Source organism: Chamaea fasciata, unplaced genomic scaffold (genome assembly GCF_029207755.1).
Source record: "Chamaea fasciata isolate MVZ Bird 193981 ecotype frontalis unplaced genomic scaffold, bChaFas1.0.hap1 SCAF_2, whole genome shotgun sequence".
NCBI lineage: Eukaryota > Metazoa > Chordata > Aves > Passeriformes > Sylviidae > Chamaea > Chamaea fasciata.
The window spans coordinates 102,523,742-102,667,920 of NW_027094087.1; the positions used below are offsets into that span (position 1 = coordinate 102,523,742).

Genomic DNA, 144,179 nt, shown 5'->3' on the forward strand with positions numbered 1-144,179 from the left:
TGAATTAACAAATCAAAGGTTGGGGTCAGACTGTGAAACCAGCCTCTGCCCAAGAGAAATCTTAGGCTTAATTCTCATGGGTTTATCAGCACCTTGAAAAGATGCTTTAACAATGTCTATAGAACGCCCTGAGGAATTCAGTTTAACTGCTGCAGCGAGAGCCCGCTTCACTAATCAGACAATTTAATCCCATTTACAGTGTAATATATATTAATAAAAAAGAAAAGAAATTAAAGATACCCGAGGGATTCTTCAGCACAGTATTATATTTTATTAAATATAACATCAAAGTTGGAAGTTACTGAGAATCAAGATAATGTGTTACACTAAATTGTGATCAAAGAAAGAGATATAATGATATAATTTTAATAATTCCTAAGCACCAAAGCTGGAACACTTTTATGTATGAGGTTAGACACGTACACAGTTGCATATATTAACTGTGGTTGTGAACTGAGATGCACATTATAATACATGTCTCTAAAAATTTTATCACATCCATATCTACCGTCCAAACTGGTGAACAAAACTTGGGGAAAGGCTTCAAAAGAGATCTTAAACTTTTTCTACCAAAAAATTTACCAAAGTTTATTTAACATACAAGTGCTGCTGTGAGCAATGACCAGTTAGGTTGTTTTATATGGAAGATGCATAGTCCTTTCCTGAAATGTGAGTAGCAGATATTTAAGTATAGAAATCTAAAAAAAATATGATGTTTCATCCTCTTCATACTCAGAGACTATTTGGGTAGAACCAGGAAAAAAATTACATTCTCAAATACAACAATTAGGGAAACTCAAACATGTGAGTTTATGCCATGCTATGCCATAAAAAAAAAAAAAAAAAAAAAAAAAAAAAAAAAAAAAAAAAAAAAAAAGCTGTTGGAGGATATGAAGTTTCCAGACTGGGTCAGAGGAATGGTTTAGAACTTGACAGATTATTTCTGCTGGGAAAAAAATTGAAGTGCAGGAGACCAGTCTGCCTTTTTAACTTCCTGGGGCATGTGTGTTACAGCTCAGTCCTTTCACGGGGATCACAGTGCTGTGCCTTCTGAGAGTTCACCCCAATCAGCCCCGGGGCATGAGGGGATATTTGCTTTCTCTTGGGTGTCTAGAGCGCCCAAAAAGGCTGCAATTCTGCCACTGATTTCTAATTTTTTATATCTTTTTTTTTCTTTTCACCAAGGAACACACCATATGAATCAGCCACTCTCCATATTGTGGCATTTGCAATGAATAAAGAGGTGCTTTTGTAGGTCTGTGCTGCAAAATAATGCAGTGCTGCTGCATCTCAAAAACATCTGTGTGTTTTGTGTAAAAGGCCTGCTCTTCATCAGACAACACGTGGTTTCATGTCATTCTGCTAGAATGGGTCTTGGGTGATTTGCACTGGAGAGAAGAGAGCAAAATGGGAGTAACATCTGGATGACAAAGAGAAATTAGAAACTCTTTAGTGTTGTAAATTAGTAAGAGATTTTACAAAGCATTAGTACAATCACTGCTATAAAGGATTTTATATATATGTGGGCACTATGCAGGAAGTCTGTAAGTCTGTGATATGTGAGTGTATATAAAAATGTCAGAAAAATGAATTATTTTTTAAAAAATTGAGTCTCAGGGTAAAACTCTGACCTCAGTGAGTTCATTGAGTGATAAATGTCTGTGGGGACAGCATTTTACTCCATCTGGATAATAGCACATAAAGTTTACTGATTTAAAACTATTTGGGACACGCATTTTTTTGTAGACTGAAAGAAATTTCTAGTCTCTGGTATTTTCAGAATCTGCCCTGTCCTCAGTCATTTGCATAGGACTTACTCTATTTGCTCTTGTTTAGCAAATTTTCATATTTTCATATTTTTAAACATTTCAAGAGTGACTTTATCACTGTTTCAGAATTGCAAAGCAGCTTTTTCAACTTGCCCTTTCCAGATATGGTTCTATTAATCATTTAAATAAACTTGGTATGTTCCATCAAACTAAGTGTAAGCTTATTTATGACACTGAGGTCATAAATATTTTTGTCTCCATAATTTTTTTTTTGTCTCTCCTAAATGTCTTGGTCTCCATGATGTGGCAGGAAAGTTTTGTGTTCCTGGAGTGACAGGAGAAGCTGTTGGTGCCTGTGGCTAGGTCAGTGCTCTTGGGCTGCAGGGTGGCTGGGGAGGAGATGGGTGGTTCACCATGGGCACATAAAGCTGCTCAGCAAGAAAAAGTCTGCTCGTCTGTGTAGCTTGCATTAAAATGGTACAGCCTGAAAAAACAAATCTATTGTCCTGACCAAGAAATTAAAGTACATTTCTTGGACAAATCAAAAAGTTGGGAAGACTTGAGCTATCATGCTGACTGAGGCCAGTAATAAAAGCACTTGCATCTTGCTTGTGCAAACTCCAGCAATGTTACAGCCCTGCAGAGCTGTCTCTGCCTGCAGCTTTTGCACTGTCTTTCCCTTTGTTTTGAGGTGACTCAAATTTCTGGATGGCTGAGCTAGGAACAAAACTCACCCCTATAGGGACTGCAGCACAGAAGGAGGGCTTGGAAGGGAAGAGGGCACCCCACTGCTGCCCAGAGAGGAATCATAGAATCCTGTAGGCTGCAAAAGATGATTAACTGACACTGCCAAGTCCACCACTAAACCATGTTCCTAAATGGTACTTCCACACGTCTTTTAAATACCTCCAGTGATGGCGACTCAACCCCTTCCCTGGGGAGTCACCAGTGGCTCCACCACCAGTTCCCACTATAGCAGTGGGCACAATGCACCTTTTTACAGTGTCAGGTATAGCCCCATTCAGTTAAACCTCCTGCTTCCTTAGGGAAGCCTACTGTGAAAACCCTGATGGAATGGGGAGGAGGAAGGGACTTGACCCAGAAAGGTCTATTAAAGCCCTGGGCACACCTTGGTTTGTGTAAGCACTGACAGAGTGGCAGGACTGGCATGACAACTCCCCAGCTGCCAGGGTTCATGCATCCATACAGGGCTCCTGCCAGGGTCCATGCCCTGCCCTCCCTCCCGTGCATGGTTGCAAATGCCCCTGTGTGCTGTGTATCCACTCGGTAAGTGAGTGTGTGAGGTACGCTCTGCGCACCAGCCTCTCCTTATTCCTGCCCCCTCCCACAGCCAGGCAAATCACCACCAAGCAGGAGTGGGAAGCAAGCAGGGTGCCCCCTTCCCAAGTCACCCCAGATGAGCTAATTCCCTGGGAGGCACAGCTTGCAGCAGCAGCTGTGTGGCAGCACAAACTCATCCCAGCCTCAGACAGTGGAAAGGTGTCAGGTCATTTTAGAGACAAGGCAGGAACATTTCTCCTCCTAGCCTGGGTTGAAGTAAAATGTCATGACTTCAGCTTAATAATTATTTTAGCTCTTCGGTGTATGATAGAAGGGCAAAATATGGAACCTTCCTTTAGTGAACCATTTCATTCTTTCAGCTGGGTTTTCCTTTGTTCTGCTTCAGTTCAGTTCAGTTCAGTGACAGCCGGCAGCTCAAACCCGCCTGCACAGAAGTCCTTGCACAAACAACATGTGTTGAGGCAATCACTGTGGCTGTATTCAGCATGCTTATTCAGCTTTCTTTTAATAAATCCAGTAACAGACTTTCAGAGGCAATGAAGGGAAAGGAATAATTTGGAAACAAAGCTGTTGAAAAGAATACAATGCACATGCAGTAGAGAAGAATGTGATTTTGGAGGTCTGTGTAGCTGTTTTATTTCTTTAGAGGATCTTCATCAACATGATTACACAGGGAAGCAAAGGAATTTTAAAAACAATATGGTTATAATCAGTCAGTAGAGAAAACAAAGGGGTGTTTTCCCTTTCTTGCATCACTCACTTTTGTTTTCTCCCTTTCATGTGATATTACGAGTAAAAATCTCATATTAGGTCGTTTTAATTAAAAAAATATCCATGCTAGGGTTTTCCTAGAGACACATTTTCAGTCCTTATCCACTAGATCATTTAATCAAAGATATCCTAAAGGCTTACAACATTGCTGTGGCTGCACCTATCTGACTGCCATCAGTATAATGGCTTTCCCAGTGGATTGAAAAAAAAGTGTAATTGGACATGAGCCCATCCTTTTAAGTGGGATTAGCTGCTTTGCTGCAATCTTCCCCTAAATTTCAGGATCTGATGTTCTTTCTTGTTCCTTCTGTACTTACTGCTGCAAAGCATCCCTCCAGTGCCATCTTTAGAATTGAACCGTGCAGGAACAGCCAAGGGAAGGAGTGTGGAGTTGCACTCCTGCAAATGCCACCTTTCTGTGTCACTAGAAGCAATTGGTGTATGGTTAAAACTGAGCGTGACCCTACACCATTCGTCATGAAAGAGAACTCTATCTGTGTAGAGGGAATTTGCCACTTGTCACTCCTAAAGGCTTTTGGATGGATTTTTCCAGCAACCTCCTCCTACCTACATCCTCTCCCCACTGGTGTGCATATCAGGACCCTTAAGCAAAGCACCAGCAACATTTTCCCTGCCCCAGCAGCCATATTCTGCATATCCCACCTGGAGGCCTGAGGCTTGGCTGCCCTTACCCTGCCTCATGCTCACGCAGTAGCACAGCCCACTCACACAGGGCCTCTCACCACGGTGCAGACACAGACACAGAGGATCAAAGGGCCTTCAGGCACACCCCCATCAGGAAATGACCACAGAAACCTTGAAAGATGTGAGACTTCATGTGCTGCCTTGCTCTCTGCCTCTTTTTATAGGTGAAAGAGTATTTGGTGCCTTCTGTCCAGAACCCAGAGCTGTCCCATTTTTGCTCTGTTATGTGTTAGAATGACAAATTTAGGTCAAAATTTACCTTTGTCTTTTCTGTCAATAATAATGATTCCCTAACTAGTTTTTTCAACCCTCTCTCATTGTCAAAACTTTTCAGATCCTAACTTTCAGTTGACCAGTGTTTGTGAAGTTATTCAAGTGTCTACATTGCCAAAAGCAAAGGAAGTCCAAAAGAGGAATGCTTCACTTGGGTGGGGGAAGACCTACATCAGCATGGAGACCACAGGCACATTGTTCCCCTTCTCCCAGCCCTGTACTACATCCAGGTCACCAGCAGCAGATGTGGCAGCACCAAAGTCCTGACCAGCTTCCAGGACAAAGGCATGCCGAAGGAATGCTTTAGCTGGAGATCATTTCACACATGAAAATACTGGTTTCCATAATGGCTGATGTGGGTTTTCTGTGGAAAAGTTTCATTTTAAGGCGTTTCCAGATGAGTTTGCTGGGCTTGTGTTATATTAGGTGACAGCTCAGGAAACAAAGACAGATCAGGTGGAATTGAAGGTGACAGGTCCTTCTCTTGGGGTGATTGATGAGGAGACATTCAGTGTTCTTGTTCTTTCTTTTGGAGCCTCCCCCACTGTCCTCTTGACACCAAGGACATTTCACTCAAAGTCAAATTTCCCAGGATTTCAAAGGACATGTGAAGACTGCCTAAGACTTTCTTGTATCTGCTGGTGCAGAGGGTGGATATCACCAACAAACACAACTATTTAGAAGAAATATTTACTTCCAAAAAGAGCTTGCTTTGGTATATGTGAGTATAGAAATAATTTCCAAATAATTCTTGCAGGAATTAACTAACTTAAATTATGTAGTGCAGGAACTGGAAGAGCCCTGCTTCCTGTGTCCAGACAACATGTAAGAAGTAGGATTCAAGTGTGGTAAAACAGAGATGTGAAAATGTGATTGAGCTCCTGAATGTTTAAATGCAAGAGGGGATAAGCCAAAATGTAGTAAAGCACCCCACTCCCAAGCAGGTGTTTCCACATAGGGAAAGATTTAAGACTTACCCAAAGACCTTTTGAAGGAAGAACGCTAGAAGTTTTTTCGTTCTCCTAGCAAAAATTGGCTCAGTGCCGAGACAAAAACACTGATAGGTCTCTTTACCTGTTCCTTGGAAAAATATCTATTCTCTATTGGGCTGTTAGCCAAAAAAACCACCTAAATTGTTCAATACTTAAGAGAGAGCACAAGGCTTCCCAGTGCATTCTCGAGGTGTTGTAGCAGGTGTGTGGGACCTGTCCCTACATTGTTTTTGGCTTTGTTCTTCTATTTTTGCATTGTTTTCTTCTTTTATTAAAACCTTTTTGCTGTTTCAAGACACACTCAACCATACCGTCACACATTCTTTAAGCCATTTTCTGTGAGGTGCTGGACACCCTCAGAGGTACTGAACCCTCACAGAGCTAATTACACCTGGATCTTCGAGAAATTCAATACCAAAATACCACATGAAATGAGAAACAGGTGATTCACAAGCTGATGTGGGAAGGAGCTTCAGGAGCTAGGAAAACATGCATGATGTGGGCAATCAAGAAGGTAATAGTCATATTATCCGAGAGGAGCACTTCACGGGGGCAACGTGCAGCAGTGCAAGAGGGGATGTAAAAATGGACAGCTTCAAAGCAATGTACCATTTGCCATTTTAAGCTGTAACACAGCTGAAGACCTGCTGCCTCAGATCCCTGCCATGGAAAGAGAAATGTGCCTGAAGGCAGTGACTAAAGGAGGAGCCAGGCTGGCTCTGGGCATTAATGTACCAAGCAGCAGATGTGTGACTAAGTATGAAGCAAAACTGGAATCCTTTCCTTATGCATCATTGCAAAAAGTTCAAAAGAAAAAGAGATAAAAAATTTTCCATCAAAGGGAGGAGGAGATAATTTTGGCAAGACAGCTGATATGAACTCTACTCTTAGCTCTACAGTGACAACCTCAGTCTGGAAAGTAACTTGAAAAAAAGACAAGAGGCCAGTCCTCCTCTGATAGTCACTGATAGTTTTCCCTTTCTGCTATTTTCATACCTGATATAATTAACGAGAAAATGTCAAAAATTACTCATAGCAAAGACAGTGAATGTGTTGAACCCTCTATGACTAACAGCATAGTTCACATGAAATATGAAAATTAATACCTGGCAGCAGATTTTTCTTTAAAATCTTTAAAGAAAAGATTGAAAACACATTTCATCTTCTTCTAGGGTTTTAATATTTGCCTATTGAAAATACCGTAATCTTTCTTTGTGAAGACTAAGAGGACACACCTACTGTTTTCCGAAAGTTTGTTTGCACCAAGATTCTCCTAGGAAGTCCTGAGAGAGCAAGGACTTGAAGGAAACAGTGCTTTGTCCCTTGAATATGTTCTCAATCACGGATTTTTTCTTTTTTGGGGGGGGAGCTGTCTTACATCTTTCCAAACAATGATGTTTCATACTTGACAGAAGTGGTAGCACTCCCAATCATCTGCATTCAATTCTGGGCAGCTTAATTAATTAAGTGCTTATCTTAATGTGCCATGGGAAAAAAAACCCAAAAGTTTTCTTAGTGAAAATAGAAATAATATGCTGACAGAATGTTAAAACACAATTGGCAATTAGCGTGCATTGAGAATTAAAAATATAGCGCAAGAGTCAGAGTTTGGGAAAGCACTTGAGCTGCAGAGTAACAGAAGAGAACAATGATTTTCCTTTCTCTGATGTCTCTTATAAGATGAATTTTCTATGAGCTGTTTTCTTTGAGGATTCGAAATCTTCCATGGAGGGTTGACATCTGGAAATTGTCCCTTTCCATCTGGTTTCTGCTTCCAAGTCTTGAAATATTTAGATGCATTTGGCTATTTCCCTTGTGTAAATGGCTCCAGTGAGTTCTTCCTCAGAGCTTTTCTTTCTACCAATAGGATGAATTTATTTAATTTACTGTAATATAAAACACAGACAGATACCAGAAAAGCATCTGGAGCTAATTTAAATTAGCAAGGGATGTGAAGGACAAGAAGAAGGGCTTCTATAACAGAATTGAAAAAGGAGAACTAAAGAAATTGTGAGCCTGCTGATAAGAATAGCTACAGATTGAGGGACAAAGGACATGGAAAAGGTAGAGGTAGTCAGTGGCTTTTTGCCTTTTTTGCTGTGCAAGACTGCTTTCAGACTCTCCTGCTCTTGAGGCTGGTTGCAGTCTCCACTGTGGCAGTACTCAGAAGAGAGGAAGACAGAGTAAGGGAGCACTCAAGCAATTTGGGCATATAGAAGCCAGATGGTGCAGATGGGATGTCTCTAGGAACACCAGAGGAGTGGGCTAACATCACCATGTGGCTGCTCTATAGTGGCTTTGTAAGGGCATGACAAAGTTTATGGAGCAAGTCCTCTTGGAGGTCCTGTCCCAGTGCTTGAATGTCAAAGGGGTGATTGGAAACAGCCAGCGCGGAGTTACCAGCAGCAGACTTTGCCTGATGAAACTGATTGCCTTCTGTGACGAGACAGATGACTCACAGTGAGGAGACAGTGGTGGGTGCTGAATATTTTGACTTTAGCAAAGCCTTCGTATCTTGATAGCCAAATTGGTGAGATACGCTTGGCTAAGCAGACAATAAGCAATAAGATGAATGGATAATTGCCTGGACTCTGCATCTTCAAGGATTTTAATCAATAGTACAATGTGCCTCTAGTTGATGGTCACTGTGATAGTCTTCAGGGATTCTCATTTGGGACAGGACTGTTTTACGTCTTTAAATAACCTGGATGATAGGACTGTGTGCACTACTGAGAAAATGCACAGCTGATGCCAAGTTGTGTAGAGGTAGATCTTGCTAGACTGGAGCAATGCATTGATTGGACCCTCATGCAGTTCAGCAAAGGGAAGTGCAAAATCCTGCACCTGGGAAAGGGGAATCCCTGTAACCATCTGAGCCAGGGACTAAGTGATTAGCAGGCAACCTTGCAAAAAGGGAGCTATCAATTTGGTGCTACAAGTTAAATATCAGTGAGCAGTGTATCCCTGTGGCAAAGGCACCCACAGAAAACCAGACCCGGGGGTCCAAGAAAATGACTACTCCCATGTATTTGGCATTTATGAGGTTGTGCTGAAAGTTCTGCATCCAGTTTTGGGCTCCTCACTACAAGAAAGATTTGAACCTTATGGGGCAAGTTCAGCTCCAGTCCCCAAGATATTCATGGGCCTGGAGTACATAATATAAAGGAAAGACCATAGGGACTGTTTTTTCAGCAGAAGGCAAGGCAAAGGGGAGAGTTTATTGCTGTCCACAGCTGTTTAATGGGAAGGTGTAGAGAAGACGGACTCAAACTCTGGTCATAGGGGTGCAGTGAAAAGAGGCAACAGACAGAAATACAGATAAGGAAAATTATTTTAAAAAATAATAGGAAAACCATCTTCAGTGTGAGGAATGTCAAACAATGACACAAATGCCTATGGAGATTGTGCAGTCTCCATCCTAGGAAACACCCAAATTCAACAGAAGGCAACCTAGGCAACCTAGCACTGGCAGAGTTCTCTTCAAACCTGGAATACTCTGCAATTCTCTGGCAGTGTTAATCCTATAATATCAACACCATGTGAAATTAGAAGATGGTGGATTAGAGACAATGATAAAAGCAACTGTTTTGGTTGGCCAGTGTAGGTATGGGGATGTTGAGAACATTTGAGATGCAAGGGTAGACACAAGAGCACTTTGGGATTTGTTTGATGTGATGAGCCAGGGGGAAGGAACTGATGCAGGGGCCAAACATAATGACTGTGAAGCTATTAAGAGCTTTATGGAAAATCCTGATTCATTGCATAGTAAATGCTGTTCATATCAAATTACAAGTGAGAAATGTGAGCACCTTTTGTGAGAGACATCAGCATTTCATGGATGATAACTGTTTCCAGAGTGAGCTAGACTGGAGTGCTACATCCAATGCTCGAGAGCTCTGAAAGCAGTTCAACCTGAGACCTCAGCAATATCTTTGAGAAAGGGCAGGTGGTTCTTTCAGCTGTCCTCTTGTACAAATAGTAGTTCCTGAAAATAACACAAAGTGAACAATCTTAAAAGGTGGCTTATTTAGTGAAGTAAATCTTTGGAGCTGTCACTTGAAGAACAATGATTTTTAAACTGACTTTTAACAAATAGTTTGTGTGACTATTTATTGTGAACTGACTGTAGTCAGTGGCTTGCTCACTACAGCTCTAGCTCAAATGTTTGTCTTGTATGTCCAGTATGACACCCAGACTGTTCTCAGTGGCCTAAATGTATGGTGCTGATCCTCTTTGACTCTAATTAGTATTGCATTTCTCCAAAAATGCATTTTCTTCAATTACAGAATAGAATAATTAATTCTGGGAATTCATTTTCATGATAAAAAGTAATATTTCAACCTATTATTAGTTATTATCTAGAAAATGGCTGGCAGCATCATGTTACAGGCCAGTTCTTCCTAGTTGTGACTTGCAAAATTCTTTTTTGAGAGAGGCTGCTAATGCACTCTGGCCATTACCACATACCTAATAATTGCAAAGGACATAACTATCTGAATTCAGGATTTTCATTAGTAAAATTGCTATTCTCAGAATTCTGAAAGGCCCATGTCAAATGGAATCCTAGAATGCATCTTCACAAACCCATTTTTATCAGCAAGCTCACAATACTGCTTCTGTCTCTGCTGACATATATTGATTCTAAGTTTTCACGACAAAGATAATGGCTTTGCTAATGGCACGGTAAGTATCACAATTTACATCAGCTATAAATCATCGAGTATCTCAAGAGCATATAATCTACCATGAATGAGCTGAGTCATAAATTGTGTCCCTGTTACATTTATGTCAGTCCAGCAAACCTATATCACTTATCTCTACCCAGCCTACACATTTCAAAGTGCCACAGGGGAGGGAAAGAAAAAAAAAAAAGACAACAGATAACTCTAGAAATTGATTTTCAGACATGTAACAACACATCTAAGAAAGGTCAGCAAGTAAACTCCTTCGTGGGGTTGTTGGCAAAATAAAGTAAAATTGACACAAACTGAAAAAAAAGGATGACAGCAAATTCATCCATCTGCCCTCTGGCATTCAAGTATACCTGTGGCCTCATCATTTAGGAGGAAAGACACGGATCCCAGAGAGCACCACACACATGGACAGTGCATGAAAACAGACTTTTTGTCCTTCATCGTAAGCAGGTGGTTTTGCCTTCAGAAATGGTGTGGCACTCTCCCAGCCTGCTGTGGAATAGTTCCTCATGGGCAGCCAAGGAGTTAATTCAAATGATGTTCTCTCTGCTCCCTGCCAGGATGATGAGCCTTCCTGGCCAGGGCAGAGGCCAGAGTGACCTGCTGCTGCAGGGGACACAAATGCAGCCTCAATTTTACATAACTGCTTTAAAAAATTTAAGCTGTCATGCTTCAAGACACAAGGACTTGACTGAATGGAGGGAGCAACCCTTGGCCAGTTTTCCACTAATCTCTGTCCTGACTGCTGTGCATTTTATCTGTGTCTGACATTGACGAATGCAGTGGTTGTAAAAGCCGTCAGTAAAAGGAAAAGATTGAGGTAGGCAAGCAAATTAACACAAAGTTTAGCCTCAAGCTGTTCTCTGCTAAATGTTTTCCTGGCATTCTTTCTGCTAGGGCAGTGCTGCTTTGGGACTCAGGACTGTCTCTGTGATGTGCTTTGCCATGTGGGCTTTTAAATAAGCTGGTATCTAGTCAGACTCTGGTTTTCTCTCCCATGAGCAGCAGTAGTTGTGAACATTTCGCAGGGTTTCTCTTCAGACTTTCAAAAGTTGTGCCTAGATTTGTATTAGTATGTAGATTGTATCATGTCAAAGAAGTCAAGTCACACTGGGCTCTTGGATAATTTAGCTTAGAGGAAAACATATCTGCTGGATGGTTTATCAGGTTTGGAAAAAAAATGAATTCCTCTCTTTTTGAGGGTTTATACAGGACCTTGGTGGAATTAGCAATGCAAGCTTGGTTTTGCTGATCATGGAATCCTAGATTGGTTTGGGCTGGAAGGGACCTTAAAGATCACCTAGTTCCACACCCCCTCCCCAGGGATGCCCCACAAGGTCAGGCTGCCCAGAGCCTTCTGCAGCCTGGCCTCAGTCAGAAGCAGAACTGAGCCTGACTGCATGAGATGCAAAAAAATTTGACATGAATAACATGAAATGAGTCTACAGAACAGGCAGCTGCAGTACTGCCTTTCAGCAGAGCTTGAATGGCAATGCAGAGTATTTTTAAATGTTTTGATATCTCTCTTAGGCCAGGAAAACCCAAGAAATCACACCACTTGTGCTGCAGAAAAATTTTCAGCTAATTGTGGAAGACCCTCATTCCCGTTAGCAGGCTCTACAATGCCTACAGCTAACTCTAACCTTGACAGGAACTGAACTAAGATATTTTGCAGAATAGGTATTCACAAATAACAGTTTTATCTCTTGATCTTTGCAAGAATCTCATTTTATTTATAAGTATTTCTAATAGAAGTTGGGGCTGTTTGTATAGATTGTGCCTATGAAAAAATTACAAATAACAACACTCACATAAATTGTATTGTTGAATAGTGAAACAATTGGCTAATTTTGTGCAATGTCCTTTGCTGAGGCTCAGCAAAGCCGTGAGAACCCCAGGTTACCCTGACTTCCTCCAAGTCATCACAAGATCCTTTGCTATTCTGAGCAGAGACACACAAGCCAGCATATGGAATTTTCTTATTCTATGTAATGCAGACAACAAGCCAAAATAAAATTCTGAAGACAAAAGTAAGCACAAAATCTATACATTCCCTTCACATTGGACCTCTGTAGTCATTTCTTTGGTGTTGAAGGTATTTCATAGGAGTTTTCTTTGGTTTTATTTTACTTAAACTGTGCCCATATGAAGCCTGCTGTCAAGCACAGGGTTCCTGGAGACAATCATCCCTAGCTAGAATGCCTCCACATTCACAACTCTGTCATGTTGGAGTTTTCTGCCCCGCTGTTCTGTTTTAGAGTAACAACTGATTTTCTTTGTAGGTGAATAATATATGATCTTCAATATTGGAATAGCCCCTCTCACTGTAAAATAAAACAGATTTTGAAATGTTTTACTCTTAAATAATACTATAATTAGTATGTGTTTCATTGCAAAGTATCTCAAGAACCTCCCACTTCCTCTTCCAAAGGAGCATTCAATCAAGTTCAGTTATTCTGAGGCTGGAACATGAGAACTACTGTGATAAGTTCATGATACAGTGTGCTTGCTGTGGAATGGGAGCATCCTAACTCCATAGAAAGCTATAGATAATTAAATAGAACTGGTCTCTTCATAAAATGTTTTTCATCTATGAAACATTGTAAAGAAGTTTCTCCTTTCTTCTATGAGCATTTGAAAAGAACTAAAACTTTTTAAATTTATTTTTCTTCAGCAAGATTGTTTTAGGTAGAGGCTGTATTTCAACAAAAAAATTTCATGAAGAAAATAAAAAAGGTTTTGTGATAGTTGCCACCACTTTTTTTTTCATCTTCAAAGTCAAATATTTTGTTTTGGGCCTTTACCGAAAGACTGCTATGATAAATAATAGATGCTATACTATTTGTAAAATGTTATTTTTATGTTCTTTCTATTTCAGCAAATCCTGCCCTTTTCTAATATTAAGAAATCTCTATGGTTGGTATCTAAAAATATTTTTCAGCACAACAAAAATGATCTTCACTTTCCTTTACTCATTTGTTCTCGACTAAACTTTATGGGTACATTTCAGCTGAAAAGGAATTAATACCATGATTGGGACTCCCCTGCTATGACTGCAAAGAGCTGTGGGTGGGAGGAGGGAAGGAGAGAAAGGCATGATTGCCTCTCTATAAATAGAGTATTCTCTGCACATCACCGATTCTGCACAGATGTCTGTCAATGACATAGATGCTACTTCAGAAATTACTTAAACAGCTGCATTACAGGCAGAGAGGAGACGATTAACAAATGGATTTGGGTTGCCGAAATGTTTCGCTTGGTGACAGATATTTGGATACAATCTTACTTTTTATTTATGGAATAAATGCTCTTAATCTGATTTCCTTCTATTATTTGTCAGAAGAACATAAGTAATTATTTTCGAGGTGAAGATGTCTATATCACAATCTAAGAGTCAATAATTTATTAGTTTACTAGGAAAAAATAGATGTCTTTGAAGTACTGTTTGACTAACAACAGACCTTTTCTCTGGGCAAAGGATATGCACAATGTTTGATGAGGGAATATATAAAATCTGAAGCAGAGGGGCTACTTTCCAAGGGGAGGACAAACTTCTCAGGGAGAGCTTTTCTAGGGGAGTGTTGGCCCATCCCTTACAAATGTCCCTTATGGGGATGTATACCCAACTTTTCAAGTTTCCAAACACAAAGTAAATTTCCTTCTGGAAATTCACTGATAAATGAACAAGTCCTAGATTGTTATATAAACATTTTGCCTAGAAAATATTTCTTTACATTATAATAAACTGCTGGATAACCTGGGCGAACATGAGACAAATTCAATATCCAGGATTACGTAGTCAGGTTAGATAACTCACTTGTGCCTCCCTGTCTTAAAATCTTTGCATCATTAATAATTCCCTGGATAACTTTCAGATTTTGGTAAGGTGTGCACCATATCCTGTTTAAATCAAGTTGCTTAGAAATACCATGGATAAGGCTTTACCTTCCTTGGTAGTTCCCTCTCATTTCACTGACTGAAACAAACCTGGAAGATTCCTAAAGGGACTAGGATTGCACTACTTATTTTTGCAGCTATTTAAAAAATATTTGAAATGTTGTTCCTTTTGTTCCCTGCTTTGCTAAATAATCTGTGTGGCTGTTCCAGATCAGCTGGCATTAACAGGGGCCTGGGGTGAAGGACACAAGGCAAGGGGAACTGGAAAGGTGTTTCAGGGAGTGTGGGGAGTGAGGCAAGTGTAATGGGAAGGAACCAGCTGTGGTGATTTAAAGTACATGTTAGCATGGAGCAAAATACATGCAGGGAGCTAATGGAGCTGGTGTAGTCTCTCAGAGGAGATAATTTAGATATGCTGGATATCCTAACTGCCTTTTTTAAAGCCTGGAATAATTTGGTTCTAATTTCTGAGCAGGGACTTGAAGCCCACACAGCAGTAAGTCTTGATAATTATTAATTATATGTTTTCCTTCTGTTCTCTATGACCTTGTTTGTAAAAGCTGTGTGGTAAAGCTAGAATATTAAGAGGTTTATGGGCTCTGGCATGCCACCTAGCCGGAAAAGAGGAAAATATTGAAAGGAAAAATGGATAACAGAAAGTATAACCTTGAACTTGCACCCTTTCAGAAGGCACTGAAATGTGGATTGCACTCATCCAGCACTGAAGCCAGTGAAGGAGTGAGGAAGTGATTTCCTGCTTTAGCTAGAATTAAAATTCACACAGAACCTCTTCTTTCAGTCTGATCTGAAATGGCATCAGGCAGCAAAGGCATATGGCAAACTACCCATGGAGGAAATTCTAGCTTGGAAATCTGCCTTAGCTTTATCCCAGCAGAGGTGCAGACACCACGGCTTTGGCTCAAGCATTATGGTCTATCACAAAAGGAAGGGCTCAAGTACCATGGGGAACACAAATTAAATCTGAAGAGAAGAAACTTTGGTATAAAATTTTTGTTTCTATTTCATTGCCTTGTAAGAAGCTGCACTACCCTCCAACTTTAAGATCACTGTGTTCCTTTCCAAATGTGGGATATTAGTCTAAAAGTCCAGCCTTCTGTAAATGGGAGCACTTATGTTGTTTTTTATGTTGTACCTACTTAAAGAAGTGCTGCCCTCTGATCTTTCTCCAGTTGTCTGACTCCCCATGATACATTTTTTCCCCACCAGAAATTATGAAGTAACCTGACTTGCAGTAGGAGAATAATGTTCTGGAAACCATGAAAGCAGGCTGTTTGCCACAGTTACAAAGAAAAAGAATAATACGACCTGGATTTCAAGATGCTGAGGAGATACATTTTGCTTTTGACTCCTCTGAAAAATCAATTGGCCTTCAATCCTTCACACACTCAGAAGAAAACATTTCCTTACTAGTTCTGTCATGGTTTTCTTCCACAGGTTTGGAACATAATGTCATTCTCTGCATAGTAGCTTGTATAGTAAGTGCATTATTTGCAATGTTGTTGGGAAGTGCCCCTGAGAAGTTCAGACGCTATAAAACCAGTGTCCACCCACACTTTACTTTTAACATAATCGCACAACACAAGCACAGAATATCTCAAATTAAGTTAGAAATCTCAAGCCTTTTATCCCCTGCCCTTTTGACTAACAATGTAATGTGTTTCTCAGCTCTTTGAATTGCAGAAAGTGGTCTCACTAGAGCAGCAAACTTCTGTGATAAAGATTTATTTGCAATTATGACTAGTAAGAGAGGAAAAAGAAAGGCAGTTTTGTGAAAGCATAGATGTCTGCTGCAAAAGGTAGATTGAGCTGGGGAAGTTAGGGCAATAATAGAACACCCTTTCTTGCCTGAATAATATTTTAAAACACATCACTGTTTGCAGTGTGATGAGTGCTGCAGAGAGGTCACAGCTGGCTCTCAGAGCTGCTTGGAAGTGGAAGAAATTACAAATTCTCCTGTCATCTTCCCTTGTCTTTGTCCTCTCCACATTTGCTTTATCTCCCATTTGTGTCTTTTTGGTGAATCCATAGATGTATTCTCTCTGAGATAAAGAAGTGCCTTTTTGCTTGACTGGGCTCTCTAGTGAATATGGAAGCATATGCTCTATATTACATGGCAGAGGTGGCTCGGCTCCTCCAGGTAAGGACTAGAAGTTGAAAACTGGTTAGCAGAACCCATGACATTCAGATTAGGTGTTGCCAAAATTTGCTGTCTGGGAAAAACATGGAATAGATTGCACCTGGGCCACTAATTTTATTTCAAAAATAAAGTAGCTCGCTAATGTGAGAAAATAAAGGTTGGGTAAAAATAGGAAGAGAAGAGACCATTACTGTACTCACCTGCTGCCAGTCAACTGGGAAGCATCACCCCTAAATACAGTTCCTGCAGCTTGCGAGCACACTGAAGGCAAAAGCAGAAGCACAGGAGGAAAATTTGGTGCCAAGGAAAAGTAGCAGAGTCTTGAAACTATCTTTAGTGCCACCAGTGGTTTGGCTCTGAGTCCTCAGGAGAGCAACAATAATTAATGGACTTGTGTGGAAGGGCTTTAGAGAGTTGGAAATCCCTGTGAGAGCCATTCTCCAGGCAGAAAAGCTCAGTCTGCAACACACAATCAGGCCTGATTATGTGTATTTTTTAGATCAGTTCCAACAGGGACTGCAGAGATACGGCTGCTTTACCCTTTATGGTGCTTTGTAGGAACACAGACCACCTGGAGCATCAGGTCTGCTCTTCCACTGCTTTATTTTTAGGGCCAGTCATCACTCCTTCCCTTAACAGCTGCTCAGAAGTGTCAAGTGATTCACATTTTCTTGTCTTGCTCTCTGTATAGTTACATCAAAATTTAGAAGCCCAGGTAAAACTAAGACAAAAAGAAAGTAATTAATACAGAGTCACTTTATTTGCAATCCCTGCACCCAATGTTACACTTCCAATTAGATATTCTTATAAAACATGTAAGTGCTACAAAAGTTAGCATGTTATGTAAACAAAACAGCTGGCCCAGATGAAGATTTACCCCATTGTAGTTTGTTATCATGGGGATTTTGCTCCATTAAATTGAGCATGCAGTGAGAGAAATGACCACATCAGCGAACAAAAATTCCTCAGCAAAGGGAAACACCAAGAGATACAACATACAGCAACCTCTCTACACAGTGCAGACATCCAGCTGGGGTCCCCTGAAATCAGAGGGATTTTGAACATTGTGCCCCAGGTTATTACATCTCCAGAGTATGTCAGGGATATTACTGGTGCCTTGAATCTTGGACTTTTTATGGCAATATTGTACACAATCACACACCTGTCACCTGACTGTATAAGACAGAGTTAAGGATAATAAGATCTTTTCTTAATGTTCTCTTCAGGTCCTGAAATTTTAGTGATTTTTTTTTTTTACTAAAATTAATATGTTACTTCTTTGGTAGTATTCGAGTGCCTATAACTACAGCTGTCCACAGCAGTCATCTGAAGCAGAAGAATAAGGGTTATTCAGCTTTAATGTGAGATTCAGCCATGAGAAATTGGGTGTCTTTAACCAAGCTGATGCCAATGAAAATCTACTTTTAAAATAAGCCATTTACATCAGTGAAGAAAGATGGCAGTGTAGTGAGAACATATTGTCTGGCACAACCAGAGCCTATTAGGTCTGGCTATAGCCTTCCAATGGTATTATGAGCAAGACAGCTAATCACTCAGCGCCTCTGTTCCTCAGCTATATAATAAAGGTGATAATTCTTTTCCAGGCTATTCCTTTTTTCTTGTCTCTTCAAGGCATAGACTGCACCATGTAGGACCATCCTACAGGGTATTATTTTTATATCAGTAGTACCTTCAAATATGAAATGTAGGCTGAAGCATCTGGTTTGGTTGTTTTTGCTAGATTAAAATAAAGACTATTTTAGATTTAGCAAGGGCTTCATCACAGAAAGCAGCTGCTAAGCAAACCACGCATTTAGAATTACTTTTGGATTAATATACATCAGGTTCTAAATCATTCCAATTTTTGAACAAACTGTGATGGCTTTAATAAGGGATAAAATCTTGAAGTTTTACCGTTGTAAGGTTTCTTGCCTGGTTAGAATGTTTTAGCATATGGTTCCTGCTGCATTAATTTTGGATAAGCAAAGCATGGAGGGTGCTGTGGTTCTTTTGGGCCAGGCGGACTCATGGCATATCATGCCAAAAGCAGTGGGGGAGATGGCAGAGGCTTTCACACCTGGGGGTGTCCTGGAGAAGTACGTGGACACAGACAGGGCCTATGGGGTTCTTCCAGACAGAGTGATGGGCAGGATGGATACTCAGTTCCAAACTTTATTAACTAGCTTTTATTAAGTCAGAAATGCTTTTAAGCTTTGTAAATCTTTCTGCTCTGGCCTGGCTGCCTGTGTATTAACTTGGAAGATTCAACAAATTCCTCTCTATGCTTGTAAGGCTTGAATCACCATGCTGTCCTGGACCTTAAACTTGCAGCTAATAAATGAAGACCTTTCTGCTCTCCACAGGACCACAAGCATGTTTTTTAAGGCAGTACATAGATTCTTTTTCTTTCTTGCTTCTGCAGTTGTTTTGTAGAAGACAAGATGCTTTGCAGTGAGCCACAGGGAGGCATATTTTCCTCCTTAGATGTGGCTTTAACCTGCACAATCCAAGCAACAAATGCCGTGTTTTACATAATTGTGGGGAAGTGGATGTAACTAATGATCAATACCAAGAATTGAACCATTTTCCCCATTTGCAAATTATCAATAAAAGGCCCGGGGTTTCGTGATTTGTCTCTCATTCCAAACTAATCAGTCAGGGAAGAAACTATAAATGAGTCACAGGGTATTCACTGAGCAGGTATGGATGGTGATGGCTGGAAACTTTCCAGACAGGGTGAGGCGAGTCCAAGAGCCTTCAGGAACATCAAGTGAGCAGCCGTGGCAGGGTGCAGCCAGGAACTGGCCCCTGGGGAAATGCCAGCCACATGACTTTTAAATCCTGCTTGCAAGGCTGTCTGCCTGGGGCAGTGGTGTAGCCTCACCACATGTCCAGCATCAGAGAACTTGCCAGTGCTTTCTGGTAGAGAGTAGAGCAGAGAACAGCATCCCTGCTCTCCCAGTACTTGCTGGGGGACTTAATTATTGTGTTACCTTTTCCATGTGCCTGCAGACCTAATTACCCTGAATTTCCTTGCTGCATGGTGTTTGATATGCCCAGGGGGAACACCTGTGCAAGAGCCTTCCCATGAGATCTGCAGGCTCCTAAAGAAGCAGTCTGGTTTTCCCTGGAAAGAGTATCTGAAATGTGTTCCTCTGCCTCTTTTCATTTTAAATGCAAGCTGCACTTTAACATAAACACAAAAGTGTCCATTCAGTTCATATTTTCTCTAAAAATGCCTTACAGATCAAGACTTACAGGGGGCTCTGGTGGGAAGCCATCTTCTGCCTCACTGTCCATCTTCAGCCTCTCTTCATGTCCATTCAAGCCCGACAGAAATACCTAGGAACACACAAATCTTCATGTATGTGACTTTTCACCAAAATGGTAACTCTCCTCTTTGGGTATGGCTCTTCCTCACCACACAGTAGGTTTAGGGTTCATGATAGTTGTCAGGTTTGGAAGCCCCCAAGAGCTGTATTTTAGGATTTGAGATATCCCACATGGCACGAGGCAGCTGTGGGCTGGCTGCTGGTGCCTTGTTCTTCAGCCTCAGGTGAGTGTGGGCCCTTGAAACTGGTGGGGACCATAAGGGCTGTGTAGCAGAGCTGAGGCTTTCAGTGCAGGATTGTCATTTCTGTGCATATTTGCTTTAAGTGTCTCTCTAGCATTGCCCTGGGTTTTAAGAGGTTTTAAGGTTATTCACATGACCAAGATCAAGCTGCTGGTACCATGTCTTTGTTGAATATAGCTGTGCAGTCCTGCAGATAAATACCTGACTCCTCCAGCCGGGTAGGTTATCCCTCCATGTCTAATCTGTCACAAAAGATTTGTGTTTGAAAGCAAAATAACAGTTTTCTTACTTTATTTTTTATTACCATAAATCTCTCAAAGGCAAGCAGCTGGAGCAGAGCTCTACATCCTGAGGGGAAAGAAGGAAAAATATTGTTTTGATGGGAAACTCAGATAAATCGTTTAAATTAAGAATTACTGACACTGTGTCTGCTGGAGGTGCAAATGGAACACGTAACTGCTTGAAACAAGAGTCTGGGAAAAGTCAGAGAGATTGTGCAAAAAAGAAGTTGTGCATAACATTCCCTCTTCTCTGGTGCTTGTTAACCTAAGGTTTTTCTCAGCAAAACACCATAGGCTATTGTATGGTGAGGAAAGGGTTGATTTACTGTTGAACTATAGGGCTGGAGTTTGAAGAAGTAGATAAAATGTAACTGAGAAGGAAGTGGAGGCTGAAGTTTCAGATTGTGTTATCCCATGTGTGTGGCCTCCCAGCCAGGAAACCTCAGCCTCACACAGCAGCACGTGTTTCAGAGGTGAGCAAGAACTGCCTCACTTGTCCAAGGGACCTTTAGTCCTGCCAAGAACTGCTTTACTGCATAAGCAGACTCCTGGAAGACTACTGAAATGTTTCTAATGAAAGACATGAAAGTCTGGACAAATTGGTGAAGATGGTACAAAATGATGCTGCAATTTACTGCAGAAGGCTCTTTCCCTCCTGATCAAAGACCAGTGTCCTGAGCTATAAGGGAAATCCTCTGCAGCATTTTTCATCAAAGTTAAAGCCACAATTTAGAGTTAGACATTCACCTTCACCATGTAATTAAATAAAGACATCAGCAAGGGCTTCAGCAGAGACAGCAGCCTAACTGTAAAGACAAAAAGGTGGATGCAAAATCCTTGTGTATGAAATGGCAATATTGATTGCAGCCTGGATGTGAGGGAGCACACAGGCAGCATGACTGAACAAGGGTGTACATCCCTCACTATTTATGATAATTAAAGTTTGAAGGTCAAAGTGCTCCTTAGATGCAATTTGCTTCATTGATCTCAAAGCTCTTTACATAAAGAATATTTATACTTTACACAAAACTTCCCCTCCATTCTGCATGTGCAGCCTGGTTGATAGTGGGGGCTCTGCACATGTATCCTGGGTGAACACAGCCGACCTTTAAACGGCATCCCAAGTGTGACAGCCATGTTGACCTAGGAAATGTGTGATTATTATAACCCCCCAAATGAGTTTGCAGTAATTACTCAAAGGCAATAAACTATTTTTTTATGAACAGGGCACAAGACATTAAACATTTCATTAAGGACAACTTCACATTTCTTTGAAGTCATTATGATTAGAGACACATAATGTAATACTGCCCTGCATTATAAAATTGCTTCGATTTCTCCTTCACTGGTCACAAAACCAAATCTTATATGGTTTTTTTTCCTCATGCAAATTCACCCTATCCAGAGCAGTGCTTCCAAGGCACACATTTCATTTTTATTAGCTGGACAGTGTGAGTCATGCTATTAATCGGTATCAGGAGCAATACATCACCAGACTGTCCTTTGCTGCCCAGCCTATATTTAGAAAGGGAATGAGACTGCTGCTGGGTTATATAGTGATGCAGCTATTTATAGATCTCCATTATACCTAGAGAGCACCATCCTGCTATCTGAGCTGAGAGCAGCCAGGCTGACAGAGGTGCGATTATAGATTCGTCATCTTCCCTACCTTTCCCCAGACACAGTTGCAATTTTACATTGCCATTGTTTCTGTTTACTTCAGCTGCAGTAAAAATACATGTAAAATCCTCTGTTCAGACAAAAGGAACCCAAAGCAACATTTTAGAACCTGTGATTACTTGTGGAAAGGTAAAACAGAGTGTCACAATATATAAAAACACCCAAAACCCAAAGCCCCCTACATTTTCATTTACCTTCCTTTTCAATTGCAAGTGAAATGGATCAGCCTTAAAAATACACCCATATTTCTAGTAGCACTGCACTAAAATTTTCACATTCTGAGTTTTTTCCTCTTTTCTCTTTATACTGATTTCTAGTGGCTACAAGTAGAAAAAGCAATGATAAACATGACTTTTTCTGTGGCCTGAGCAAACATAAGGATGGGGGAGTCAAGCATTTGTGTTGTAGGTAGAAATGTGTTTTTTGCTCTATCTAGCATGTCTCACAACAAAACACTGGTTCAGTCCTGCACAGCAGTTAATTCAGATGAAATTCATTTTCAGACAAATAGTTGCAAACCAGATATTAACAATTTAAGGTGAGTTACAAAGAAGGCTCAGGGCATGGTCTCCCTGTTTGCACATCTGAGGCATTTCAGACCCTGGATTTTCATTTGTAAATTCTTAAAACTGTAATTTTACTTCTGGAATAGTAAATAGACCAGATTCCTGCTCTGGGCTCTTGGTGCCAACAGCACCCCAAAGAGAAAGCTCAGCCCTGGCTGGAACTGCTGAAGCAATAATCTCACTGCTGCAATTAGCCCACACCGAGGCATGGTCTCATTCCACAGTAGGTTCTGACTGTGCAAAAGCATAAGGCTTGGAGCTGGAACAAAGCTGGAAGGAGTGTCAGGTGCACCAGAAAGTTGTGCTGACATCCCAAGGGGCCTCAACAGGCAGGAGAAACAGGCTGTCAGGAACCTTGTGGAGTTTAACCAGGGAAGTGTAAAGTCCTGCTTCTTGGGAGGAAGAACCCAGGCACTAGAACATACCAGGAGCTGTCTGACTGACAAGCACCTTTGCAGTAAAGGATGAGGGGGTCATGGTGGACAACAGCTTTGACAGGAGCCAGCAATGTCCCTAACTGTAAAAAAGGCCAACAGCACCCTGGGCTGCATTAGGAAAAGTGACTCAGCCCTGGTGAGACACACCTGGACTGATAGGGCTTGAACTTGACCATGTCTAGAAAGGTTCTCCCACCTCAGCTTGTCTTCAGGCCTGGGAAGACTGTTCCTCAGCTGCAGAATCACTACCTTGATCTTTAAGGTCCTTTCCAGCACAAGCTTTCTATGACTCTACACCTGTTGAACAGGATGGAGTCAGCACAGGGCAGTGGGTGCCAGGCACTGCTTGCTGCAGGAATCCATTGGAGTGGATCCTCTGTGGATCCTTTCTGCAGTGAGCAGACTGGGTAAGGTGTGACAGAGTGGATCTGTGGGACTTGAAGTGCCAAGAGCAGAGTTACCAAAGGTAGTCTGGTTTTCAGTCAAATGCCTGCCTCCTAGAGGGATGCAACACATGCCCTGGATTTGTGCAGCTTCCTATCGGTAAAGCAGCCAGATGCTTGTCCTGCTGTGCAATAAATCACCAGTTAAAGGTCTTCACCAGGCAGTGGGAGATTTGGATCTGTCCCTTCCTCTGCTCCCAGGAATTTATAGCCTTGGGGCATGACTGAGGGCTGCTCAGAGTCCTCCTGGTTGAAGCCCAATTGCACAGAAATACTCAGGAGACACCAGTGCAAAGCTGTTGTAGTGGCTACAGGTAATCAGCTCCTACCTGAAGAAGTCAAATGCATTTTCTTCCAGCTTCCTGGTTTTCCACACATTTGTTTCTCCCCACTCCATGGAGGTCCATGCACCAGAGTGGAGCACAGGGAACCCCAGAACCCCAGAGCAGTAAATTCAGGTGTCTTTGTGCTGTTGACTGTAACTGTGCTTGGCAGGGTGTAAAGTCCAGGTGCTGCTTTTACATGCTGTGTGTAGGCTGGGTTACCTGATGCCAGGAGTAGAGACAAGGTAAGCAGTGGATACACCAAAGTCTGCATCTGGCAGCAAATGTGCTGATGTCCAATAACACAAGAACTTTCCTCTGTCTCCTTTTCTCTTTTTGATCTTTCCTTCCTATTCTTATCTCCCCCTCTTCTCTCATCAGGGTGTTAAATCTGCCCCTTTTAACTCTATTCAGATACCAAATGTTCACAGAACTAGCAAAAGTAGGATACCCTGTCAAAGCTGATTGAAATCAGCTACTGACTCAACAGTTTTCAGACAAATACAGTCACAGTGCAATCACGTAAACATCAAGAAAGCAGGATTAAAAATATTTCCTCGTAGTATCGAAATAGTTTATTTATGCTGCTATAGTACTAGTCACCTATATTATATTACTATTGCCTAGTACCTATGCCTAGAGGTGGTTTTTGCTAGTTTGCAACAGTCCATGTCATCACATTGTGTCATCACAGGCCACTGTTTAGAGCAAGCACAATTGTTCCAGCTTATATCATCAAATGCTATTTAAAGTGCTTAAAATATTAACCATCAGGCATCAGCCTCTGCACTGTAATTATAAGCAGTTTGTTTCTGCAAATTGAGATAGGTAATGATACAAAAACCTGATGAAATGGCACACATTTTGTTCCTGGTCAGGGTTTCATTTCTCTCAGGCCCCAGGATATATAAAACTCCCCCATGCCCTTTAGCCTGCTCATACAATGCATGCATAAGTATCACAAGAGAATTACAATATAAAGGGGGGCACCGTCAATCTGATGGCCATTAAAATATGGTCACTGACCAAATCCCTTAATATACTGAGTTACTGCTGCTGGCTTTAAATACACTTTGGAGAGGATTAACTGCAAAGCATGTTAAACCAGGGGCATATCTCCCATCCTCAGCTGCCACAAATGGGATGTAAGTTTTGCATACAGAAGAAAGGAGAAGGATTTTGACAGCTGGAGATGCTTATCTTTCCATACTACAGGGAAGGCTGGACAAGAGGCTGCCTGCCACCTTTCCAGGCTGACATTATCTACACATCAGTGAGGGTGCTGAATGTCAGTCTGTGATAACTGGGGAGCACCTGCTTCCATATGCAGAGGAGCTTGCCACCACACAACAGCAGCAGATAATGTTCTTTGAAGTGGGCCAGGGGAGGTAAGGCACAAAGCATGCATTCAGAATAGGAACCATCCTCACAAATTAATTTGAGGACTGTTTATTGAAACATGTAATAACATTGCAAATGCCTATGTTAGCTGGTAATCATTATCCATCATATTTAATTAATGCATTGATATTTAACTTACTCTGAGCTTCTTCTTAATATATGGAGTTTGATTTATGGTGGCAGGTATTGAATAGTAAAAAAATACTCCCACTAAGACAATAGGTCAAACTGCTGTGGAAGACAAGAACTGCTCCTGAAATGTAAGAGCTTTCTGATGTCCTAGAAGCAATTCAGGCCAACTGGCCTGTTGCTGAAACGTAAGAGCTTTTTGATGTCCTGACTGGAGATGGTACAAGCCCTAGCTGTTGAGCCATTGCAGAGGGGGTGGTATCATTTTGTCAACATTTGATGCACATTTGAGGTCCAGAATGTCTCTCTGTTTGGAGAAGAAGCTTTTCCAGATCCTACAGAGAGGTTCTCAGAATATAATGATTGAAAAACTATAATACTCCCACAGGATATTATTATGGTGTAATATTACTCTGTGGACCCTGTTTGTATGTTGTGTTGTATCTCAACTGTTGTGTCCTCTTGTGGTGTAGGGCACTGCTCATGCTTCTTGGTCAGGGAATCCCTTCACCAGCAAATCTGTGCCTTCTCTGTCCTGGTAGTCTCTTCCAACAGGGACGCTTATGCAGCAAAAGTTCTCCGTTTTTCCTCCTCACTGTGTAATTAATATGAGACACCTGAGACCAGGCTCGAGAGAGGCCAGGTAAGGAGCAACGTCCAAAACTTCTTTCTCTGCTGCAACATGATGAACCTAGGGTAAAACACAGGGTAAGAGCAGGAAAGAGGGAACTGAGCTCTCTAGCCCTGTGATTTACTCAGTCACTCGAGGAGAAAAATAGTCAGAGGTTGCTCCCAGTTACAGGGACTGGTGATACATATTTGCAACCCACAAACAAACTGTTCCCTCTTTCTCTGCCAAATGAACAGCTTTATTCCCATGTGAATGGAGGCATGTATACTGCAGAGGCCGATAGGAATTTGGGTATGTAACTACATTTAGAGTGCAATTCACCCAATCATTTAGGTTGGAAAACACCTTTAAGATCATTGAGTCCAACCATTAACCCAGCACTACCAAGTCCACCACTAAGCCATGTCTCCAACACTACATCTACACATTTTTTATCATTTTCCACCACTTTCTTGGGCAGCCTGTTCCAATGCTTGTCTACCCTACTAGTGTAGAATTTTTTCCTAATAATTTCAATACAATCATACTGTCATATAGTTAATTGATGCAGGAGGGCTATTGACCAGGCCAAATGTTGGTATCTGTTACAGGGGAACCCCCTTGCTGGCTAGACGGAGTAGAGTCAAGGTTCATGTACTTAAATGCAGCAAACTATATTACATTATTCTGGTGTTTTGTCCTTTCTCCCATCAGAAGGCTGAAGTCTTCCCTAAGCTCCACATCACCTCAGCCAGCCCTGTGTAGGTGCCCTGGCTGCCCTTCAGTGTCTCAAGTGGCACCAGGACATGACTCTGGGGAGCTGAAATGGAAGCTGACTTCCCACTGCTTAGAGTCAGGGTCTAGGCATGTTGTTCACATCTTGGCACTTCACAAACCACGCTCAGCTTTAGGTGTCACACCTTGCCAGCACGGTCTCACTGCCGGTGTTTCTCACTGGTAAACTCTTGGTAATTTCCCTCTCAGACTGTAGGTTTTTTGCTCCTGGTGTCCTCAGCTGGTAGACGTATCACCCAGACCCTACAAGTCTCTGAACTCCAGGTTTTAGCTTTGGTTTGCAGATTTATGGAGTTAGAGCAGCAAGAGGAAAAAGAACAAGCTTCGACTCCTCATGAGAACAGAGCCTGAGGTGGGGGGAGAGCAGGGATGAACGGGGAAGTGCACAAGGTGTGGCAGCAAGGTCTCATTGCTTTACATATCAAGTCTCTTGGCACACCTGCTTTTCTTTAATCACTTTGAAGTGTATTTTCAGTGTAACGTCTACAAATGATGCTTCAAATGTATAAACAATTTTTTTGTTGTTGTTTAATAGACACATAGCTAGTAAAATAGTGATTGCTCATTCCTGCTTAAGTACTGAAGGGAGCTTGAGTAGTTGGGAATATCTGCTATAAAGAGTTTGAGGTCCGGATCCTTTGAGATTTTGAAATATTTCACCAAGTTTTTAACTAGTCTTAGTGTGCTGTCTCTCCCTGCCCCCAATTAGTGGGCTTTGTATTTTGGGATTCTGCGATTTTGCTATGCGTAAAAGTTCTTCTGCTTTACCTAAAGGAAAATAAAACTGCCCTTTAGCAGATATATTGCTTTTCAAAGCAAATTGGTTTCACTATATTTGGAAGCCCATATGTGCTGAAAAAAGCCCTTTAACTGAGAAGAGTAACTCAAAGCCCATAAAATGAACGTACAGTAAATGTTCATGAGCTCAAACCAGGGAGCTGTTTCATTGAACTGCAGGAGACATAATACAACTGTAGAACATTGTTTTCTCCTTTTCTTCACTTTTTGTTCATTACTATTCAAAGCAGGTGCTATCTAATGGTAAAAAGAAGTTTTCTAGCTATATCCCTTCTGAGGTGTTTACAAAATTGATACAATATAAATTAGGCAAATTCCGAGCTTCCCTCAGCTTTTCAGCTCTCTAGTTTTAAAGTCTGTAGTTATATTGCAGTGCTGGTTTGGAAGTAGGATATCCTTTTGTGGCACTGGGCTTGGGGCACTTCTTGGGTCCATATCTATGCCTCACAATATGCTTGAACCTTAGGAGACCAGGGAGGGCCCAAGGACAACTCTGGACTACTGAACTTCAGACATCAGCCAGAGAGCTGGACCCTGATACCACTGATGAGCTCTCAGAACCCTCATGGTGAAAGCATTTCCCAGAGCTGGAGCTGTGTGGGTGCCTGTTCTTAACATCTCAGGGGTTAGAAGATAGGCAAGGGCTGAATTACCCTGGGATGGGAGAGCTCCCGGAGTGCCCTGCCTGAATTGTCATGCATTGTGCATCACAGCCTGGGGAGAAGCTGTTCCTCCTCTCAGATACAGAGGGACATGGAGAGCCTTTTATTTTGGAGACAGAGAAATGAGCAAGTGTGACTTCACAGGGGACGTTTCTTTCATGATAAAATCTTTACAAGGCAGATCAGGACTGCTCCTTTGCAGAGACAACGAGCTGGCTTGTGAGCCACACAATATGATGATAACACAACACCCCGTGTTCAGCCCACATTTTCTCCTGCCTCCAGAAGCATTCTAGTTCTTCTGTACACTGCTCATTGACTGAGAAAGTGAGACACGACACCTTCCTCCCTGGCTTCTAGGATAATTTATTGCTGATACCAGAGAAAACTCAGCTTCTCCTGCCCTGCCCTTGCATGTCCCTATTCCTCTGAATTATTTCCTGAGGTGCTCAGACAAGCTCTCCTCCCTTGTAGGCCAAAAAAGGAGTTTCTTACCAGCAAGCTACAGCTGAAGCTGTGTGGCTTTCCTTTCCATTTCATCTGGAGCTGGTTAGAGACAAATAAGGGTGAGGTGACAGCCCTGAGTAGCTCCTGGGAGAAGGAAAGCTGAATAAGCTGCAGGGGAGAAGTGATATTTTGTCTTCATAGGACTTCAGTAGGAAAGTAAATAAGAATACTGCCCTAGATGGGTGAGTTAAACCTGGGATAGCTGGTGAGGTTTAGCTGTCACAACCATCTGCCTCACCTCTCTCCTGGAAGCTGCCTCTCCCAGCTGAATGATTCATGAATCACCTCAATTTACTGCATGCCATAGTCATAGGAATTAAAATTAATGTGCACTGGCTTTGATACATTAAGCTGTAAGTGCAGCATTGCAGAGACAGAGACACAAGGAATTCTTGGCTCTGCAAGAGTGCAAGATGGTTCCTGAAAAGCTCTACTGTTACCTACTGCTGCTCCCCAGAATGTGAGCTTTTCTAATATAAATCATCCATATCAAATATGTGCAAATAACTTTATCACCCCCAAGCTATTTTTCCTGTGCCCTCTCCAAATACGTTTCCACAAAAAAGAAAAAAAAAAGGAAAATAAAAGAAAAAAAAAAAAAAGAAAAAAGAAAAAAGAAAGAAAATGATAATCGAAAATATGTTTAGATTATTTGGTTCAAAACTTGCTTCCTCAGCAAGACCTGTATATTTTTTCTGTTTCTTTCTGAAATGTTTTAAGATCCTGAATTGCAATTGTCTCTAAATAGAACACCTGTAACGAGCAGTTTTTACTAACTCAATTTGCTTTGGTTTCACACAAGGAAGTGTCATGGCCTGTAATCATGCTTACCAAGAGGAATGAACAATTACACTCATCACTTCCATGTTAGCTGAGATGATCTTGGAATAAATTTCAGGTTTTTACTGGCATCAAGATCCATACAGCAGAATCATGGATAGCATACATGAGCTGAATTAGATGTATCTCTTCAAAATTCACACTGGGTTTGATCTGCCAGGTATGCCTTGGGAGGTCATCGCTAAAGGAATGTAGTTAGCTTCTTTCCAATGTACCTAGTGAGTGAACTCAAAACTTTAAAAGGCTTTGGGAGGGCAGCCCCTGGGGTTTCCTGGGACTTGGAGATAAACTAAGCAGTCTCTAACTATGCTGAGCTGAAGAGCGAGGACAAAAGAGGACTTAAATACTCTGAAAAAAGCCCCCAAATAGTAAAAGCTTCCTTTGACAAGTTATAAAGAGAAAAACCAAACAAACATTAAAAAACAAAGTCTCTTAAGTGAATTGCATTGACATCCAGCTGGTGTTGTGAATAATTTAAGGACAGCTTCAAATTGCACTGCCCTGTTTTCTTTCCTTCTCCTCCTTCCCCCATTCCCTCCTCTCCCTGCTCCCCAGACACACACGCTGTGCCCTTTGCAAGCCAAGTGTGAAATAGCTGCCTTCATTCATGTGTGACCTGCATCAGCCCTCCAGGAGCGTGGAGGGGAGGGAGTTTTTCCTCCTGATTGTGGAATGCACAGGGTCATAGGCAAGACCTGCAAAGACAGCTATATCGTCTCATCTTATGCGTGTGAGGCCCACAGGTTCCCTCACACAAGTACTGAGAATTCTGCCACCAGGGCCCTTGAATCGCATCTGTTCTGCTCTAGAGCCAGCTGCACAATGTTACAGTCATGACAAATGCTTCAAGGCTGTGGGGGCTGAAGCGGAAAATCCCCTGGGATCACTGATATGGGATCACCTTGCCCTCTGCAGCCCGTGTTCTCCCATAGCTTGTTCAGGATGAAGTAGAAAAGAAGGAATCCACATCTCCCTGGTATAAAATTACAGTCTCTTTTTAGTGTCATGTACATGTCTGAGCCATCTAAAACATGCCACCTGTTTTATTATTTTGTATGCCTCTGGTGTACAATTGTTGTGATTGTGAGGATAGGGTTATTTCTTGCTTAGGAGTGATTTTTCTAAAAGAGAAAGTGGTGGTAGCTCTCCGTTACCTACTGCTGCTCCCCAAAATGTGAGCTTTTCTAATATAAACCAAATCTTGCAGTGACAGGGAGCTGAAGCAGCCCAACACAGCACGTATGAAACTGAAAAGTAAATGGGAATTGCAGCTTTCCTTTTATCAGCTTGCAGACAGCTGATTTTTTTTTGTCTTGGCTAGCAGAAGAATCCCACCTCTCTTCTCCCACAATAGATCTGGAGGCTAAGAATAGACATGGCAAGTTCCTCTGATAGGCTTTAGTGGTGTCTCTTGAGAAAAAAAACGGGCAATCACCAGTCCATCAAGTTAAGACTCTGAGAGAAAGACAGCCCAGGAAGCACAGGAGGAGCATATTGATGAACTGCCTTGTTCAGCATTTGTTTAGGTGCCACCTGTAGCTGGAGAGGTTTTGCTTTTCTCTCCTGTGCTTGATTGCATCACCGTGCGATGCTTTCCTTGCTGCTTCCTTCCTCCTCCTCAAAAAACAAACAAACAATTAAGTTTAATGCCATGCTTATCAGGGAGGCAGGGTTGGATTAGCTTACAAAAGTAAAAATTTCATGGTGTGCTGGAGACAGACATGGAAAACAGAGGAGCACTTAAAAGGCTGTATTTGTGCAGTGCTGTGAGCATTCAGAGTGTGTCACTTGGACCTCAGCAATCAGCACCAGCCTCCTGCAACAGAGTTCACACACCATCGTCATCCCATCATCCTCTCATCCCCTCATCCCCTCATACCCCCCTCCCCCCCGCACCCAGCTATGGAACACCTAGCTGATAGGTGTTCCCCAACTGAATAAAAAAATGGGAAGATTGTTGTTTAAAAAAATACCTGATGTTAATTTTCCTAGGAATTGTTATGAGCCTAAGGGGCACTTTCACAGCTGTGCTGTTGAGAGCAGCGTGTAAAGACCAGCTTGTGGTTCTTGGGAAACAGTAGTGGCTACTTTGTCTTCTTTTTCACCTGCATAGTGGCAACCACATTTTTAAAGGATAATAAATGAAATTATAGCTTGACTTCCTGAGAGCAAGGTGAGAATGGTCAGTAGTTTGCTTTTCCATAGGAATGTTGCCTAGGAAACCTCAGCCTGTGGCAGCTGTATGTTAGCAAAGACAGATTAACTTTGTGAGGAGGCATGTCAAGAAAATGCTTCTAAAAGGAAGGGAGTGCAGGGAGACAAAGACCCATCCTGCAGCCTGTCCTTGCTCTCCTGCAGTTAAGGCATGTCACTAACAGCTAGAGCTGCCAAAGGACCTTGGGATGTTCCTGGCCCTCACTGGTACACTTATTGCTAAATTAAGGTGATCCAAGCCTCTCCTTGTCTTTGGAGCAGTTTGAGAGGCACATGATATACATGAAGCATAACTGAGATGGATCTGCCTATGCCATAGTGGGGGCACAGTGGCTGCTCCAAAACACCTGGACAGATTCAGAAATAATCCTAGAAACACTGTTCTGAGGCAGAGAGATGGCATCAATAAAGAATGAGAGGTGGCAGAATCAGATAGTAATGAAGATCCTGTCAATACCAAGATAGCAAAGGGAAAAGAAAATAAAAACTTTAAGGGGAACAGGGCAGTTCTCAGGAGGGAGGGAAGAAAACCTCACTCTTCCAAAGGTACCGGAGCTGCAAAAGCATACAGAAAACAAAGCACAGCAGTTTGGAATCATGCTGAAGTTGAGGTGATATTATCAATAGAGGAGGAAATAAGGCACCTTTTGTTCTTTCATAAAAGCTGTCAGAAAGCTACCAGGTGAATTGGAAAATAATTTTCTATATGACAAAACTTAAAAAAAAAGAAGATTTTGTACAAAAACCTAGGGAAAACTGGAACTAGTGAATGAAGGACTTCAATACAAGCTGAAAAATAACTAGATGTCAAAGCTAGCTGAAATCTAGTGGCATGCCTAATGTCAGGTACCGTATTGATTTCCTTGAAAGACAGGGTCAAGGACAGGTGACTTATGTAACTTCAGGATAAATACTCTTTTCAATCCAGCACTGCAATCACTGTAGCATCTCTGCATTTCCTACAAGCACAAATACAATAATTCTGTAAAGGCCATTTCTCTTCACTGCTCAGAAGCACCTTGATTGTTCATTTTTTTGTTTATGTAACAGTTGTACATACATGTAATAGAGAATGAAAGATTGAGGTGCTTTTTAGAAAAATGGAGGTTCAGATGTGAAGTTTTTAAATCCCAGGTACTGTTTTTTTTTGTTCAATCCTCAGCTGTAAATCCCAAAGACCTGGGCATCTTCTAGCACTTGTAGAACTTTGTCTGTACTCTGCAGACATACCAAATGGTCCCTGCAGGTTGACACTTTCACTGGAATTCTGCTTTGTGGCTCACCACAGAAGACATTGTCAAGCAGCTAAAGCCAGTACAACAGAAAGATTCCCAAAACCTCGTAAAAATTTAAAAATAGAGACAGAAGAGACTATCTACTCTGTCTTTTCTTCTGGCAGGATTTCATGGTCAATTTGTCTAACTTACATTTTACAGTCCTCCAGTGGTGGAAGGGTTGGCTGTCCTTTTCATCAGGAAACATTACTCTGTGTTTTATCCTAAATTTCCCTCGCTGGTGTTTATGCTCACTGCTGGTTTTCCCAGCCCTGTTAGGGAGGGGGAAAAATTACTCTATATTTTGATTCTATATCTTGAGCACATAGCCAAAACTAATTATCAACTCATTTATCAGCCTTCATTTTAGTGAAAAAAAAAATAAACATCTCATGTACAGCAACCGCATCCAGTGCTCAGTAGATTCTCCCAAGAGATCCCACAGGTTTAATGATGTATGCTGGATATCAGCAATAAATAGAATAGGGGGATTATTCACCCAGCTACATGGATTTGCTTATCTATTTTCTCCTGAGTCTGATCCTGTTCTTTCCCTGCAGGGGGGCAAAGATCTTCGATTGCAGCTGGTAATCAGTGGAAGCGTTCTAGCCCAAGGCACACAGTGTTGGGGTTATGCTCCTTGGGAGCTGTGGACTGGTATCAGAGACAAAACCCAGCCAGAGATTTCTCTGCACTAAACAAGGTGCTGTCCCCAAGGTCACTGATTGCATCTGTCAATCTGTATCAATCACCTTGAATATCAATGCAAGTGACAGCACGATGTTATGAACTTATCCTATAATTGCTCCTGTAAGCCCAGGATTCTTGACCCCCTGGACTTCAGGGGATGCTTGGATTTTAAAAAAATATGTATTTTTGCCATCATTATAATTTCACATTGTGGTCCTGGTTGTGTTAGAGAGTCAGAGATGATCTTCAGGCCACGGATTGATTTAGCAATGAGTGCAGCAGATGCTCTGAGAAGGTGAAGTCTCTAGAGGGGATTTTTGAGAGTGATTCTATCTTCCTACTTGCACAGCTTGCACCTGAGCTCACCGTGGGAAGAAGGGATCCATCAGCATCTGTTAAGGCTCAAATAAAATGGAATCTGCAGTATGAATAGTTCATTTTATCCACATTGGCAGATATGGCCCCTTGGGGGGAACTCCCTTTCACTCCAGACTGAGTCTCTGCAATTAAAACCTGGTTGAATGTGCATATTTCTGGATTATCTGGAAAGTCCTGAAAACATCCCTGGAACAAAGGGACTCTACTTATGTGGGCAATGAGTTTAACTGTGTCATGGTCATCAGTGGAGAGTCCTTTATGCTTGCAAAGGTCATTAAACTTCCAGCAGTTCCTATCCAAATGTAGCAACAGTGGGAATCCCCTTTCTAGGGAAGGGTTTAAAAAATGATCCCTCAGACAGCTCTATGCAGGTGTCTAGTAACATGTTGCAGTAAAGATGCACAAGACACCTTTTTTTTCATGCAGCAATAGCAGCCCTTTATTGTTCAGAGCTCACATTTATATGGTTTTCTAAAAGTATCATGTTTAATTTTAATTAGTTACTTGTTGCTACTCAGTTCATTGGTTAGTAGTTGCTAGTGTACAAGTTCACCAAAGACTCTCTTCCCTAAAGATGTTTACATTCTTGTAGAATAATTCTCACAGGTACCAGTTTCTTTTCTCACAGGTGCAGGCTCATTTTCTCACATCTCTCCATCCCTATTCCAGCTGACTCACTCTTCCATAGTTCCCTCCTACTTGGCCTAAGTAGAGGCCTGAGCCATGATTTTACAAGGGTAACAAGGCCCTTATTTTTAAGGCTTTACCTATATGCAACACTAACATCTCTGGAACAGGGAATAAGGAACTCTCCCCTTGTTACAGACCAAAAAGACCTCGTGTGGGCTACACACTAACATATACTTCAATGAAGTGAGAATGAACATGCTGGGTGAGAACAAAAGGCCATTCAGCTCTTTTTGAATGTGTGCAGGAGAAGATTATATGGCATGAGAAATAAACTGTGATGATTTTACATGATGTATTTTCTCAGCTCTCAGCAACCTCCGGTGTAGGGAAAATAGTAAGAAATTGCAAATATTCAGAAGACAGAAAGGAGGGGTGGACTGGAGGAAAGCACACAAACCAAAAGGAGCATGGTGCAGGTCATTTGTAATGAAGACCCAGGCGGCATCCAGCCGTTGGGAAGATAGGTTTTCACACTTGTGATAGACATAAAATCATAAATCTGAATAAAACATGGGATTTTTTAGCAACTGAAGGGTAAATCTCTTTGACAACTACTGTCTGCTCTGGCTGGCTACTCAAGAAAAGACACGGGACAGGAATTGTGGATTACAGGTAGAAAAATTTCTCAAAGAGGGGCTGAGCTTTGCTGGATTTAGTGCATAAAGCAGATGTAATGAGCAGAGTGTCTGTCATCCTGTGAAGGACAGGGAAGAAGGAGGAAGGAGAAAAGTGGGGTTAGCAACTGGCATGAATCAGCATGGCTCTGCTGGCTCTGACAATGCTCTGGTGGAGCTCTCCTGAGTCATTCATGTATGTAAGAGGCAGTGTTAGTGACTGCTAAAGATTGTATAAAGAGAAAAAATAGCTTTATACTGATAATTATACAGACTGGTAATCATAAATTATTTTATGACAAAATAAAAAAAAAAAGGAGGAAGGAGATCCATGCGTCTGTCAGTTTGTTCAGAGGTGTTACCATCAACTATACATGGGGTCTGACTTCAGGACATGGAGGATATTGGCTTCAGTGGAGCCCTGCCAAGAGTATTAAATGGAAAACAAACAGGTGCAGTTTTAAATTGAGGCTGGAGATTTTGTTCAGAATAGACTCAATCATCCAAGTTACTTTTCTGCAGTAGAAATCCTGACTGGCTTGCTTCTGAAATTTCCAGTACTTTGTGAACTGAGGATGTTGAGACATATATAAACTGTAAGTGATGGGGCAGTTGATCATCTGAATTTGCCTGAATGTGAGGGAAAGTCTCAAACCAGAGTACAAAACATTCATTCACAGGAATGTGTACTGAAGTCACTTTTTAAAAATTCTGGTTTTAATAGACAATTCTGCCATTTATTGATTAGAAGGGAGCATATCATCCTGTTACTCCTTGACATCCAATAACTCCAGGACACTCAACTGTTTCTGCATTAACAAGAACATATTGAAGAAATATTCCAAAACAAGACTTTTTGGATGGTTTCCCAAAAACTCCAAATAAAATCGTGATGTTCTTCAAGTTATCATAAGCATTGATTTCTCCTTAATTTTAAACAGACATACTATGACAATAAAACATTTTAACTTTACTTGTTCAATGGCAATAAAAACTCTCTAATTAGCTTGTGTGTTTTCTATTTTCTGCTTAATGGTGACAAATGACATTTAATTCAGGCCAAAATTTAACATCATCGCAGAATTATGCTGAAGAAATTACTGTTTTACATTACAACGTCACTAGTTTCTTCTCAATGAGAGGAAATATATTTCTGCCTGACATGCTGGGTCCTATCTCAAGTGAAGTCACATGCATTGAGTTTTAGGGAGGAAAATGCTAACAATTTTAATATTCCCATACTCCATTTGGCAGGGGAAAATGACTGAATTTTTATGGGAAAAAGTTGGACTTGGAGTAAATCTTTGTTTGTGAGTCATGATAAAAGGAAGACTGATGTGATTATTACACTTGATGGTGTTTAGGGGAAATAATGTTGCATCTATGTCTTTCATGGATTCCCATTTTAGCCAAAGCTGGCACTGCAGAATCCTGAGGATATTATTGTAATTTTTATTTTCCAAAAAGTCTTTCCCAGTAAACAAGTCTTTATGGTGAGAATGATATATCAAAATTAATTAGGCATACATGGGGGAACATGTGTGTTTTTAGGTGCGCATGAAAGAGCAATTTCGGATTTAAAAAAGAAGGCAAATTAGTGACAGACTAGAAATCCATTAAAATGAAATTTTAGGCCCTTTGCCTGCAGGATCACTAAAAATAACTCAATAGACAACCTTGAGAAGCACCTTGAAACCAAAGTTTTCTCTGTCCCATGGAGGGGACCATGTCCTTCTGTGCTCTCATGTGGCAGACCATAAAGCAATTGAATTCAACAACCACCACAGTCACTCTAGGCTCTTCCTATTGATTTAAAACTCGATATATTTTATTCTTTCCCTTCAGATTCAAGTAGGCTGTGGGTTATGGAAGGTGAAGGTGCTAGAATTTTTGAAAAGTTAAAGGGGTTTTGGCAAAAATAAGATTTGTAGAAGGATACAGCAGCTGAAGATTTTCAGACAAGCAAAGCTCTGTATGTTTTGATTAAAACTGTTCTCAGTGAAATCATTAACATTGCTAATTAAATTGTCACTTTTAGATTTCATGATTAATAGTTGATGGAGATGAATGGGGAAAGTCACACCTCTCCAGTCTTTTGCTCCAGGCATTTCAAGATTTCCTTCATAACCACAGAAGTCAGTAGCTACTTCCACAAGCAGTAATGTGATCTGGGTTCCTTAGCTTTGCATTTGAAGCCAAATGCTCTGATATTGAATATGGTTTGGATCTTTGAGTCTTTGGGGGCACTGGAGCCCTCCAAGCACAGCTGTCTACCTTGGCTCCTCTGTTACCTGGGCAGTGGGAAGTGCATACTGAAACCTTGCCATCCACAGGGTCATTTAGGGCTTCTCTCTCTCTCTAAGCCAGCCACTGATTTTCGGGAAATTGGTAAAAACACATAGGTTTTTTTATGGTTGTCTTTATGCTAAATTTGGATACTGTCCCAAGTCTAAAATTTATTAGGATTGAGTAAATATATATTTAATATACTTAGATGCACACAAGAAACTGTTTTCTCAGCAAGCAGGGTAGACAACAGACCATCTCTTCAGGTAGGATCAATACCTGCACACACCATTTTCTTCCCACTGAGAGTTAGGCCTTTATCTGTTTCCTGCCAAAGATTTTGACACTGGATGATAAACTCGTCACTGCCAGAGAGGCAGCCCTGCTTTGGGGACGGTGGAGTGCATACAAGCTTTGTAACCTTCAATATCATCTTTCTTGGTGCTTTTTCAAGTTTTGTTTGGTATTCAGGGTTGTAAAATTCCTTCTCCCTTGGTGCACCTACTGCTTGGTGCCCGTGTCCTATTATTTCAGTTTGCCACTAACCTTTTGCTTCCTCTCCTCCCCTTTTCCTATAAAACATATGGAACAAATCAGATAATTGGGAAAGAACTGACTACTGTGCTGACTCATACCCATCAATAGTTCTCTTAACAAACTTGTACATGGAGGATGAGTATTAGTGCTAATAGTCCACAAGGAACAAAATAACTCTGCTTGATATTCAGATCAACAGCTACACAGAAGCAGCAGTGGTGACAAACCAAGATACTTCCATTTGCAAATTGATTCAACTAATGCAGAGCACTTATAAAGAAAGAAGGCCATTTTAAAGCTTAGTCTTAGGCACTATCTGAATTTAAGCAAAAAATCTGCATACACCTCACTGCAAAATGCTCTCATGAGCTGAAAGGGTCACTTGCACTTTCTGCGCCTATTCAGTCACTGTGAAGAGGAGGTGAAAATGACTTCTTGCCTTCTACATGGGAAGTGAAATTTCCTCACTTTTAGAGATGCATTCCCAAAGGAGAAATGAAGTAATGTGATATTCAGAGCATCACCATTTAACATTTCAACCTCGTTGAATTCACAGCTGCTGCACTGGGTATCTGCTCTTACACACACCAGGCAAGAGGGCTGGCTGACACTGCATGTTCACAGCAGCTGCCAGGCTGGGGGGAAATCTGCCTTTCCAGCTCAGAAGAAACAACTGAAGAACAGCGTTTCCTGGGTTTTTTCCCTCAGGCCTAGGTTTAGACTCACCTCAGGTCAACCAGATAGTACCTGTTACCCTCTGGGAGGACAAATATCTTCTTTCTTGGAGTTTTCCTGTTTAGAGGCTGAGGTGGTGGAAGCTCTTTCCAGCAGTGACTGGAGACCACCCTGAGCATCAGTGGCTTGCTCATTGCTGGCTAAACAGCCCTCCTGGGTGGGAGAAGGGGAGGAAGTAAAGAGAAAGAAAATAACTACTGTCAGTAATTTAATGCCTGCCTGCCATTTAGTGCCTTCTCAGAGCAGTGAGGACTTCTCCTCTCGAGGGGAGGTCCCCTCAGGCATGACAGCTTTGTGTGTGTGTATACAATGCTAGGCTACTTCAGGGACCAGCCCAGTGTTTTAGGATTTAACTAGCGGCATACTTTCTATGTAATTTAGGATTAGGGAGGAATTACTTGAGCGGCAAAATGTCAAATGCAGAAACTTAGAAGTTCCTGAAAAGGCTTTTGTTTATTTACTGACTCTGTTACTCTTTAATATATTGACTCGGCCTTTTATTGTTTATTAACTACTCCACAAGGTGAATTAAAATCACAGAAGAGTCCCACATTCATATGTTTTCAGACAGGTTTACATATCATGTGGATAATTACATTATTCCTACTAACCTGAAGGAAATGTAAAAATGAGAAGGTCTTCCTCACACATGAGATGCTATTAATTAGTTCAGATGTAATCTATTGGTTACTGAGATCCTTTAGATTTTTAATACAGCTTCAGTTCAAAGCTTTAGACACTCGCTGCAGTGTACAAACCACAGGTGATTACTGGGATCATATAGGACTAGGAGTGGCCCTGTAACACAATGAATTCCAGCAGTCTGGATTGCACCACATCATTATCACTGCCCCATAAGAAATGGAACCCAAGTTTTGAAGAGTGTCATGAGGAGACCTGAGTTTATGAATGACAGGTTTGATCACACTGTGATTGGTTGCAGTCTGCATCAATGCAATTTGGTAAATAGGGAGTTTTGTAAAGGGAAATCAATGCACAGAAGTTTGCAACTTATTTTCTTTTCTTCCTTGGGATTTTTATCAAATATATTTTATCATGATTGTGGGCTATATTAAGCAATAATTCATTATGGACCTAATCCAAAGACCATTTAAGTCAGTGAAGGAAATCCCATGTAATTCAGAAACTACCATTCACTGCAAAGGGTTCTGGATCAGCTCCAGCAACCATAAAGTCTGTTCTGGAAAAGCTCATTCCCAGACTGTATAGTAGCTCTGTATCAGTATGACCAGCAAATCAATACTGGAAATTTAACGGGTTTTTCTCTGTTTTGGTTAAGACTTCCCTGTAAATTTTCCAATCTGCATTCCATTAGATATGTTAAGACAAACAGCTGTGATCCCCAGGGTTGACTAGGGTGTCATAATGACCACAACCAATGATCTGCTAAGTGGCAAAAGGAGTCAATCCTTTACCCCTTTCAGAATGCACCTGGAGAGCTTGCATGGCCATAGAATTTTTTTTTCCCCATTAAATAAGCCCCATACATTCACAGACATCAGTAAAATTTTGCTACTGCAGATATTTACATGATCCACAATAATGTAGAGATCCTTAAGGTCCTGCACAGGAATCTGCACAGGAATTCAAGGCAAACCGCCAAAAAAAAAAAAAAAAAAAAAAAAAAGAAAAGAAAAAGAAAAAAGAAAAAAGAAAAAAGAAAAAAGAAAAAAGAAAAAAGAAAAAAAGAGAAAAGTTAAAGGTTAGTGCTTCTCTGTGTCATTGGGAAGGAAAAGAAAATCAAATGCTACAACCAATAAATATTTAAACCAGTTGAAATGTCCAAGTGAAAACAAAAAAGCTAGTCTAGGCTGAAATTAAGCCCTCAGCTTCCTTCCCCCCCATATTGCACACTAGCCCTTGTAATTCTAAGAGACCAGCTGGTTTCAGAGGAGAAAGGAACTGAGCTGAATAAGTAAGCTGCATGAACCAAATTATGGTCAAACAGTGGAAGAGAGCTCTGTGGGTAAAATGTTTCTTATACATCTGTGCATGTTGACTGATGAGCTGTGAGGCACAAAAGTTGTGTCTTCCCCTTTCTAGTTTATTTTTTGTAAGATATTCTATGGTTTTGCCGTTCTTCATGTGATTTTGTATATTAAAGTATATTTAAAAAAAGTGTGTTAATTCTAGAACAGCAGGGGTAGTTCTATATAATATTGCTCAGCACTGTAAATTTGACTGCAGACAGAACATTTTGGACATGGTCCTACTTCAGTTCTAAAGGAGATTGAAGTACTTAAGAACTTTATATGTAAACATTAGGCTTAGAAATCTCTTAGAAATCTTAGAAGGACTTCTTTAGTGCTGGGGGCAGCTATTTATTTCCTTCTTTGTATATAGAGCCAGGGATTAACCCCAAAGACATGGTACCAGCTCTTCCAGCAGCAAAGAGGATACTGGCAGTTAGAGATTTCACCCAAGAAAATGGACTTTTTGTCTCCTTTGTGTAATATACAGCATTCAGTCTTAACTCCAGTCAAGTTAGTGGAATATTGGCCTGGGTATTCCACATCCCAGGTAATGTTGGAAACCAAGACACACAGTAGGTGAACAAAAATTTGGGAGAACCACACTGGAGGGACAGTTCAGGTCCGGAGATGCTTTCCCCAGTGTCTAGGGACCAGACCTACAAATGTCCATTTTTACAGGCCTCTAATATTTCCAGTGAATCATATTTTCTGTGTTTGCATGACTGGACAGTGTAGCTCAGACACACAAGGAGATGGACATCTTCTTGAATTGCTGGAACCCCCGTAAATTATTTATGTCAGTGAAATGGGGAGACACAGAAAACCTGGGGAATCCCCATCCCTGGGAGTGCTCAAGACCAGGCTGGATGGGGCTCTGAGTAACTTGGTCAAGCGAAAGGTTCCCTGCCCATGCCTGGGGGTTTGGGAGAAGATGTTCTTAAAATCTCTTCCAACCCAAACTGTGCTATGATTCTATGAATTGTATGTGCTGACCAGATCTGCTACAGGGCAATAGGCAGTCACCACTGGATCCAGCCCACACAGTAAATCTAGTCTTCTGAAACTGTCAGACTTAACTGCAGATGTGCATAAAGGTCCATGATGTCCAGTCAGAGTTATTATAGGGTAACTCTTCTTGGGCTGCTATATGTCCACAAACTTCAGAAAAAAAGTATAAAAAATTATGCATGTGGACAAAATCTGTGTTAGAGCCTGGATACATCCCACATAATGTTGTGTTACTCCACAGGAATTCAGGAGTTCTGAATGTACTATGCATCAGCAGAAGTCTCACAAAGTGCTCCTATTAGCTAAAATTACATTTTCTGTTATCTGACATGAAAGGGAGAGACTTCCTCCAAATTATCTTCACTTTTGATAAAACACCTTGCAGCTTTCAGAAAGGTGCAGAATAATAGAAAATTCACAGCCTATTCAAAATCTGAAACCATTACCTGAGACTGATTTCCCAGAATAGCTGAGAGATTGATCACTCTTCCTGGATATTCACGCACAAGAAAACTCTTGTGGAGAAGTAGATTGTCAAATCACTGAAGAAGGACATGGGCAGATTAAGTTTGAACCTACAACTTTAAAACAACACCCATATGGGTCCTGAATGTGGCTCATCCCACTGTGGGGATCCAGGAGGCAAGTTGAGTTATTTCTCACAGATGCAGTTTAATTTTTCTTTTTTCCAGCTAAGTGTCAATGACTAATGAAAATATATTGACACTACCCTTGCAGGTTATTGTTCCATGTGGCTGTACTTCTTAGCGGGGAATTTGCAAGCAGGTCATGGCTGAAAGCAATATGAAGGCACTCAGCTATTCAAATATTCAAAATATTTCATGCTATATTTATTGGAAGCAAAGTCTGACAAGATTATATGTATACTAGGAACTGATAATGAAACATGGCATTGCATTGGCACTGGCTGTGTCAGCAACAGAGAAATTACAAACTTTAAATATTTATATAGTAAAATGAAATGCAACTATTAATGTTTCCGAGAAGCACGCACTGCTCTGCTATGGATAGACATGAAGAATAGAGTTTTGGAATATCTCTAACAGGACAATTTATCATTTTTTTGCAGAATAGTTCCATGTCTGCGGAAACATGGTCTTAAAGAAATTAGAAAAAGAGTTGCAAAGAACCAGCAAGGTCTGAACACGAAAAATGGATGTTCCTAATGGCTTAAGTACACAATGGAAAATGAATGTCATAAGTAATCTATTTTTTGTATTGCTGATTTATTTATGTTGATTTAAAAACAGTAAGTACACATATTTCTTTGAAATGCTTTGGAAGCCAATGATATTTATGGTCCTTCAAGAGATCATATACTTATTTTCTTTTCATTAATTTAATTCTTTGAAAAACTTCCACTTTGATGTTTATTATCTTTGGTGTGAGATGAGGAATAAACAGAGCAACCCTTAAACACAGTTAATGGTGTTTAATCTCAGCTGCCTTTCTACGCAGGAAGAAATCCTGAAGTCCTGCCTAGAGCATGAAAAAGGAGCCCTGGGAACACTTAGGGTGGGCCCATAACACCATTTCCTTCAGCAGCTTGATGGAGCAAAGTTTCCTGTTGCAGTCCCAAATTCTTCAACTGTTAACCCAAAGACTACATCAGGACCGGGATTTCTCTTAACTTACTCCCCAAATGGGATGAGAACATAGTGATTTCCGCCCAGCAATAAGAAAAACCTGCTTGATTGCAACACCAAAGTTAGTAATTTAAAGTCCTGGGAAGCAATGCGTATCGATTTGGATTGTCTTCAGTTTTCTCGTCTAAGCTGTTGGTGTAGTATTATAATAATTTCTTGAGACAAGAAGGGCTAAGGATATGGTGTGGAGCACTGTGCTTCAGTTTCTGTTTTCTGCATTCTTCTTTAGGCTGCTGTTTAGTGTAAGCTCACTTGAACCAACTGAAAAGATGAACTGGGAAAAGGTCTCCTCCCTTCTATGAGTGATGGCCACAGCAGTGTAAATCAGACCAATTGCCACCAGGAGCTGCCTTCCTTTTCTCTTGTCCTGCACAGGCTGTGACCAGGAGAACACCCAGCTGAGACTTAACCCAGCAAAATGAATCAGTGCTCAGTCTGAAGCCAAAAGAAATCCCTGAACACCTCATCACCTCTCCAGTTGAACTTCAGCATCAGTTCAGAGAAGGACGGAACTGATGGAACTGAGTACTGGGATATTCTCAGGTTACATCATGTTAAGTTGCTGGGGAAGCACAAACTTTGTGTCCATACAGCTATGACAGTCTTTAGTGATTGTTGCCTCCTTATCTCAGCTTCAGCAGAAGCACCCATGTGGTAACCAGGATGAATTTCAGAATCTGAGCATTTGGTATGAATGATGTATGCAAAATGTTATTTTTTCCCCATCGCTCTATATCTTGACTCTGAAAAATCATTGACAAAAGAAGAGGATGCATTGTGCAAGGGTTTTTTATCACTTGTCATGAATTTGACAAAACGTATCTCGTGTATGGAGTTCCATCACCACAGAGATCAGACCCTTCCTGAAGGTGATGGAAGAAAGACTCCTGCATGCTGCAGTCAGGCAAAGCACCCACACTTGTGCCACATGGTCATGAGGCTGTCCAGGCACTGGGACTCTGTGTTGGCAGGAGGGAAGGACATGGTTTGATCTGTTGGTTTTAAGAAAAGCACATTCTATGCGGTCATAGGTTAACACAGTTTGGTTTTTTGGTTAACGGAATATTGCCCCGCTAGGACCTGGGACTTTGCTGTGGAAAGGACAGGGACCTATCAGGGACCAGTTTTTGGATTGGCATGTAGTTTTGACCACTCAGAAAACGAAATGCGACTTTTGGTAATACCCATACAAAGCTGAGATTGGGTTCGAGCCCTCCTCCTCCTCCCGCCTGGTGACCAGGTAGCACCGTGGGCCGCTGAGGCTTAGGCTTAGGCCCCGCTGCCCCAGGGCGGCCGCCCAGCCGGGCCTCCGAGCGCTCGCAGAGGAGGCAGGGCCGGCTGAGCCCTTCTCCCCCACTGCTGGCCGAGTGTCTGGGGCCGCGGCAGGGATTGGGGCGGGCTGTGTCAGGGCTGCCTCCTGGCTGCCAGCACCCCTGGCCTGGGGGGAGGATGGGATCTCCCCCAGCTCCACGCTGGGCCTTACAGACCGGCTGTCAGCAGCTCACGCTTCCAGATTGAGGGGGGTAAGAAAGGCGCCCACCAGCCCCCTCCGGCATGGCTTTGGCACATTTGTGCCTGACCACTGCAGGCCTGGGCAACCTTTAGCTCTTTCCTGACACAGTTTGAGACTCTCTTAAACTCCAACCCTCCTCAGAGATGAGAGAAAAGGCCAAATTAGGGATACGCAAAGAGAATATGAAGATATCTAAGTCAGTAAAAGAAGAGTGACTTCTTAAGTAGGAGAGATGTTAAGTTGCCATGGTTCTAGGCTGAAAATCTATGGGTTATGGTAACAGACTGTAATATGCTAGAATAATCCTTTAAATAATGGACAATATGAATTGGGGAGATGATTTGTGGATTTGAGCAAAGGTATCTGTGATGGACTGAGTAAATAATGAATTAATAGCTATGATCCCATGAGAGGTTGAACAGAGAAAGATGAGTAGCCCTATGCCAGTGGAGAAGTGAGAAGACATCTCTGTTCCCTTAGCTGAAGAATCCTTTGCTTTTGAAACTGCTTATTTTTAAAAGGTGCCACCCCAATTTGTGAGTCTACGACCCATATGGGTAGTCATGGGAAAGGCTACGTGAATATGGGAGGTTCCACAATTGCAGAATTTCCTGGGCGGGCTGCTTTTGGGTGAATTGGAAGCCACAAGCAGACTGTTTCTCTTGTGAAAAGTTCCCAAAAGAACAGGAGAGACTTCTCTCTCTCAAAGACTGAATGAATGACTATTTTGTAAGTGGTACTGACCTGGAGTTCTGGGTTTTGCCTCTTTATATTGTAGAAAATGAACAGTTTGTGGTGGGAGAAAGGGTTGGTTTAGAAATTCATTTGTGGTTTTTTTCTGTTCCTTTGCTTCTCTTAGTGTGTGTTAAAAAAAAAAAAAAAGCTGTTTATCTTAAGTTGGGGCCTGTTTTGCCTTTTTCTCCCAAAAATCCTATCTCTGAGTTGGCAAAAAAAATTCAGCGAATGTGAAACCACCACATATGCTTAAAACCACAGTCATGATTTCTGAGCTCCGACCTACTAGAAAATGTATTGATCTCATGCTGTATTGGAATTCTCACTGAGCCAGGTGTTTTTTAGCTCCACAGGGGTCCAACACACATCGAGGGTGTCCAGCACCTCATAGAAAATGGCTTAAAATGATTTGCTAGATGGTATCATTGAGTGTGTCTTGAAAAAGCAAAAACGTTTTAATAAAAGAAGAAAATAATACAAAACCAAAGAGCAAAGCTGCGCACAGTGTAGGGAGAGGTCCCACACACCTGCTCCAACACCCCAAAAATGCACTTAAACACCTCTGTGCTCCTTAAGTATATAGTGACTAAGGAGGGATGATTTGGCTTGCTGCCAATAGAAACAGCTACAGGTTTGGAGAAACATTTCCAAAGCCCAACCAGTGCCCCTGTGCTGGCACTGGGCCAACCACAGTGAGAGGAACATGGAAAGTTTTGGTGCTTTTCCATAAAAGTCAAGGGTGTAACTGAAACTCCTTTTCCTTATTTGGAAACGTTTGTTTGGCTGTGGAAATGCACTGCTACAAAGCTGTATGTATCACATGCACCCAAAACAGCTGCTTGGGACCTGTGTAAATGTAGTGATCCTCAGGTCTTCAAAGTTTTAGGCAGGCCAAGAAGCTTATTTAAAAGTAAAGGGACTTGTATTGAGCTTCATAACCTCTGAGCAGAATTTAGTCTGTCATTAAATCCCTGTCCTTTTTTCCAACTATAAGCTTCAAGGCTTGAAAAAAAAAAAGTAAACTATTTTTCCTTACAGAGGCATGGAAATGCTATTGCTAAACTTAGTGCCTGTGGCATCACATACAAAGAAACAGGAGCTCAGGTTAATAGAACTGTGTAGTGCCCAAGCTGCATATTTTTCTTCTTATCTTGCAAATAATGTGGCAGCTTGCTTTGGTTTATCTTGGTGGATAGTGACCATTTACAATTCTGAGTGTGGATGCTCCTTGGGAGGTGAAATAGTCATTCTGCATTTTCACCTCAAAGTTGCTGTTCAGCAAGGGAAATACCATAGTACTTTAAAAAACCGTGAAATGGTATTAGAAACATACTTCTGAAAAATTTGGCTGATTTCAACTTTTAGGATTAACCATTCCTTAGCATTCACATTTGAACCTGGCTGATGGATATTTTTCAGCCAGGATCTGTCTCTACGGTTAGCTCTTCCACAATCCAAGTGATCAAATTGATTAAACTAAGCATCAAGCAGAGAAATCCAAGGAATTCAGAAGAGCTTACAGAAAATACCACGGCACTCACACCAGAAGTTGCAGTAATTATTTCTGTTGCGCTAAAGGGTATAAGTCTTGTCTTCTAAATTTAGTAAATGGGAAGGCCCAGGCAATAAGGACAAATACATTTGCATTATGCATATTCTTCATGTGGAAAAGTCTCTCTGTGGGAAATGCTGTGGTAGAACTAGTCATGAATACTTTAATGTCTTTAGGGAATTTGCAGTCAAATGTCTTTTCCATTTTAAGAAAAATCCTTCTTGGTTGAATATGCCCCAGGGGGTTTGCCTGATCCTGGACTGGGGGTTTCCTTTTTGCCATTGAAGTGAAATATCAAATTACAATTTAGAAGTAAATTTGCAGTCTATAGTGATAGCAATATATCATCTGATACACAGAAGCATTTCCAGAGCTCAGGGAAATAGCTCTCTGCATTCTTAAATGTCTGAATATTTCAAATACAAGAGTGTCAGCAACAGCATTTTAACCATACTTCCTAATGGCCAGTGGCAGGGGGAAGTGGAAGGATATTTCACATTTCATATTTCACATCACAGCAAAATCGAATACAAGCAGTGGAGCATTCATGCATTTTTTAATACTTGCCATTACTCTGCAGAGAATTTAGTTTATTAAGTAATGGTTCATTTCAAGAAAAGTTACAATATTTCATATCAGACGCTGTTTTTCTCCAGAATTTTTCTGGGTTGCTTTTTTCTGTTGGTTTATTTTGGGTGTTTTTTTGTGGTTTGTTCATTTGCTTATTTTTGCTTTGTTCTGGTTTGGGTGTTTTTTTGGTGAGGGGGGAGTAGGGACTTTTAATTAATATTTTTGGTCAGGTTTTTTGGTTGGTTGGGTTTTTGGGGTTTTTGTTTGTTTGGGTTTTTTGTGGCATTTGGAGGTTTTTTGGTTGTTGTTTTGTGTTGTGGGGGGTTTTTTGCATTGTTTTGGGTTTTTTTGGAGGGGTGGGAGTGAGGACACACACATAAACAAACCCTAGTCCAAATTGGATCAGGGCATTTTCCAAGGAATAAAAAATAGGATAAATATGAACTTTAGGTAATATTTAATCAGAGAGCATATTTCAAAATACCCCTGCAAGTATATATATACATAAAAGAAAATTATATGTGCTTATACTTTGACGATGAAAATTAGTAGTTTACTAACATGTTGTTCATCAAGGAGAGAAAAAGACAATGATCAACATAAAGGGATAAGGTAAATTTTATAGGTCATTTTATTATAGAGTGTTTTAACTTTGACAGGAAAAATGAATGTTCATTTACTTTACTGCCCAATGCCATAGACAAATGTGCCAAAAAAACCGGGCAAAGAGGACAAAGAATAGAAAATCTGAGATGAATTTTCTATTCTTTGCCTCCTGAAATTTCATAAATACACCTATCTTATGATGCACCTCTCACATTTCTCTTATTATTAAAGAGTTGAGCTCTTTCTCTCTAGTTTTGTAAGGATTAAAAGCATCCCCACAACCTGGTGCTGGTAGATTTATTGTGGCACTGCAGTATTTACAGCATCTGATGTCCGTAATTTAATGTTGTACAGAGGGCAATAATTTCCTGTTCTGCTGAGCTTGTTTGTCAAAACATGATGCTTTAACCCAATTTTGATGCATTCAGTGCAGAGGAAGAAAGCATACACACAGCAGTGCTTGTCTAAGGAGCTGAGCAGACCTGCATGGAAATGACACTGAAGCACTTCCTTGTCCGAATGTGTATTTGTGTTTTCATCTGTGAGTGACTTCATTCCATACAGATTTTCTAAGCCCTTGCTTACTAGGATGGTTGGCTTAAGCTTGCTTCCAAGATATGATTTTAACAACATTCCAATACCACAAAAAAATCCCTCAGTCTAGATCTCGAGTGACTATGGACCATTTTAAAGTGATTTAGATACTTTGAGCTAAATTTTTAATGGCATTTGTGGAGGTCAGTGATGTTCCTTCATCAAACCCTTCGATGATGATCCGCTTGTATTTGCCTTTTCAATTCCTAGTGCTTCTGCTTCCAGCACACACCTTTGTTTTCCCCAAGCAGCACTTGCCAGGGGCAGTTTTCTCTGCCCTCCTTCATCAGCAAAACCTAGCAAATCTGACAATGAGCAGTAAATATTTATGTAACATCAGATTTCAAACCCAATATGAGCACAAACTTTCTAGCTGAGCTGTTACCAATAACCTGAGAACTTTTTAGGGATGCTGCCTGCATATATCTTGGAGATTTCCCATTCTTCCCCCTTGGGCATTTGTGACACAGTGGCACAAACCACACTCATGCACATAAGTTTGCTGTAGGTTTGGGTTTGATTGGTTTTCTCTTTTGGTTTTCAGCCAGGTTGCTTTGGGGGTTTATTTGCATTTGACAGTCATAAGGAAAATATTGTCCTTATCCCCTTCCTTTTGGGAGCTGGAGGAAGTAAAGCACATTTTATTTCTTTTTTATGACACCCATCAGCAGTATCAAGCCATGTATGACAAGGAACCATTTTGGAATAGCATGGTAGTTTTTAAGTGTGAATTAGTAACACAGGTACATGTTGCCTCATTTTTTTTAACGATGTGAGGTTTCAAAGCAAACTGATGAATTCTGTGTGGCTTTCTATAAATCCATGCCTCTTTCTCTCTGGAGTTTAATCTATTTACTTTCCTCTATGCTGCCTAGCATAAAAGCATCTTTGGTGTTGAACAAATGCAAGCAAATTTTACTCTAGATGTTTCTCTAGGAGCGGGACAAAGAAAGATAAAAAAATTAGCAGCCCAGATCATGCTATGAATGATACATTTCAAGTATCATCCCAGATCAATCATGTCTCTTGTATACTTTGGACACAAAAAACAGCACAAAGACATAAGCTGAGTCTATCAACTTAACTTCTTGGCATATTTCTATTTGTTTCTTTATAACCTGCTCCTGAAACTCATTCAAATTCAATTAGGGTTGCTTCTTCTGCTTGATCAGCTTATTCCTCTTTTTTTCTGACAATAGTAATCTGTGAAGAAAACTTTAAATACAATATTTATCTAAATAGAAAGGTGAATCAAATCTTTTGACATTAGCACCTTTATTTTGCTCCTGTTAAAGGGGCCTAGGTAATTTTTTTTCCTTCTCTCTTCTTGAAACCTCAGCGTTGTTTTCACTTCCTCCTAATTTGAAATTGGTTATGATATGTTTTATTGCTTCAGTAAAAATAACTTCTCCCTACTGAGGAAGCAGGAGTCTGGATGCAGAAAGAAATCTGCTAATATTCTATTAGATTTTTTTTTTAATTTATAAAGATTACATTTTCATCACAATTGTTGGCTAATGAATCAGTTGGAAACTAGACACACTTTGCCTGAATCAATACCATTGTTGCAAATATCCACCTACTAATTCAACCAGTAATTTTCAGTGAACGTAATGTCCGTGACTGATTTGCTTAGCATGCCAAGGCCACTTATCTCTGTTAAATGCAGTGGTTTCCTTCTTGTGAGTAAAAGATCAAAATGTTTTATGCATGACAGTAAAGAATAATGAACTTCAGGTATCAGATTGATACCTGGACCTCTACCTCCTGTTTAGTAAAGTAGACTACTGAGACATACTAGCCCATGAGATTGGTACATACATTTGTGATTAATTAATATTTTAAGCTTTGTTAGTCAGATAGAGCTGAAATCTTATTCATGAGGATATGGACACATTAATTCTTTCATAATTTACCATATATGGTGGGTTTAAAACATGAAGTCGCAGTAAAGGAACAAACCAGTTCTTCACAGGATATCTGTGTCATTCACTGGATTAAGACAGACTATGTTCACTTATGGGAAATTATTCAGCATTGTGTTTTCCCTTTATTGCTCAGTGTATGTTCCAACCATATTTATTGCACACAATACTGTCTTATTTTAAGACAGATTTATTCAAGTCTTCAACGATTTCTATGGCTTTGATATCTAGTTTTAAAGCCCAGTAGATGTTTCCATAGGCCTTCAACTCATCTTTATGGAAGATTTCACCCTATGTGGACCCAAAATAATAAAAGATACAAATCATCCTGTAGAATTGACTTCTGCTTGTAAGTATTTCCCAATCTGTTAATGTTTGTACAATCAGTACCAGCAATGCCAGCAATGATTCATACTTTTCTCCATGTCATAGGTGAGAATATTAAAAAGCAGCAAACTAAAAGCAGGTCTTTGGATGATTTGACTGTTGAGAAGCCCACTGGGAGGTGATTTTTTTTCTGTGATTCCTGTAATTTGATATGTACGATTCAGTCTGTTTAACTATCCATTTGCACAAGGTTATATTTTATTTCACGTGATGCTATTATTTTAAGCAAATAGTATCAGATCAAATGCTTTTAGAAATCTGTTGCTATCTATCCTTTCTACCAGTTAAGAACCTTATCTGACAGAGAATTTTTTGACTATTGCCTTCGAAAATCAAATAAGCCACAATTTTTATTGAGATTCTTTTCAAAGTGATGACATAAGCATGGTTTTTAAAAAAACCTCAAAAGAAAATTTATAGTGTAAAAGGTGTGAAAATGAAGTTCAAAAGCTATTGAAATATTTATTTTTATTTTTTTCTCCATACCCCCCTAAAAGTTATTTTCTAATGCTGTTTTCCCAGTAAAATGAACATTTTATGTTCTTTCTGCAACCAGCTAAAACAGAATTTATGATCAGCTGTGAGAAATTTTATGAAAAAACCCCTAAAGTATCCATGAAAAAATAGGCAATTTTTTTCCACAAAAGGTCAAACAAGAAAAGATAATTGAATCTGCTCAATTATGCATTAACAGATCCGTACAACAAAGTAATTTGCAAATTCCTTCTGAGTATTATTGGTTGCTAGGGCTCACCTAGTTTATCAAGAACTGACTCAGATAAAGGAAAATAGTGATTTTTAGTCTCCTAAGCTACTCTGACATCATAGTTGTTTACTTTTTATCTGACATGAATATATGCATTGGGCCTTGAGTGATATCTGTCTGGAACCTTTAGACTCAAGGTCACCATGGATCGAAGCTCATCTTTGGGTATCCTAAGATCCCCAAGACTGCAGTGCCTGACCTTGGGCATGAGAAGGAGGGGAAAGACTTTACCCTATTACAGAAATGGTGTCAGTCTGTCTGCTCCTGAGACCTCAGTCTTTACCCTTATCTGCCTCTTTCCTAAGCCAAAGGAAATCCTAATACTCCTACATTTCAGAGTGGTCATACCAGCCTCCTTGGATGGGCACATGGAGAAAGGGGGACAGTAGCAGCAGATTGTTGGTTTATGGGACATGCAATGGCAAACTTAAAGAAATGATTGTTTTCTTCCATTGGTTTATGTGCCTGCTGTATCCTACTGGCACTTTTACTGCTCCAGTAGCATCACCAACTGTAACAGGAACACAGCAATGATGATTAGATCCTCTTAAATCAGATTTGTAGTGGCTAAATCCAATTCTATTTAATTTGAAGATTTTATCTGAGCTTTTACTTGCTATCCAGAGACTCAAGGAGCAGAAAATGGCTTACCATTAATTATGAATATCTGTGAGAAACAGAAATCCAATGACAAATTGTGCTGCCAGCCCTCCTTGATGCCTAGTACACATTGGTCATGCTTATTTTGTTCCCACAGAGTGGTTTGTCTGTCATACTCCTATCAGCTTCTTTTTATGATCGCTTTTGGGTTTATATTATTTTTGATTAGCTCATGTTTTAGATCATTAGTTCAACAAATAACCTGCAGCCCGGTGACAGATAATCTGCATTGAGTGAACATCATTCAACCAATTCCTGACAATTCCCCCTGATTTAGTTTTTAATAGTCATTTTAAACACTTTAAGAAAGAGTTAAATGAACATGAAAATTGTACTCAGTTTCAAATTTTGTATATCCATCATCTATTAGACACCCACTCTGGGCTTCATCATGCTAATCAATCATTTTGGGTAAGTTATTACATTTGCATCACATAAAGAGATAAACACTTTCATTTTTCAAGGGCTATTGTACCTTTTATTCTTTCTTGTGTGCACAAACAATGACTATAGGAATAGGTTAATACCAATTTCTGTTTAAAAATTGACCTTTGAATGCCATTAATTTATTGATTTTTAAATTTCCATACAGTTTAAGTTGCATGAATGGATTTTAAATCACCTACTGACATGTTTCTACTCTAAAATCCTCTAATTTTCTGGGAAAGAATTGGATTTGGGGCAGTAGAGTCTTTATGGAAAGACATAGTTTGGGTATTGCTCAAAAGTGCTAATGCAAAGAACAACGTCGTCCATCAGCACAGATGTCTAAGGAGGAAAATCGGCTAATTATAACACTGGAGCAATGGTTATCTTATTAGGGAAGTTTAAAAAGATTCTGAGTAGGTATTTGCAGACTTGTAATGTTATATTCTATAGTTTCTTATCAAACCTGAGAGGAAAGGATAGGAGGAATACTGAGGTAAGGGGAAGTATTCAAAAGCCGTCTGCCACTAAGGTCCATGTCCTGATAATAGAATCACAGAACAATTTAGGATGGAAAAAGTCTCTAAAATCATTGAGTCCAACAATTAACAATGCCAAGTTCACCATGAAACCATGTCTTGAAGTGCCACATCTACTTATCTTTTAAATACCTCCAGGGATGGTGACTCAACCATTTCCCTGGGCAGCCTGTTTTGATGGTTGGCAACCCTTTCCATGAGGAATTTTTTTCCTAAAATCCAAGCCGAACCTCCCCTAACATAAAGTGAGGCTGTTTCCTCTTGTTCTATTGCTTGTGTTTTGAGAGAAGAGACCAACCTCCATCTCACCACAACCTCCTTTCAGGTAGTTGTAACAAATGAGAATATCCCCCTTGAGCCTCCTTTCTCCAGGCTGAACACCCCCAGCTCCCTCAACTGCTCTTCATTAGGCTTGTGTTCCTGACCCTTCCCCAGCTCTGCTGCCCCTCTCTGGACACACTCCAGCTTCTCAAGGTCCTTCTTGTAATGAGGAGCTCAGAACTGGGCATGGCATTTGAGGAGCAGCATCACCAGTGCTGAGTGCAGAGGACAATCGCTGCCCTGGTCCTGCTGGCCACACTAATGCTGACACTGGCCAGGTGCCATTGGCCTTCTTGGCCACCTGGGCACACCCTGGCTCAGCTGGCAGTCGACCAGCACTCCCAGGTCCTTCTCCACTGGATACCTTTCCATCCACTCTCCCCCAAGCCTGGAGCATTCCCTGGGGTTGTTGAGACCCAATGCAGGACCTGGCACTTGGCCTTGTTGAATCTTACACAATTAGTCTTAGTCCATCAGTCCAGTCTGTACAGACCCCTGTCTGCTCTGGACATACAAGTACTATTTTCCTTGAATGCTGTTGTTTTTCCCCTTTGAATGGCTCTATGAAGATGGACAGAGAGGGAAGGGTTCAAGACAGACCACCATCTTCAAGTTGCACAGATGGCATCTGTATCCACATATTATATATATGCACATATATATATATATATATATATATATATATATATATATATATATATATATATATATATACGTACGTATGTATACCCAAATAAAACATACAGAGTAGATATAATAGATAAAGTGTGCATACAAATTCCAGAGGTATGTCCATGTGCTGCATGAATGTATGTTTCCACACCCTGTGCTAGATGCTGGCCAGGTCTGTGACCATCTCTAAAGGGCAATCAAAAATCAAGGGCAAAGATGGGCCAATAACTTCAGGTTACTAGGCAGGCTCATGCGGCAAGCTAAAACAGAGAGAAGTCATGAAAATCACTAGTTCTCTGTTCTTGGCTTACTGTCTTTCATCTGAGATATGCTTCTCTCTTTTGACCATGTAGACTGGCTTAGTGTGTGCTTGCACAACTTAGCATGTGTTTGTAAGACTGCCATGAACCAGTGCAGTAATGAAAGGTCAGTCGCTCAACCTTTTAATGAGCCCTCAGTTCAGGTCAAGAGACTGATGGCAGAGATGACATTCTTACTGAGAATAAGAGATATCTACTTTATAACGCCTGTGACCATGCTATGCCATTCCCAGAAGTGTGCTTTAGGCCTGAATATAAAATAATGGTTTGCAGATCCAGACCCAAGGCTGAGGTTGTCCAGCATACAAATGCCCTGCAGATTTCAGACAAAACTTGGAGACTACCAAGCCCAGTGGAATGCCCTACAGCAGAGAGTCTCAATGATCTCCAAGGTCTTTTCCAACTTAAATGATTCTGTCATCACTGCTCCACAGTTTCAGCACTATGGTGAATAGTTTTCTGGTGAAAGAGTCTTGTTTTAAACACTAAAGAGAAGTTTCTGTTTACCAAACTGTAGGCCCCCATCCACTGACCATAAAAAATCCAAATGGATGTGTGCATGGCTGGATGAGGAGCAGGTGATTCAATTCAAAGTGTTGCATGGCACATATGTATATTAAAGTGGGATGAATCAGGACAATAGAATGCTCTGATGCTATTACTAGTCAGCTTCTACTTCTCTGAAAAGAAGAAAAATTCTCAGAGAAAAAAACCACTCCCAAAACTGAAAAAAGATATTTTGATGTCATTGCAGTTATTGTCCCTAGGCAATTTTATTTTATTTTATTTATTTTATTTTATTTTATTTTATTTTATTTTATTTTATTTTATTTTATTTTATTTTATATGATATTTTCCTGATGCTGCTTGCTCACGCAAGTTAGCACTGTAATTTCAAGAAAGTGTCATAATATCTAGCTGAAGATTTTGAAAGCCTTAAAAGGTTGCATCTTAAGAACAGTATACTCACAGGAGTTCGTTTTATTTGAAAGCTTGACTTCTTAACAGCAGTTATTTCTCAGTCTTGCCTTAAAATGTATGAGTTGTGCATAATTAGTGGATTCATATACATATTCCTTGAATAATCTTTTTTTCTCCTAAACTTGTAGAGCAAACTTAGTGGCATTTCAGTGCTTTCTTCCCAATTTCCTTTCACTGGTTTTAAATCTCACTGAAAGTGGAAGACAAACCATTACAGATGCAAATCTCCCTGTAAGACATATTTAATTTAAGATGTATTTCTCTTGCAAGAAGAACATAGAAAAACATCTTCTGAGAGACGTTTGAAAAATGAATGAAACAATCCTATTGTAAATCACCAAAGGCAAGTGCAATCTTCTGAAAATTCCATGGGAGAAGTGGTGTGCACATGCAAAAATTTCTTGAACTTCAAGCTCAACAGCATTCTCTGCTCCCGCTCAAAAAATGACAAGGGCATGCCCCAAATTCACACAGTTACAAAGTGAATGTGCTTAGGCAAAACACTTTTCTTTTTCTGAGTGGAGGAAATTTGTTGTGTGTGTCAGATTTTGAATGCTCGAGGGATACCAGTCATGATATCCATTATTATCAGCCAATAAATCCTCTTCTTACTCCTCAGGGAATTTCAGCAAAGTCTGGAGAACTATTCTGTCAGAGGAAATGCCTCAATATAATGAAAAAATGTTTGAATTTTCAACCTCCTGGCCATTGCACCATATGGGAAGCACTGCTTGGGAAATAGTTGTCTAATTTAGCCGTATGTTACATAAATTAAGTCAATGATCACAGGTTAAATATCAAATTATGGATGATATAATATTTAGCAACACCCAGACTAAAAAAGACTAGTTAAAAAGTACATAGTCATGAATGTCCAAGTATGTGAAGCAAAACAACTACATTTACTTTTAGGCATCTAATGACAGAAATTTTGCAAAAATGGCATAATGCGTTTTGCTCCCACTGGCAAAATCTGGCTGGAGAGCAGAGAACAGAATGAGTTCAACATATAATATCAACTCAACATGTATTAGGTAAATTCTCAGACTATATTCTAGTTTATGCCTAAATTATATACTTAAATATCAATGTCCACATTAAATATTTTCAAAGTTTCAATTGCATGTAAAGAAATCCGGCTTTTCCTTGGGAAATCAAGTGCAGGGAGTTCCCTCTTTAAAAAAACCCCAAACCACAAGTGGTTCTTAGTGAATGCTAAGTAAAAGATTTTCCAAAGGAAAACAAAGTGATAACCTAGGAAGTGTGACTCTTTGTCTCACAGAAAACAGTACTGCAACTTTTCTGGTTTATAAGGTCCTGATGCAAGAAGTGCAAAATGCTGCACATGTGACCTCGCTTTAAGCCATGTGTACACTTAAAAATTCCTTGATAATATTTTATATGTTACCAAGAATCATGAGGCAAGGTAACTCAAATCCATATCTTTAGGCTAATTCTGATCTCACACTGACTTTGTATCAGTAGAACATTGGTAGTATCAGTTATATCACTTTGCTGATTTGTACTGATACCAATTCAATCAGGAAGATTCACAATAAGTAGATTGTGAATGACTGGATATCATGTGCTCTCCCTTTTGCTTTCTGCTAGAGGTACTAAATCAATTTTCTAAAGTGCCATATATCTTTATAACTGTGGGATTTTGTCTCCATTAGCTCCAATTATTCTTGTTTCCCTGCCTGTCATTTTTCATGGATGCTTCACAAACATTATTGCAGTGGCAAATTACCATTGCCCTTTCTTGACTCCAAAATTAGCGTAAATGTTTATGGCATTTTTATATGGTGGTACTGTGATAAAATCTGAATGTTAACACAGGCAGGGAGATACTGCACCAGGCAGGTAATGGCAGATTGAAGTCAGAGTTCAGGGCAAGTCTGAACAGAGCCTGTTCAGAACACCTTGGAAGTGTTTCCTCAGCTCTGCACCCATCAAAACTGAAAGTTCTTGGGAGGTTTTCTGGAGTCATTGACAAGAGATAAATAAAGGAAAATACATCTTTTCTTCTTCATATTTGACTGAAAAAAAAAAAAGTGACAGAAAGTAGGCCAAGAATGAAGAATAACAATTTTTGGATAAAACCATTGAAGAGATACTCACTAGCCATCACTCTCCCAGTCTTATGTGGTCTTTACTGCTATCAGCTGATTGACTCATTGCTGCCTATTGATTTTGACTTTTTAATATTTTTGAGATACATTATTCCAGGTGACTGTTGTTCCTCATTTATAGCCAACTTTCAGTCTGCCAAGTATGTCTTCTCCTGCCAAATACTTTTGTTTCACTCCTGCTTGTGGTTACACCTTCTTTAATATCAGTTTATTTTGTCATGAGGGAGGCTCGTGAGATCTTTTGCCATGCAAGTCCTGTAATACCCTTTCTGATCTTGCCATTTAGTTAACACCCTCAGGGTGGTGCTGGGTTTGTAACTACTGAAGACAGAACCAGAAGAAATACCACTGTGGTGGTGATCAGGGATCAGAGCTAGCCACCTGACTAGGAGAAGCTGCAAAGCAGTCATGGCCAGCCTGACAGGTTTTTTGAGAGTTTGCAGTAACACTATCTGCTTTTCTGCTAGAGATCTGCTACAGTCCAGGGGGTTTTGTTTGTTTTTTTTTTTTTCTAGATACTCATCTGCTAGACTAGAAATTAGATCTCCAGTTTCCATCTCTTCATATAAAAATGTAAAGCACCAAGAGGTAAGTCCTTTTACCAAGCAAAGAGGCTTTTCTCTACACCTAGTGCTCCAGAAGATGATTTGGAAAGCACAAAATAAAACCTATAGACACTGACCCTTTCCAGTTTGGTACTCCAAGACAGATAGCTGCAGGCAACAGAGAGGGTTGTGCTGAAGCCCATGTGGGCTTATCCTCAATCCCAGGATAGGTCTAGCCAGGCACACGGCACTGATATAAAACTGGCAGAAGAGCCAACTTTCTTCTGTTCAAAGTCTCCAAAATTCATAAGCTGCATGACAGAAATAAAACCAAATGGTACATAGCAGTGCTTAAAAAATAGCGTAAGAAAAACCTTTTACACTTATGACTTTGAAGCAGACAGGGGGCCCATTCTCTGATAAGGGATTCACATTTATGAGGTGACCTTGAGCTCAGTACACTCTCTCACAAAAACACCCATTCAGTGACTTCAGTTTCCCTTGTGGGCTGTGGGAATGAATAAAGTCCCCTCTTTTCCTTGGTGTCATGTGCCAGGGAAAGGAGCTTATAAAAGAAAATAAATACATGAACATTCAAGCATACATGAGAGAATAGAAGTTTTATTATCACAGAGCCAAATGTAGTTACAAATGGCTCAAGCAGCAAAAGTCCTCTGGTGAAACCCCGAGAAATCTGCTGCCAAATTCTTCTGTATGTTCAATAGTTGTGGTGGGATTTCCAGGCTCAGCCTGAGTGTGATTACCTGGCACAGGTACCACTTCTGCCCGTGCCTGTTTAATGATGATACCCAGGCCCTCCAAACTGCAAGGCTTAAATATTTGTGTCTCATCACCACAATGAGGAACATGAACAAACAAATAAAAGATTCATATAGAAACCCTGAACAGCTGCAGGCTATCCTCCCTGGTATAAATGACATTTCTGGTGATTCCACTTGCAGCAGTTTTGATTTTTGGTGTAATGGATATACCTTGTGCCCAGAATATGTTTTGGCAGAGGGAGGAGCAATATCACCACGTTTCCCTGAGGGGCATCACTTTATCACCGTTCAGAAAACAATTTTCCTTGTGTCAGGTCTGAGGCCATTGTAAGAAATGCTTGGAGCAACTGAATTCAAGATAGGAAAAAATGTAAAATAGAGGCCAACCCACAAGCACGAGGAGCCTGTGTGAATTGAAGAGCTGAAGGATGTTGGTTAAATCTGTGATGTTTGTCAGACCTGTCTACACCTGGCCAGTCCTTCAGCCCTTCAGACCTACTGCTCAGGGGGCTCTGTACTACCCATTTTCTCCACACATGGGATGAGAAGATCTCAGCTGTGGGGCAGGTATGCACCTGTCTCATAAAGACCTGGCCAAGACCTCTGCGGGCGTAAAAAATTATAAGCCAAAACTCTTTTTTTTTTTTTTTTTTTTTTTTTTAAATTGTGATATTTCCCCTGCAGACTTCCATTTTAATTGAGATGGTAAGACTTGTTGCAGGTGGATGAAACATCAGAAAACAGTTCTCAGAGTTCCAGTTCCCTCAAGATCCATGTGACAGCAGACTCTAGAAATAAATCCCCTTTCTCCAGGGAAACATGGAAATGGGTATCACCTGCACTGTGGGAGGTGCTCAGTTTGAGACAGAGCCCCTGCAAAGGAGTTAGTTAATACAGCTCCTGGCATTTCTCAGCATTTACGAGGGTAGTGTTTTCTACTGCAGCAAAATCCAAACTGCACCTGTAATTTACTTAGCTCTGCCAGAATGGCTGTTGATGGGCAGGAAAGAAAGGACTGTAGGTAGTTCACATGGGCAGTAAAAAAGGAATGGATAATTCTCATAAATTTCTTCTGCTGGTAAACACATAATACAGACCTAAAACTCATTTCCAGGTCTTTCATAATAGAGAAAATCCCCATATTGGAGACTTTGAGCTAAGACAAGTGTCTTTGCACTTACACATTTTTAGTATACAGAGAAAGTACTCAAGCTGAAAACCAGAAAATTTGAGAAACCAGAAGTGCAACAGAAATGCCAGAGGGCACAGTCTTTAACCACCCTGTAAAAGCAGAAAAAGAACTACTACCTAATTTCTATATTATTTGTTTAAATTCAAACAATAAATAAACCACACTGATTTATGGTTCAGGTAGTCCACTTGTTCTTCCTTAAAACAGCCGCTTCAGTGAACAGATTTTTAAAAAAATCAAATCATTACAACTTTCTGAACCCTTGCAGTTTCTGATCTATTAGTAATCTTGGCTGTGCCATAGGAAGTATATTCTATCTGTAGTTAACGACCTTTGGTTCCTGCTGTGAACAAAAACGACAGAAAAAAACCCCAATGCTACCCATTCACACTTAATACTTTCACAAACCACCTTTGCCTAGAAAGGAAATGCTCTTTTTTTTGTTTGTTTTGTGCTTCCCTAACTTCTTCAGGAAATAAGGAGTACTGTCTTTTCTGGCAGGACCAATTAAATAAGCAGGTTTGTGGGAAATTACACAGCATCCTACGTTTTTAATCCAGTTGCATGAAACTACAGTCCTATGGTGATCCCCAGCATGGGTCTGCTGTTTTGTAAGAGCAGAGTGGCAGAGCTGATCTGCTAGAGGCACTATATATGATAATTGCATACAGGTTAAGTGTTTTGCAAATTAGCTGTGCTTCATCATCCACTTTCTTTTTACAGCCCGTTCAGGTTGGCATACCAAGTGTGCTGAAGGTGACTTGTCTAATCTGCAGCAGCTGGAACACCCTGCCATCCCCACAAAATCATTTCCTGCCATTTCCCAATGAAGCCTGTGGAGACAGCTGTTCTTCTGTCAGAAGTGACACATGGCACCATGGATTTTGTCAAGGAGCAACCTCCTCTGGGGCTTTGTGTGAATCACTCACTGAAAGAGCTTTAGGAGGCCCATTTTGGATTCAGAGCAGCACCTTGAGGTGTTTCTCTCTGGACTTCTGAAATCCACCTGCAACCTTCCCCAGGTCTCCCCAGAACAGCTGTGCTGAGAATTACCTCTGTGCCCTGGTAGGAAAACCCATACAGTGGCTCTTGTGGCTGACATTTCCCTGGACCTTCAGCATGTATTTCAGGGAGATAATGCGAGGTACGTGCTCTCTCCAGGTGTCTAAGGTAACAGAAAGAGATTATGTTAAGTGCTTGGTAAGAGGCATTTTCCATTTGCAACATTCAACTTCATTTAGCTGTAATGCATGAAAAAATTGACCCACGTGGGTCTTAATCTACCCGTTTAATTGTACCACTGAAGTGTGAATGCGATGAGCATCATGGATTTTGGCACTGTTGACATTTCTTTTAAGCAGATGACAGTTTGAAAGGATGAGAGTGTATTCTTTTATCACTGCAACAGATAAATGCACTACAGAGTGATTGAAACAGCTTTACACACTGGCAAGTGACAGAGGAAAAAGTGGTGGGGAAAAAGGCACAAAAGGCAAGTCAAATAAAAAAAAATAAAACAAGCATTCTTAAAGCCTCTCTGATGAATTCACACTGTGAATAACTGGTGCAGTTGACCAACAATTGTCAGTAAGAAAATTACAAGACTCTTAAAGCTTCCTCAGAAGTTTCTTTAAAACTGTGGATCTTGGACATGTATAGTGGGAAAGCTGAAGGGAGACAAAGATCTCTGGTAAAGAACAAGAAGGGTGGCTGTGGCAGGGCAGGCTCTGATGTTCCAAATTATGCCCTCTCTCACATCAGTGTTTTAAAAAAGCATTTTGTTTGTTGGTCTGGGAGTCTCAGTACTTTTAGCAAGCCAGTATAGTGCTTTCTGGGATAGCAAGATGTACGAATTTTCTAGAAACAGGCTTTTTTCATGGTCAGAAGCAATATTTTCCAGAAGTGGGCTGCGTTAGAAGCAGACAGGAATGGGTAAGAAAAGCTCTGCATGAGGATCACTGGGACTGTTGAAAACATGAAACCTGTGATTTTAAGGGTCTTGGGTTGCTGAGGGAAATTGCCAATGGAATATTTTTCTGAGAATCTTTAAGATTTTCAGCAACAGGTTTTTGTCATTGACAACATGTTTTCTCATGCCCCCAAGTCATCTGGGCAGCTACCACCAAGTGAGAAACTCGGCCGAGACTGTAAAGCATGGAAGACACAGACACCTTTCGAGTCACCTGAAATAAGGCAGATGAATTTCCATATTTATCAACCTAGACAAGCAAAATTAGCTGCCAGCTCAGGAAGATGCTTGGACTGAGAATCCATTGTAACCTTTCATATCTCAGATTGTGACTGTTGATTGTTTTCCCCTTGTGTACTTTTAGGGTGCCGAAACAGAATTTAAATGCAGATAATGGTAATTCAACCACACACAAGCACCTGTCTAGCATATATGTATGTTAGCTTATCACTGGCTATCAACTATCTGTCAGATAACTTGGCAGAGTGAGAAAATCTATTATTAATGGAGCAATAGGCTTCCAGAAAGCATTAACAGGAGACCCTAGAAAACAGTAAATGTGAAAAATGCCATCTGCATCTAAGAAAGTTTTTGGGTTTTTTTGTAAGAAATTTATTTGAGGAAGTGATAAATATAAGGACAGTTATTAAAAATGTAAAATCATTTCCTCACCCACTTTATGAATATTTTATTCCTCCCTATCCCCTACAAAAAAAGACCCTAAACCCCTAGAGAGAAAGAGAAATGCTAACAACATTACTCTATCAGGCATATAATCGGAGGGGATCTTTCTTCTCTCTTGCCACAGATAATAAATTATAGAAGTTTTTGGGAACCTAATTATGTCACTGAGCAAACACTAACATGACAATATGAATGTTTTCTTCAAGCTAATATGATTTTGTGAAACCATTATTTTATTTTAAAAGTACTGCAGAACTCAACTCTGGTCTATTTTTAAAATGATAGATTAAACAGAAAATTTGTAATTAAATACTATGCTGGTTGCTTTGCCACAAAAAAAAAATAAAAGACCAAATGTCAAATTGAAATTAAACTCATATAGAAGCTGAGCAAACAATAAGGGGATGCGTCACAAAGCAAATTATAGCAGTGCAGATATATAACAGATATCCTGATTATTTTTTTTATTGTTGTTAAACTACTAGGCAAATGCAACTCCATCATACTGTGCTTCATGACAAGACTTTTTAAGGCAATAACAGCATGTAAGTTTATGCTTACAATGTATTCATGAAGATATAATGGCTGCTTAATTCAGATTTGAGGCAAGAAAGGCCTCAGCACTGTGATACTCAGTGCTGCAAACCCTCCACTACCAGTGCTCCAAACCAGGAGTCAGTGACACTGTGCCAGCCCAGCTAGGGATGTGTTTCCTTCCTGCTTAGTGCTCTTCTGGCATCCACAACACCCATATTACCAAGCAAGGAGATACCTAGACCAGTCCAAAGGGAAAACTAAGAGAAGGTTGCTGCTGGAAATTGTGAGACTGATTTTCAGATGTGGGCGTTATCCTGAGAACTGTCTCAAATCAGTATGTGCAGATAGGCTCGGGACCACCCCCACGACAGGAGACATGCTCCTGTCTCCCAGGCCCAGGTGCCTCTGCCAGGTGGGACTGAAGGCCAGAAATTGCCTCCTTCATGCTTTCATGGTTCTAAGCATATAAGAGCAAACCCCTCTGTTTTCCTGGACCTCTGCAGCATAGCTTCTATCTTGAACTACTTTTACCTGAGGAGGAAGGAGTGGGGCTTCTTTTTCACCATAGAAACATATCTATACCAGTAGCAAATTAGATATTCCAGATGTAGGTTTCAATTCTTTTCAGGGCCAGGATAAATAAGAATTTGTATCACCTGGTTTCTACGACGGTGCATTTGCAGCAAAATAAAACTATCCATTGCCTCTGAGTCCTACTCTTCCACTCAGCCAGTGGTGCTGCGACACCATGTGAGTATGCCAAGCAAGCCAGACTCTTCAGGAGCCTGTGGTGGGGGCACCTGTCAAATATGTAGCAGGACCTTTAATTAAATGCACCCAAGATGATGACATTCATCAGTGTATGCAATAGTAAAGCTCCAGGTAAATGAGCTTGCTGTGGAAAACTAGGAGACTACCATCAGGTGCCTTAAGAAGAGTGAGTGGGGTTTTCTTGGGTCATGCTGTTGGAGCAAGGTGTGTTGGCTCTAAGTCACGCTTGGTGTGACAATAATGATTGTAGATTCCACCCTAAAAATTCTGCTGTAGCAGGGAGAAGACCTGTACTGGAGAGAACCTGAAGATGCTGAGTCCTGAATCATATTCTAAACTGGAACAAAAACCCTTTGTAACTGACTAGATCCTTCTTTTTTTTTGTGTTAGGAGATAAAACATAGGTAAAATATGTGGGGACATATTTTGTGGAGGAGAAATAATGGAAATAAAAATTATATAATAATAATTAGGAGAAATAATGGAAAAGACTTAAAGTTGAAACTAAGTCTTGTGCAGTTAAGGATTTTAATTTTCTTTGTCTCACTCTCTTTTTAAAATTATGTTTTGTGGACAGTTAAAAACCTTAAAATGGAGGTACAACTCTCTAGACAGTATATTTAAGTCTGTTCATGATATTTGCAATTCTCTTTGTTTCGTTCCAGGGAAATATAGTGCTCCTCTCCCAGGGCTCCAGAGAACACCAATACCAATCCTTTCAAAGAGCTCCCTGTAGCCTTCCGCCTCAATTTTTCCAGATTCTCTTAGCCAGAGGTACCTTTTTTTTTTTCTCTGCATTCTTGTTGTTTTTATAACAGATATATTCAGATACATTTTTCATTTTCTCTTACATACAGCTTCTGTTTGAGACCCTAAGGGCTTCCAAGTAAAATGCAAAAATAGCATGAGAACAAAACTTCCAGACAGTCTTTCTTCAATCTGAGAATAAACAGCAAGATTTTTAGCTCATCAGACTACCTTTTCAAAGTCTTCTATTTTTTGGAAATGTTTGTGAGACAGACTTTGGATTTTTAAAATCAGTTGTTCATTACTGTCTTTAAAAAAACCATGCTCATCAGTGGATTCAAGGGTAAACTGCGGGCTCTATTTGAAGTGGTAGAAAACAACAAGCCTTTTCAAGTTTTGATGCAATTAATCCTTGTTCCATGGCTTGCTGGTAGATCAGGGACCTGGACTCACAGCCCAACTTTTCTCCTGGTCTCAGCACCTCCCAGTCTTTGCAGGCACTGCTGCGACTGCCTCCATTCCTCCTCAGCTCCTCTGCAGCTTCCCCCTCAGCACCAGGGCTCCCCTAAAACACCTCTAACAGATACTGCATTGTCCAGTTGAATCCCTATTTACTGTTTTGTCTGGCATCTTTTTCACAAATCCTCCAAAAAGCCCTAAGTTCAGGCTTTGTCTTCCTGGGTCTCCTACCCTTATCTGTCTAAACACCTTCCCAGCATACCTTCCCAGCTTACAGAGACCTTTCAGGCTTGAATTAATCCTTTTCCCTGTCTGGGTTTGCACCTGCACACTTTCCTCACGCTGCACCTTGGGAAGCTTTTCTCTTCTGCCGTCATTTAGTGCAGAGAGATGAAATGTTTAAGAAAGAAGGAGGTCTGTATGGAAGTTTTTTAAGCATGGGTCAGAGCATTTAATGAAGGTAAATCATGAGAGACAGAAAGAGAAAGAATCACTACTCAAACAAACTTGAAAAAGCTAAAGAAAGTATTTTATAAAGTCATAAATTGCTGCCTTTCTCCTTAAGCCCTTCCTTCTACACAGAACAGATAGCCCAATCTCAAAAATAGACCTCAAAAATAAAGAGAATTGCAGGAACTGTGAAGACAAATCCCTCTTTTGTATGAACTTATACAGAGCCGAGGGTCAGACAAAGTGAGACAGAAGGAACTGTGGGGGCAGCACAGGCGCCATGGTGACAAATGAGGTGGCACTTGCTGGATGCCAGGATGATTCCCCTTGTCACAGTGTTTGCCAGAGATCAGGAGGCAGATGTGCCTCACACAGATGTTTCCCGGGGACAGAGAAGGAGACATTTATAAAACATTGGAAGTACCAGAACAAAGGTTTGTCTGGGGGGAATAAAGTCAAAGAGAATGTGCCTCTGTGCTGAATTTCCTTCAGCTGCAACTCTGACAGATGCTGTGGTACCAGCATTCCTTCTAGGTGCCTTGCCAATACAGAGACGGCGTGCGAGGGTTTATGCTCTAATTTAACATGGGGAAAACCAGGTTGCTTTTCATTCTTATAATACTACCACATTTACTGCTACTACTAAAATAATAATTATAAAACAGGTCCATCCCAGTCCGAGCCTCATCAGATGATTTTTAAATCAGGGAATTCTCCTGCAAATGAAAGGTAATAAAAACACTCAATAATGATGTGGGATAACTTCCCTGATTATGTGCTGCCAACAAAAATGCAAATGTGATCACTGCCTTGAATTTGAACCCAGAAAACTGTTAAAATACCAGAAAGAAGTGGGCTTTTGCCTAATGACTAAAAGTTTTAGTCCTTCCTCCAAGTAATGAGTTCAGCAGTATTAGTGTAATGTGCTTCATACCCGTTAAAAAATAAACATTTCTGGTTTAGATACAATCTAAATGAGCTTGGAATTAAAATAATTCTTCATTGGCTTCAAATTAGATGGATTGGCCATGTCTGAGCATTACTGCTGCTTAATTTAATATGACATATTGGCCTGGCATTTCCATTTTTAATGTGGGAAGCTGTGTTTATAAATAAGACCTTTCAGGAGCAGCAGTTTAAATTTTTTGAAAACTAACAGAAATCTATTTAAATGATGTCTTGCACACTGTTCAGGCTGGGTACCCTGAGAAAATGTAAATTTGTCTTATGATAAATAAACCCATGAATAACTTTTAAAAGCTTCCATTTTTTTACCTCCTGCAGCTCTTCCTGCCATGAAGCATTCAAGATAAAGTGTTTCCTGGATGCTTTGATAGCACTGAGGAAGGTGTGCATTTGATTGACATCTTCCAAAATGTTTCTGGCCTGACATTTTCATGTCATGTCCTGCAAAGGAGGTATATGCATCATACTGACAACATGCAGGAATTCTTTCCTCCCCAGTTACAAAACCAAAAGTTATCCTGAACAGTGCAGGAAATGTAGCCTGGAGATATTTCTAGCCCCATCTCTTCCAATTTTCTGATCATATCTATAAAATTGCTGCAACTTTGGCCACCATGAGCTGAAGCAGAGCAGTGTGTGTGTTTTATCTGTCCTCCTTGAGGGGTAGCTTTAAAGCATGTGATAGGATCAAGCCCGGTACAAATGTAGCAACCAGGGCCATTTTCATTCCAAAATTCATCCTACACTTTACACACTAGCATGAAAGTTAGAGCACTAACTGAGAAAAAAGGAACCTTAACCTCAAACCTTCCCCAGGATTAGAGTATCTCCCAGAGGATGCTCCTCTGCACCACCAAGACACAGGCCAAGCTGCAGTGAGGACAGAAGCAATTTTCATTTGGTCAAATTGTAGTTGATGGAAAGAAACAATCCAGGCACATCTGCTCCTGAACAAGGGGACTTGCTGTTAGGATACAGTTGTCCAGGGTGTGAACCAGGAGCAGCAGGGTGCCCAGAGCCTCACTCTGCTTCAGACTGGAAGACTTTTCTCATGAAGAAAAAGTGAACTTATATATTTTGTGAGACAACCAATAGTCAGCACCAACATCAGAAGAAAACAAATCACTTGTTCTGGAGTTCTCAAAAAACACCTCTCTGCATGAAACAGGGGCAGCTGTGGTTCACCAACAACTCCATAGTACACCATTGAAATGTACATTCTTAGGGGGGGTAGAGTAGAAATCATCCTGGATAAGCAGAAAACAGTTATTCTTTTAATTTGGTAAGCCCTTTCCTAGCAATTGGTCAGCAGAGGCAAGCAGGAGTTGTATCCAGATCACAGTTGCAACAAAGCCATCCCTGTACACTAAACATTTTCAGCACTTGCTGATGAGAGTCTTGATTTTTGGGGATCACCTTCTACAATGAAGCAGCCCAGTTACTCAGCATGCTGGAAATACAGCTGAGTGGGAGCACAGGGGATGGAAGACCCGGGCTACAAAACAGAAGATGCCTGGTCAGAGGATATAATTTTATCCTGTGTACTGGAGCCCACAGCAAGTATGCCTCATGCTGGCACACATTGAAGGGCTACTTTAGATCTGGAGCAAACACTCTGAAAATCTGAGAATTAGCACGTAACTTTTGTGACTAGGAAAGCTGGCTGGCAGCTTTGAATTATATTGTCTTCCAAGGCTGAGGAAAACCTATTGCAAAGAGGCTGTGTCCAGGGTTACTCTTGTTTTGGTGAGGAGGGGATTTTTCTTCTGTGCTTATATAAGTCCCTTGCATGTAAGGCATTGAAACTGTGGCTCCACTGCAAAGTAGCTTCAAAGTTCCTAAGGGTTTTAGACAGCCACTTTCAGCAGCCTTCATGAGAGGACCAGAAAAGGCTCAGTTAAAGTCAAACTGCCATGAAACATCCAATAAAGGCTTCTCTTTCTGCAATGTGCAGGCAGTAGCAATGAGATACCAGTCCAAGGGACCCTATATCAAGTTACAGCTGTGCTGAGGAACAAAATTGCTGCTGTCAGTTATTTGCAGTTAAAGCACAAGCACTGCAGGGGGAAATACCAAATGCTTTTACAGTGCCCTAATGACCATGAGTCAAGAGCATTATTTATGTTTGGCAAAAACCCAGCATGAATCCAGTAAGGTAAAAGTACTGTTGCTATCACCAGTCACCACCTGCTTTCCCCTGGTGACCTGCCTGCCCTTGGGGGAGCCCAGAGCAAAGCTCAGGGGATGAGGGTCTCCAAGCCTGTGAGCAGCACTGAGCTGCCTGGCTAAGCTCTGTACTATGCTAGTGCCTCTGCATCGTCAGCCACCATTCCCCCATGTCTTCTTCCTTGGTGGCACCAAGAAGATGGATATAAAAAACCAGACCAAATAATTTTTTATTGTTTTTAATTTCCACAAACAGGAACTTGATAAAATAGATTGTTAGATTTTATTTGTAGCAGTTTAACAATCTCATAAATGGCTGGAGAGATAAGGAATGTACATCAGTCACTGAACTGGACTGGGATATGATTTACTATATGGTATACGATCATTGAACTGGTATATGATTTAATTTTCCCATACATTCAAAAACTATATGATTATCAGGATTTCTCAAAAAATATTTGAAAGACTGCTGATACATCAAAAGATGTTTATTCTTCTATTCTTCACAATTATTTTTCCTTTCTAATAGGGTTAGGATTCCTCTTAACCTACTAAGTTGTAAATTTTGTCTATAAATAATATTAATTTGAATCTAATAATTTAGAACTCCTTCAATGTCTGCTGTCAATTTATTTATGACTTACATTCACAGTACAGAAAGCAAGTATACAGCAAGTTATTTTTAATTTCTTCTGTATACTAAAATGTGGAAGAACTATTAGAATTCACCACACTTGGGCCAGATATAAGAGTTCCTTCAGGCTTGAAATTACAGATTGGCTTCCTAATAAGTTATATTCATAATGTAGAGTTTAATTATACTCAATGAGATATTCAGAAGACTTTCACTTTTATGCAGCTGCTAAAGCTGTAGTTACAGTTAATTAATAGTACAATAATCAACCAGACTTTATGTCTGGGTCAAATTTCTCTTATATAAACATAGTCCTGCAAAATCCATATCTGAGCTCTGTGTAGTTACTTGGACTGTCTTCACAGCTGCTAAGAGAGAAGATGACCAAAGTGTGCTCAGGTGGACCCTGAAGATGGTTATTGCCACAGGGATGTCTCCATACTTTTAGGTAGCTGAAGTGAGGTAAGAAGGACTGAAGTCTTCATCTCTTGGGATTATTGCAGCTCTTTTTTTTTTTCTTTTTTTTTTTTTTTCTTTTTTTTTTCTTTTTTTTTTTTTTTTTCCTAGGGAAATAGAATATTCTTTCTATTTTTTGGTAATTTCTAGTCATGTTAAGTCTCTGGAATTATACAAAACTAAAGCTCCAGAATAGAGAATTAATCCCATCATAAAAATTTAATCAATTAGATTTTGAAGAAAACAATGCAATTTATGCTTCTTACATTTCGTTGCCCCATCTTGTCTTCCCTGTGGAAGACAGCTTCAAGATACTGCTTTTTCAGATCATTTGCCCATAAATATAGGAAAATCCATACTGGTAGGGTTATCATTCCTATTAGTAATATGTACCATTTAAACTTTTCATGAAGAGGGGATATCCTAAACTGATGCTATAACTTTTTTCAAAGTTTGTGTCATGCAGTTAAAGTGTATTTGAAGAGATTTATAAATGACATATATTCCCAATATGTGTATAGTATGTCATTGGTTTGGATTCTTATTTATCATTATTGGAAGTCATATCTCAGTAATGCTGCAATCTACATTTTTCATCCTCAGATAATGATGTCTTAAAAGTACCTATCACTTCTTGAATCTGGGTCCATTGAGACTACAATATAGTGATACACCATGAAAACAGTCAGAACTGAAAAACTTGCCCTAGTTTTTTTGTGGTTATATCAGGTTATATACAAAAAGTTAATTTAATCATAGTGCTTTCGTAAATATTTCAAATGGTTATTTTGAATATATGTTCCAGAGAGGTATTTTGAATGTAGGATCCCATAAGGCCTGTAGCAGTAAAACCATTAAGTATCTGTGTATAGTATTTGAAAAGATCAAAGGGTAAGATGAAGAGAATAAAAATATGGCCATGTCTGATGCTCATGCAGTCTGCCGAATATTACAAATTGAAACCGAAGATTGATCTGAAATACAATGTTTGAAAAGCATCAAGGATTACACAGCCTTGTGAGCAGTGGTGAGGACATCTGGAACACAGATAGCTTTTTCATCCATCCTCCCAAGAGTCAAATGGAAGCGGTTTGGAAGGGACAGGCAAATCTGGCAAATCAACAAATGTTTACAGGACTGGGGCCACAGCCAGGGGTTTGGCTGCTTGGATAATGGGACTCTCTTTGAGAAGCCTGAGCAGTGATTGGGCCCATCTGCCAGAGAAGGGGAAGATCTTTGGTCATAGGGTTGCTGATCTGGCGAAGAGGCTTAAACCACTTTTGCTGGGGAGAAGAAGCCTCAGTCCATCCCAATTATACTAGTTGGATACCAGGACGAGCAAGAAATGCCCAGAGCCTGGAGAGTATTTACAGGTCAGCAGGAAAACACCTGAAGGGCAGCACTGAGGAACTGCAGCCACTCCAGCCAGTAAGTCAGCTTCTTAAGAATCATAGAAGCATAAAATCATTAACACTGGAAAAGACCCCCAGATCACTGTATTCCAACCTTTGACCAAACACCACCTTATCAACTAAACCATAGCACCTACTGCTACATCCTGTCATCTCTTGAACACTTCCAGGGGTAGTGGCTCCACCACTACCTTGGGCAGCCCATTCCAATGTTTAACCTCCTTTCAGTGAAGAAATTCTTCCTCATGTCCATCTGAACCTCCCCTGCTGCAGCTTGCGGCCATTTCCTCTTAACCTGTCACAGGCTGCCTGGGAGAACAACCCCTGCCTGGCTACAATGTCCTTTCAGGGAGTTTTAGAGAGTGATAAGGTCCCCCCTGAGCCTCCTTTTCTCCAGGTTTAACCCCCCCAGCTCCGTCAGCCACTCCTCCCATGACTCACTCTCCAGACCCTTCACCAACCTTGTTGCCCTGTTGAGAGTCCATCTTAAATGTTTCTTTGCAAACGCGGGGAATAAACAAGAGGAGCTGGAGTTATGTGCACCTCTGCAAGGCTGTGATCCTGCTGACATCACGGAGAGGTGGTGGGATGGATCCTGGGGCAGGAGTGTTCAAATGGAAGGATGCAGGCATTTCAGGAGGGACTGGCAGGGAGACCAGGAGGAGGTGCCTCCATCTATGTAAATGGGCAGCTGCAGTACCAGGAGTTCTGCCTGCAGATGGATGAGAAGCTGACTGAGAGCTCAGGGGTCAGGACTGAAGGGAGGGCAGGGACAGGTAACATTATAACAGAGATCTGCGACAGGCTGCCCTACCAGGAGTTCTCAACAGATGAAGCCTTCAATAGACAGGTAGGAGCAGCCTCCCATTCACAAGTCCTGGTCCCCAAGGGGAACTTCAGTCACTCCAATATCTGTTGGAAGCACAATACAGCAGGAAGTTCCTGGAATGCACTAATGATAATTTCCTACTCCAAGTGACAGAGGAGCTATTGAGGAGAGGAGCTGTGCTGTGCTGGACCTTGCTCTCACAAATGAGGGGCTGGTGAGGAATATGAGGCTCAAGGGAAGCCTGGGCTGCAGTCACCATGGAATGGTGGAGTTTGAGATCCTTAGGGCAGTGAGGAGGGTGCACAGCCAGCTCAGTGCCCTGGATTCCGGACAGCAGACTTTGGCCTCTTCAGGGATTTGCTTGGTAAAGTACCAGCCCTGAAGGGAAGAGGAGCCCTAGGAAGCTGGCTGATGCTCAAAGATCACCTCTTTCAAGCTCAGGAGCAATGCAACCCAACAAAGAGGAAGACAGGCAAAATCACCCAGAGGCCTGTGTGGATGAACAAGGAACTCCTGGACAAACTCACACAGAAACGAAGCCTATAGAGGGTGGCAGCAAGGACAGGTATCATGGGAGGAATACAGAGAAATTCTCCAAGCAGCCAGGGATCAGGTTAGGAAAGCTAAAGCTCTGACAGAATTAAATCTCTCCTGGGATGTCAAGGGTAAGAAGAGAAGCTTCTATAGGCACATCAGTGATAAAAGGAAGACTATGGAATGTGGGCCTTCTCAGGAAGGAAACACTCCTGTGGGGAAAACTGAGGTGCTCAATGACCTTTTTTGCCTCATTCCTCACCAGCAAGTTCTCCAGTCACACCACTTGAGTCACAGAAGGCAAAGGCAGGGATTGGGAGAATGAAAAACTGCCCACCATAGGAGATCAGGTTTGAGACCATCACAGGAACCTGAAGGTGCATGAGTCCAGGGGACCTGGTGAGATGCACCCACGGGGTCCTGAGGAAGCTGGTGGATGAAGTTGCTAAGGCACTGTAAACCCCATTTCAGAAGTCATGGCAGTTCAGTGAAGCTTCCAGTGACTGGAAAAGGGGAAACATAACCCCCATTTTTAAAAAGGGAAAAAGGGAAGATCTGGGTAACTAGAGGCTGGTCAGTCTCACCTCTGTGCCTGGCAAGATCATGGAGCTAATCTGTCTGGAAACTATGCTAAGGTGCATCAAAATTATGAAGATGATTGGTGACAGCTAACGTGGCCTCACTAAGGCATATTTAGGATATGTACCTATTTTCTGAGTAATAAAAAATGTTACGCAATATTTTTTATTTCGAATAACCACTGACTATTGCAGCTGCAGATGTATCATTCAGTTCCTAAATTCTGTTCTGTAGTAGAATCATTTTGCCTTATCTTTAAATACAGCTCTACTCAGAGGATATAGCCTGGAAAAACTATGCCTTATTCGTGAAATTGTTGCTATAATCTAATCAATTAAGATCTTAATGTGTAGGCTTTTTAGCTATTTTTGACTGAGAAAAAACATTTAAAATTCAGATTGTGATTTTGGTAACTGTATCATCAAATGTGAAATGAAAATCAGGGTTTGGGGGGTTTTTTTTAATAATTCAGAGATTTCTTTTATGAATGAAAGAAATTGCAGTCCTAAAAAAGTCAAAGCATGTAATCAGAACTTGTAAAATATTCCATTCTGTTTTATGACATCTCAACTCCAATCAAATAAACAGAGCCAGAAAGAACCAGAGACTTGATTGACTGTTTAAAGGAAAAGCTGTCACTTTGATTACAGGCAAGTGAGCAGACACATTACTAAATGTAAACTGCATTTAATTTTATTATGCAAGCAGATTTAATAACGTCACAAATAAGTTATGCAAACTGAAACACTAGGTGCAACTGCATACAGATTTCTGATACTGAGTGGGGGCTGTGGATCATAGCTACTTTCAATTTAAGTGTACTAAATTTATTAGGGAGCAAAAGGTAATTAAAAATGAGTGAGCATCAGAAGAAAAAAAAAAAAAAAACACACCATGTTGTTTAAAAGCTACACCAAAGTGGTATAGCTTTTAAATAGATTTTAAGAGTAGATTCTTGCAGTGCTGTGAAAAAATTCCCTTATGGTGCTTCTATTCAAAAATCTGCAGCATTTTTCTACTCTTCCCTTTTTCCTCTGGTTTCATTCCCCATGTGTAAATAATTTTGAAATTCAAAATGACTCATTAAGTGTGATGGATGTTTGACACTAAGCATGTGCAGGTTTTTTGATCTACCCACAGAAGGAAGCAAGACACAAACCATTTCATAGAATCAAGAATCATTTAGAACCTAAAAGACCTCAGAGACTATCAAGTAGGACTGTGAATACAGCACTGCCAAGTGCACCACTAAGCCCTGTCCCTAAACACCACATCTGCGTGTCTTATAAATACCTCCAAAGATGGTGATTCCACCACTTCCCTGGACAACCTGTTCCAGTGCTTGGCAACTCTTTCGGTGAAGAAATCTTTCCTGTTATCCAATCTTTACCTCCCCTGGAGCAACTTGAGGCCATTTACTATTCATCCTCTCTGGTAAGGAGAAATTTTTTTCCTTACCTTGCTGCCCAGGGGAGATAGCTCAAACAAGACTCAGCTGAGGACTTCTGAAAATGCTGGGATACCCAGCCGTTGTAAGCCCAAAAATGGACTTTGCAGCAGTGGCAATAGTTCTGTGCTGCTGTCTGTTGAGGGGAGATCAGGCTTCAGCTGCGTTCTCCCACAGCCCTGGTTTGCCAGGCTGGAGAGTTCATCCCTGCCTGCTTATTTCTGCCTCTGACCCACCCAGAAACACAGAGTTACAGACCTGGAACTGCTCTGGTAATGTACAGCTGAGAGAAATGTGCAATTTCAACATCTGATGCACATCAGACAAAACTCAGCAGGGAAACTGAGATGGGGAGATGGGCAGGGATGGCTGCTACATTATTCCCAAAAGGAGAGCAGCACAGCTCCCTCTCTGACCACTTGGTCCCAATGCAAAGACAGGAAAAAAGTGTTGGTGGGTTTCTAGGTGTCACCCAGGGAGCCTGTAGTAAAACACAACTGTCCTGAAGCAGTAGATGGCACATTCTCACAGCAACGATATGTCCAACAAAAAGCAACTCTATAGCAAGCTTTGTTGTGCTGGCTTTTAAAAAAGAGAGAAAATTTAGTCACTGGAGAGGAAGCTGGCAAAGCCTGGAGATCAGCAATCACAATCTGATTACATTCAGTGTGGAAAAACAGAAAATAAGGGTTAGTTTTGTCAAGCTGAGAGAAATTATGAGAAGTGATTCTTTTCTGAATGGCAATCTTTTTTTTTTCTGGCTCCTCCTAGCACTCTTTAGAAACTTATATTAGATGATTAAAAAGCCATTGGTGTACAGTTGAAAAGACGTAATGTTTTTCTACAAGTTCCTTTTAGTTCACTAACAAAATGAGGGTGATAAGTTGAGTAACAAATATTGCAAAGAGAAATGGGAGGAATAGACAGCACTCAGTGCAAACTCAGGGTAAGCTTTTGGAGCACAGAAAATGGAACAGAGATCAGCAGGTAAGAACTTCGGAAAAGATAAAATTGAGCATGAATGTGAATGGTGATACGGAATTAAAAGAACTATATTAGGAGAAAAAGAATTCTTAATATACTAAATATACCTGTCATGAAGAAGAATGATAGCACAGCTAGTAATGAAGGGAAATAGCAGAGTTTTCAATAACTAACAATAATAGTTTTTTCTTTGGAAGGAAACAGAATAGTTCACATATGCATGAAGACCCAAGATGTGTTTAGTATTCAAATGGCACTGAAAAATAAGACGGTGTTTCCAACTGCCAGCAGTTGCTAAACTATCTGGCCTAAGTAAGCATCAGTATAAAAGGGCTAGGCAAGAAGATGTGAGACTGGTGCACCTACCTTCAGTACTGTTAACTCAGAGTGCTTAACAAAATTCCACGCAGTAAATGTTCAGACCTGACCAGCAGCCTGTAGTAGGCAGCTGAAGAACACAGCTGTTCCAACATCAACCCCAAATATAAAAATTAATTAATAATGATCAGACCAGTTAAAGTCACTCAGCACAATTTGACCGCAACAAGACTTGGCAAAACAAACCTGATTTCATTCTTCAGTGAGTTTACTTCCTGTCTGATTGCGTACTATATATACATAATGGATGTAATGGATGTATTTTTATTTTTTATCATCATACACACACACATACACACACACACACATCCCAGCTGAGGAATTGGCACTTTACGATATCAATAACCTTACACTAAACTGTTTTAAGATCTCAAAGGGCAATCCATGAGGGCATCTCTTAAGTGATTCTTACCAAAATTAGTGCCAAGTGATACTCTTCATCATTTCTATTTGTGTTCTAGAAATAAATATAAAATCATTTCTAATACAATTTGACTTAAGCCTATATACAGGAAATTATCTAATGATGTCTACAGCAACGAGGGCAGAGCACCAGCAGAGAACGCTCTCAACAGACCACAAGTTGAGTCTGAATCATTATAACACAGTTGAAAGAAATTCTGTATGTGTTGGAACATGGGATTCAGGTCATGCAAAGAGACAAAGAACATGTGTCCCAGCACAGAGCAGTTCTAAAAGATTTAAGTATCTTAAATGAGAAACTGAGTCTTACGATAGAAGGTAACAATTCTAGTACCTACATTTTAAAGGAAATTAAAACTATTTGGGATCACAAAAATTATTGAAATTATTGAAAATTTTTATGTGAAATAAAATTAAATTTAATTTAAAATATTTAGTTTTTTCACAGTCAAAACTAAGGAACCTGTTTATCCTGTCAAAGAAAGGACTGGGAAATTACATGAGTTGATTGCCTTGCTGGACAAAGATGCAAAAGGACCCAGTTTTAGCAAAGACCGGCACATAAGAGAGGCAATCGTTGAATATTGAGGTCATCCACAGCCAGGTGAAAAATAAAGCACACTTCAAAAAATGACAGGCCTCAACCACTGGAGCAAGACATTGAAGGAATGAATTTGATAACCACAATCCAGGACTAAGTGGCTTTCTGGAAGCTGTGCTTCATTTAACCAGGAGTAACTGGTCTCTAGGCAAGGATAATGGGACCAATATTAAGCCTTTTCATGCAGATCATCATCCTGCTTGCTTAAAGGTTCCCCTCTAATCTTAAATACTAAAACCTGGCAAGACAAAAGGTAAGTGTCACAAGGATAAATACTGAAAGTATTAGAGGACATTTAAAACAAGTAAGTTATAGAGATGACACTGGGGATCACTCCATTTTTTGTAAATACCAGTAAAATTTTGATTCTGCAAAGATCTTAAGCATGGTTATGATTTTACGTGGGTGGTTAAGTCCTCAATGTTTCAATAGAATTTAAGCATCTGTTTGGCTCAATCGAAGTTTTATCTGAATATCTAGGGCTGTGAAATTTCTTTTTTCAATATTTAAGTGCACCTTCTGCACAGTTTATCATATGTCATAGATTATAACTGATTTCCACAGTCTTTAAGGAAAGGGGAATCAAACTGAATCACATATTTATAGTATTCTAAGCCTCTCTCTAGCAAAGAAGTTATTAAAATAGAGTTTTGTCTGAGAGCCAAATAAGATGAATGTAATGGTAAGAGATCAAACTTGGAAAAGAGGGTTTGTGAATTTACTTGAATTTCTGTAGCATGAAAGAGCATGAGAAAACCTGAAAAATCATACTTAATTTCATGCTGTTTCAATATGCCCCACAGTGTGTTCAATGTACATTTCGCAGAGCCACAAAGACTGTCTTTTTGTCTATATCTGGCACATTTGGTCTTTGATGAAACAGTTCCTTCATCCTCAGTTTCTATACATTGAAACTCATCTGTAATGAGATATTCTTATTAATGGCAGTGGAGAGCACTGGGTCTGCTCTTTTCTTCCAGAAACACACGGTAAAAAATTCAAAAGTTTCTCATTTTGGCCTCCAGAGGTCATCAAGACCTTTACCTTGGAGTGCAGTGTGTGCAGAGCGAGGGTGGCTGGAAAAATCCCATTGATAGCTTCAGTGACTCATCAGTCTAGTTAGGGACCAGAATAAAAAGTGGGAAAGTCTATTCCAAAAATATACCATGTGGAAAATAAAGAGAAAAAAGATAAAAGAGGAGAGGGGGGGAAGAGGAGGAGGAGGAGGAGAAGAAGGAGGAGGAGAAGGACGAGAAGGAGAAGGACGAGAAGGAGAAGGAGAAAGAAGGAGAAGGAGAAGGAGAAGGAGTACAAGAAGTACAAGAAAAAGTACAAGAACAAGAAGGGGAGAAAGAAGAAGTGGAAGGGGAGAAAGAGAAACAAAAAAAGAAATCTAACCAATTAATTATCCTATTAAATCAGTGTTAAATATTTCCTCAGTTATTTTATTTGAAAAATGTTCCCCAAATGTGTGTAGGGAATGCTCATCTGTTGCTTGGCACAACACAGGGCAATCTTTGACCATGTGGAAATCAAACTAAGGTCTCAAGCAGCCAGACAGAAAAGCCCAGATGTCTTGTAGGCCAGCATTTCACTCATTTGGAGACAAAATGCCAGGCTGTGCAAGTCAGACAATTCCTCTGCCCCAGTGCAGTGACAGAGGAGAAGATGTAAGCACATCTCTACCTGCAGAACCTCGTAGGAGCCCACATTGCTCCTGCCCCTTCCTCCCTGGCTTGTGCTGGAGAGGCTGGGGGATGTTGAAGACCTTCCCCTGCAGCAGGAAAGACAGGTTTTGGCAATAAGTTGTTAAGTCAAAGTGTGAAATCAACAATTATTTGACTCAATTTCTTAGCAGTCTTGTTTGTGAAGTTAATATGTGTGTAAAGTATCAACCTGCCTCTGAGAACTGCCCCAATCTCTTTGGGAATTTAGCAGAATATACTCAGAAAGTACCTTACATTTATTCTTAATTGAGGAATTCCAAGAAAGTATTTAACCTGTGATCTCAAAATGAAATGTGAAGGTAGTTAATGATAATGGATATCTAGCCTGAATCTGCAGAGAACCCAGCAAAGTTTCTTACGTAAAAGATCCAGTAGAATGTATTTAAATACTATGGAAACCTTTGAGGGACTATGCCAAATGAAATCCAAGCTATTAGGATATTTATAAATGCAATATCTTTGCTTCAATATTCTTCATGATGCCATTCCTAGGTTTGTTTTTTTTACTTGAATTCTTTCTGCATAAATATCATCATCACCTAGATATCATCCACAAACTGTCTCATCCTTCAGCCCTACAAAAAAAAAATCATGCCAAGAGTGTCCCTAGTCCGTGTTTCCTCTTCATGCAGAAATATTTCTTAATATAACAAATAAGCACTGAAAGGAGCTTATATATATATTAATATAACAAAGGAGCACTGAAAAAAGTCACCAAATTTGTGATATGATAACGTATAGTAAGGATAATTGCTGAAAATGGAGAGACACTTGCAGGAAACTAGCGTCATGGAGAAAGTACTTCCATGTTTGTACAAGTTTCTGCACTTCTACCATCCCATGGTTTCTCCTGCTTCTTAACAAGGTGCCTAAGATTTTTTAGCATGTTTTGAAAAATAATGGGCATGATTTCTAGAATAACAGTATCTATTAAAATGTTGCAGGATGTAAAGTAGTGTGATATTACCTTGAGATTATTACAAAGCTCTCTTTCAATGTATTTGTCAGCTGCAATTTTTCTTTTCATTTCAAATTTCTGCCATTTAATTATCAAGGGAGGCTGTCACAGAATAGAGAAAATTCCAGGTTTATGCAAATCACTAGATTCCTTGTGTACATGAGAGCAAAAGTTAGGGCTGTTTAGATGGAAAGAAATCTCAATAACCAAGAGAAAACAGTGTCTGATACTTTCATGATGGTGCATTTGTTCTTGTCAAATCTATGAGAACACATTAGCATACTTCAATTTAGATGACAGGTTTTCTTGGTTGTTTTTACGGACAATTTAGTCTGTTCTCAAACACAAAACTGCTTTTAATGTCTTGTATTGAGGTCTTGTGATCCACATTTATACGGTCTAATGGTAGATTGGGCAGTGGTGGGTTAACAGTTGAACTTGGTGGTCTTAAAAAACTTTTTCAGCCTAAACGACTCTATGGTTCTATGATCAGCAATATCAATAAGGACATCCTGGGTAATTATTCTTTGGCTTGTGTGATATTCAGCAACACAAAGAAAAGCAAGCATAAACACACTGACATGATATTTTCTCTCTAAAAAATGGCAGCATAAGTTATGTTTTAGCTTCTTCCTTTTCTTAGTTTTCACTCTTTGGGATATTTTACTTGCTTTCTCTTTATGAAAATTATGACAGAAACTAATTCCAGATAAATGGCTGAGAGTACTACTCCTCTTAGGAAAAACATGGACCAGAGATGGGGAAAAGCCTCAGAGACTTGCAGTTCACCTTATTATCAACTTCAATCACAGTAATGGCACTCAAATCTGCATGTCCAGAGCAGTAGAACACAACAGCAGCCAGGGAAACCCACTGAAATATTTGAGAAGTGGAACTTAATTTTGCAGTATGTCGATGATATGGTGGCATCCTCTCCTATAAATAAGTAACAAAATCAAAATTAACTGCTCCAGGTATAGATGCAATGATGATGCAATTTTTTTCAGCACTGTGCATATCCAGTATATGTTGTCTGACATGAAACTGAAATTTCTCACTTGTATGTTGTTATGCACAACATATCAACATAAAAATGAGAGGTAACATAGTTATGTTATGCTTTTGTAACAGACTTGAGTGTTTGGTGGCCACAGAAGATGAAACCTACACCTCTCTGCAGAATTAATGCATGTGGAATATAGAAACACTCTAATAATTTAGGAATTTTTGAGACTTCTGGTATTAATTTATCCTGAAAGGGGTAGTTCCACCAGAATTCAGATGAGTCACTTTCCTGGGGAAATGCAAAGAAACTTTCTTTGTCTTAAGTTTTTTCTTCACATTCAATTTAATCTGTGATCAAGCAGAGAATGTGTAATAAGCTGCCTTTGGTGTTCTGCACCACGCTTTACCCTACGTGCTTATTGACTTTAGGAGATCTGCCAGAGCCGCTATCAGTGCCTATCATGTTATGTCATCCCTAAAATGCTCTTGTACAACACACTTTTGTTCCTGATAACTTCTGTAATGTTTGAGGTGCTTCAATTTATTCATTGAATATAATCTCGCAACAATTTAAGAAGGTGACCTGCAAATAAAGCTTCACATAGCTCTATTACTAAGTGTCTTATGCTAAGTGGTATTTTTCAAAAGTGCTAAAACCAAATAAAAAAGTAACTTACATTCCTAAAGGGAACATAATGCATAAATGACATCCCTCTGGAACTTATAGATAAGATTTAAAACATCCTGAGGAATTCTGTATTTCTTCATTTAAAATCTTAGTATCTTTTCTTGGAGATTGTACTGACAAGCACATTAGAATTGGGAAGGCGTATTTCATGAACGATAAACCCCATCAGCACAACTTACTGCCATATCCCGGGCTGATAGTTTAAGAACCCAGTAAAATACTCTGACAGGTTAAATAAGTGGTAATGGCATCATTATAGCTGTGATGGTCCAAGAATGCAAGTGAGGAAAATGTGCGGGGAGCAGTACAGCCATTACCATAGCTCTTAGAAAAAGCATTTTAATTTCTCACCTCAGAGGAACGTCCTCCCTACAAGGAGGTCCCTTTTCACCAGCGAGGTGGGGCCACAAGTGCCCTGCAAAGAGCACTCACAGCAGCACCCTCGGGCCCAGCTCTGCACCCCTGACTTTTTGGTGACCTGTGGTTGATGGCTAATTCTGTCAGCCCATTGGAGTTGGTAATTGCTACGTTATCGCTACTCATTTTCCTTGCAGGGTCTAGGGGGATGATGCTGGTGTGAGAGGAAAAACTGGTGATTAATGGCTTTACGTGGAAGTCAAGGAGTGAAATCAGACATTCAGTCCTCATGATTGTGAGGCCACCTATATGCTCCAGGAATCCAGCAGTTACCAATTGATTGAACAACATAATCAAGTTAAACTTAAAACAAATGTACTCCACCCCACTTAGTCGAAAGATTTCCCCTTCTGATCAGACTGAAAGGAGATAATTTGTGCTGGAAAGACTGACCAATATCACTTCTGTTTATAAACCTTTTTAACCTGTTTTGTAGTTATGTTCAAATAATTCTTTATTATATGCTTGTGAATTTGGCTTGTTTTCCTAGGACTCATATTTCCTCCTGACAATTCCTGAATTCACAGAATTACATATTCCAAAACACAGAGAAAATAACCAAGACAATGAAGAGTTTGTTTAAACTACCACATCAAAGAAGTATGTAGCTAAGAACTCTTAAGGCAAGACATTGATAAAATCCATTCAGCAAATACAAAACAGTAACTCCATCACTGTGATCAAAGAGTTCTTGTGAAGCCCATGATCAATGAACACAATACTGGAAAATAAGAATGCATTTCTTGGAAATAAAGTCACTTTTAAAAGGAAAAGTTCATTGCTTGTGTACTTGTAAATGAATGGTACTTTTTTAGTTGCTTACAGAGCCTTCATCTCTAGAAAGGGTAATGTAATTAAAGTTAACCTGTGACCAAAAGCTGAAAATGTGCTTTCGGAGGGAAAAATAAAACAGTCATCTACAATGTACAATATATTGAACTGGATAACAGCTTCAAAGCTCAAGGACACCTCAGCATCTATAATGAGAAGGGCTCCCAAAGGGCAGACAGAGTCTTTCAATTGAGGTAGGTGACACTTCTTTTAATACAGTCCCACAACATGAAAGTCTGAGTTCCTGTTAACTTTTTAAGGAAAGTAAGTGAAAGACGAGTACAGTCAGCTCAGCTCCGCTTTTGACTTTACCGTCTCAAAGCAGATATACCTCAGTAAAAAGTCAAATGGAGCAGCCAATAGATGTATTTGCCTTTTAAATTGTAATTCTGAAGTCTAGTGCTGACTGAAGGATGTTTCCAACATTAACTTAGTAAGGTGTCTGAGCTTTTATAATCTTCCTGGAATTATTTTCTTGAGTGTAACAATAAAAATTTATTCTTTCCCCCCTCCCCCCCCCCCCCAAAATCCCTGAGATATAACCCTCTCATATCATAAAACTGAGGGACTATGGCAAAAGCTAATCCTGACCTTACACGAGGTATCTTACAAAAGGAAACACCTATTTACCTAGAGGAGGCCCCAAAAGAGATTTGTTTCCTTTCCAACACTAAAGGGAGTGATAAACATCAAGTTTTGAACGCTGTGCATAACAAGCAATATCAGAATGTCATATATTTTTCTCCTTTCCTTAAGTATTCTAAGTTTTTCCTGTATCCAGATAATTGATATTCTCAAGGTAATACCTCCCTGTATGATTCAGTTACTGGAAGTATCCAGGAGTCTGTAATGGGCACTGGAACTTCAGGCAATACAGTGAAATAGCATGACTTCAAAAAGTTAATTATTTTGATCATTGAAGTATCATCCCTGTATTATCTTCAATACAGCTACTGTGGTACAAGAAATAAATTTATTGCTTCTAATGGGCATATTATGCTATCAGGTTAATCTGAACCAAGTTCCTGCAAAACCACAGAGTGAAATCCTACCTCACTCTCTGGAGGCAGACTGATTTTATAGCATAAAATAGGTAAAGCTGTTTTAATATTAAACTGTTGCTATTCTTTTATTAATTAGACTGATGCTATGAACTTAATATAATAATTTGTGTTGACTTTATATATTAGTCTTGTTTGAAGCTTGTAGTATGTGCTGCAGCATACTGATAGGACACAGGCAGCTTTGGCTAGCATCCAGGAGACTGTAGTCTTCAGAAAATGGTTTTGTTAGTATGAATCAATGTGAAGCAGATTTTGTCTAGAACGGTAGAAACTCTAAAGGGGCAGTGTTGTGTCCCCAATGGTCTGAGTGTTTGTGCAAAGCAAGTCTTCTGGGGAGAAAGCAAAAACAGTCCTTGGGCAAAGCAGGCAGGCTTTTGGCACAACAGCACTTCCTTTGGGAACACTGGCTCCTCTTCAAGTCTGAAATAGAAGCCACAACCCAGCTGCTATTTAAAGGTTGAGAGCAATTGCTCTGAATTTAGTTTAATTCCATCCATCAATTAGACAAATCTGAAAGGAAATGCAATTGGTACCTGGGGAACAGAGCAGGATTTTAGCAAGGAAGGAGTGATAAGGTCACTGTCTCCCATGGGACAGAGAAAGACCACTGATTACCACCTGTGGAACATGCGGATGCAGACTGAAATAAATTAAATTCTAGCAATTATCAGATCATGCTATTATTAAACTGTACCAAATAGAAATCACTTGAATCACCATATGATTAGCAAACAAACTATTTTATTTGTGTAATGCAAGAAGCTGTCTCTGTGATTCTAGGGGCATGGCTAAATCTCTCCATTCTTTTCCAACCAGTTGTGGACACAGATGGATTTAGCCTTCATTATCCAAGACATTGGAATTTTTTTTTCATCTACACCAATGCTATAGGAACAACATTTAATTAACCCCCTCAGCCAGAAATCCATATGGATTTCAGCTACATCAGTACAAATGTCTGCCCAGGCGTTAGGATGATGCAAAGAGGTGCTGGCTGGGGTTTGCTTTCTTGGTGCCAGGCAATGAGAAGGAAACCCTCAGTTTCAGTCAGATCAGCCCAGATCCAGGGTATCTCATATGGCATTTACTGCCATGCTCAAAGTTGCAAATAATGGGTTGCAGGTGAGATGCAGAAAGCATGGTCCTCCTGAAGACCCTAAAATAGGGATAACAATCCCTGCCAAGTCTTGTGGCTCTGTCACAGAATGGATGTGTGCTGGTAACGTACTATGCAGCTGTAGAAAAATTTTTCAGACTTCAGTTTACACCAGCTTGAGATATTTCTGAACAAGACCTCCTGTACTAGGTTGAGATTCACCCCAACAGCAATATAAAGGCTGGATGATTTTACAAATCAGTTTGGAATTATGTTGCAGTAATGAAACGGGTAAGAGGAAAGGTAACAATATGAAATGAGGGTTTTGTTCCAAGAAAGAAAAAGTAGAGTAATGATAAAACCACTGTTCAGTTTTGCACAAAGGTCTTTTTTCATTCACAGACAAGAAAATTCTTTAGAGAAGGAAATTATAAAGTGAAAATGAAAAACACATTAGGCCAGATTTAAAAGTAAATTTTAATTGCAGAAATAGAATCTTTAATTGTAGAAACAGGCTGAACTCTGAGGACAAGTAGTATGATATATCTTTTGCTTAAAGTAATTAGTTAAATTCAAAAAATAAAGGGGTAGTAAAAGGCACATGTGAATTAATCCTTAGACTCTCTAAGAACATTCCTTGGCTATGCTGCAAAGGAACAAAGCATTTTTATGGACGTGAAATGACACCAAGTCCCAAGATGTCACATGAAGAGAACTTTAATAGTTTGACTGAGTCCTGGTTCAACAAGAAAATTGGCCAGGGTCATTACAGGTGGGGTGGACAAACTATTAGACAGGAGAAACAGATCATGCCTCACCAATGATTTACACAACTCTTGGTTAGCAGTCTGAATTCATGGGGCTTTTTTCCTTTATCCTGGAAAGGTTATAAACAACTCCAGTGCAAATACAACCTTGACAAATTTATTCTGAAAGGCAGTGGGCTTAACAAGCTAACTGGCATCAGGTCATATCCCTAACCATGTCAGAGTTGACTTTCTGTAGTGTCTTCCATTATCCATCTGTCAAAAAAGTAGGAGCCCTCAGCTTCTTGAGAGACAGATACAAAACTCTTACTTTCATCACCAGTAGCAATAAGCAGTGGAAGAACTTTCTCTGGATCCTCCCTGAGCACTTCACTACCTTACTTAACACTGTGTTAAGAAAGAGCAAAGACACAGAGGAACATGCTCATTTTAAGATGGTTAGAGAAACTGGACCTGAGGATGTTTTTTCCAGAGACTGACCATTAACCAGACCTTGTCCCACCACTGGTTATGTTAAAAGGTCAGAGAAGGAGTAAAAATGCCTCCACCATCATCATCCTGGGACCTCATCCAAGGAGTGATCTCTGGGCAGCAACAGAGGCCAGGATGCTCTGACCTCCAACCTCTGTGTCATCCAGGCAGGCTCTGTGCCAGGAGCAGAGGTCAGGCAAAAACGACTTCTTGCTGCTGAAGGGAATCTTGCCAGGAATTTCGGCAGCAGCTTTCAAGAAGGATGTCAATGAACAAGTGTGAATACCAATGATTTCCAGGGCCAGTGACTCACTCCAAGCGATGGGCATCCTGGTGTGAAGAACATGGCACCAGCCCCAGGAAACCAGTGCCTGCCTGGGGCTCTGCAGGCTTGGACTGTATTTATGCAGCAGCTGGGGATACCCACACTATTTGTTCTGGTTGACTTGTTAAAGCAATTTTCTGCTTCTAACAGCGGTACCTTGACCAGGAAGCCACACTGGTGACTTCTCTAGAGACATGATGGACAGATGGAGATCCCCACTGCTCTGTCGTTGTATATGGGGGAGGAAGGGAAGGTCTCCCTGGCCTCCCTCCTCTTCTCCTGCCAGCCCCTTTTATCCAAGTAAATCTGAATTTCCAGTGGCAGCTGGGTCCCCACCCTCTGTTTGTTGGGTCCTGCTGAGGTGCACCTCTATCCTCACCAGATCCTATAGACCCTGATGTGGACTCTAGAGACACAGATCAGGTACTACAATCTCTCCTGGCAGAGGGTAATGGATAATGTTTCCTTGCAGGGAACACTCCCAATTTTAGCCCTCTGCTTGTCTTTAGCACACTGCCCAAGAAAAGCAGAAACCACTTATATGTTACTTATTCCTCCTAAACTCATTCCTCCTAAACTCATTCTTGGGAACAGCTGAGGAATTACAGTTGAAATATTTCAAAAAACCTTACCCAAGGCAGAGGCAAGCGTGGCAAATTTCAGCTTGAGCAGTTCTGTGTAGTGATAAAGCAAAGAAAATAGAGCTAATGGCAAAGACTAAGCAGCCTTAGCCACAGGCAGTTTTACTAGCTCCAGCAGGAATGTGTGGTGTTTTCCCCATAAATACTGCATTGAAGTGCTGTATCTCTCACTCTGCTTCTGTTCAGCTAGCAGCAAAACCCTAAGCAAACTTCTCTGTATGCACAACCCTAATTGAAACAAAGTAAATTAAATGAATTCTAAGCAGTGCCAATAATAGCTAGTAGTTATTTTGCAGTAAAAATACCAATATTTTATCAGCTTTTAATAACTGTGTTTTCCCACTGTTTGCAATGACAAGAAATTTCTTCCAGTAACAACACAGTTGTTCCCATGAAATTATTCAGCAGGTCTCAAATGAGCAATATATTAAAAACATGCTAAACAAAATTACTAAAATGTAATTGTGCTGCAAAGAAACAGATATAAAGGATGGTCTATTTCAATTTCCATTTGGTGATTTTGCCTTAATCTCATTTCCAGTGAAACACTTCTGCAAGGATTTCCATTCAATATCTTTCACCTTCACTTACAAATGGGAAGGAAGATATAGTGCTGGGCAGAATAAAACAATTTCTAGGGAATATGTTATACACATTTATCTTCTTTTATGCTCATAATTTATAAAAAAAAAAAAAAAGTGATTTTTTTAGCCTCTTCATTACCTGAAAAAAAAAAAAAATTTAAACCATTTATACAATTGCTCTGCATCTCTGAATGCAATTATCCTGAATGTGCAATTAGACTTTTCAGGTAAATTATGATCATATAACAAGTTTTTCTAGAATAGTTCTATTCAAATATTTTTTTTAAATTTAAAGTTTTACATAAAAAAATGAAAGGTTTCTTCTTCAGCTAGCCTATACTCTCACTCCAGTGTCAGCATTTGTGACGCATTTCTTGTGGCCTTAGGTTTTATGGGATTTGTTAACCAAACAAGAGTTAACAACATTTTCCTCATGCAGCTATTCAGTAACAAAACGGTTGTGTTTCATTTGCAGTGAAAGCAGAGAAAGCAATGCTATTGTTGAGCCTGGACTCACGTGTTCCCGGCTGGGGCCACTGAGCCTTGCTCAGGGCTCTCCCTTTGCAGAGCACCAGAAGAGCTCACAGCACAGGACAGGCTTTCAGTAGTCAGTCTGGGTGGGGAAGGGCTCTTCAGTGATTCGGGAGCTTGTAAAATATTAGAATCCTAGGGGTTATTCAGATCTGTTTTTAATACTGTAGTGAAAAGAGTATCTTGCTGCTGAACAAAAAGACTGAGAAAATATGATCAAGAGCATTGAAAGGTTTGCGGTGGCAGAGAATTTCCAGAGATTTCAGAGAACTTTAAAGAAAGAATAAATTATTTCTGGTTTATTGAATATTCCTCAGATACTAGTTAAACGTCAATTCAGCCCCAAACTGTCTTTCTCCTTCATGGTAGTCTGCCTTATTCAGAGGCCAAATGATTTTATTGCTGAGCCTGGTGAGTCCACATCACACAAGAGAATGGAGACTTACACAACTCCCATGTGGTAGCATGCTGATGGAGAAAAAGCTTTTATGCCAAAATCATTCTTAAAGAAGTTGTCCATCCAATTCTAATTAGAAGTTGGAAAATTTTAATGAAAGAAAACCATGAATATTTTAAAGACAATAGCCTGCTGGTAAAGTATTTAAATTCAGCTCTTCTGCTTCTCTCTTTTTGCCTACATCTAGCCTTTGCCAGTGCCTCTCTTGGGGGACTCAGAGATGCACAAACTGTAGTCTCTGTTCCAAGCACTGGCTCTGATTTCCTCCCAGCCAGCTGTGGTCAAAAGACTTGCTGGGAGCAAAGCTCCTTCTTGCAGAACAGTAATTGTGAGGTCTTGCCAGAACCACCGGGCTTATCCCTCACCACTCCACAGTCACTGGCATGGATTTCTAGTGAGTCATTGCTGCCAAAATAATCTGAAATGGTAGCTTACATCTAGAGCTACACAAAATATTTTCACTTCAGTGACAATGCCCCTAATTTTATTGGTCATTTCCATGATAAATACTGTGCTGCATGGCTAGAGTTTGCAGTCATGATCAAACCTTGTTTTCATAGGCAATTTGAATGTGTAAGGCTGAAACTCTAAGTACACAGGTATGTTGGACAGCTCAAGGCACGGGTAGCAGCTAGGGGCATTTATTAACTTGGCTCAATATGGTAGGCACCTAACTTCCATACAAATTAGGTACTTAAAATACAAAAATTAGGTGTTTAGCCTGCTTGGCTGTTTTGATTTACACTCATCAATACGTACCTACACTGGCAGGTCTCTAAATACCTTTAAAACCTCTCCAGTAAAGCATAAATCTCCTTACAACCACTTGAACTTTCTTTATGCCAGGACTGAAAGATATGTAGGCATCTGTCTGCCCCCTCACCCTTTGAAAGCCATGTGGAGCTGTACATATCTCATTCTGTAGCCTTGAGAGTCTGGGCTCTTGTACATGAATCAGATCAGAAACTGAATCCTCTTTATTAAACTATATCTGGATTTTTTCAGTTAAAGAAAGCAGACTGCAAAAACTACTCTGCTATTCTGATACACTAGCAGAAAATTAGCTTGAATGCATAGAAGTATATAGTTATAAATAGAAGCCAAGAATGAAGATTGCATTAAACACCAAAGTGATCATAAGCAGTAACAGTGATCTTTTTTAGGCTCTTTTAACCACACTTTCCCATTTTACTTTCCATTTGTTAATTTAAAACAAGTGTGTGTTTTCCCCACTTGAGGGGTTTTTTCAGCTGTAATGGTCACCATGGTTATCACAAAGACATTTTAAATGTTAGGAATGCACAAAATTGACTTTTAGTGGTTCATTCTGGTGAATACTTAAAACTACTGAAGCCTGTGGATAATGAAGCTGGTTAAAGAAACCTCTCTACTCAGTCATATTTACTTCATGGTTTGTTCATCTGGATGATCAAGACTGCGCACATTCCGGAGAGATAGAACTCTGCATCTGGCCCTTAAACTGGCTGTATTTTACACCAAAGAGTCATTGTGGGTTGCAAACAAGAAGCGCTATAATCCTGGGAAGGGGCCTAGGACTCTCTCTTTCTCTGTTAATACTTGTTCCAAGCAGTTCCTTTTGGAGGGGAGAATTTATTACTTCTGCCCTCTTCAGCTATGCCTAATTTCCATTCAGTGTATTTTAAAGTTTAAAGAGGAGAGTGCTATACATATATCTGGGGAACCAGGCATTTGACTCAGGCTCCTAAAATGCAAGGCAGCCGGGATTTTTCTCCACTGGCCTCCAAAAAGTGCCCAGCTGTTCCACTGTTTAAACTTGACAACCTGAATATTTCCTTTAGGAGAACTCCTTCATAAGGCATTGGTAATTAAAGGTGTAAGATTTCCTTATACCATTTTTAAGATTTATCCTGAACTAGTGGTCCTAACCCTTGTGCAGACCCTGCTGGCAGTGCTTTCCTCTCCTCCTCCCCTGCCTGCCTCCAGCTCTGCCTCATTGCCATCCACACCTGTGTTCTCAGGCAGCAGCAGGACTTCCAGAGGGGGAAACAAGCCAGCTCAAATTCATCCCCACCGTGCATATTCCCTGTTAGACGCTATGCAGCTCTCCAAACTTATCCCTGATTGCTGTCTTTGCTTTTATTTTTTGTTAACAAAAACCATTAAGCTGGGAACACTGAAATCCCCACTGAGCCTTTTCCTTTTCCAGAACTGCCATATACAGCCTGGCACAGCTGTAATGAGAGTCTCAGAAACACAAAATCAAGCCAATGTAGTAAATTCCCACTGGAAATGATCACTGACATCTATAAAGTTTAACATTATCCTCTGTCTAATATAGAATCCCTTGGCAGAAATGTTGCAAACTTGCCTTCACTGAATGTATTAGTGGAGATGGGGGATAACTCTTGCTAATAAATAGACTGTAAATACTCCATAGGCTTTCTGCATCTGAAACAAAGGAAATGGAAAATTAAATGAAAAGGAAAAGGAAAAGAAAATTAAGAAAAAGAAGGAAAGAATAAAAGTGTTTCCCTGTTTTATTCAGGTTTATGGTTTTTGTGGGGTTTTTTTACTCGCTCAAACAAATTAGGAACTGTAAAATTACAAAACAATTTTCCATGCATCTTGCTAGAGGTGGCATCAGATGAACTCCAGCTTTTAGACCCAGCTGAGGGTTCATGCAGGCAAGACCTTCAAGTTATGTGGATTCAGTGGTTGCCCTCTTGGCTTTCATGTGATCATGGCCAAGTTGCTTAATACTGTGTTTCAGCCTTGCTTTTGCTCTGGTAGTGATAACTAAAGCCAGGTGGTTTTTGCAACTACGCTTATTCATAGTAAAACCTGATGATTGCTCAAAAATTATTGTTTTCCTGTTTGCTTCTGGAGGCAATAGAGATAAGGCAGAATTTTCCACCAGGAAAATATCCAACATACAGACTCAGAGCAGGTGACATAAACCAACCTGCTAGTAAATCTTTGACTCAGTTTATGGGAAGAGCAATCCCTTGAGACTGCCATGGGTGATGTTTGCCCACGAGTGAGCACCTCCGCAGGCACCGTGTGGGTCACAGTCTGAGGAGCTGTGATTCACAGCAGTAGCCTGAGCACAGTCAGAGGCTCCAGGGAACTGAGGCCAAAAAAGGGATTCATGTGACCATTTTCATTGCAAGTGTAAAGAGGAAATTGTCCAAATTCACTAATTTCAGTGTCATTAGAATTTGTAACGTTGATTTGATATTCTTGCCCAAACAAATAGAACACAGAAACATATAATCTCCAAAGAGGAGAAAATGATATTTTGCTTTTTCTCTTAATTTTCTCTTTTATAATTTATTTCCTCTCTCCTTGTCCTACACCTGCAAAACCAGGCTTTCTAAGAAATGTCCTAATCCTGCATGTTATAGCACAGCAATGCTTTCCATTTGGCTGGAGCTTAGAGAAGTGATGCCAAAATTAATAAAACAAAAAACTAAAAAGACCAAAAAAACAACCCCCCTCCCAAGAAAAAACCCACAAAAACAAACAAAAAAACAAAAAACCAAACCCCAAACAAACAAACAAACAACAACAACAACAAAAAACGCAAACCAAAATTTCAAAAAAGAAATATGGAATTACCCAAGTATTGAATTTATCTCAAAAGAGGGAACAAGAGACATTAACATTGAGAAAATCCAGGTGTATGGAACAAGCATATACTGCCTTAATTGCAACCCAGAAACATTCTAATTGCTAGAAAATGTTAATAAGCAAAACTACTGGTTCCTTAAGTGAACATTTTACTAAATCACAGGCATTTAATTTCTTCTTGTGCATTTTGATAGCATGCATTGCCTGAAAATAAAGCACCAAAAGAAATATGAAGATTCTGTTTACCAAAAAAAGAACTGTTGTGACAATTAGAGTTTCTTCAAAATTGTGTTTTAAAATATTACCCATCAGCTAAGCTCAGGAAAGCACATAATTTGGCACTAATTTGCCTCTAGCTTGAAACAGAGGGCACATTTCAGTGAAGTGTCTTGAGTAACCCTAGCAAGGGAATTTAAAGGAGCTCCTCATTTGACTAAGGGGATGGAAAGTTCTGGGACTTTGGAAATCCCAGTCATGCAATATCCTTATATTTCTAATGAGAGCAACTTCATTAGTGCATTTTAAAAAGAACTTTAAGTGATTAACTGATAATTAACCAGTGGAATTTATTTTGATTTCAGACCATCAGCCCACACATTGTTCGGGCCATTTGACTTAGGGACAGAAAATTTCTCTGCAATTTGGAAAAGTGGACTTGTGGAACAGAATTAAGAGATTTTGCTTAGAATTACTCTGGAAGGTTTATATTAGTTATCTATGTTTGATATGACCTCCATTTTATTCCTCTGACTGAACAATTGGAATATTCCTGGTCTTTCCACTAAAACACCAGATGGCCCTTGAGGTAAATTAAATTCCCAGTCGGCCTACAAATTTTCTCAGGACAAATCATTCATGCTGAAGGACAACTTCATTTCTTATATTTCTTTCCTACTGAAAAAGCTGTGGTAGCAACCCTCCCCCATGCAGCCAGATAGCCTTGGGAGCTGTTCAGACACTGCAGTGACACCCCCACTTCATTAAGGCCAAGCATTCAGTATTCACCTAATGGGACTTTTCAACGAGTTCAGTGCAGCTGTGAGTTGGCATTCACTCTTTGCTAAGCAGTCTTTCCTCTGCCCACAAAACCATGATTGTGCTGGCCCTGCTTGATAAAGAAAATGGGGTTATTAATGTATGGGGAAATGTATGCCCCAAGAACATTGGTACAGACAACATGAACACCGACAGCTTAGAGGGACAAACTTCTGAGGAACCAAGTCTGTGTTTGCGCTGGGACTGAAGGTCCACAGAAATGAATGGACCAAATAACTTCAAAATAAGCACATTTTTCATCTTAGTGGTCACATTCAGTGCTTCAAATAATTTTTAAAATTCATTGAAGATACAGAAACTGCTACACATTATTCCCCAATAAATGGAAGTTCAGCTCTTAACCTTTTTACAAACCTAATACAAGTAACAACTTTTGTGAAGCTACACCAACAACTGGAAAAAAAACCCCAGTGAGGATAGGTCCTTTTCTTTAGCGGAGAATGGGTGATAAGTATAGCCTTGTGAACTGTGTAAAACTTTTACTGTGCAGAAGACTGGTAAAAGTTTAGAAAAAGCAAAGGAAAAAAAATGTGAAACAGCACAGACATCTCAACCGTGCAAGGCTTATAAACAGTGTATATAGCTTATAACTCATATTTCAGCAATATAAACTATATATTAAATAAAATCTACTGAGAACTGTTATAGGAAGGAATTCTGTGCTTCTTCTGACTCTTCAGCTGAGTATTTTTCTTCCATAGGTCACTTAGTTCCACACACAAGAAACAATTGCTTTTTTACAATGTTTACCCAAATTCTTTCCCCATCCATTACAATTATAAAATAAATTCAGCTTCTTTCTTTTAGATTTAAAGAAGATTTTTGCATCTCCTGAATAGAAATTGATCTCATCCGTGATTACAGGCTGCTTCAAGGACATTGACACATGTGACATCCACAGGGACCATCCCCATTTCCTGGGAAGGCTGGCATAATTTCCTCAGTTATCCTCATTTTCCCTTTACCATTTCCCCACACTTTCTCCAAAATGTGGGTATCTCCAACATCTTGCTGAATGACAAATCTTATAGATCTAGATTTATTTTAATTTCTGTAAACAGTCATTCCGACCTGCTCTGTTTGCTGTTCTGCTGGATGATGCCATCTCTGCAGGTGCTTCAGCTCCATTAGAAAAAGTTCAATAATATGCAGGATCTGAAATCTGAATTCTATTTCATCAGAATAAAATACTTGCTGAAATCTCTCCTACTCCTTCACAACAAAAAACAAAATCAGACAAAAAAACCCCAAACCAAAACAAAAAAACAAAAACAAAAAACCAAAACCTCACAAACACAAGAAAAAAACACAGTGTCTGAGCATCTACTTGCACATCCCTGTCATCAGCTATTTTTAAGCAGTGTCATTCACCTAAGATAACTCCAGATCTATCAGGCAAATTTGGCTGCCCAGACATTTCTCTGTGTGATTCTGAATATTTCATCCACATCATAAGCAAAACTCTTGTTTTTAATATTGACCTTTGTAATTTGACTTTCTTACACTGTGAGTTCTAAACCACTCCTTAGTTCAGGTAGGGAATTGCTTTTTCAAAGCAGCACCCTGAGGCACACCAAAGTAACAAGGAAATTCAGCTGGCATGCTCCTCTCTGCACTCCTTGCTTGCCAATAGGAGTCAACAAAGTGCTGCTGCCAGGAGGCCACCTGGGATGAGCCACCTCTAGCAGCAATGCCCAAATTTATGGTAGTGCTGGTGCATATAGACTGCACAGCTTTTCTGTGTGTTCTCGAGCACCCAGAGTTTTGTCCCATCCCTGGCAGTGTTCCAGGCCAGGCTGGATGTGGCTCTGAGAAACCTGGTCCTGTGGAAAGCGTCCCTGCACATGGCAGGAGGTGGGAAACACGTGGTCTTTGAGGTGCCCCCCACCCCAAATCACACGATGGCTCTATGGTTATCTGAAGGCTATAGGCCCATCTGACATTCTCAGAGCCTTGTGTTGCTCCTCCTTCCATGGGTGACCCAACTCAGCAAGGAGCCCACACTTCCAAAGCATCAAGGTTGAAGGCTCTTGTACTTGTGAAAGCAGGAACAACATTGCTTACTCAGCCTGTCAGACTGTGCCATGGACCTGCCTGGAGAATCCTTTTATTACACCTCGCCCACAAAGATAAAAAAGGTGAGAATTTCTCTAAGAGATTAACGCCACAAAAAGAATATATTCTTGGGCCAAAAAGTGATGAAAATTAAATCACAGAGGCTTTATTAATTCTCATTCTCTCTACAAAAAAGCCCAAATCTAAACAGACAGCCAAAACCATAAAAAATTGCTTATACAAATAATTTAATAAATTTAAAAGATTATGCTTAGCAAGCACCCGAACACTGAGGAGTAGGTATATTTTACATACTGACCAGGGACCCTCTCTCTGTTTAGGGTCCAGAGAGGATCTAACTTCACACTGCTGATGAAAAGGTGAAAGAATCTGAGGATTAAATTAACATATATAAAGTGGGAAATGAGATTTATGTGTGAAAGTCAAAGCCAGAGTCTTGTCCTTTCAAGCAAATTGCATTTGTGGAAAAAAATACATCTCAATACTTAGCTCACACAGAATTCAGTAGGTTTCTACACTTGTATATGGGGACCTGGTTACATAAACTCCTGTGAGGAACATGAACACAGAATAATAATAATACTAGATTTCTATTCTTAGTATTGAATCAGTAATAATGAAGGAAACCATTGCAGTGCAGTTTCAATTTCAAAAACAATTCAGTGGGGTCAAGAAACACCATTCCAAACTCATGGTGATTTTTTCTGCCCAAGGTTGTGTGGGGAGAGACAACATCTATTTTCATTCCATGTATGATTCTCAAAAACAACACTGTAATTGAATAATTCAGAAATACCGAGTCTTGGAGCAATCATTTTTCCCAGTGCTCCAGAATAGTGCTTCAAAATCCCAACAGAATGGCTCCATAAAAATGTAGGGGTCCCATTATATATGGCATCAGTAAAAGTCTGTATGGTCTAACAGTCTCTGTGTGCTCCAACAGGAGCTTTTCTGATTTACTTGCCCTGGAAGTTGTCTCTGCTTCCAGTAGACTCTGATTCTCTGGCACAGGGTTCCCGGGTAGCATTAAAGCAGCAAGCATCAGGAAACTACTGCTGCTGCTTCCCCATCCTCTGCTTAGCCTCCCAACACCATGCAAGCAGCCACTCAAGTTCCTTGCTTGTCCTCTGGCTCCTCCTGTCTCTCCTGTGAGGATGTGCCACAAGGATGTGCAGGTGTAAATCCTCGGCTTCCCCAGGGAACTGCCACTTGGGAATTTCCAGCCCTCATCATCAGGCTCTCACAAAGATCCTCACGATACACCCCTCGGCAATGCTCAGACAGTCCTAAAATAAGCCCAATAGACAACTTCTTTCAACAGCTTTTGAAGGTATCTGACTTTCTTACTGGCTTTTTTCCCCTTCTGTCTTTATTAACTTCACCTTCTAATTAGGTCCCATGAAGATACATCTTCTCATTTAACTTAAAAGGTTCATTGACCCTCTGGCATACTGCTGTAACCCAGTAACCTGTGAGTACAGTAATTAGGACATCATAAAACATTGAGTTGATCTGCACACTTCACATTCAGAGGAGGAGACGTGTGCTGTGTTGCAAAGAGAGTTGGCTGAAGCAAGGGAAGCCCAAAGTGAAGGAAAAATTAATAATTTAGGAAAGAATGTTGGGATTATTCACGGGAAGAAGAGATTGATTGGAGCCACAAACTTCAAGGAGAGTTGCTAAGGACGGCACTCAATGTGCTTCAAGAAAGCTCCAGGAGCAGTAAGGAATAAAAAGAGAGCAAAAGGCAGGAGAGGGAAGGGCAGCAATCACTCACTGACTTCTGTAACACATTCCTACTGCAGCAGATTCACGGTAACAGAGCACAGGATAAGAAACCAGCCAAGAGTCAGCTTTTGTCACAGGCTGCTCCTGGTGTGACCTGTGAGATGCAGATGGTCCCAAATTTGCCTTCACTGTATTCACACAAACAGTCATGTAGCTTCACAAGGATACTCATGCAAATTCAAGAGGCACAATTTAATCATCAAGGGAATCTCAGCACCTTTCCTAAAGTGTTTTTCTTGTGAAGGCAACTGGCTCATTCTATTCTTATTTACTATTACATTATTTTTCAGCCAATAAAAGTAGAATGTGTCAAAACGCCTGACAGCACCAAACACCAAGAGACAGATGAAACTGCAGATACAAGCCGGTGCTATACATCACTGTGGGTACAAAGCAGGATTTCAAGCACTTGTTTCAGACATCCCTGAAAATAATGGTTTATGAACCACATCCTGGGCTTTTTAATCATCACAGATATACTGCCTTCAACAGGAGTGCACTGCTAAATATACGCGTTCTGATGCACAACATGATACTCTACAACAAGTGTATCGAGCTCAGATCTATGTCAAAATAAAAAACCCATTAAGTGTGTACATGGAACTGTACGTGTACCAATGAAGAATGTAGCTCATTAAACTGCTAGATTTAATGACAAGATTGTTAACATTGCAGAGATATCTGCAAAATCCTTTGGATCATCCTGGATTATCTCTTCAGCTCTTCCTCTTACATAATTTTTAATTTCCTTGGCAGTTAATCCTGTTATGGAGGAGGTTTTGAACAAACAGTTCAATTTTTGTAAATTGATTTCCATGATATCCCTTTTCCATTGTGCCCCTTCACTGTTCAAACTCTGCAATAATATTATGTAATGGAGCCCACACATCACCCTTCCCTCCCTTACAAAACAGTCACATCACACCATGTACTTTTACAGGCACCTCAGAAAAATGATTTGCTGGTTTCAAAACCCACACACAATTCTTTTTTTTTTTTTCTTTTTTTTTTTTTTTTCCACAGAGATCCTGATTTGCTTCTTCAACATCAGTTATTTATCCCTGTAGCAGCCGGAAAAAATAGGCAACGTTAGTCACTCCTGTAAATCCTGAATAAGCGATGTTAACGATTACAGTTTACAAAACTGTTACTGCAGGAGACACCTCAAAGTTCATCAATGAAATAAAGTGCGCCTTAAAGTCTTGTGCAATTCCTATTAATCAAAGCTTTCTGAGTTTATAGAAGCAGGCACACTTTGAGGGTATGTGTGTCTGGGGAGCTCAGCTTGCTGTAATTCCATAAACATTCATCTTCCCTGCAGAGCCACGAAGTCAAAGGGCCTCAATCAGGTATGACACAACATGGAGTGAAAACGCTGGGGTGCAGCTCAGTGACTGAGGGTCACACCTTCTACCTCACCAGATGTGTGCCTGTGAAACTGGTCCCTTAAAGCCCTGCATCCTATGTTTGGCCAGGAGAAAGTGGAAAGGCCGTGGTGATGCACAGACAAACTTCAATTCCTCTTCAAAACATTTTTTACCTGTTTTTGATTTTTATTAAAATTCTCCATTATATTAGAAGATATAACACCACTGCACCCACAGTGCACCTAATGGTTTGAAAGGAAGGAGTTTCTGGAAGAAACAGCTATCCCAGTTTTAATTGGTATCTGACCATATTCTTTCTCTCAAGTATCACTATTAACCATGCTTTGTTTTCATATTAGAAGCAACTTTTCCCCTAGATGGTCAGCACGAGATCCAGGTAAATGTGGGATGATAATTTTGGCACTTGATTGTTTACAACAGACTTTATGCCAATGATAAACAAACCTCAAAGGACACATACCAAGTAAAGGCGATGTTTGTGTGGATTTCAGGACTCCATCTCCCTCCAATAGGCTGCTACCCAGCCTTTCCACCATCAGCATAAGAACTCACAACTGTTCCCATTTCGTTTCCGTATTTTTTCTTGTTGTGAACCAAAGAGGTTCAGGGGAAGCTTTAGAAAAATCTTCCATAAGAAATTATGCAATGATAGACATTTTCTCTTCTCAGACAGATCTGATCTCCAAACACTATGAAAAATTTTGCAAATAATTGGAACAACATGAGCCAACTGTCGTCTAAGCTGTCAGAAAAGATCAGAAAGCACTTGCAAAAGACTAAGGGCATTTGGAAGCATGTCAGAGGGATTAAATAAGGAAAAGGAATTGTGTGGGTCTTTGAAGGAGATGGCACAGAGAAGAAAAGAAAAGAGAGAAGAAGACAGCATAAATAATGTTTCAAAGCTGGAAGCGTCATAATCGGGTCAAAAGGGAAAAAAAGATGGTTTTAGCAATCTGTGTGCTTATAGCTTGAAGGGAGATCAGAGGGCGTGTGTTATCACAGACAAGGAAGGATGTAAAGGGATCTGGAGAAAGAGATTTGAAATTGTTTCAGTCCAAGTTTTCTCACTGTAGAGCTCAAAACCTCCGTGTCCTAGCCTTACTTGAGAGCATCACTATCAAAATATAAGCAGCATTCATAACCATTTCTGCCCCTCCTTTTAACTAATCCCACATTTCACAGTTTAATAAGTCATCATGGTGGATGAAAAGCCTTTCTTTGGCCATATTTAAGCTATTGGTCTATTTACACTGCAGGTGCAACAAAAAAAGCTGCCCTTGAGTTTCCATTCTCCATTAGCCTTGCCAGCAAAGGAAATCTGTACCAGTTGAGGAAAACCTCACATTTTATGTGGCTGTGGGTAGAGAAGAAGGAGACGAGCAGGTATCAACAGTCTTGTCCATCTCTTAGCGGGGGTTCATTCCAGCTGCATTATTTATATCTAGACTTTGTTTTTTGGCATTTTTCCTTTAATTATATATCTCCATTAACTCATATATTATGATAAGACAATAAGGCAAGGTGTACAAAGCCAGCTGTTCAACTCCAAAATTCATGCTGTCTTCAAAAATAAGTATCAGGGTACGTATAATTGAAGCAGCATCGTACAGAGCCACCTTGACATAAAATCTCCCTGGCTAAAAAGTAGCCATGTGTCTCTATCCTGCATGAACCAAGAAAAATGGTTAGACAGTGGCCTTTGCAAGTGTTTTCTGGCAAAAGAAAAACAAACGTATGCCCTTGGCCTTTGGTCCTCTCAGCCACTCCCTCTCTCACTACTTTCCAGGTCTCTTATTTTCTCTTCTTCCTGCCCAGGCACCTCACCTTTCTCTGGCCTGCTCCAATTCCCTTTTATTCTTGGGAACTGCTCTCCCACTTCTGCTGAAACAAAGAAAAAGTCTTGAAAGAAAAAGGCTTCTTTTAGAGTCTGCCCAGGAGATCCAGTCCAGTTCCATGTTGTTCAGAAAGTTTTGATATTGTTTAAATTAGATCATCAGAGAAAAAATTAAACTGGATCACACTGATTGAAATTCACCCAGCAAAAATTAGTTCTTTCAGAGCCCCTCTGGTCAAGAGTAAACCACGTTCATGGACTCTGACCACAGATGAATGTGATGATGATAATCCTTGTTGTTTTGTTTGTTTGTTTGTTTGTGTTTGTTTTTGTTTTAAGAAAAAAGGGAAGGGAAACATCAGGCCTGTTTGTTTACCATGCCTACAGTCCCACCTCTGGGAGCCAACATAGTCATACCAATATATCACTGTCACTGCTTGAAAAACAGCCCCAGATTTATGGCAGACACAGGACCCTAAATTAAACATATAACAAACTGTTCTGGGACCAGTAGAAAAAGCAAAGCCTGATTTATTAAAGATGAATTATAGTCGAATTTGCTAACAAACTAAGCTCTGACCAATCCTTTTCCCTCGGCTCAAACAGCCAAAACACCTATTTCACAGGTGGTCTGCCTGCTGCAATTGAGGATGTGCTCATGTTAGTCTGTCCCTTTACTGGTCCCCCCACTTTTTTTTTTTCCTAGTCAACTTTTCCACTTCAAACCTGTTAGAAAATTGTGTATCTATGTCCTCTATCATCCCATGAAATTCGGTAAAACAGCTTAAAAGTCATTGGAGAAATTATACATATTTGTGCATCCTTTTCATACAGACATTAGTCAAAACAAAATAAATCTTAAATCTGTGCAGGAAACTGATATTTTTTCCTAGTTTTCCAAGCGTTGATATAATTTTTCCTTTATTAAACATGTCTATAATATCCATTGATTCGGTAGATCCTACAGGTCTGTAGATCATTTTTAGGTCATAGAAATTTGAAATTCAAATTATAATATGAGTGACCTGCAATAACCTAGTGAGAAATAACTGTTTATAGAGGAATGAGTCAAATCCAGCCTTTGATGCTTCTGACTGCTGATCCATGTTTATGCAGCAAAGGCACACACACTGTGCTGTGGGGCACCTATGTCAGCAGCCTCTGGGTCAAGCCACTAAAGATCTTTCAACTTGGCTTTCACTTCCTTTCTTAAATGTCTTAGTGAGAATATCTGATATAAAAATTTCCTGGTATATTTGATTTGATTTCTCCATATTATAGGAGGAATGTCTACAATGATGGTGCATTCCCATAAGTACAGTTTACACTACAGGGAACAAACTATTCCAAAAGTCAATGACAGTGAAGACAAAGACCTCCTAATGTGAAGTATCTGAGACAAAAATTAGTGGGGAAATAAGTAAGGGGAAAATTAAGAACTGATAAGACAGATGGAATAACCCCAAATCTCTGAATAACCTACAGCAATTTACACACCCTTCAGAAATGCAAAGTTTTTTGAATTAATGTGGTTATGTAGAATACATATTGCTATTCCACTAGCCCATGTGAATACAGATTTCAGCCTTAGGAAGACCATGTTCTTTCAGGGCACTCACTGATTCCTGTTCTGTTTATCCTATTCTACCCTTTCCTATGCTACCAAATCCTATTCTTCTTACATCACACTTATTATTGTATCTTGTCACAATCTTTCAGCTGAATGTTAAACAATATTACTCAAAACTGTTACATACAGTATTCAAAATTTTTCAGTAATTGTTTTGCTCTTGGGACAGTCTTTTCCTAAAAGTAAAAAAAAAAAAAAAGAAAGAAAGAAAATGCATATTACACTGACTAATTTTTATTTTTTAAAAAATCCAGATAATCTCACAAAATACAAAGTGAATTCTTGTGTTCCTGAAACTGAAATGGGATTTAATTAGACAGAAGGTAGTTGTTGGTGCTGGGGCTAGTACAGTTAGCATCCCTACAGCCATTCCCATGGCCAAAAAATGCCAGCTGGTAGCTTTTGGTGATTTTTGTAGATCAGACACCAACAAATAATTTTGAACCTTTTGATTGCCTTTTTGAAATTAGCCACTGGGCCTTATTTGCATGTCCTTTTTCTTCTTGATTTCAAGAAGATCTGGGTGTAAGCTGCACATCTGAAACTGTCTGTGGTCCTAAACTGTAGTGACTGTAGGTTAAATATTGGAATAGTTTGGTTTTTTTTATGAAAGGTATCTGAAAGCTGCTCCCTCCAGAATCAAAATGGCATTGGATACTTTTACGTTAAGTGACTTCTGGGGACAAATGCCATCCACTTAAACTTCAATATTTGCTGCTGTTTTTGAGTTTCACAGCTGTGTAGCTCCTGACCCAAGAGTATTTGACCTGCAAGTCCTAATGATACACAGCACAAAGTGGTATGACCTTGTAGAGTAGACCTCAGAGTCCCAGCATTACAATGACAAAAAAAAGATAGCTATGAAACTAAATAAAGGGCTCAAAAGTTAAAATTTCTCTTTTAAGATCAATGAAAAGATTTTATTTGAAGAAGTTATGGCCCATTTCTGTTAATAATGACGCTGCTGCCAGACAATCTAAGAGATATGTCCCCCTAGGCAATGGTATAGAACTAAAACCAAGTGAAAGAGACTACAATATATTAATTAATCAGTGGTCTTCCAGCTTGTTGTTGACAGTCTCCACTGAAGTTTCAGTTATTCCTAAGCATTCCATAATAAAATAGAACCCAGTTAATGAATTCAAGCAACAACAGATTAATTCAGGAAACTTCTGAACCTAGTGCAAGGATTGAGTTCTAATCCTAAATATTAGGAGGATTAAGGAGGAAAATACCATGAACACAGAAAGGCCAAGACAAAACCAACCAGCCAACCAAAAAACAATGAGGCAAGGCAAGACAAATTTTCTATTATAGGTTCTCGCAAAAACTAGAGGAGTTGGACTGCCTGATGCTTTTAAGAGATTTTTCAAAGGAATACAAATACTACCATCCACAAATGAAAGGTTTGGGGGTTTTTGTTGTTTTTTGTTTGTTTGGGGTTTTGTTTGTTTGTTTGTTTTTGGGTTGGGGGTGTTCTTTGGTGGTGGGGTTTTTTTTATTTTGTTGGTTTGGGATTTTTTTACATTTTGACTTAATACATATAAAGCAAAGGGTTTAGTTAGTGAAGAACCAAAAACGTTAAATTTGCTGTGACATTCTGGATATTCCATGTCTCTAGTCAGATGCCAGGAAGCCTGGGTTTCAATTTTTTTGCTTCTTGTGATAGACAAAGATTTCTGTTGAGTTGTGTCAAGGCTGAAGTGTGAACTTATTAGTCTTGTTACCACATTTTAGAGACAAGAAGATCTACAAGCGGAGGAGTGGACAAGCAGAAGAGGATCTGGCTAAGAACAAATAATTTGGTATGTGCTTTCTACGGCACAGTGTTTCTTAGTCATGAGGAAGTGATGAAGGTCAAGGAGTCCTTTCTTGGAGCCACATAAATACAGTTTTCTAAGAAATTTTTCAGAACATTCATCTCCTGTACATTTTCCTTTAGTGTCCTATGTTCCTTGAAAGAAAAAAAAAAAAAAAAAAAAAAAAAAAAAAAAAAAGAAAGAAAACCAAAACAGAAAACCACTTTTCTTTTCCCGAGAGTTCCACTTTGCATCTTCAGCATGGTGTTACAAGTTCATGAGCATTAAAAAACCCCAACAAAAGCAGTAAGTCAGTCCAGCTTATTCTAACAAGTAATGTTACTGTTGCAGTCACCATCTAGCTAAATGGCGCCCCACTTCAAGTATTAGCATTATAAGTTCCCAAGGAAAAAAAATTAATTCTAATTTTTTTAACATTAAAAAAGAAAAAGTCTACTCAATACAAGAAAGAACGCCATATTCTGGTAACTCTGAATTAGGTTTGCCATAATTTAGAGGTCTATAGGAAAATGGATTTCAGGACAGGCTGAGTTTCTCCTTAACAAAAGTTACAGCCATTTTGTTCTCTAAATTAAGTCAGGATAACTCCAGAAGTGCTCTGCATCAGTTACTCTACTGATAAAATGCTGTCTATGTAAGGTAGTGAAGAGCTAAGAAAGTCACAAAGCTCCTAAAGAATCATAAAGAAAAAAAAACCCAGTGACTGTATTAGAGTGGTCCTCTCACCTGCACAATTAAAGTTGGCACATTACTTTTCTGTATCTCAGTCTCAGCGCCAGGGACTTAATCAATGCATGGAAGTATGAAGATGAACAATGGCTTTTTTCACCTTTACAGAAGTCAGCTCCACAATTGCAGTGAGCAGATATTCTGCACGATGCAATGACAGCAAGAGAGGATTGAGTTTTAAGTTTAATTCTGCTGTGCAAAAAAGAAGTTGCAAAACTTTCTACAGAAAGTGAGAAATTTCTCAGCATGAATGAAATGGGCTTATGTCAGCTTATATTTGATATCTATTCTTATTTTTACCCATATTTTAAAAGGTTTTTAAAATTATTCTGCTTTAAGTCTGAAAAGAAAATCAAGCTAGGAATGGTATAATAATTTAAAAGATAATCTGGACTACCTACCTGAAATGGAGCATTATTGCATTGTTGTACAATATACTCTTCAATGAGATAGTGTCTTCAGCAATAATCACTGTCTGAATCTGTGGAGCAAAGGAAGAAATTAGGCTTGATTAATATATATTTTGACTGAGTAATTCAGCAGAACAAGACATGAAAAGGGAAAAGATCTCAGTATTGTATTAACATGTTCACAAAAATGCAGGGAAAGTAACATCTGTGAGCCAGATAAAGTAGGAGGCAGAAAAATAACAAATGAGACAGATGCTGTCAGAGATGGAAAGACTCACCTGCAGGATAAATTATTCCAACTAACCATCTCTAGTTCAGGGCCCTACAGCTCTCCCATGGGCTGACTTTTTTCAGCTGGTTTAAAATCTTCCATTTTTTTCTGGGGTTGCAGCACTGGGAACATACTATAACTCATTTATATGGAGGATAATTTGGTTTTGTTTTTTGTTAAATTTGTTTTATGTCAAATGAAAACCCCAGGGATGTTAGCTGCATTAATGTACACAATTACTAGCATATTTTACCAGTTGGATGTCATTTTGTCAACTTGGTAAAGATCAGTAAGACTACAATAAAAAGAACACATGATTTTCAGACACATTTGTTAACTCTGGGGGCTCTCCCACCTTCCTCAATACAGGTGATGAACTACAAGGAAAGGGGGTTCATTGGTTTCTTCCTGGTAATCCCATTGCACATACTTATTTTACATCACCTTTGGGGTGAGAGACAATCAAATGCACAAGCAAATACTTCTATAAACTTGGCATTCCTATGATGAGAAATGTTTAGAAGTTCAAGATAATTTCCACATTGGAAACACAAAGAAGAATATGCAGTTAAGTTTGTGCCATGATATTCAGAGTATCAATTTATGGATATTTTGTGTTAAAAGGAGGTAATCCTCATTTTTTTCAGTTCTCCTTTTTTCAGTGAAATCTCTGTGAAAATCCAGAAGATTGCTTCCACAGTGACTTTGAACCACAAGTACGCTGACCTTTAAAAATCAACACCACTTTGTGGTTCAGTTTTTATCTTTCCTCTTACTGACAACCATGAAAAAATTGTTGGCAGACTGTCAATATCTCAGACCACGGTCTTCCAGTGAGTCACTGACTGTTCAGATACCTTGTTATTCACAGTCCAGCTTCCTCCTCAAGCCCCAAAGGACCACTGGGGTGAGAAGTGCAAGATGTTAGTTATGATTCTGGATCTGGCACCTTGATAGAAAAGCTGCATTGTCCTGCCTTGAGCCCTATGGCAAGAGCAGTTGTATATCCAAGTGGCGTTGAGTTTCACAGGGGGTTTTGGCAAAAAAATCCCTGTGCTGCTTTGGGGCCCCATACTCAGAAAGGCTTTGCAGAGTATATAATTTAATTATTTTCACCCAAAGAGCAACAGAAAAGAAAGGAACAGAAAACATTTTGTATTGCAGACCCCACAATGAGGCCACATCCTTTCCCCAGCTGTGGCAGTGCTGCTGCAAAAGTCCCATCAGGATGAGCAAAAGGAACAGGAAAGGCAAAGACTGCAGTGAAACAGAGCATGGCTGCAGGACTCCAGGAGGTACTGGACTGTAGGAGCTGGGGGTAGGGGAATGAGATAGGCTTGGCAGGCTATGTCTGGGAGGAGCAGGGGGAAGAAGGTGAGAATATGGGAAATTTTTTTGTGAGATGTTAGGCACGTGGTCACACTTTGGTCAGAGAAAAGTGCTCTTCTTTGGTTAGAGAAAAGAGGTGACAGAAAGAGATATTTTTTCCAATATCAGCAAGAAGCTGGATCTTGAGGCAATATAAATCATAATATAAATGTAGCTGCTGACCATGACAACCTAATATGGATTCTCACCTCTCTTCTTAACCTCTCCTGCTAGTATTATGTCCAACTTCTACTACAGTAATAGCATTTTGTTACAATGAACTTTGTAGCTTCTTTGGCCTCCTATAAAGATCTAGTAATTTGGTTGGGTATTTCTTTTTTCTCTCAATTATCAAATAAGGACCAGCAGTAGGTACTTTTGTACAGCTGACTTAAAAGACTCCCCATGTTTTTTCTTTTGACATGTATATATGAATGTAACCAGTTATCACCATTGAGAGGAACTACAGAGAGCATTCACCAGGAAAAAATAAGGAAAACTCTAATTGAAAATCCACCCTGGTGATTTTTGTATTACATATTTGTGTCCTTATAGTATTTGAACTAAATTTCTTTTTGTGATATTTTATAGAGGCATGCTCATAATCACACATAATTAGCTGAGCAAGAAAAAAGAAACAAAACACTGACTTCCTAAAGAAGTACAATAGATTTCTCAGATATTTGTTTCAAAGCACAGTAAAAGGTGTCAGAAAGCCCCCACACTTCAAAGTTTCTGACCCAGGTCCAACCACTGCAGCTTAGAACCATGTAAAATCATCTGCTGAGGTCAAAAAAGCAGGCCCCTGCCTGTGTGACGCTGTCTGAAATAGTAAACCCTACTTCTCATCACAGGGCTGCTCCAGGTCCGCTTAGGTTCCTGGTGCTTTCAGTGCCTCAGTCAGAGATTCTTTGTGTCTTTGCCTGCAGTCCTCATGCACCCTTCAGACCGAGAGAGATAAATACATGGATGGTGGCAACTCTTCAAAGCAGTTTGACCAAGAGTGCCTTTCTAATGGCTTCAGGTGGACTTAGGAGTAGGCCTTGGTGATAGTGGCTATTATTTGAGCAGAATAAAGCTTCATGGAATTGCAACCTAGCCATATAAAAATTGTGAGCCATCCTAGGAGCTGGCTACTATATTGGTTCCACAGATTAGAAGATATATTCCTTTCTGTTTTTCAGAGGTAGGCATCAAAGCTCTGTGGCATATTAAGCATTGTCCATTAGTATGATATGACAGAAAACTACCACCTGACTCTACTTAAATCTCTAAAAAATTGGGATCTTAAGCACAGAAAAGCCCTAAAATGCTGAAGCACATCACTGTCTCAGGTGTGCTCAACAACAAAAAGGTCGAAGACCCAAAAAATAGGGCCCACCTGTTTAAATCAGAGATGGCTGAAGACAGGTAGAGATGAGAAAAAGACTTTGTAATTAAACTGCTATGTAAGAAAAACTCATCCAGAGCCTTTAGAGAAACATGCTCCTGATTTACAATCAGTTCCTTGAGGAAGGTGCTGATAAACTGTGACTGGACTTTTGACCACCCTGAGCTGTGTGGCTCATGTGGTTGCCTTCACCATGCCAATTCCTCTTTAACATCCCATACTGCTGCTTCTGATTTCTGTGATCTCTAGAGGATATCTAAACTCATTTTTTGGGGGTGTTTCTCATGAGGTGTGGACTTCCCTCACCCTTTGTGAAGTTCCAACACATACCATTTCCTGGCAAAGCCTCTACACAGCTGTTTCACCAATGGCAGATAGTGACTGTAGGATCCCAACCCTAGAGCAACGAGGGAGAAAGAAGGAATAGAAACACTACAGCTTGAGTTAATTGTCTTGCATGACATTACTGCAGTTACCTTCTCTCAAGAGTACTAGACACAATTTTTTTTTTCTTCAAGTGTCTCATCTGAGGCTCTTCTTGTTTCTCTAACAAATTTGAGACTATATATGTTTCTTTTAATCTTCTATTAAGACAATTTTCATCTTTCATTTTATGATCTCACATTGGCTTTCCTTTGATAAAACATCCCTTCTGTTAAGGCGTTTCTCTGTGATATTTGGATGTAACAGACTTCGAAACAAGTAAGTCCTTGATTAGCCTGTTTCTCCTCTCTCTCTGCCTTTTCTTAAACTTATTCAAAAATTTCAGTGAAAAAAAATACATTTCCACTTAAAACTTGAATTCTTGAGATTAAAACATGTGCAGTGAGACTCACTACCTTTCATATGAAATGCAGGAGACAGCAGGTAGCATTTAGTGCATTTCCTTTTTCTTGAAATTGCTATCTGTATTTTTTTTTTGCTGTTGTTCTGTACCTTTGCCATATCTGTATTAAAGTACACATTAGAAAAAGAGGAAAAAGGAGGGTAAAATGGATTTTTTGCCTCTCTGGTGTCATTTCTTTCCCCTATTTGTTTCTGTAAAACGATCAAAGCCATCTACCAAGATAGCAAGAGAAGGTTTAAAACGTGTTTGTCCTCTGGTTTCCTGCTGCTTAGCCTGAGCCTCTTTTTCTCTTTGCCATTTACAGCATTGGTAGCTTCATTAGCAAGGGATTACAACAACCAAACCTGCCCTGACTCTCCAGAAAATGCCCGTCCCGTCCCCCCCCAGTCTTCAATTACCTATTTAGCTACCGCTGTACATTCAAACCAGCCCCTTTTCCAGCTAGTTTGACCTGGCCAAACAAACAAGAGCAGCCCTAACCTGACAGTATGTCCTGGTTGAAGGGATCCGTCATGGGTGAACACAATCTCACCTGGCACAGAGCCTCCCCAGCCATGTCTTAGCTCACCCGACAGACTTGCAGGAACATGAATAAAGGCCAGGATCAGGGCAACAACTGCTTCTAAGTCATTTCTTGGACCTAAGAATCATTCACCTTAGCCAAAAGTGGTCTCCACATCAGTCAAATACAAGCAGAAGAAACAATCAGACTTGAAAGTGCGTGCACCTCACTCTTCACACCCTCCTCTTCCTTCTCACCTCCCAGGGCCTGCAAGTTTTGTCACTGCTGACAGGGTCAGATTATCACAGCACTTTTACCCATGGAATTGAAAAATGTCTGGATTTTCTGCATAGAAACAGGGATTCAGATGCACTCCCAAAACTCTGAAGGGAAACATGCAAACATAAGTCAGCTCAGCAGAGAAACCATGAGAACAATCATTCTCAGCCAGTGAAAGAAGCTGACAAACAGTTCATCTGTGACCTCTAGAAGTTCAGATAATCAGTGGTAAAGTATGCTCTACCACCACAACATATAGCTCTCCAGGGGACTTTCATGAAACCAAGATGATGCTGAAAATAGAAGAACCTCCCAACAGTTTCTCTAGCACCAAGGAGGTACCAGTTCCTTTGGGAATATGAATAAGAAATACATAACTAACGTATTGTATTCAGAATACAAGTACTGTAAAAGGTGGTATCATGTCTTCTGTAGGGACCTTCTACACAGATTTAGGGAATCACAGGAAATCTGCTCTGTCCAAAAAAAAACCCCAAACACTTCCCCCGTGTACACCAAAGAAAATGTCATATTCTGTTAAAATCAGTTAGTAACATATTTTTAGCTGAGACAAAAAACGAACAAACAAACAAACAAACACAAAAAACAACAAAACAAAAACCACACTAAAAAAACTGAAAGAAAAGCTACTATCTACAATATTGGTGCATTTAAATGTTTCCTTGATTTTATAAACAAGGTTGCACTGACTGGTAAAATACCAATATCCATCCGGTGTACCTTTGAAAACAGCCATCAAGGGAGATTAAAACCAACATTATTTCCAGTCTAAAAATAAGCTCTGAAAAGCACTGTACTCCATATATCTCTCAGTCACGCTTTGTTTCTTTTGCACTGCTCTGGCACAAATGGGCTCTCAAACCAGCTGATAACACTGATCACCTTGCAGGGAGAGATAAAAGGAGTCTCTTTTTGAGAAGACTGAGAGCACTTCTCTTGTCTGTCTTACCTCTGAGAAAACGCTTGCAGCCCTGGACACTGATTTGTGAACCCAGGAATGCGAAGGTGGCCCTGCTGCCATCACTACATGCTTCACCATGGGCAGAAATACAAATGAGTTCAGCATCCTCATTTCTGAAGAAAAATTGCAGAAATTGCCAAATCTAACTTTTTTTCCTATTAACACATGTAAATAGACCAGATAGACCAGTTCAGCTTAACAAACTGGTTTTGACTAAAATATCACTAAAATTAAGGAGCCTCCAGAACAACACTCTGCTTTATCCATACCAGTGCTCTAATTTTCAGAAGACAGGTGAAATCATTAGCTTGATCCTCTCTATTTCAATGCAGAGTGGCCAACAGACACGTACAAACCTTATGCTACCATCAAAAATTTCTCCATAGCAGGGCAGCTAGCAGACAAATATCTCAAATAGCTATTCAGACAGACCCAGAAATAATGGAATTTAGGCAAATTCTGGACAGCCTTATGTGTCTTGAGACAGAGCAGAGGGACAGAATCTCCTTCCTCAACCTGCTGGCCACACTTCCCTTGCTGCAGCCTAGGACACAGTTGGCTTTCTGGGCTGCAAATGAACATGGACAGCTGATATCCAACCTCTCACCTACCAGCACCCCCACGTCCTGCCAGGCAGGGCTACTCTCAATTTGCTCATCCCCCAGCCTGGATTGATACTGAGGTTTCCCTGACTCAGGTGCAGCCCCTCGCACTTAATTTCATTAAACCTCATGAGATTCCTATGGGACCAGTTCTTGAGGTTGTCCAGGTCCCAAGACATCCTGTACTTCAGGTGTGGCAACCACACCACTCAGCTTGATGTCATCTGCAGACTTGCTGAGGGTGTCCTGATCCCTTTTTCTGTGTCATTAATGAAGACATAAAACAGCTCTGGTCCCAGGACAGACTCCTGAGGGGCACCACTTGTCACTGATGTCCATTGGGACAGTGAGCTGTTGACTATGACTCTCTAGAGGTGACTGTCCCACCACTTTTTTTTGCACCAAACAGTCCACCCACCAAGTCCAGCTCTCACCAATTTAGACCCCAGGATGTATTCTTATGGGGGACTGTGTCAAAGGCTTTGCAGAAGTCCAGATCAATGACATCTGTATTCCTTTCCTTGCTCACTGGTGTAGTCACCCCAATATAGAAGGCCATGAGTTAGTCAGGCAGGACTTGCCCTTGGTGAAGCCCAAAACACCTCCCTGTTCTCCATGTGCCCTAGCATGGCTTCAGGGAGGATCTGTTCCATGATCTTCTGAGGCACAGAGGTGATGCTGATGGGTCTGTAGTTCCCAGGGTCCTCCTTTTGACCCTTTCTGGAGATGGGTACAATGGTTCCCCTTTTCCAGTCACCAGGGACTTTACCTGACTGTCAGGACTTTTCAAATGCCATGGAGAGAGGCTTGGCAACTACATCAGTCAATTCCCTCAGGACTCTGGAATGCATCTTATCAGATCCCATAGAATTACATCCATTCAGGTTTCTCAGGGAGTCACACACTCGATCTTTACTAACAGAGGGAGGGAATTTGCCCTCCCCATCCCCATCCTGCTTTCCATCCACCCAAGGTGTGGGAAGAGAAGTTGACTGAGGCAAAAAGTTGCCAAGTACCTCCACCTTTTCCTCATCCACTGTTACCAGTTCACCAGTGCTGTCCATCAGGGGCATTCACCTTCTCTGACCTTCCTTTTCTGGTTAACATACCTGTAGAAGCCCTTTCTGCTAATCTTCCTTGCCAAGTTCATTTTCAGTTTCACCTTGGCCTTCCTTACCCTATCCTTACACAACAAAACTTCATCTCCATACTCTTCCTTGCTCACCTGTCCTTGTTTCCACTTTCCTGTGCTTCTTTTCCTTTACTTTGACCAGCAGTTTCCTATTCAGTCATGCCAGTCTCCCGCCTTCCTTGCCCTGTTTCTTGCTTCTGAGGATTGCCAGCTCTATTGCTATTTTAATAAATTTTTGCATAGGAAAAGAGGTGCTATGAATTATACATTGTTGTGCTCCAGAGACCCCTACCAATTTAACACACAAACCTGAGTGCTCTCCATATTTGCATCTTCTGAAAGACTTTCTGAGCACAGTGCTGGGCATTTCAAGTATTTTATGGCCATTTACATTTACTGTCAGATACCAGAGTCTTGTTGGGCTGAAAGAGAAGCAGAACCTGTAGTCTGCTGAAGGGCAGGACTGCTATGCTGGCTTAGGTGTGCTCCTCCTTGATACATGTGGTGGTCAAACCTCAGTGAGCTGCCTTGTAGGGGTGACCTGAACTGGAAACAGTGACTGTCCCCTCCAGCTTAGTGATTGCACTGGAGGAAAGCTGGGGAATGGAGGAGACTCCCACTTCATGTTGGTCACTTGGACAAGTGCTGCAGATTCCTTCCTGCACGGCCTTGGCAACAGCAGTCCCATTGCTTTCCACATTCCCAGAAGGTCAAAGTCCATCTATTCAGACCTTCTCAAATTTATTTTGGTTTTGCTTCTGGCAATTCTACTGAGGCCACCTTTGGAAAACAATCATGAAGGACAGTGAGTGGATAATTCTGCTGCGGTGGCTGTCCCTCAGTGCTTTTACAAACCCTGCTAAACCACACGGCTCAGAACGTGGAAAATACGTGCAGTCTTCCAGGAAGCTTTTCATTTGCTATTCACTTTCAGCAGCAGGAAAGCCTGCCTCAGCTTTTCATTTTAAACATCAAATCAAACTAAGTCTGAAGATTATTGTTTGCCTATGCAAAACAAATGAATAATTAATTGTCATGGGATTTCTCTGTGTAGTTCCCATCTGTGAAGAATTAGCTGGAGTCCTTGAGATTGAAAACAATTAATGAACACAGGATGTGCAGTCTCCACATGAACATTTTGGATTATTCCACATCATGTTCTGACAAAAATGCCACTGTTGCTAAAGTGTACATCCAAAGTCTGGAAGTTACGGCACATGTGATGATGGCACATTTCCAATAATGCCCCAGATGTGATCACCTTTAATTTCAGCAGAACACTGGCAACAATAAACACCCAGCATGTATTACAGTGGCTGTAAGAGAGACATTAGGGTGAGATGCAAATATCTGAAATGAACAAAGGACGAAATTTGGCAAGTGCTAATAGAATCATTGAAATATCTGAATAACAAGAAAGATGTTTACTGCTCCCCACAATGGAAGGGTTTAAAACTATTCAGACCCTGAAAATTAAGCTCTATGTGTTGTTCAGGAAACACAGCAGTGTTACCACCACTGTATTGCAACCCAGCCTCTCTCAGCCACCCTCTCACTGCCCATGCAGGTGTCCCATTTTCATGACTGCTCACTGCCCTATCAATTTATAAAGGGTACCTTGGGATAGACACAGTCTGAACCCAAGAAATACAAAGGATAGGATTAGTTTACAGCTAATTATTATGTCTCCAACCATGGCCTTCCTCGCTGCAAAATCCCCAGTATTTTCTAGCACAGACTTTTACAAAAGCCCAGTCTGGAAACAGCTTGTTTTAATATGAAAACTCTTTTGTGGCCTGTAAGTATTCTTGCTCTAAGGACATCCCCTTCTTATCTAGAAAATGCATGGCCACATTGGGCTTATTACAGTTCCTAGAGAACATATGCATTGAGAACACTTACGTAGAAGCATAAATTTGTTTCAGGGGCTTTTGCAAGCTGAATGAACTCAAATTGCCTGAAAATCTTGTCTGTTTCTTCCCAGCTGTAGATGCTATAAAGGAAATCCTAGCAATTAATGAGTAAACTTCAAAAAAGCTTGAAGTTGCTTTCAATGGAAAATCAAATCTTTGAAAAAGTTTTTCAGTAATCAGCTGAAAACATAAAACTGATCTGGAAATCTCACAAGCAGTATCATTGCAAGGTCAGCAATTCAAGCCTGTGATGCCACAAAGCCAGCTAATGATATCTTGAGAGCTGCTCCTGACAGTAGAAAATGAAGATGGATATAAAAGAAAAAAAGCGTCTTTAGAGTTGAACAGAAACAAGATTTCTCCATCTATTATGAAAACAGTGGCCCCAAAAAAACAGAGATCCAAGAAATGTCCCAACTGAGAGGAAAATCCTTCCATTTGCATTCATAGTTTTTTAGATACCAGAGAAATCATAGAAACTTAGAAGTACCAGAAATATGAAAAACTTTTGTCAATTTTGTTCACATTCACAAATATAATCACTGAGGAGACAATAATTCATAAATTTTGATATTTTTTGATGAATATGCTGAACATGTTGGAATTTACCCAGCTCTGACTTTCAGAACTGCTGCCTTTTGACTTTTGATGAAACTGTAAGGAATCAAAATACCAGATACTACTGCATAAATGTGTGCAAGCATCTCAGTGAATCTTTTGGAAAAAAGGAATGAATACTGCTTGAACTCATTAGGAACAAGAATTACAAAACATATTAGAGTCCTCTAGAAATTGCATTCTGTGCTCAAGAGCCTGGTGTTCCAGCTGCTGTTTTGTGGAGCATAGGAGAGAGGAATACTTTATCCTGGGCCTAAGTCACCAACTTAAGTGATTTCCTCCCTAAGACGTGTCCTAAATGCTGCTTTTATTCTTCTGTGGCAATTATCGCTTGTATGAAGAGGAACTTGTTTTATACAGTTCACTTATGCTCAGAAGGAGAAACCTCACTGGTTTTGTGATCATTTTCAGAAGCAGTGTCCCTGAAGATGGCACATTTGGAAATGGCATTATTTCATACTGCTGCATAGCAGCAATTGGCACCCCAGTCGATGAAAGATACTACTCAAACAATATAAAATAGCCAACACACACAAGGAGAAACAGAGTTCTTTTCTATCCCAAAATATACCTCTGCAGAGTACCTGTTGTATTGCATTTAATCTAATTTACTAAAGGAGAGATGAATCCCCTTGTCTCAATCAAGCTATTTTTAAAAAGAGATTGGTGGTGATTCAGCTGAATGGTGACTAAACCACTGACAAATTTCCCCTGTCAGCTTGTGTGTATAAAAAGATGCTTTGCTGGAATGTATCATCTGCAGATACCACTATTTTTTGGACTGATTGGGCATGTTCCAGTCAACTATATTACTTTATTTAACTAATATATTTTATATATTACTTTAATTAAGTAATTTAATTATTACTTAAAGTTATATACCTATGAAGCTTTTAGCACATTTCAGAGAGGCGTCAGGTCATACAGTTGAGCTGTACTGGGTTTGCATGGCTAGGAGTGGCTTCTGTGGACAGTTTCCAGAAGCTTTCCCCAAGTCCAACAGAGCCAATGTCAGCTGGCTACAAGACAGACCCACCACAGGAGTGGGACTGTGTGGGAGGAACAGCTCTGCAGACACCAAGGTCATTGCAGAAGGAGGGGCAGGAGGTGCTCCAGATGCTCGTGCACAGATTCCCCTGCAGCCCATGATGAACACCATGGTGAGGAAGATGTGCCCTTGGGGCAGACATCCACCTGCAGGCCCTGCAAGGGATTGACAGTGGAGCAGGCGGATTGCCAAAGGAGGCTGTGACCCCACAAGAAGCTCAAAAGACTCACTTTGGAGCTATTTATGAAGGACTGACTCCATAGATGGGAACCCCCACTGCATTAGGGGAAGAGTGAAGAGTCAACCCCCTGAGGAGGGAGGAGTGTCTGAGACAAGGTCTGACCACAGACTTCATTCCCTATCCCCTGGACTACTGGATGGGAGGAAAGTAGAGAAAAACAAGAGTGAAGTTATGCCTGGAAAGAAGGGGGAAGTCAGGGGAGGTGTTTCTAAGATTTGGATTTATTTCTCATTATCCTACTCCAATTAAATTGGCAATAAATTAAACTAACTTCCCCAAGCTGAGTCTATTTTGCCCATGACAGTACCTGGTGAGTGAACTCTCCCCATCCTTATCTTGACCCACAAGCCTTTCACTGTATTTTCTCTCCCCTGCCCAGCTGAGGAGGGGAGTGACAGAGTGGCTTCAGTGGCTACCTGATGTCCAGCCAGCATCATCCCACCCTAAAAGTCACAACAGAGAGAAAGTAAAATGGGTATTGCACAAGATCATTAGTGGAAACTGCTTGTTTAATTTACTTTATATGAACTGAATGTATCTGCTGAAAGGATAAACAGAGATACAGTCCTGTGAACAGAAAAGCAGAATTCTGAATGTTAGTCTGCAACTCAAAAGGTGCAGGTTGAGTTGCTTGCTCTCCACAAGCTGCTGCCTTTGGCAAGTACAGGGTTACATCTATGGACTAGAGATGACTCTGATGCCTCCTACAGCTGTTCCTGACTGCAAAATTCCAGCTAATATAGCAGAATAAGGAGGGGAGAAGGTGAGTTCTTAATTTACATCAGCAGAGAGAAAGAAATTAAATCCGTAAAGTAAACTAAACCAGAAATGGAGTTGAGAAACAACTATTACGGTCCCTTGAGTAGGGCACTTAATTACTCTATGGCTCTTTTGGAAACTGCCTTCTAGGGACTATAGCAGAAGCTCATGCTCATGACATTTATCAGGATGTAAGTTTGGAATATAATAATCCTGGCAGTTCACTAGTGGGTTTGCTTGCTCCTGAAAAACTGATTGCCTAGAAAATCGCTTTTTAAGATCTATCTGTAGTTCTGTCTGGTTTCTCTGATGATTTGCAAGACTAGATAACCTGTTTTTTTGGTGAGAACAAGTCGTAGAGAGCAAGATGAATGTTTGTCCATCTCTTCACCTTGACTTTAAAATCTCACTGTTTACATCAGTGAAAATTATTACACATTTATTTAGCTGTTTTGTTGATGCAGAGTTAAAGACAGTTTAGTAAATAGTCTGTCTATTATTTCTATCCTTATAAATCAATAATGAAAATTATGTCGCTCACAGGACAGCATATGCAAATAAATGTGCATCTCATAGACTGAGAGCAGAATTCACTGGCATCTAATAGGTATTTAATTGCTTTGGAGTGCTACTAAAAAAAGCAATATTATTAGGATGTTTTTCTTGCAAATGGGTTTCAGAAGCATATGGTCAGTGCTGTATAATCACAGTCTTATAATTAAAACTAAATAGGTTAGAAATTACAAGGTACAAGAAAATAAAACCTCAGCAGCAAGAATATGTATGGCTAAACATGGATTAGTGTGTGCTGTGTGGTGGTTGTGGGTGCACCTAAATGCTGTGTTCCAGCACTACCCCTGCCAGGAATTACCATTATGGCTTAGGAGGAACTGTGGCTGTCTAAGGAGACCTGAGGGAAACAAATTCTTAGCTGGGGCTGACATGAGTACAGATTAATCAATTAAGGCACCTGTATCAATATAAGCATCCTGACTCATTGTTTAATGGGATAATTGGAATTCTGTAGAGGAAATAAAGTTGATTACAGGAATCAAACAGAGCAAAAGGTTTCTAAGGTCTCTTGCTTGTGACAAGCTGTAGCTTATGAGGCTGCTGACATGGAAAAAAATAGCACTATGAGGAGTAAAAGGTCAGGTCATTACTTTTTAGTGCTTACAATAAAATTGTGTACATGCTATGAAGAAATAGACAAAGCATGTTTAACAATGAGCATCAAGTCTATATTCCAACTTTTTGTATGTATCTGAATTCCCAGAATGTTCTGGTTTTACCTGACAATTTTTTCTTGGTATAATGCAATTCAGCAGATTTTCCCATCATCTTATATGCATCTATAAATTAATTCACAATACAATCCTAGGTGTCTACTCCTTGGTTTTGATAGGTGAATTTGCCCATGATAGCATATGATGAACAGATGGTGGAAGAGAAAAAGTCAAAGATACTTTTGACTAGTTCTTCAGTCCAAAGAAATAAGATGTGGAGGATTTACTCTCTATAAACAGAAGACAAACTGATCTCCAGAGAGAAGGAAGAATGGAAATAAATTCACTGTATTCTCAGGAAGCAATCTATCACGAAAGGTCAGCAGGCCTTTATGTTTGAAGAAGAAAATGAAAAGGCATCTGTGCCTTATTGTGTCCAAATGTATTACTTCCTTTGAAGGATTCAGATTTTTTTTCCAAAGGAAACTGAGGCCTACATAACTTGTCTTGCGTGTTTCTGAAGAGTAGGCTGATTATATGGGAGAAAAAAGAAAGAAAACCAAGTACAAGAAAAGACCTGGCATTATCTTTTCTTCATGTGTCAGATGAAAGTTTTGGGTGTATAAGACTTGTCATATTTTATCTGGGATATCAACAGAGAAACAATAAAGAACACCTATTGCTTTATTTATTTATTCTCATTCTCCCATTTTTATTTCTTTTTTATTCCTGCCATTACTCTTTGAAGGGCACAGATCTTTAAAGGACTCCAGATGTAATGAACTGTATTTCTCAGGATGCAGATCTTCCATTGGTACAGTATGAGAATCTTATGTATGGAACTGCAGGAGCAGCTGGGAACCAGGAAATTGAATAAGGGCCAGTGTTACAACTCTCTTTAGGCTACAAAAACTTGCAAAGCAAAAGCCTTTCGTTTGAGGAATTAAAAATAATTTCCTTTCAGTTGAAAATGTCCAACCATCCTGTTCCAATTAAATGGAATTCTGGCATTTCAAATTTTTGCCTAATTTTACATCAAAACCCAAGATGAAAAAGGATAGAAATTCTCTATTCAATAACAGAAATTCTCTATTCAATAATGAATGACATTGCCTAGAACACACAGCACACCATAATGTTATTGAAACTAATAAAATAAATGAGTAATCTGTAAGGTCCAGAACACATAATGAAATGAAAAATAATGAAACACATAATGAAACACAGAAGTCCATTACATTTATTATTTTCTATAATGAGAGTCTACCCATCTAATCAAACTTCTGTGATAAACTTTGCCCCTCCTGGGCCTGATGATTTTTGCAAATTGTACAAATGAAACAATTCTTATCCAGCATTACACACACAGAAGAAAGGTGCACAGTGACCAAAAACAAGGACATGCAGAAATTCATTAAACAAAACCACACTGAATGAGCCATTAGGATTCTTCTGTGGAAGAAAATTAGAACAATCACATTAGGACAAAAAGATGACCAAAAAATACGTACTTTCTATAAGCCCACGATGAAGTTAGTGTCTCAGTAGATACCAGATTCTGTTTGGAAATCGGTTTATTGACCCATAACTTATGCAAGCAGGAAGACTCAAAGGTAATTGACAAGAGAGAGAAAGAAGTAATATATTGTTGAATCTGCCATGACCTGTTTTCCCCCACAAAACTCTCCAATACATATATGTCTTGTAATTAAAAATTATATAATATTCTTGCTGAATGTGTCTATCTTGGCTTTCAGATATATCTGTCCTGGAAGATCTCACCCAAACCCTCCCCCCCCCCCCAAAAAAAAAAAAACAAAAACAAAAAACCAAAAACATAACAAGATAAACAGTGTATTCTGCTCTTGGCATTTCATATGAGGTATAGTATAAGGTAAAGTAAACTCTTTGTTGCCACTTGCAGCAACAAAGCCAACAACAGCAGCATGTGATTAGGACTCTGAAATCTCTCCTTCACCTGAGATTGCTTTCTGAAATCAAATTCAGGTAGAGAGAAAAAGAGAAACAAACAAGTTTACTGCAGTTCTGCAGTAGCAAATAATGAAGATAACTACTTGAGGAACGTAAAGAGAAGCACCAGGTTCTTCAAATAATATAATTGAAAAACAGGCGTTGAATATCCAGTTATGCACAGATCTCTCTCCTCTCAGAGAATGGAAAGGACACAGAAGGGTTAGCTTGAGATGAACAACAGTGTAGGGGAAAAAAGAGCCAGTCTGTGAACTAGAGGACAAATCTATCTCAACCCAAAATTTGTCATTGGCTGTGTTCTACAGGCAGTCTGCTCAAACACATGACAAATGACACTGCTATTCATAGAGCAGGCATAACACAGGTTGTCACAACCTAAATTGTTACCAATACTGCTCCATGCCCCAAGAAATGTCATACATTCAGCTGTAGAGCACCAGGGGCTGAAGGTGTGATTAAGAGGAAATTACAGTTAATACAGTAAAAATTATCTAATAGGTAGTTATGAGCAACTAACCTTTATGGTTTGTTAAAAAAACCCCAAAAAAACCTCCAACCATTGAGGCTTTTAGCACCTCTTTTTGGAGTTGTACTGCATTTCAGGAAATGAAAAATATTTAATCTCTGGTTATAAGGAAGTAATATTTTGTTTTGACATCAGGTCTGGGGAACGGATTCATCCAAATGTTCTACATCAGTTCTTCATTTTCACAGCTATGATAAAAAGGGTGCATCTTCAACTTAATTGTAGCCCCCTCCCGTCTTTTTAAATATATTTCAAGAAAGGCACAGATTGTCTAACCAATGAGTTATACTGTGTTCATAAAAATATGTGGTTAATTATGTCATACAGCTTCATGGAGAGTCTTGGTTTCAGGCCAAACAACTGCAAAAGCAAAGCTTTTCCCCCTCAGCATTTTAGCAAAGTCCACATAATACATCTTTAAGTAAATTAGTGTTATAACAGGTTTCCACTGATCCATCTTGAGGAGTCAAATGAGAACCAAAAATAGATCCTGTTTTCAATTTCCTCTGAGCAGCAAAATGATTTGAAATCCTTCCTTGCCACAGGAAACAAAAAGATAAAAACCCCAAGTTTGGCAATGATTCAGTAAATATATGTGCCTGTTCAGTATTTAAATACAGAAGCCAAGGAATTCTTTATTAGAGAACTTGCAACATATCCAATAAAGGTAGAAAGCAAGCATGACTCTCCAAGAAAGGGGTTCTCCAAGAAAACCCCTTCCTCTGTAGTCAGATGCTTTGTGGCATTTGCAAAGGAAATTTGCAGAGAGGTGCAGAATGTGGAAATAGCCACACACCATAAGTGTACCTATGCTTTAAGGGACTGGCAAAGTATAGGTGAAGATATGATCAGATACTATTAATTGGAATAAACAGTACAGGTTAAAAAATAGATTGTAACTTCAACTTTAATCATAAAAAGGGGAAAACCTCCCCCACCTGAAAAATTCCTGCAGAATGGCAAAGTCATTGAATCAGTAACAAACGCAGCATTTTAAAGCAGAGTAGCCTTTACCTTTAGGGCTGATGAGATTATATGCATTTTTTCAAGTAACTACTCCTGGATTTGTCTGAGATAAGTGATTGTATTTTCAAAAATGGAAACAAGATGATCTCATTTAAAGGTTTAGTACTTTCTTGAAATATTTATGTAAAAAAAGTGGTCCCTGGCAAAGAGATTTGGATGTGTTGAAGGAGAGGACAAAAAGTAGAAATAGTAGCTCAGCATTCAGCTCAATTTTAGTACATACTTTTTAAAAAGGATAAAACCATAGTGTATGATTTCATATAATTGAGATCAAATCCCTGAAAGAAGATTTCACTGAATGTATTTGATTGGCATAAACCAGACCATCTCTAATTTTGCTAAAAACACATGTGCATCATTTTTAATGCCTTTTAATAGAATTGCCATCAAGTAACAAAAATTAATCATTTTTTGTATCATTGTTGCTAATGAGATGTTCTGTTTTTCAGCAAGGCATGTGTGTAACACTCATCACTAGTGGCAGTGGCAGTGTAAGGAGGTAGCACAATTATCATGACATCAAACTAATTAAGATTAGCCTGAAGAAAGCAAAGGATGCCCTCCTCTCCAGCTCTGTAGAACAAAAGGAACAGGGAGAACAAGGAAAATATTAATAACAGTTTATATAAGAGGTGCTTGATTTTGTTCTGCTTATGTGGAATTCTGCAGCTGAATAAAGTGAAAGGAGAGAAAGTATTTCTTGGTCCTTAGAAAAATAAAAAATGGGTTGTTAATTGGCAAGTGTTTAAAGGGCTGGTTCTAATCAGGCTAAATGGGCTTGTTTTTCCAACACTGGGTCTCACATCAAAACAACAAGAAACAATTGAAAAATCTTTGGTGAAGAAAGCAAGAGGAAGTGGGTTGTCACCAGCTGTTCGAAGACAAAATCCTCCAACAAATGTGTAGCAGCAGATGCCGTGTGAAGCACAGGGAATGTGAATGCATATGAGTCATCCCATAAGCTTAGGGGGGACAAGCTGCAGGCCAGATCCTGGGGGCAAAGATTTTTGTGATTTCAACCATGTCTCCACTTGCTTTGTACATTGTTCAAGTAGACAGTACAATTTTTTGGAAGAAGGTGTTTTTAATCCCCATTAAAGAGCCCTGACAAGAGAAATATTCTTTGGACCTATGACATCAAAAAAAAGGAGACAGTCCAGTATTATTGTTTGTCCAGCAGGGAGAAGAGTTTAAAGCATTTCCCCCTTTCCCCTCTTTTTTTTAGGTTCAGGATAATGATAAAAATTGTTAAAAGGATCATTTATATAATTTCCATCATTTCACTATTTGTTTTACACTTCCGTTTCATAAACTGGCACACTGAGAAAGGATAGAAAACTGGCTTAGCAGCAAAAATAGAAGAACTACCTGCTGTGTTTCACAGAGATAATCCCGAGGATCCCATCTCAGGCTGGTTCCCCCTGGGCAGAGGGATAAGATCTTCCAAAAGTTAAAGTACAATGGAACTTGAAATGAAAGTGACAGAAGGATGCTCTCCAGGAGTTTTCAATAAAATCCTGTTTCTCTAAAAGAAACAGTAAGGAAGAGACAGAGGGATGAGTCCCAGACTCAGCTCTTGCCTTGGCTGTCCCACCTGTACATATTTAGGCACCCTCATACTCCAGTCATTATAAAAAACACACTGATTTGTACAATTCCATAATCTTATAAGAAAATAGGTCACTGGGGTTTATCAAATTCTCATCTATTTAATTTCAAAATTCTCTTCTTGTTTTTCCCCAGCAACACCAAGGTCTCAGATGGAGAGGAAAAAAAGGCTTAGCAGAAGATTTTGCATGGAGGTGGATCTACATTTTGAATCCATTTTTATGTTTCATACTACCATGTTCCACTGTGACAGGTCTTGAGAATTCCCTCCTGCTAGTCGCCCTCAAGGGAGCCATCCCCAGTTTCTCCACTGAATTCATGCTGCTTAACATGTCTCAAACAAGCAGAGGCTTTTTGTGCTTTAAAGGAGAACTCCAGAGCTGACTGGAAACAGTAATTTAATTTTGGGAAAATATGATGGCATTTTGATATTAGAACACACTCATATGTGATCTTTCTTGGTTTAAAGAAAACAAAAACCAGCAAAAAGGAGAGAGAAGGAGTGAGGAGGCTGTTGTACCTCAATAGCTAGTGGTGCAGACATTTGGGGATTCACCTGTGCCAGAAGGGACACTGAAGGAGAATCAAGCCAATGGGGAAACAATGACACTCTGAGCTGCACTGGGTGACGATTTTCAGACTCCATCAGGGTGATGCCATGAACCTGGTGGAACCTGTCACATATACCTGCAGACTCTATCAGTGGTCAGGGTAGGCATGTAAGATTATAGTTTTCTTTGGGATATTTTATCTGCAAAGCTACACTTTAAGAAACAAAAGACCCCAAACACATTTGTACCTGATCTCAGGAGGGCTTGAGGACTGGGCTTTGCCATGTCTCACTGCAGAGCACAAGTGGAAGCCAAGCATTAGCAATTCCTTCTTCTGTACCTGGCAAATTTAGCAGGAAAGGAATGAAATGAGATCCTGCTGCCCTTTATCCCTTGTTTGCCAGACATGCGGTCGAAAGAAACTGCATTATATGTGATTCAAGCCAGATTCATCTCCAGGCTCATGATGTGCTTGTTCACTTCCCTAATTGTATTCCCCAGGGCCGGTAATTGGAGTTCCACTATGGGAAGGGATGGGACAGCACAGGGGAGCCTGAGAGCACACAGGCTTCTTTCTCAGACCTGGGAGACAAACTGTGACATGAATCTGGCTGGTTCTTCAGTGATGAGAGTGGACCACAGAGCAGTTACTGTATTTCCAAGGGAGGAAAATCCAGCCTGACTTGGTTTGTCATAAGTGATTAGATTTTATAGTGTGCTTATGTACTTCTCCTAATCAAATTAGCATGTTGGCTCAAAATCAGCCTAGCAGAAAACCTCTCATTTTCTTACCCATTCTGCTTCATTTATCACCTGGAATTACCAAAGTTTTGAGGTTTTCTTTTCTCTCTGACTAGGCCCAGTTCTGCTTAGCTTATAAAATTTGAAACATTCATTGCCCAAGGTTGCAAGAGCAATGAATATTTATAATCCCATCTTCCCAGCACACTCAGAGGTGTCTCACAGTGTGACTTCACATTAGAAATGTCCCACCTGTGGGGATCACTCAGAAAAACACAGATTACAAGTCTGTACAACACAGAACAAGGTCAATACCCAAATTATAGGAGTTATCATCTTAAAAAAGGTTGCATATCTGATGATGGACTGCCTCAACACTGATTTATAGGTGCTGTACTAGTGACTCTCCCCTGTGAAGACAGAATTTCAGCTATTAAATTATGACATTATCCCCTGGTTCTTTTTCTGAGGCTTCTCATGAACCAGCCGCAAATTGTATAATGCACCCCTCTCTCCAACAGCAAGGAATGAAAAAAGGGTTTCTCACCCGGCTCCAGAGCCCAGGGAAATATTATCGTTTAAAGAACGTAGCAACTAGTGACAGAACACAGGCAGGTCTACAACAATGAGAACTGCTTAGAAAATACTGCAAAAGAAACTTCCTGACCCTTCAAGCACCTTCTGTTAATTCACTGCAAATATGGGTCTTTTTGCAGGCTGAGGCCACACTCTAAAAAACCCAAACCTCCTCCTATTCGTCTCCAAAAATGCAATTAAAGCTTAATGTTAATTCAGATTATTTTCCTATTCAATACAGAGCTATGAGGATTACAGTCAGTTTCAACACTTGTCCGGAAAATATGATTCCTTCCACTTTGCAGACAGGCAATTAACGTACAGCAGCAGCACTGAAATTAGAAACTATCTAGAGGCCATTTTAGGCCAAGAAAGTTTTGCCATTGATTTTAATGCATCAAGATATAACATATTCTCCAGTATCCTGCCCTTTCCTATTTTTCCCAAACTTTGGGTGAACCATTAAATTGAAGACTGCCCTGTAAATCCCATAAGCTATTAATGTAGTTCCCTTAGCTGGAAGATAGATTAATGACCTGAGACTTCTGTAGAATATTTGCTACTTCAGTGCAAATTAATATCATATTTTATCCTCATTTTATACCCACATCCAGCACTTCCTTCTGCAAAGGATACCAGAAGCAGCTGATTATTTAAATGCCAAGATTCTAAATCTTATCTTCAAATTTTTAATCAAACTGTTAAACATGGGTCTTAAATTGCTGCATTTCTGTTTTTCATACTTCTCTCACTTCATTTTTCATTAAAAGAACAAAGAAACAATTAAACACTCAGATGTGTTTAGGAGGGGTTTTTTAATACTAATGAAGTGTTTTAAATGCTTTATGTGTTTCAGGACTCTGTCCTCCTCCACACCTTGGGCTGGGACTAAATAAAAATGTCTTTCACTTCACCCAGGTCTAAGTTCTTGGTTTTAAAATAGGTAGTTTTAAATTTTCTTGGTATTGTATGCTATCCTGCCAATAATTATTTTGTCCACTATCTTTTTTTTTTTTAATTTTTAATTAAATTACCAATTTTTCTTCCACTTCCTAAAATATCATGGTTTACTAAACACATTTCTCTGACGCTGAATGCCATTTCTGGAGAAATCAAAATCATGAAAACATGAAAATGCCTTGAAATACATGTTTAGTTCTCGAAAACTCAGGTCAGGTCTCCTTTCTGTAGGAATTAAAATTTATGGCAAGATCTCTAGTTCCTCAGGCAAGCACAGCAGGCTATTAGAAGAAATAAAAGTGGCAGTAGGGGAAAAGATGAAGTTGTCTTCTCTTACCATTCCTTCTTGCTAGCACTTTAAAAAAGTTTGGTCTTTTTTTGTAAACAGTAAAACTAGGTTAAAACTTCAAACTTACAGGAAAACTTTTCTTTTTATACTTCAAACCCTCAATAATAATACTACTACTAATAAAAAGAAAAAAATGTTGTGAAAATCACAGGAAACAAACAGCATTTGGAATGAAACTATACATTTTATTTACTGTCTATATTTCCTTTTATAAAAAAATCTATGAAGAAAGCATAGTCACTTCACCAAGTTTTCATTGTTGAATCCTTATGCTGTTTTGGCACCAGCATTAATTATCAAATCACAGGCACATCACAAATTTAAAACAGACTTCCAAATGCATTCACACTTGAGGCTGCCTTGTAAACTTCATTAGTTGGTATTGGGGGTTGCTGCATTCAAAACACTTTTGGGGAGCACCTTTCAGACACTCACCCCTCTATTGATCAGAAATATCCTTTATATCCAGTCTTAACATATTTAGAACATACGACATTTGTAGGGGACCTACAAGGAACATCACATTCAACTGGCTGACCACTTCAGGCCTTACTAAAAGGTAAAAATATGTTTAAAAATGTATGCATGCCTCTGTGGACTGACCTTCCTATGGGTTGACTTTCATGTCTTGTATGCCATGTCTTCCTGTTCCACACGGGTCTCTGACTCTTCTGTCTTCTCATCTCTCTTACACATTTTCCTCAGTGGCCATCTGAATGTCACCATTTGTGTGACCATGATGTGAGTCTTCCCTTCCACCTGTGAAGGTCCACTTGGCAAAAGGTTGGGCCATGCCCTCAGGTTCAGCTCAGTGAACTAACCATGAGAAATCACTGGACAAGGAAGAAAACAGAGCAGGAAGTTAGTAAGTGTTACAGATAGTATCATGAAGGATGATCAAATTTCACAGATGGGTAAGATGTGAAGATGGCCAAAGTAGGAGGTTTAGATTGGCTGTTAGGAAAACTTTCTTCACTAAAAGAGTTACTAAGCATTAGAACAAGTGGCACAGGGAAGGTATCACCCTGGAAGTATTTAAAATATTTAAAAGTGTGGATGTGACATTTAGGAACATGGTTTAATAGCGAACTTGGCAGTGTTCGGGTAAAGGTTGGACTCAATGGTCATTTCCAACCTAAATGATTCCATGGAATCTCGCATATAATGGAGGGGAGAACAAAGACATATTTAAGAGTAAACCCTTGCTAGGTCCCCAGGGACCACTAAATTATTGGGTAGGCAACCCCACAGAAACACCAGGTTTGGATACAGAGGTAGCAAAGAGACTTGTGAGGAAAAAGTAACCAGGGTACAAAATTATTTGAGAATAGACACAGAGAGAGAAAGGGAGGAGATCAAGATAAACGAGAGACCAGGCATGGGGAATAGAAGGGAGGGGAACAAAAGGGAACAGCTGCGTTGCTGTTGCTTGAGCTCTGCACCTGATCACCACAATCCATCCTATCTTCTCATTCAATTCAACTCCTATTTTCTGCATAAGGTGTCTACCATGAGAATTCTTTGTTTGAGAAAAAGCTTTGAAGTTAGAAAAGAGAGATATGAGGCTACAGAAGCAAGAGAGGCGGCAAGGTAGGGAACATGAAAAAATTCAGAATGACAAACTCTGCCTGTCCTTGTTTCAGCTGGGACAGAGTTAATTTTCTTCCTAGTAGCTGGTAAAGTGCTGTGTTTTAAATTCAGTATGACAATAATGTTGATAGCACATTGATGTTTTGGTTATTGCTTAGTGTTTACCTTAAGTCAGGGACTTTTATGTCTATGCTCTGACAGTGAGGAGCTGCACAAAAGCTGGAAGGAAACATAGCTAGGACAGGTGACCCAAACTGACCAAAGGGATATTTCACACTACAGAACATCACGACTCCTGTATGGACTGGGGGAGTTACCCAGAAAGGGGCTGATTTGCAGCTCAGGCATGTGCTGGGTACCAGTCAGTGGGTGGTGAGTAACTATGTATTTTTGTCTTTTAGGTTTTATCGCTCTATCTCCCTCTCCCTATTCCTTTTATTACTATTATTGTTACATTTTAGTTCATTTCAATTATGAAATTGTCCTTATCTCAACACAAAACTTTTACTTTTTCCCCTCTGGTTCTCCTTCCCATCCCAACTGAGGCAGGATAGGGAGTAAGTGAGCAGCTGCGTGGGACTTAGTTGCCAGCTGGGGTTAAACCACAACACCCCCATCAAATCCTATGCAGTCACTGCTGTCTATTGTTATTGGTTCATTGGTGCCCGAGTTGCTAAGCCTTTTGGCAGGGAAAATCAGAATGCACTTGATTTCCACTCTGCTGTAGCCAACATGCTTCCAGTGCCCAACATAATTATTTTAAGGCCAGCTCAAGTACCACTGCACTGCAGCACTGCCATACTTTGTCTCAGCAAGGAAGAGAGCAAGCTAAACCACTACACCTCCACTCAGTTTCCCCTTCTTTCATCCTAGAGATAACACTACAAGCAGCACCAACAAAAAGAAATAAAAAGGAATAAATTGCCAGTAGTATTGCCTCTGAGATCTCAGTAACTCTAATAATCCAAATAAACTGATAATTGGAAGACTCAACCAAAGCTTTCATAAAAAAACCACTGAGACCCGAGATATCCTATCTGCTATACTGACAAGGGGAAGAAAAGGGAAACTCACTAAAGCAAAATCCAGAGGGGAAAAAAAAAATGCAATCTCTAAGTTTCAACCTTGATTTAATAATTGAAATATCATGTTCCCTAACATTACATGTGACATGCTGTGGCATGACTCCTCTGTTGTGCCAAACTCACAGACAACTGCCTGGTTTGGATGCTATTAGTCTGCTGACACCCTCTCTGTCTTAATTCTGCCATTTCCAAGTAGAGATAAAGTCACAGCTCTAAAATATGGTGAGGATACCCACGCATTGCACTTGTGTTTCCAATGGAGCCTTCCCAACAGATCAGTTTCAAAGGCCAACCCCATTTGGCTGGTATCATTCTCTTGAAATCTAAACTCTTTGAGAAGATAAATTATTGTTACTACATGCATAGCACCTGTCATATTTTACCCACTGAAATGTGTATAAAATGCATTTCCTGTGACAGTCAGGGAAGGAAGGATTGGTGTTGGCTGCCACTAGTGACAAGTCCCTTCTTCCAGCCTTTTGCCTGAGTTGTGCAAAGGCCTCATAAAGACTTATCCACATCCTTCATCATCCTTTCATGAGGAAAACCTCAACCTAGGCTCTCGGGTACTTGCCACAAATTCTTTCAACTTTAACCTGTGAAATAGATGCTGTCTTTCAACTGTTGGCAATTAGCTCAGTGTGAGAGGATGACAAGGAGGAGGCTCTGGGCTCTTGTTCAGCAATGATACTGCTGCTCTCAGTTTGTCAACCAGCCAGGGACAAACAGTTTGTTGTGCAAGTGTTATCATTTTACTGAGCAGATCCCCAGTGCCACACTACAGCTGGCAAACAGCAGAAACAGAAGTAGCGCCATTAAAAGCTGTGCAGTGCTGTGCTGCACTCTAGCCTTCTATGGGCCACACTTCCCACATCCATCATCTTTGCTCTGGTTTCCCCACACCGCTTCCTCACATTCACTCTGGCTTTTCCACATCCCCACATTTGCCACCACACCCTTAAGAATACCAAGTCTGAAGGTTTTCAGCCTACTAAGAAAAAGCATGTTTAGCATTCACACAGTGAGAAACCTGTCTTTTCCAAAATGTTACATTTAAGATTGATTCAGAATCATAATGGAATGAGATCTCAGCTGAGAAAAGGAAGAAGATGAAGTTAATTAAAGTGCTGTCCAGCTGGAACTTGAAAATTCTTCAGTCGAGGAAATATATCATACTCTGCCTCTTCCCATGTACACTGAAAAACAGCAACTGCTGTGGATTTAATTAAAACTTAGACATAGTTTTTAGTTAATACTCTTTACTTGATTTATTATTATTCAGTCAAGATACAAAGTTATGACCCTCATCATGAAAAAGAATGTTTTCCTACATTATGATAACCTATGTGATTTTTTTTTGTTGTTGTTGGTTTTGAGTTTCTGATAATACCAGGGAAAGCTGGAGAACAGAAAGGTTACTCAGCTGGTTTAACTCGGCCTTTCCATTTAGTTTAAAGGTAGAGGATTTTGCTTGCTCTGTTCTGCTCAATAAATTTTTTTTGTTTCTCAACTACAGATTTGAAGTTAAAATGTCATATTACGAGACAGATACTCAAAGCTTGCACAAAATCCCTTCTCCATCAAAGCCCATAATACATGTTCCCTCACTAGTGGGGAACTGTGCTTCAGCTAAATAAGCCCACCTTGAAGCAGCAAGGTACTTAATTTTAATCTCTCTGTGGTTTCCTTATCACCTACAGAATCCAAATCCCAGCTCACCAATACATCTGTATATAATTTTAAAAAGATTCAAACACATTTTTTCTCCTAGCTACATGCACAACAACTCAGAGGTTTTTTGGCATCAAGAGCAGTAACATTTATACCAGCATCCCTCAGCTGCAGTGCCACATTATGAATAAAGGATGAATTCAAAATCACTGCAGGGGTGGATATCTCAACCTGCAGTTGCTCTGTCAGCAGGGCAGACTGCTCTAAGCTGGTCCCATGCTCCAATGGCACAGATCCAAGTCTGGTGGGCTTTGCATGTTTGCATACAGTCTCACACTAACAAGGTTCTCCTGATTTCAAAGGCCTTTTGGAGAGCTTGGATAAGACAGCCCAGGCTAATAAGATGCTCCAGACATTAGCTGATGTTGTCCTGGTATCTGCACTGCCCTGTCAAGTACAGGCATGCTGAGGAGCCAAAAACACACCACATCAATCAGTTTTCACCATCTGAACATGCTCCCTCCCACCCTCTGTGCTGATATTTTCAAACAGAAAATAAATCCTTCTAGCCTAATTGATAAATCAAATCCATGAGCTAAAGGCACTGCTTGACTGTCTGCCTCAGGGGCTGGGGAAAATGGTAAAACAATCACATTAGAGACTTACAGCTGCCTTTAGTGACCAGCATTCAGCAGCAAAGGAATCTTTTTACCCTTCTAACATAACTGCCCACCCAAACTCAAACTGAGATGCTGTGTTTCCTACTATAGTCTCGGTTAGGGCAGTGCAGAGCAGGAGCAGAGCCACTGAGCTTCCTGAATCAATAGAAAAACAAGCATGGTCTTTAAAAATATGCATACTAAGAAGACTGAAGTTAAGGTGAAAATGTCCACTTTAACCCGAAGACACAAATAACCTAACAAAATAAGTTTAAGGCTTGTAAGGATGGGATAGATGAAAGAAAACTTGTATGCAGTTATCTGAGTTCCCACTGGGTGGTTGTGTAAGTACCATCCTTACTGTAAAGGTGTAATCTGTAACTGTGGTAACCCAGTTCTTTTTAAAAGGGACAGGGTTGGAAAATAAGGTCTCCCCTCCTCACAGCCTGAGATAACCATCACAAAATCACATAGGCTTAGGCAAGGAGACGCATCTAGTAAGAAGGAGTTGAGGAGAGGCTGAGGAGGCTGCAGAAGGATTAGGATCAGGCAGGTGAGAAAAAGAAAATGCTCTCTGATGCCTACACACCTGCAACATGCACCACTGCTCACTTACAGGGTCTGTTTTATTTTAAATCTTTGTTGTATGATTAACCTAAGGGTTTAATAAATTAAAATGTAGTTAGAAAAAATAGGAATGAGAATAAAATAGCTCTAAAAGAGGTTTCCCTCCATAACTTTTAGGATAGAAATGGGGAAAGATAACAGACAGCGGTTGCTCACCGTGACTACCTGTCCCGCTCCCCACCTTAGCACTTACAATTTTTTGTCACATCAAAGATTCATAGAATACGCATTTAGCTGCAAGAAAATCTACCTAGATTTGGAGAGACTATATTCTTCATATTAACAGGGTTTAGTATTTGTGCTTTTTCATTGTTTCATATCCTTTGCAAAAGGAAAGGAGAAAACCTCACAATACTTCCTTGAATAAAAACCATTTTTTTATGTTTTCTGTCCTGTAGACAAACTCACATAATGAAAGAATTTGCAAATTAATTCCCCAGCTTAACTTAAAACATGGTGGATAGATCCATAGAAAGCCCTATACAGTATTAATATACTTCTCTTATACTTTTAGAAATGTATTTCCATGTGCCTAGGATAAAACAGAAAAATAGATGAGAACAACAACAAAATCCATTAAGTGTTGGAATTGAAATGAATAAATTAGTGTTTCTTTCACATTCACAGTTGTGCAGAAAAACTAAATTTAAGGCAATGTGATAGAGACATGTCATTTACATACCTCCTTCTAGAGCAGGGAGTAGTGCTGACAAGTACACGTGACATAAGAGAAAACAAAATACTGTAACACTCATTCAGCAAGACCCCAGGAAAATCCACACAGGAAAATGCTTCTCTCTCTAAATTTTCTACTGCAGCCTTTGAATTTTCAGTACACTTGTTTCATGTTAGCCTGTTTTCATCAACAAAACTCAACTCACTGCCTGTTTGAGAGAGCCCAGAGGCACACTCTGATTTGTGATGGTGAAGCCTCACCACCAGGCTGCAGGAAGCAGAGCTCAGGCAGGCTGGTGCGCCCTCTGCACCCAGGGCATGCAGAGAGCAGAGTCAGTGCATCCACAACAATTCACAGTGGTGTGGATTTGAATTAAGATCCACCACAAAAATGGTAGCCTGAAAAATTTGTTCTACTATACACACACACTCACTGCTCACACTCACATGAGTCTGAATATACACCACAAACATTTGCCAAGTGTCTAGACAAGCATTTCTGGTGGTATTAGCTGAGTAAATTTGCAGTGAGTTCGCACAGGCTACAACAGAGCTGTGAACATCAGCCTAGAGAAGGCCAAGTAAGGTAACAGATTAATCACATGGAGTCAATTCCCATCTTTAGGGTAACACAGTGGGTCAGGCACATCCACACAAGAAAAAGCTTCAAAAAAAGAACAAGATATGAAAAGATGATATGATGTCTGTACACAACACCATGCAAGCCAATACGTCAGGATAATGGCAAGCTCAAATCCTACTTGCTTCAGTTTCCCATTCCTCACTGAATTCAGTAGCGTGAAGGGATGGATGATACCATGTGGAAGAAATAGGCAAATTAAAAGGACAAAATGGGGAAAGTAAGGAGAGGAGAGATGACAAAGAGAAGGGGGAACAACTTCTGCCAATTCACTGACCTTGATATACTCTGTTGTATTTTCAAAAGATAATTTTTCCCTTTAGAAAGACTCATCATTGGCCACATGCCTGGATGAGTCAAAAAGAAGACACATGGGCACTCAACAGACAGGGAGATTTAACATATTGTCATTGTTCTCTGGAATTTATTTCCAATAATGAATATTCCAGAACAGAATTCTTTTCCTTTGGTCCAAATACTACAGAAAATATTTAGCTTAAACCAGTCTGTTAATGTATTCTCATAACCGTGTATCTTTGACAGTAACATTAGCAGCTAAAAATCCACAAAATAAACAATAGAGGGAAAACTAGGTCATCAGTCATACTACAGAATGAAAAATGCAATCAGAGCTACTTTTAATAAATGCTCACACAGCATTTCTGCACTTCTGTGTTTCTTTTACAGAAGATTTGACGTTGCTGAGTATTCGATGCTGAATTTTTATTTCCAAAAGAAGTTATAAATTAAGCAGCCTATTGTGCTTAGAGTAAGGTTATGATCACTTTACTATATGTCAAGTCATTCTTTCAGACTTTGTGCTAAAAATGCAACTTTGTGAAAATCCCTGCTACTGCTAACAACCCCGTGAAGTTCTTTGAACTCCAGTGTGGCTGTCAAATATGTCAGTTGCTGAGGGAGCCTCTCATGGTGCTGAAGAATGAAATATTTGATTAGTGAGTCAGGAAAAGTGGAATAGAGACGTGCTGACACAGAACTGAGCAGTTCAATAGCCTGATCACCAGTTCTTTAGCTGGCTACACAAATGTCAGATGCCAGATGTAGATCAAAGTGGCCCAGGATGTCATGAGCCCTGTGGGGCACACTTGGAGCCATTAGAGAGTCTGTCCCTGCACTGCACTGCAACCACATGGAAGTCTGTGCAGAACAGAGACCAAAACGCAGGAGGAGGCATTAAGGGAGAAGCACAATGAGACAAGTGTTTGGGAAGACAATATGAGCAAAACAAATCAATCAGAGGGCCTTGTGACTTGAGCCATTCTGCAAGACCTTAGGTTGAATGCAGCACCTCTGGCACACCCAGCTACAATTTGGAGTCTGCTGTTTGGGGAGAATGGTCTTTGTAGGGTGAAAGGACATGGCCTCAAATGCAGTTTGTCAGGGCCAGTTCCTACTGCTATGCATTATATGCAAAATTTGAACCCTTCAATCACAAGCATGTTATGTTAACCACTGCCCAAAACACTGTGGAATCCCCACTCCAAATCAAAAAATACTATGATCACTCACATATCTTTGATTGTGCTAAGTGTTTTTTCAATATATTAAAAAAGAAGAACATGAAGAACATTTAGTCTTTTTTCTTTTTAAATTATAACTATGTCTCCTAACCAGGGACTGCAAAATACAATCATGTCATGGGACTTTGAGCTTATTTCTTCTCTTGCAACATAATGCAACACATTTTTAGTTTCTTCATCTTAAAATCACAAAAGAAGCTGCTGCCACTCTGCTGACAAAAAACAGATTTGTCTTCTTATCCCCACTCTCAAGATACTTTCAGGTTTTTTCAAGCTGATTCTGAGCTAGTTTAGAAATTGTTATTGCTTTAATGTAATGGTTCTTAAAAATCCAACATATTTATTTGAAGGAAATAAAACAGAAAAGTTTTACTTCTCTTTCTAATATCTGAATATTAAAAGTATTGCTGTATGCTTTAGTTCTCCAAGGTTCAAATCTCACTGAAAGAGTTCTTATATTTTTCATTTATTTTTTATAATTGTATATAAATTTGAATCTCTCTTGCCAGATTCCTCACAGCTTCTAATAGAAAGTAGCCATAAGGGAAGACTGGCATGTTCTATTCTCCTCAAAATCACTTTGCCATGTTATTCTACCTGATGTACATGTGTTTGCTACATTATTTTTGGTATTAACACAAGACTGCTACCCTTGTGAGCAGCTCTGTGATTGAAGATTTAATGAGATTTGCTAAAAAAGATGAAGCACTGAATTTCATGAAATTGTAAATCCTACCACAATTAATTTGAAGATGCACAATCCAAGCATGTGTCAAGACACAAACCCATGTGATTAAAGGAGAAAGCATAGATCTTCTTTTAAGACTGCCTAGATTTTACGTCACAGCCCCAATGTTGTTTAAACAAAATTTAAATATTTGACTATGGAAAGGGTAAGTTTGCTTTGTTTTAAATTAGACGTACACCCAAGGAAAGTTGAGGGAAATTACTGGCCTGTGGGGTTAGGCAGGAAGAGCATTGGTCACACCCTCAGTAATGCCTGGATGTCTGTGAAAGTCAGAAGAAATACTGAGTTTTTAGAAAGGAGAATCTCTGTACAGGTGTGCAGATTAACTTCATAATCTTGCAACAAGCTCCACTGATCTTTCAATTCATATGAACAGTAGCTTCCAAAGAATACTAGAAATAATGAAGTTATGATGAAGTGCAAATAGGGAAAGTATGCCAAACTTCAGCCTGAGGTGACTGGTAAGTCATAGAAACATTTTTACATACTTAAACTAGCAGGAGAGTTGAATAACTGATTGGGATATATACAAAGAAAATAAACTTTCAATGGAAAATATAATTTTGTGCCCAGGGACTTTCACTCAGGAAGTTCCTTTGGTGTTCAAGCACTCCACTCCAGACAATTCATGCCCAGGAGCAGGAGCACCACATCTGTGCCCTGTCCAAACCAGAAGTCTTGTCAGCTCATTAACTTGAGCTCTGTACCACATGAAAGTAGCCACCTGGCCTTCTGATCTGAGTAAGCCTTCCCAGAGCAGTGGCACAGCCTAGTGTTCCCAATCTAAGCATGCTTCCCTCACACCAAGCTGCCTTCTCTTCAGCTGGATCTGCCTCGAGAAAACAGATGAGCCCTCACTGCTCAGCCTTTTAAAAGATTCTCACATTCCCATGTATTTTAGATAGTAAGACAAATCTTATTAGAGCTCATTTGGAGCATTTCCACAAAGAGGGTTCTTACTCTGCATCAGTTCTGTTGCAATTCATCAGTGTTGATTTTTTTTAACTGGTGTCCACTGTATTTATTTGTTGACTTTTTCAATATTTACACAGGATGTAATGATCCACTGATAGTTCATTAGTAGGTCATTTATCTTGTTACAAACCAAACTAGGAAATCTCTAGGAAGCATGGCCAGCAGGCCAAGGGAGGTAATTCTCCCCCTCTTACTCCATTTCGATGAGACCCCACCTGGAGTACTGAATCCAGCCCTGGAATCCCCAACATAAGGATGTGGATCCATTAGAGACAGTCCAGAGGAGGCTATGAAGATGATTGTAGGGTTGAAGAACCTCTCCTGTGAAGACAGGCTGAGAGGTGAGGTTGTTCCCCCTGAAGAAGGGTCCAGGAGACCTTGCAGCAGTCTTCCAGTACCTACAGGAAAGGTGGAGAGAAACTTTTCACAAGGGCAGGCAGTGATATGATACAGGGGAATGGCTTTAAGATGAGAGAGGTTTAGGTCACATGTCAGGAAGAAATTCTTTACTGTGAAGGTAGTGAGGCACTGGAACAAGTTACCCAGAGCAGTGGTGGATCTCTGAAATGTTCAAGGCCAGGTTGAAGCAGGCAACTTGGACTAGTGAAAGCTGCCCCTCCCCATAGTAGAGGAGTTGAAAGTAGATAATTTTTAAGGTCCCCTCCAACCCAAACCATTCAATGATTCTACGATCTCCAAACTGTTTTATAAGAGCTCATAGCCAGAGATTTATGACCTGCAGATCAGCGTGCAGGATCAGTGTTTTCAAAACTCCTCCATTCCATATATTTCCAAAAGAAAATCACATTTTTTAAAACCACAAGTGCAATCTAGCCACTGTAACTAGAGCCTGCAGGGCAAGTGGCTATTTGGAGCACAGATCCTGAACTGTCCTTGTGCTAGGTTGTCCCTGTGGTTCCCTTTTGCTTGGCACCTCTTCTTGCACCCTCCGTTCATGGCCAGAACAACCAGGCCTCGGCCCTCCTGGGGGAGACTGAATGATATTGCAAGAGAATGCTATGAATGATATTGCAACAGAAACAAATATAGCAGCAAGACTCTTGAAAGCCTCTGAACGGGAAACAAACGAAGAGCGTTCACACCATTACCCCTTTCTGTACTACCACACTGTAAACCTAAGTCACTGCTCCTTGCTTCTTCATCAGCCTCCATGTTTTCTGGTATCAGTCTTTGGCTGGATAGGGCCAGCAGCCACTCCTGGATGTATTCTAACTAAACCAAACAGAATCAGCCACATTTTTCCAGCTTCACCAGATATTACAGATAAGCACTATGCAGAGTGTTGGTGCAAGGCAATGCAGATATTTTAAGATTATAGTAATAGATATATTCAGAACTTCAGAGTAATCGAGTTCACCTACTGATGAAGGTAATAAATATATTTTAGTTTCACTAAAGAGGTGATAAGATTTTTCAGGGAAAAGATGGAGATTATTACAATACTTTGAGATTAATTATCGCTTTTATTTTATGGATTTTTAACTGGTTTGTAACATTAAATGGAATAAAATAGCTTCAGAACACTGCATTGAAATGGAAAAAGAAAATACATTGCTTTTTCAAGGTTCTCCCTTTTCTGGTAATTATTTGTTGAATTCAGCAGGAGTTAATTAGAAATTTCAGGACATTTTTCCAGGGGGAAAAAAAAATTGTTTAAGGAAATAAAAAAAATTTGCTCCAATTCCAAATTTGTTCAGAAAGGAAATTTCATACCTCACTTCATAATGATTAGAGCCTATATAACCAATAGTAGCCACTCCTATATCAGCTGTTAGAGAAAAAAAAAATCAAAAAGACCACATATGTATTACTGTTTGATCTTTTATAATTTTTATTTCAGATATTTAAAACTGTATGCCACAGAGGTGGACATTCTACCCCATGCAAAGCAGAAATTCTAAACCCAATTAAGAATTGCATCTGAGTGCACATGGTAATGTTCTCTCAACACCACATCCATCCCAGCTTGTACCTGGAAAGCCCAGAGGTCACTGGGAAGCCAGCAGCAAACTGCAGAGTGCCAGCGGATGGCTGTCTTTGCTATTCCTTGCTCCCGCATGCTCAGAGATCAGTGACACTTTTGAAGGTCAACATTAACAAGACTTGGCATCAGAATTATTAATTTTTTTCTTCCCCTTCTTCCCCAAAATGATTCTGCACTGTGGCCTTATACACACAAATATATGTCCTCATGGTGTGGAGTTTGTGGAGTCCAGGAAACATTCACCCTGGCTTAAGGAGGGAAAGAGGAGTAAAGAGCTCAGTTTTGTCCTCTGTCACTCTGGTGTGTACTTTATTCTGCAGGTGCTTCAGCTGGCACCAACACACCTGCATGTACAGAGTAGAGCACTAATCAGTTCAAATAAGATTAAAGAAGGGTGGCAGATTCAGGTCACGCCAAAGGTAAAAATATCTATTCTTTTTTAGAAATAAAAAAATAGATACTCTAAAGTAGGAAAAGACATTACATATTTGACAGAATTTTGGAAGAAGAGACAAGCCTTGTAGACCACTAAGAGGTTGCAAAGACTATTGATGCCACAAGTTCCATGGCTGGAAGCTCTTCACCTAAGTGGGAACACTGAGATAACCAGAACAGCTTGCCACAAAATCACTACCTGAGGAAGTACCACCCTCACTGATTTCTTTGATTTAGAAATTATTCCTGTGCTCTAGTCAGCCAGATAATCGTTTTACAAAAAGAATTATTAGTATCAGAACTTCTGCAGCTCTGAAATGTCCCTCGGCAAGCAAGGAACTCTTCCACCCACTCAGTACGCCCCCACTTGTGAATTTCAATTAGCATTGCAAATGTCTTTCCCTTTTCAGAACTATTGATTGTGCTATTAAATAGCAGCAGAGAGTTTAAATGGTTGGAAATCTGCTTCAGCTTCCATTCTCTGTTATCTATCTACCTACCAAACTATCTATCAATTATCTATCTATCTATCTATCTATCTATCTATCTATCAGAAAAAAAATCCAATTCTTTACAGGTACTTCCATCACACAACTACTGCACAACCTTCTATTTATGGGCAATATATATAATACTATAGTATTTCCACTTGTCCTTCAAAAGCTGTATTTAACATGGTCTATTTTTCTTCCCACTATTTAGGGGAAATACTCCCACTGTACACCCCCCCATGCGTACCCTAGACCAGAATTTTATGACTAGTTAAAAGAAACAGTATTAGGCCAGTTCATCTCCTGTGTGTCTCTGTTTTTTCTGCTTAATACTTCACTTTATTTAAACCTGGATATATAGACATGAGTTGATGTGTTGCTTATAAGGAGGCAGAAATATTTGATATATAGTTGCTCTTACATGCAGACATTGCTTTCAAGGGTGAACAGAAGGCTATATTATGACTAACAGGAGTTCAGAAAATTGCAATGGTGAGCAGTGAGCAAAACACCACATTGGTACAAGTATTCTTCATATGCCTTGTGCAACACTGGTATAAACCCAGCACTTTACCTCACCCTGCAAGATGATTGCAAACATCTTCTATAATCCTGTGTAGGCCTAGTGGTGGAGCTGAGAGGTGAAGCAGAAAGACTAAGTATTAGGACTCTGAGGAAGAGATTGAGCTGGAGCCTCACTCTGCCACGCCTATGCCCCGCATCACAACCTCCTCAATTAAGAAAAAGAAGGTAAAGTAGTACATACCTGAAAAAAAACCCTGAAAAATATAGAAGGTTTTTGAGAGGTCTCCCTTTTGAGAGGAATGGAGGGCCCAGTATGCTGACTAGACCCAACCTACTGCTCATTGTCATCTTTGAAAGGTCATGAGAATCAGGAGAGGTGTCTGAGAACTGGAAGAAATAAAAAGTCACCCCAGTCTTCAAAAAGGGCAAGAAGGAGAACTCAAGGAGCTACCAACCAGTCAGGTCAGCCTCAGGTCAGTCTCTGGAATGGGGATGGAGCAGAGAGGAAAGTGGTGGGTATTGGTTATCTTAACTTCAACAGGGTTTTCAACATTGTCTCTCACAATATCCTGATAGACAAACTGTTTTGGTTTAGATACAAAACCCATGACAACAAACTCGGGAAGTATGAACTAGATGAGAGGACAGTGAGGTGGATTGAGAACTGCCTGAATGACAAATCCCAGAGGACCATGATCTGTGGCCCAAGGTCTAGTTGGAGGCCTGTCACTAGTGGTGCCCCCCCAAGGTTCAATACTGGGCCCAGTATTATTTAACTCATTCATCAGTGACTTGGAGGAAGGGGCAGAGGCCTCCTCAGGGAGTTCACTGATGGCACAGAGCTGGCAGGAATGGCTGACACCCCCAGAGCTGTGCAGCCCTTCGGAAGGGCCTTGCCAGGCTGGAGAGATGGGCACAGGAATGGTCTGAAATTCAGCAAAGGCCAATGCAGGGTCCTGCACCGGGGAGGGACAACCCCAGGCACCAGCACAGGCTGGGGGCCGACCTGCTGGAGCAGCTCTGCAGAGAAGGGCCTGGGGCTGCTGCTGGACAATGAGCTGTCCATGAGCCAGCAGTGCCCTGGGGGCCAAGAGGGCAATGGGGTCCCGGGGTGCATTAGGGAGAGCATTGCCAGCAGGTCAGGGAGGTGCCCAGGGAGGCCAGTCTGGAGTGCTGTGTCTTTCCTCAGGACAAGAGAGACCTGGAGTGAGTCCAGCAGAGAGCAATAAAGACAATCAAGGGGCTGGGGCCCCTCTCCTTCGAGGTGCTGAGGGAGCTGGGCCTGTTCAGCCCTGAGAAGAGGCAACTGAGAGGGGACCTCATCAGAGTCAAGTATTCAAGTTCCTCATACTCATCAAGTATTTGAAGTGACGGTGTCAAGAGGAGCCAGGCTCTTCCCAGGATTGCCAAGCTTAGGACAACAGGCAACAGGCAGAGGCTGATAATGCGCAGCAGGTTCCACCCGATTATGTGGAAGGACTTCTTTCCTTTGAAGTGACCAAGCATGGGCACAGATTACCAGAGAGGTCGTGGAGTCTCCATCACTGGAAATGTTCAAGAACCACCTGGACACAATCCTGTGCCATGGACTCTGGGATGCCCCTGCTTGAGCAGGGAGGTGGGACCAGATGACATTTCAGCCTTACCCAGTTTTTGATTCTGAGAGATTGTTGTGCCACCACAGAAAGATTTACAAGCTCTGTGTCCAGGAAGGGAGGAGACAGAAAACTGCAATTCTAACAACTTCTGACACCAGAGGATGAGCAGGGTATGGAAAATCAACACATCAGAAGGGCTTTGTTTATCTCAGTCACAGACAAACTCAAACAAGGCTTCATTTGCATTTGCACAAACAGCAAAGTGCGCTACAATAAGCTTTTCTAAATTGATTAGTTGGAGGAGGGGAAAGCAGACCTTCCCAGCAAGTTGCTTTGAAGATTTATTTGTAAGCAGGGGAGGGATGCAATGAGCAATCACAGGAAGTGATCCAGAGGAGGGGTGTCCGTGCTGCTCCAGAGGACTCCACCGCAGGAGAGCCCACAGAGCTAATCCTCAGCTGCAACTACCAAGGCAGTTTTTCCTGAAGTGCTTGGGGAACAGATTAGTTTTTGATACAAGTTTACCATGCTTAAATTGATGCTTTCATAGAAGCAGCTCCATCTCTGTAATCAATAGCTTTTCTCTTTGCTTTCCAGTTTTGATTTTAAGCTTTTCTAGCTGCAGTATTTTGATGAATTTAGAATACATCAGCATTAGGGATGTAATACATTTGGGTGATGTTGCAGAGAAGCCGTATGCAAACTGAGACAGGTCTGGGAAACCATAGGGTCATGGTGAAGTGCTAGGAACAAAGGGAAAAACTTAATGGGGAGGGACTACTTCTGACTGAGTTTAAACCTGATGGAATCAGCTGCTTTGAAAAGTCTCACATCATCGCGTGTTTCTTCTGATAAGAACATCAGGTAACCCTATGATGCTCCAACACTCATCTTGCTTATTGACTTCACAGTGGTAAATTCTTCATTAAAGCTGCTTTCTAGCTGTATCTCAGAAACTTAATGTTCATTTAAATGAATAGTGACCTGAAACCATTGCTACTGAGCAATTTGATGTGGGAAAGTCTGTACAAGTCATCAGACAGATTGCAATAACGTATCTGAGAGGTGAGAGATAAAACTCAACTACAGTTAACTTGGCAAATAGCATTCTCACAGGAACATATTGCTCCATAAACACTGCCATTCATAGAAACAGACCAGCTTTAGGCATGGTTTCTAAGATGGAGGGGAGTCTGGGGACCAGACAAACATCCCTTCTTGAAAACAAGAATTTAAATTGTTTGCTGAACTGAGATGGACCAATCAACCCAGGCCAGAGGAGTGTAATCCCCCAAGAAAACTGCCATGCATACAGCTGGTCTTCATGGCAAGAAGGAGAGCCTGAACTTGTGGCTCCCGCATGCCAACAAACTTTGGCAAGTAATTAGCTCAAGACCATTAGTTTCTTAATTGGTTAGCTATTCTTTCCTTCTTATATCTGCAAATGAGAGGCTAAATTTTCCTGTGATAGGAAACTCAGCTATAATGTTACATCCTAAGGAGAGTAGTTTCAAAGTGTTTGTTTTTCTCTTGAGACCTGATGAGGCAGAATCTAACTGTT

The 144,179-nt window shown here is 40.2% G+C and overlaps 3 long non-coding RNA genes across 4 annotated transcripts; 1 reads left to right on the forward strand and 2 right to left on the reverse strand.

Annotated features, from left to right (window-relative positions):
- Positions 1–9,723: 9,723 nt before the first annotated feature.
- Positions 9,724–62,028, reverse strand: LOC136286095 (uncharacterized). The gene is made up of 4 exons (XR_010719750.1): positions 61,966–62,028; positions 19,820–19,903; positions 16,762–17,282; positions 9,724–9,797 (listed from the first exon to the last, which is right to left on the reverse strand). It is a non-coding gene; the product is annotated as an uncharacterized lncRNA (long non-coding RNA).
- A 2,582-nt stretch (positions 62,029–64,610) lies between these two features.
- On the forward strand, positions 64,611–70,098 carry LOC136286096 (uncharacterized). The gene is made up of 4 exons (XR_010719751.1): positions 64,611–64,852; positions 65,539–65,647; positions 67,195–67,258; positions 67,814–70,098. It is a non-coding gene; the product is annotated as an uncharacterized lncRNA (long non-coding RNA).
- Positions 70,099–103,187: 33,089 nt separating this feature from the next.
- LOC136286097 (uncharacterized) lies at positions 103,188–111,593 on the reverse strand. 2 transcript variants are annotated; one of them, XR_010719753.1, is made up of 4 exons: positions 111,474–111,593; positions 105,838–105,917; positions 105,434–105,577; positions 103,188–104,833 (listed from the first exon to the last, which is right to left on the reverse strand). It is a non-coding gene; the product is annotated as an uncharacterized lncRNA (long non-coding RNA). The 2 variants fall into 2 exon arrangements; XR_010719752.1 differs by having other exon boundaries at positions 103,188–104,841.
- Positions 111,594–144,179: the final 32,586 nt, after the last annotated feature.